The 144,179-nt window shown below is 39.0% G+C and overlaps 1 protein-coding gene across 3 annotated transcripts; it reads right to left on the bottom strand.

Annotated features, from left to right (window-relative positions):
• Window positions 1–30,842: 30,842 nt before the first annotated feature.
• Window positions 30,843–133,044, bottom strand: LOC149794184 (interferon-induced protein 44-like). 3 transcript variants are annotated; one of them, XM_089968290.1, is made up of 10 exons: window positions 132,910–133,044; window positions 86,072–86,141; window positions 78,049–78,088; window positions 77,215–77,264; window positions 76,702–76,743; window positions 76,281–76,319; window positions 75,582–75,776; window positions 47,114–47,269; window positions 38,800–38,974; window positions 30,843–36,703 (listed from the first exon to the last, which is right to left on the bottom strand). In XM_089968290.1, exons 3-10 carry the CDS (start codon window positions 78,068–78,070, stop codon window positions 36,420–36,422), a joined length of 963 nt encoding a protein of 320 aa, XP_089824416.1. In that variant the 5' UTR covers window positions 78,071–78,088; window positions 86,072–86,141; window positions 132,910–133,044; the 3' UTR covers window positions 30,843–36,419. The 3 variants fall into 3 exon arrangements, with proteins under 3 accessions (XP_089824416.1, XP_089824418.1, XP_089824417.1); XM_089968292.1 differs by lacking the exon at window positions 76,702–76,743; XM_089968291.1 differs by lacking the exon at window positions 86,072–86,141 and having other exon boundaries at window positions 132,910–132,959.
• Window positions 133,045–144,179: the final 11,135 nt, after the last annotated feature.

Raw genomic sequence — 144,179 nt, 5'->3', positions numbered from 1 at the left:
GATCAAAGTCGCGTTTATTTTTTTTATCAGATTGTTTGTATCCGATTAATGTTTTTCTTATTATATCATCATCGATGATGTTAAATTTATCAACGATTTCAGGAATTATGATTCTACGTAATTGAGATATATTTCTGACCCTCGATACCGCCAAATAAACTAAATTTGACCACTTGATGTGATCGTCTACAATCCAGACTCGTTTATCAGAAATAGTTAATCCCTGAGACGAGTGGATCGTCATAGCGTATCCCAACACCCATGGAGATTTGTCAGCGTGTATTGCATCTTCGACCACACTGATATCAACGGCGACAATATCATTTAATACGAGATTCTGTTTTTCAGTCTGTCCTGGAATATCAACATTAATATTCTGTTTTCGTGTATCTGATGGTCTATAACACAACGGTACGGGTAATTCTGAGTATTTTTCTTTATGTAGTTGAAATAACTGTTGTTGTAAAGCGTCTCTGATTATTTTTCTACTTGCTACGATCAAATCGGTGGGTCTCCATAAATTTAAAAAATCACTCATTGAGGTCTCTGAGATCACTCCACGTATTATTTCACACTGAATTTTGTTTGATTGTAATCTGATTAATTTTTTAAACTCCCTCAAATTTGCATCAAGAGCTCTATGATCATCATCTATTTCTTCGTAATAATCAACGAAATTTTTTAACCAATCAGGTGGAGATGGTCCAACAAAAGGCGGCGGTTGACCATGATCGCCACACATTATTATAGCGGTATTTTTCGTCAACAACCAATCAAGAAACATTTTTAATGTATCCAATGACACCGTACATATCTCGTCCCAAATAATTATTTTAGGTATATATTTTTCTCCCATCCGTTCAGGAGTCCATGTATCTCCGTGCCACCGAAAGAAACTATGATACGTACACGATTGTACTTGCCGCTGTTTCATCTCACGTGCAAGTCTATGTGTGGGTGTCAGCACGATTATATCTGAATTTCTAAAAACATTAATCGCTCGAGTCTTTTTGCCGCATCCACCAGGTCCATTGAGATATACTGTCTTATGTCTGGTTATTGGATCACTCAACGATGGTGCTTTCGACATTTCTGATATTTTATTACCCTTGCGATAAAAATCTCTCATTGGAACATCTGCTGATTCTGCATAATTGTGTAATAGTTCCTTTTTTATTCTCCACGAACCCCATCGTTCATCATCACTTGTAAATTTCATAAATATTTAAATATCTAAATATTTACTTGAAGTATAAAATGAGTCTGTTGCGACTCTGACTGCGGTCTCAGGAAATCTATTAATCATCGATAATAAATTTATAGAAACATAAGCCAACATGGACGATCTTAGATGAGTATACTGTGGGGAGACGTCATTTATGTAACTAACGATCGTACCCAATTTTGTTCCGTCGGATAAATAAACACTTTCTCGATTTACAAATATATTTTTCGCTGTTGTATCAGCAATTATAAAATCGTACTCGGCATCATCTAAAATTAATCGTGCGTGATGTCTTTTATAATCATATGCACCACCTTGAGTAAATTTACCTATAATTTTTCTACCGAGATCTTTTGCGGTTTTGAGTTTATTAGGAATATCATCTTCGGAAACATGAGGATATTTTTCCTTAAACTCGCTAATAACATCAGAATCTGACATGGGCAACCAAACTTTGGTCTGTGCATGATATGATATAATTGCCTCACTGACCACCAACGATGTCAGTATCATACAATCTAGCATATATCGTAATAAAACTATAGGTGCCCAACGTTTTTCACAAAAATATCTACCAAACCAAACATAACAAATCTTGTGAAGATTTTCGTTAAACTCGAATGATTCAATACAGGCGAATCCAGTCAGATCAAAATCAGGTAATGGTCCATTAATTGCCACTCGCGTCATCTCGTTTGTTGGGTGACCAAATCTTTCAAAGTACACAGAACAATCTCCGTATCCCAGAAAACTTCCCGGATAACATGCAACCATATCAACCGAAATAACATCATTGTAATTATATTTGGTATTCCATAATCCGCCATGTCCGTATTCGACGCAACTTGCGCGTACGTCCTCGAGTAAATCAAATCGTGTTGGTTTCCATGAATTTTTTTCTCTAGCGAAATGAGCCGCAACAGATGGAACGGTAAAACAATTAGTTAGTAATTTTTCAGTATTTTCCGCGTGTTTGCACTCTAAAAACTTTTCCGCGAGATTTTTCATCTCGTCATGGAGGGATTCTGTTCGATATATTTCACCGTTTGGTCTGACAAACTGATCAAATTCACCTTCCTCATTACTTTTAAATAACCATACCGATACAGGATCGTTTTTACTTATTTCTTTAATAAAATCAAACATGCCTCCGGAGTAAAATCTAACAGTTCGATCACGTGGAAATATTGTTACTGCGTTAGTCCATGCGTGCGCGTTATGATCAATAATATTTATTGGAGCTCATTTCGATTTATATTTCGATTAGTACAGAATTTCTCCCGTTATTGTCGCTACGGTTATTGGAAATTTTAATAGTTTTCCTAGTTCAGCAACATCTTTTATTGTAGCACCGGTATCCTTAACTGAATCAGCCCACGAGTTTATTTTTTCACGCCTTAAATCAGTTAATCCATTTCCACGCATCGCGTTTGTAAAGTGTTCTATTACTCGCTCGGCTACACAATTTAACCTTGAAAATTTCATCGGCGCTAGTTTACCAACATTGGGTTTTTTATTTATCTCATAGATTCCATAAATAACCGCTGTTACAGGATACGCTCGCTCATAATACGGTTTGTCAATACCCGTCAGTAGACCCGGTCTGGAATTTTTACTTAATATGACAGTTTTATTATTACCAAGGACAGGATCATATTTGTCACGGATAATCCAACTACCTGTTTCTGTTAATACAATAAATTTTACTCTGAAGAAATATTTTTGATTACCCTCGTATTCAGCGATGTAGTTAATGATAGTTGCCGCTCGCTTGTCGTTCATTGTGGCGTCCGTGACAGCTTCCTTGACTCCGTCAAGGCGTATAATCTTGAACGTTGACCATGTATGAGATGCACCATCCGTGTAAAATTCCTTCTTGGCGTCGTGAATTTTCGAGATCAGACTTTTATTTTTCGGATCAACCAAATCTCGCACTGGCAAGTCTGGAGATAATCTGTCGAGGTTGAATTTATATTTAACAGGCCTAGTTTGGGATAATCTCTCAAACTCGTTCATATAATTAAAACAAATATTTAAAATAAAAAATATTATATATAACATGTCTCAATGCAAATGGTTGATGATCGGCTCAGTAAATCGATGCAACAAATCCTGCAGAAAGGAATTTTGTTGGATGCACTCACAAAACTTACGACGAGGAAGTCTAGGACCAATACCATGTCTGCGGTGTGGTATTGGAGTGCGAGGAAAAACAGAATTATGTGGAAAGTGCGGCGGAAAACGGTTCAGGGAACTTAAAAGATATTATGACAAAAAAAATAATAACGGTGAAAACGCTATAAAATCCGTGGAGGATTATATATCAAGATTTCAGACAAACAATGATTTAAACAAATAATATTATTATAATGGAGCAAAATAAATTTGTCCCACATCCTGTCATAACAAACTATGAATCAAATATTAATGGTATCATCAGAAATTGTAGGTTGAAGAGACCAGTTGGTAATGTTACTAATGCTGGTTATCTAATGTTTACTGTTGGGAAGAAACATTATTATTGTCATCGTTTCATCTACGAATGTATCTTTGGAGTGATCAAAGATGGTCTTGTTATTGATCATGTTGACGGGGATCCTCAAAATAACTCCCTATCCAATTTACAAGCTATCACACAAAGCGAGAACTCTGCACGTGGTAATACAGGAAGATGTAAGACAATCGGAAAGAGGGCGGTAATTTCCACAAACACAGAAACTGGTGAAGAAATAATATTTCGTTCGATGCATTCAGCTGCTAAATATTTTGATATTGACTCGAGTGTGGTAAAATACGTCGCAGAAAATATAACCAGATCTACTTTCTCGAAAAAATATAAACAGAAAATCACCTTTCAGTATTGTTAACGAGATAAACTATCAAAACCATTTATTATTTGAGGGGACCCAGTACTGTCTGATCGTATACTACTGAATTTTTGATTATATAAAAGGGAGATTACTTTGTAATATATAGTTTTCTTCGTAGATTTTTGATTTTTTATGATCGTATTTAGTCAGTTTAACTAATTACGTCGTAATTAATTACTCGTAGAAGTATTATTTATGGTTTTTAAATATTTCCCATCATACAACATTACGAGAAATCATGACAATGTTATTGATCCGCAGGGAAGCTGTAATATAGGTACAGAACAGAAACCGTTGTTATGGTATAAATCGATCTGCAGGTGTGTTCATGCCGCTTAGGACCGCTGTCATTATTGATTCGCAGTCTGCTTAGGAAAAACGCTGTTTTATATTCAGAAACTGTTGTTATAAATACAGAAACTGTTGTTATAATACAGAAACCGTTATTATTCAGAAACCGCTGTTTTAGTGTAAATATTGGTTCCTTAGTTTATATATTAACTTCCGAAACATATGTTTGTAACAAGGTTCGATAGCTCAATCAGTATGGTATTGGACTGTGACGCTCGCGGTCCAGGATCGAATCCCCATGGCTGACAATTTGTCGGTGGTGCGCATAATTGCGATTTTTATAATAATGGGGGAACCGTAAAACCCCCCGCTCAGCAAAATTCAACCATCATATCGACTGGTGGTTGATACATATTTTCGTATCACCCACGGGATTGATTATTGTGGGTGGGATTTTGTTGAGCGTATATGTCCCCCCCCACTTGAACTCGCTAAAGACTCGATAGGGGTTCTGGGGATAATTTTTTTTATTTTAAAGATTTATATATTATATAATGAACCATGAAAATATCAATGATATAATTGTTGCTATTAAAAAATTGAAAAAAGATGGAATTAATATATCTGATGAACTAAATCCTGAAAAAATAGTTTCTGATTTTGAGATTTTACAAGAACGTAAAAACCAGGGAACACACACACTATCATCTGAATACAAGCTCATGAAACGGATTCAGGCGGCAATGTTTCAGTCGCTAGCTACCGTAGAAGATAATCAGGTGAAGGAGTTCGTTCCTCTCTCTGACGCCGTAGAAAGAATTAAATCGCTATTATCCCACGAGTACGAGGCAAAGAAAACGATTAGTACTCGTATAAGACAATTGAGAAAAATTATGTCAGAGAGTAACCCCGTTACTGATGAAACGATTCAAAGTAACCCCGTTACTGATGAAACGATCCAGAGTGATAATGAAAATGAAAGTTTTGGTAACTGGGGTCCCTGTCAACGCTGACCACGTGTGGGCTAGAATTAAATTTTCAGGAAAAAAAATGAAAACATATTTTTTTTGCAACGTTGATTAATTTGTATCAAACACACAATCTGATTAATTTGTACCAGTAATAAAAAAATATTTTTTTTTTTTTTAAGTTGATCGAATTTGAGTCTGATCTCTGTTACAAATGTTCTTCTAACTGTTAAGAAATCCTCGTGTATAAAAACACTCCATTACATAATAATTAAGATTTCACATACAGATTTATCACAAGTTCTTCTCCACGTATGTCAATTAAGCGATTAAGGTGGTCTGTGAGTTTAAAATTTATTCGTGTTAACATATTATTGTGACACCGTAAATACACAGGATTAGTTGGTTCTTGCACGATTAAACTTCCAGGGGGAACTTGTGGTGTAAATGTGTATAGGATGTATCCTTGTTGAGCCTGATTTGATCTTCCGAGATCTATTTGATAGCTGCCATCGATTACGTCACAAACTAGATTAACCGCGACCGTCGATGTTATATTAACGATTCCCGGAGATACGTGTCTTCCGCCGTCATGTGGATCATTATCATATCTAAGAACGGTTGGAAGTGGAATTAATTTTCTCCATGCATCGAGTATTTTAGGAAAATATTCATCAATGACATCACTGACAGATTTTTTTAGTTTGTCTACGTTATATCCTGGAAATTTAAAATTTGGTACATCGGCTTCTGTTAATTTATATCTTTCTAACCATTCATCTGCACCAAATAGTTTAAATGATTCTAAACTAAGCATCGCTTGAACTATTCGGTTATTAAAATATTCCATATCTGATATAAGCTGATTTAATATTTCCACACGCGTGATGATTTTTTCACGTGATGACGCTGATATATCAAAAATATGTTCGTTAAAATATTGATTTAGTTGATCTAGTTGTTTTTTACATTCTTGATTGATTTCCTGAAAATATCTGACAATCTCACTTCGAAAAACACCTGAAGTTCTTGTTTCCTCGGGATTATTTCTAAAAGTCCATGCCTCATCATGACTGTAAATTAAAAAACTGCTAAACATTGATTTATTTTTTATAATACGTAGTTTTTCCCGGTATGATGGATTAATTTCATGATATGATGGCCTATCCGTGACATAATCAGACTTTTTCGGTTCTGGTGATATCGGTGTTATCGGTGGTGATATTTCAGGCCAGCCTAGCACGGATCTTATCGTGGATTGATAAATATCAACGGCATAATCGGGAGAATGTATTTCAACCGTCGAGGACAGGGTCGGTTCATGAACATTAATTGATATTTTTGCTTCTTTTCCCGTTATTGATTTTATTCTACGTTGAAATTCCTCATTGATCTCTTCAATCTCGTAACTGCCAGTTGGTATTCCAACAACAACCCAGTCAGGTGTTCCATCGGGTTTGTTCTTGTTAGCAAATACAAGCGAATTATTTGCTGGTGTACCATTAAATGATTTTGATCTGATATTTGGCCAGCTGTAATATAACCGTAATTGTGCTAGTGCTATTTCTTTTACTGGAATTGCAGTGGAAAATTAACACTAAATTCAGGATTAGACGAACTTACCGAGATCATCGTTATTTTTGGCGAAGTTGTGTTGGTCACGATCTGCTGGAGTAATTCTCTCATTATTAATACTTGTATCTTTAATACCGATACCTTCGTCGTATATTTTGGTCATCATTGAAAATTCGAAATCAGATATAATTCCATCACTAAGACTCGCTGATAACAACGAGGATAATTTTGAGTATGCTACCGTCGCTGTATGTAATTTTATTTTGTAATCGGATAATTTTTCGTTCGTGCAAGTACATATTTTTTTTGCGATGATATTAAGCACACCTGCAATAGTTGTTGCTGCTGAAATACAAATAGTTACAGCTACTGGTGCCATCATTGTCACCGCTGATAATATGACACCAGTTCCAGCAACAACAGCGGATACTGAATAAACAATCACGTCAACGATAACTAATCGTCGTCGGTATTTTTTTACTTTTACTGTATATTGATCAACTTGATTTTTTAGCGCCGCCTGCCATTCACGTGCTTGATTGTACCTGTATTGTGCACCGTCCATATATATTTTTATGCAGTAACCAATTGAGGTGTTTCAGCTACAAATTCCAAACACCACCAGTAAGATGTTGCGGTTAATTTCTTATCAGCTGCTTCCAGAATAAAAATTTCTTCGGTTCCGCTATTTAATATAACAGATACAACCCCGGAAAACCTGTCGGTGGAATGACGCCATGGAAACGTTGTAAATATTTCAAATTTTGCAGCACTAAACACAGACAGCCTGTACACGCCAGTGACTGTTGCGGTATATTTGATAGTATTATTTTGCTGAGACCATGTTGCAAATCGCGATGATACCGTGCATACGATGTTTGTGATATGCCCGGGAGTTATTCCAGCTGGAATTTTAATCAGACTGGTTTTGTTGACAATCTCAGGAATTCCCGCTACGATGTTTTGCTGTGTTTGTTTGATCGTGTCTAGGTTAGTTTTGATATCAGAAAGTTTTATGTCGATGACGGGAGGAGTTCCAAAGAACTTATCCGTGGCATCATCGGTTTTTTGAAAATTTCTTCGAAGTCTTGTAAAAGCGCCCACGTGAACATCATACTAGGCCCGCAGCGTGGATAGTTTTCCATCCACGTTGTCGACGTATGTTTTTGTTGCTGCGTCTTCGTCAGATGTTGGATCTCTTAAAACTACTATTTTATTTCCGTTCATGCTGAGTTCACCCGTCATCGTGTCACCGGTATTTCTCACGCGATTAGCAACACTTTTTGCAATTTCATCTCTAATTGTTGCAAACGATATACTTGAATCTCTGATTTTGCCGCTATCAGTAAACACGGGAATATTATCCGTAACTGCACCAAGTACTCGCCGAACTATATCATTCCATTTGATATTACTCGTTTTTAGTTTACCATATCGATCTTGAAAAATAACAACCTCATCTGGGTCGACTCCAGCCAGGTTCATGATATCAGCGAGGTCATCTTTAGTCACATACTTCGACAGATCAACGTCGCCGGGTTTTTTCTTAACGCGTGAAGATCTTCTTCCGTAAATATCAACCATTATAATAAGACCTGTTGTTTAAAACGCTTTACGCGCAACGAATCGGTTACTTGTGTAATCATGCACAACTTTATGTGGTGGTTTGGATGATTTTGATATAGCGTCGAGTACATTAATTACTTCACGGCCACATATTGGCGGATCTGTCATTGTTTGTGTGGGTAGCGTTGAATACCAAACTTTGGAACCAGAGGTTCCTGCGTGAAGTGGTGCAACATACTTGATAAATTCAACGGGTGGAGCTAACCCGTACGAATCAAAATAAACGATTCCACGTGGATCAACCGCGTATGATACCCAATGAGTACCGGGTCCGGAATGTTCGTCTAGATTAATAATACCTGTTTCAAGTTTGTTTGGTTGTTTCGGTAATTGATCTCGCATAAAAACACCTCTAAAGTCTTTTATTTTTAATTTTTTAGCAGCATTAAGTAAATCAAAATTTGATGCTGGAACGTCTAACGAAGTGATCCTGGAAGCCTTAGGCCTCTCCCCCAACGAGATCCTGGCAATCTTAGGCCGCGTCCCTTTTTTTTGTATCCATTTCCAGTTGCTTTCTTTAGAGCCATTCCAGCAGCTGTTCCAACAGCACCTAACGCGGCTGCTTTTGCTACGGCTGGAGCAGCAGCAGCTATTAATGCCGGAATGGCCCTCGAGAAGTGGAAATATACCACCTATTTTAACCATGTCTTTGATGGCGCTCGGAGAGAGATGGAATTGAACTCCGGTTTTTGATTCTAGGGCCTTATTGAAATGTTTAATCTGATTATTTGTCAGCGATAATTTGTTTGGACCACCATTAATCTGATCTCGTTTTAATGATATTTTAGTTCCGCATTTGTTGGCGGTTTTTGATTGAAGCTTTTTTACCTGACCGGGAGTCAGAGTAACATTAACATGACTATACGACATTTTTATATAAATAATATTTTTCTGAATAATTAAAGATTTTCCACTGGTGCATCAACGACTCTCATTCGACCACTACCACCTTCAAGTAACATGGCTTTATCGCTAAGTACGACCGCGATTGCTCTGTAGAAGGCACAACCACCTGGCGGGTTAGTAACATGAGCTCGAAAGTGTATATCAACGACAGATTGTTTTGATAGATCAAGATGTTCTAATGAAAAATAGTAAATCGGATATAGACCTGTAAAATCTAGTTGTGATATTTGCAAACCGGTATCTATATTTTGATCACGTCCCATAAATGACATCAAACGATGATATGCACGCGCTACATGATTTTGATTAAAATTTAACAATATATCCTCAGCCGGTTCTTGATGTCCATTTATCCGCAAGGAAACTTCATTAACTCCAAGGTTATCAAATATCATATGTGAACGTTCTTGATTATTTATCCGGTCAATATCTTGCAGTGCAATAAAAATATGTCGTGGTGCAGAAACACCCTGTTGTGATGCTATATGCCATGTAAATAAACCATTAATATTGCTTTGAGCAGCATCTGTGGTTACTGTTAACCATGATAGCAATGATGTACCGCCTTGATCCATAAAAGATAGTAATTTTTGTTCTTCAGTAATAGATGGTGTCATTACTGGCATCCACAATGAGATTTTTGATATATTTACTTTACCCTCAGCAACACCAGCACCTCGCCAGATTGCATCATTATCATTAACCTTTCTTACGAGCACAATTGTGTGTTTAGCTCCAAAGATTACCTTTCTAACATTTCTGCAAAATCCAAAGATGTGAAATAATGGAATTGCACACGAAAAATTTCTATTATCTCCTGACAGCGCTGCTCGGCGTGTTGCAAATCCCAGGTTGTAAGTCACACTAACACTTTTTATAATATTAAAAGCAGCACCCGGTCTGTCTTCGTGTTCAAAATCAGCTGGTTGTGGATTAGATGCAGTATTTTGTGGTGTCTGTAACTTAATATATTGAACATGATTAGCGTTGTCAGTAATATCCTTGGCAAACATCATTGTTGGACCGGCTGATCTTGTAAAGTCGTCAGAATATCTCGCTAGACCAATTATTGTTGTAGCAACATCAACATCCTTCTGAATCGATTCAATATTTTTTCCATCAATCATGTATGTGGCGCTATCAAACAGTGCCATAATTCCGTTGTTGACAAAACCAACACGCAAATTGGCATCATATGGCGTATTAGCTACAACATTCGTTACAAGTCTACCTTCTACTTCAATAAACGCTTCAGCGGGCAAGAAATACCTACTTGTATCATAAACCTGTAATTCGATTCTCCCTCGCAGATTTGGTTGTATTGCGTCATAGGAATAAAATTGATAATCACGTAGAGATTCATACTTAAGGACAGGTGCCTCCATATCAAATGCTGGGTCTGATTCGCGCTTGAACATTTTTATTATAATTATCATTTTTCCAAATGGTGATCATCGTCGACGAAGACCGCTTCCTGCTATTAAATTTGCTGTTATATTTTTTCCGCTTCTTCAGATAATTCCGCTAGTTTTTGATTTGCAGCTTGATTTATTATTTTACTGACATCTGCAGGCATCACCTCAGTACTTGGTAATTTTACCGGTTGTTGTTTTCGTCACAATAATCATTCTAGTCTTTCTTTGATCGCCGAGAACGCCTTACCAGCAACATTGACAATTGCACCAGGAGCTTTATCACGAACAATATCAATGGCCTTCATCGATAATTGTTTTGCAACAGGTGCTACTTTTGGAGCTATCCTTGTAAATAATCCCTGAATAACATCACCAAGTCCATCTCCGTAAGTAGCTCTATAGATTGGTAATCGTGAGTTTACCGCTCTGACCTGTACAGGTTTGCGATGATTATTATGTATTATCATCTTATTTTTATTTACCATTTATCTAACAACTAGTCATCAACAAGTTCATCAATAAGTTCTCGGTAAACTCCGATATCCATGATACCACCTTGAAATAGTCGCCGACAAATATCAGCTGCTTCATTAATTATTTCTGGTGAATTATTTCCGGCACGTTTTCCTCCCATGAGAACTTCTAACCGTGACACGTCATTGATAATATTATCAGGACAAACAAAATTGTTTTCTTCCGATGTAGTCAGAAAACCACTTCCAACAGCGCTCGGAGGATCATCATCATCTCTTTCTGCCAACATCTGTTCTCTTTTTTCTGTTGTTTTCTTAAATAGTCTTAAGGGTGATCTTTTAAGTAGCTCTTCAGCCTTTTTAAGTTCCGACTTCAATATTTGCTGCGGCGAAGAAGATTGCTGTTGTTCTATTTGTTGCAGAGGTGGAGGAAGCTGATACTGGAGGAATTCTTCTTGTTCCAGTTGTTTCAGTCTCTCCATATAAAGTTTTACTTCTCTATCAAGACTTTTGAATTCTGGACCTCTAGCTTGTTTTTTGTTGTAATATATGCGATATATCCATTTAATGAAATTATCATTATCTGTTTTTTCATGAAGAGGTATTAAAATATTAGATTTATCAGATATATTATTTACTATCATCTCAGGTAATTTTTCTCTTTCAGTATTTCTAATAATATCAACAACTCCTTCGTTAAATCTTGCAATTAATTTTAAGTTTTCTCCTGCTGATTTGGATTCAGATGCAAGTTTTTTTCTCACATCGGCGACTTCAGTACGAAGTTTTCCAATACCTTCAAGTATTTCCTCACCAACAGGTGGAGGTTGAGCTGCAGCTATGTCAGTTGGAAGGTCTCGTAAAATCTTCTTTGCCTGTTTAGTTCTTCCTGCTATTTTTTCAGTCTGCGCTGCAGTTAGTTTTGATACCGGAAGAAGATCTTCTTTGATGACAGTTGTAACTTTCTCAGTAGCTGCAGTGATGGGCTTAAATAGTTTTTTAGTTTCTTCTTCATACTCAACTTGTGCTTCTTGCTGCGCTTGCAGATTTTTTCTGAATGAGTCTCTGACAGGAAGAAATTTTTTAATTGCTTCTAATCGTTCTCGAGTTATTCTTGCAGTATGAGATTCTGAATGTACCATTATTTTTTTAATATAATATATCAATCTTTTAATTAATATCAGCAGAAGAGGTGTAAATTTAATTAAAAAGATATCGTTCATATAATGAACAACTGTGCGTGGCTGCGTCAAGGAACCACTAACAAATGTAATAAAAAATGCCGTGGAGAATATTGCAAGAAACATAATTATCTTATAAAGAAAAACCTTCATGCTGGTCCACGAAGTTGTGTTGGTTGTAACAACGGCGTTAGAGGATTATATCAGATTTGCAAAAATTGCGGTGGAGATCGATACAGAAGTTTGATGATATATTATAAACACAGAAAGAACATAAATCCAAAAATAGAAAAACCACCATCAGAAATTGAATATTACTTGAAACATAGAACAAATAAAGATGAAACAAATAAAGATGAAACAGATGAAGATTCCGAAGATTCCCATGATTCAGATGAAAAGAAAAATATTCATCAAACCTAAAATTTCTTTTACAACATGGATAGCAGCAGAGAGGGGGCGTCTACAATTCTGTTTGGGACAAACAATAATCGTAGACGTGGTATTGACCTTTATGAAGGGTCACTATTTTTTTTGTGGTCCAAACACAAGGGTAACCACTTCCTTAAGTGGTCTGTTCACCCTCTCTGCTGCTAGAATAGGCGAGACGAATGAGAGTCACGTGGATTGACTAAAGTCTACAGTTATGCAGTTATCGGATTGTTGAACTAAAATGGGTATATCTAATCAGATACCGGGATAGGTCATATATCCTGGCAGTGCAGAGATTCACCTAAATTTGTGTTACGGTCTCACGGTTTGGATGGGTTAATATCTGGTATGAGAGGTGGAAATTCAGACATGGTCATCCTAAACGTTTTATCTGTATGAAAACGTGAGTTAATATAATGTACACATATTATAATATGCATGGGTTTTGTGACTGGATACAGGCTATACTACTAGTTGTTAAAACGCTACCGAATGCTATATGGATCTACTTATCACACGAAAATTGTCCTGTGATAATATCATATAGAAAAACAATAGAGGAAACTGATGCTTCGTAATTTTGAACTGTAGCTCACTGTATGTGTTAATGATACTAGTAATACAGCCTGTCTCATCTAAAGAACGCTAAGCGGTAATCAACATCAATTCATTCCTTATGTGCTATAGTAACTATTCAACAAGGTAAATATTTGTAAGGCATCACTCTCATGCTATTGAGCAAGAAGATAGGACTATATAGATGCTTGGCGTAAACTCTTTGTCCAAAGGGGCTCATGTCATATTAATATGACGTGCCTTTATTCACAAGATAGTAAAAGTGCATTGGTAGCAAATTTAAAAGTCGATATATTAACCAGCATTCTTTATATTAATCGCCGTCTGTTATTTTCTCTTGTTCGTTTCTGTAGGATGCAGGTACAGCAAAGTATTTCAAAGTTTAGATAATTAACGCGCATGAACAAAGATTGTCCTAATTAAAAGTTGATATACTGAAATATCAGTACCCGTGCAATACAGAAAATAATTAGTGCACCTCGTGTTTGTCAGTCGAAGAGAAAATTATCATTACGATCTGGTTGTATACGTAAAATCGCATCTTGCTGAGTGAATTGACTTCGTTTCGTGGAACACATTCTTCTCTAACAGTAATCACGCAACCAGTGCCTAGCTATTAACTTACTTGTTCTGCTTGTTCACGCGTAATTAAATATGATTCAAATGCAGATTAAAGGGGTTCTCCTGCATACATTTTCACAAAAAAATAACTTTGCTTTTCTTTCCTCTGTTGGATTCCAAATGTCCAAACAAAGTTTTGAAATTAAGCTCATGTTTAATCTAATACGGTTCAAAATCGCATTTAAAGACGGCCAAACTTCGACATACGTAGAAGTGTCCTTGTCTAAAAACAGAACTTGACTACGCTAATATGATCAAATCACACGACAAATCAAAATGGTAATATTCAGCGTGAGAGTGGATGTTGATACTTTCACACTAAATAATGCGATAATAACATTCTATGTACTAATGTCTCATACGTAATGAAACAGTTTTAATATATTACTGTGCTATCCGTTAAGAATACAGTATTAATATGCCGTTTGAGAGCAATTAGTTTGTTGAGTAATGAGATCGTTGAGGGGGAGGGGTCATGTCGAAGTAACACGGACTGAAAAAGTATACTTACTAATGGTAATCTCTCTCTCTCTCTCTCTCTCTCAATATAAAATAATACAAAGATTAGCCCTCTTTCTGTTTGTTTATATGGTACACAAAATATTCATCCCACTTTCACACAGTCAACCTTAACTTTAAGAAGTGATGCTTTTGAGACGTTTTATCATGAATATGTAAGACAGATGGATCCACAGACACAGATGGACAAAGTAAATACTACTACTACTACTACTAGTACTACTACTACTACTAATAATAATAATGTGAGCTCTAAGCGATCTACAATATTATATAACACATACAAAGTTTTACAACGGCAAGATTTCAAAAACAAACACCTTGAAATTACAACAAAAAACATGCTGGCAATAATTAAGTAAGTAAACATTAAGTCTACGTCTGTTATTGTAGTTTAAATATGTGCGTTTTAAGAGCACTCTTGAAAGAGATCACTGTGTCCTTGTGTCTAAGATCAATTGGCAATTTGTTCCACGCAGCTGGGCCCTGGTACGCAAAAGAACGTTGTCCGCCTGACCTCGTTTTAACAGTGGGGACAATGAGAATGACAGTGTCGGAAGAGAAGTGCAAGTTTCTAGGTGGGGTATACCAGTGGATGAGGTCAGATAGGTATATTGGACTGGAGCCAGTCAACGAAATGTAGTATAGTGAACAGATTTTGTGTTTGATTCTGGATCGAACTGGTAGCAAGTGAAGGTTACAGAGCAGGGGGTAAGTGTGCTCAGTTCTTCGTACTCTAAGGATGTTCATAGTAGCCGAGTTTTGAACCTTTTGCATTTTCTGTAGTAGATACTGAGGCGAACCAGATAGAAGTCCATTAAAATAATCCAGTCTTGGAAGTACCAAAGGAACAGACAAGTGTTGTGGTGTCATCAATCGAAAGGAAATTGCAGTGGAGCTGGTGCGTCTCAGCCCCAATTATGCAGCTATGCATGTATTCATTACAGGCTGGAGTAGTGACAGCGTACTGTCGAGAGCGACGCCTAAGTTTCGAACTGACTGTATAAATTTAACGTTGGTATTGCTGATACTTCTTGTTTGAGGTAAACGATGTGAATGAGAAAGTCTGCGTGGTGATCAAGATCGCTTCAGTTTTATCATTACTCATATGCAGCTTGTTAAATGTTATCCATGACTTTACAAAGGAAATACACCTCTCTGCGCCTTGGATGGTATCATCATCTTCAATTGGACAGCTAGAGTTGTATATTTGTGTGAAATCAGCGAACTATTGGTGAAAAACCGGATGTCAGTGTATGACACTTCAAAGCGGCTGAGTATAAAATACAGAGAACTGGGCGGAGAAAAAAAAACTGTGTAGAACACCAAGGCATAGGTCAAATGACCTGGAATTTTAACAAGACTGATATGACCATTAAGCATCCTTCACTGTCTAAGATTAAACAAAACAAAATCAGCTGGACAGAAATGCACTAAACACCGACCGTCTAAAATATGACCGCAAACATAATGGCATGCTATTATTAATAGAAAAATTTTGAACGGGTCGTAGCTCTTGACTCCTTTCCAAACATGAAGAGAATTATAAATGAGTAAACCAAATATACTTTATAAGAACCAAGTATGGTTCAATAGGCTTTCATTGAAATAACAGTAAAAGTATAGCTACATAGTAAACTGCAGGTTCAACATGGTTTAGAGATTTTCCAGGACTGTCAATATAGTTTTCAAAGGGTGGGTGGAAAATATTTTAACACCAGAACTAAATATTTCCAGCCATCAGACAGCTTTGAAAAAATATCGCTCTGATTTGTAGGAAACAATTACATCCAGTTATATTAGTTGAAAAGAATTAACTATCGAGGTAATAGAGAAAAACTATTTCTGGTTTGAAAATAAATATATATTCACCCTCCTCTCAGCCAAAATAATTAGTTTGACCCTTAGCACACAATATTTTGTTCTTGCAGACTGACAGGGGAACTGGAGGCTACATTTTCAAGAATATCTCAAATGCTTGGCAGCCCCAGTTTTCTCAGCAGACACATACCCTCTGGTTTTAACGCTTATAATTTAAATGTGACCCAATTCTGATGCATGTTAATTCCGACATGTTCATTTTATGACGCACGTTGATATGGTTAGATCATCAGTTTTAATTACCCTTGATTCGCCTCTGACTTAATATCTTACTGAGTGTGCATTGTCTATAACAACTTTACTGTAAGCAACACATTCTTAACTTCGAGTTCAGTCCTACAGATCGTACATCGAATGTATGTCAGTTTGCTGCCATTCGGATTAATTGGGGTATTTAAGTAAGAAGGATTAACCGAGTACTTACGACTGATGGAATTATAGTTTAGTTTCAGGAGCGCTGGAGCAGTTTGAGATTGGGGCGGCGACAGACAGGAGATGGGTTCGGGAGGGGATTTCCCACTCCTGTTTGGTGGTGGTGGGGGGGAGAGATGCAATTTAGAGCATTCTGAGCATATTAAAGTTAAAACTTAGTCGGTTATTTTTCTTTATTTCGTTTAATACATAAAGCCATAAAAACAATGATTTAAAACTTTAATTAAAACAATCATTTAAATTAGCAAATGAGCACTTCACTTCTGATTCAAAACTTCCCCAAAATTGCCTGGCGTGTTTCCTTAGATTTTACAAAGTCATTTGCGATAGCACGTATGCCCATGCTATCCGTAGCCTGTCGGTGAAGGCATATAGTCATTATTTGTGTTAAGGAGTACCTGAATCATGCTGGTGCGTAGATATGTTTGTATTCTTTGTAACGTGGAAAACGATCTTTCACTTCCGGATTTTTAGCTAAAACTACTAAGATCAATTTCACCACAGTCAAAACCTCTGAGAAGAGTTGGCGAGAGGCTGGTTTCATCTCTTGTATCTTTTCAACAATGTTATGCAGAGTGAATCTATTCACATCCTCAAACTTCACTTTTGAAGAGCAATTTCAGTGACTGTAGCGTGTTGCAAGGTTGATATTATCAACGTCTTCTTTGTACAGGACAACGACATAGTTCCATATCGCCAATAAACGCTGCATCTTCGGTAACAAATTTCAGAAGCATGTCTTGAAGATGCCAGTAAGACTGATACCCTGGCTGGTCAGATCTGTCTTTCACACAACTAACAGTCTTATCTATCGCCTGAAACAATTTTTCTGCCGGTACAGATCTTTCTTCGTTGTGTGGTATTCTTTAGGAGCATCTCCAAAACATTGTAGCATAATTCGGCAACGCGGCAACGTAGGCTCGTTAACGTCCTAGTTATCAAGTTTCCGGTGACAGTATCCCATAATTTATCATAAGCATTGTCGTCTCTTATGGAGTTCAATGTCCTGACGGTGAGCTGTGCGAGTCTCAAACCTTCAGATGCTGACATATCTTTGTGTTGCAGTGTTTAACATATATTGTCTGTATGACGAAGTATTTAATAACGAATGCTAACACTAAAGAGAAAGTCAAAGTTGCTCATCTGGGTTTGCACCACCGATTTTGTGGGCACGTGTCTCAGAGTCCTTTACCCTTTCATAGCAAGTTTCCCATAGAGACTGAAGCACACTGTAGTTGGCCAACACATTGCACAAGCTTTCGGACTTCTGCATCCACCGCAAAATCCCGGTGTGTTCATTTCATTTTTCATCTCTTCAAATTTAGTATCCATTCTAGGGGAGTGCTTAATTAATTTTAACATCTCATACACAGTATCTGACGAGACCCTCATTACTTTCGAACCCTTCATGGTGTCACCAACGGCAAGGTTAAGAGCATGACCGTAATAGTGGTTACTTTCAGACCTTTCCTCCTTCCTTGGTATATTTGTGGTCACTCCTTTCTTCAACCCCGACATATTGTTAGCCTCAACTTAGCAATGTCAGCTGCAGTTATTCAGTGATATGGTCATCCGCACTGGTACTGGTCAAAGTCTTGTCACCAATGGAGGGAACCATGTACAGTTCAATGAATGTTCTCTGTGCACATTTAGTTCACTGTCCACATATCTAAATACAATGACAAACTGTTCAAGATTAGACTAACATTTGGCTTTATCTACCATGATGGTCAAAAAGCGATCGTTCCTTATATTTGCGGCAACTTCACGGATAATTCCTAAAGCCATCATTTGTACAATCACATTTTACATGTCCGAAGTTGTAAACTTTTCATTTTTCTTTTCAATATTGCATCGTCAATTTCATCTTGCAATTTCACTATCTGAATGAAATACTGTCACTGACCCTGGCAATAAAAATTCAGGGCTGTGAAAAGCTGCTGCCTGTTGTTCTTTTTTCCTTCTGAGTGTGCGGATGTTAAGGTATCTCAAATGTCTTTCGTTTATTGTGGCAGCGTGAGGTGTCCCTCTACTGCTTCCGCGTGTCATTCGGAGTACTGTTTCTTGAACTTTGTGGTTGCATCTTTCCAGTTCAGAAGCCTTTTGATATGAAGCATTTATCCACCTTGGAGTCTGAAATCTTCCCTGTTGTCATTGCCGATATGCTTATGAAGCAAAATGACAGGTCTTTAGACTAAACGTATATAAACATGTCAAATTAACAACAATAAACAATAAAGACTAGACGAACATCTCGTGCATCAAATAGTATTGTTTTACTTAAGACAACGGTAATGACGACGCATGCAATCATTAGAGAGCTTGCCGGCACGGGTTCAATCCACATAATCCATCTTTTTTTCTCTAAATTGGAACATATTTTAATAGATAAAAAGTCATAGATTTTACCCGGACTAAACACATACAGTATATATGATGGATAATCAACATCAACACGTAGAATGTGTGACCGGTTTTGCTTTATTGCTTCATTAAACTAAATTCAATATCATTGTTTACGTCGTTAAATACATTCTGTTTCTAAGCGATCAATGGTATAAACATGTCATAAACAAGATGTCTTCATAGCTTAAATTTTCACCATACGTAATTGTTTTAATCTTTAAAGAATAATTGACATGAAAAAATGCAAATACAGTATGGCTAAATGACATTTTAGTAAATAGAAATACATAAAACTGGAGCTTAAAAGATACAAATATCTCTATTGATAACTTTATCAGAACTTTATGAATGAATAGAGATGAGCAGTTTTATTATTTTTATTATTTATAACGTATTTCCAATATATTATATTTTGTTATGATACTGGTAATTATTAAATATTTCATCAGAACTCGAATTATATAATGAACATTATGATCTGCATAATAGATACAATGATATAAATAAATATTCTATAAATAATTAATCATAATATATTAAAAATTTATTTCATATATTCTTCTTTTCAAATTAATTATAAACAAATATTTAACCATAATGTTATAAAAATTAATTTTAAAATGCCCCTTCATTTTTAAAGAATTAGTAAACTTATTTTTATGATATTAGTTTATAACTTTCACTATTTAAGTTATTCTATAAATTAGAATAATATAAAACTATTCTTAAATAATTGTAAAAAGGGGACGCAATTTAAAATAAAATATAATGACTGTCGTATAGAGTTTTGAAATAAAGACTTATTGAATATTCCGTATTAAGACGGTGAATCCAATAGGATTCCTTTAACAGATGTTCCGTCTGTGAATAAACTATATCGATAGGTTGAAATGAAAAATCTTGCAAAGTATGGGAACTGTCTTTAAAATGTGCTGCAACATGACATGAAAAAGGTTCATCGCTATAATTGTTTATGTCTGATTGTCACGTTATAAGTAAGGAAAAATAGCCAGATTGCAACATGTATGTGCTAGACCCTGAGGCCAATTATTCGCTTCATAAATGTTGCGAGTGTCAGCCTTGCGAACAATGAGTGTCAAAGCGATGTGTACACAGCTGGCCGGCCGGTTTATGTTACGGTAGTGTAAGCCGACATCAAAAGGACGGATGGAAAGCCAGTTGTATATAACATGGCCATAGGAACTTGTTACTGGAGCCTTATTTGGCTGCGTGCGATTCACGTGTAAGTGGCATGAATTGCCGGTGTTGGGCTCAGAGGAACATCAAGTGGGGGTCGTAAATCCACCCTTGACAGACTGCCGGAGATGGGGCAATGTCTGCTAATTTTGTAGGCCATGGGTGAATCGGCATCCACTCGGAATTGAGCAAGGCGTGGCCACCATTGAAATAGCAAGTTTAAATCTAGTGTGTTGAAACTAAACGTCAGTAGTCGCTAAACCATCTTGCAGGAATTACATAAGGAAGTTATAAGTTACTCCGAGGTCATTCGAAATTGGCGGGAAACATTGTTATTCTGGGAATTACAAAAGAGCTTCGGCAGGAAGCTTTTAGGGAACGGATGAGCTGTAGGAGACAGAGAAGGGAAATACCCTGGTACAGTTGGTCCCGAGTCTCTGGGAGACAAGAAAAGGAGAGAACGGAAGTGGAGGAAGTGGAAATGTGAAGGACGTGGTTGTTGGACTGAAGGGGTACTGGGTACCAGTCAAGAAATACTAAAGATGAGTAGAAACACAGGACAGGAAGAAAATCTATCACACTAAGTCAGATGATGAAATAGGCCGTCAGTTGGTCAAGTGAAAGACGAGTGATAGGGTTTTGAATAGTGAATTTCATTTGAGGATGGACTATATGTTATTGAATGGCATTAAATTTGTTGTTTATTTGAACTCCACCTTTTGTGTATTCAGTAATTTAACTGTCGGCCTCGCTGACTGGGGGCTTGGAGCTTTGCATCTCTATCACTACTTCAATTTCTAACAACAACGAGCCAGGGTGGGTCTTCTGTAATAATTAAAGATAATACTGGGAGCACCCCACCCCAACCTAAGGTAGTCTACGAGACCTTTACACTGATCCATGTTGGTTCATGCATTTAGATATTTCTTGACTGGCTCGTCCAATATATTGGATGCCACATTTTTTGCACGTGATCAAATAAATAACATTTGATGTTGCACAATTAGTATCACAATGCATTTTAAATTATTCTTTCGTAATATTACTACTGAAAGAAGTATTTTGATTAATGAAAGAACAGTGCGAACATCTAGGTCTATTACATTTAGCTGATGGTCCCTTTTTATACGATTTTTTTTTCTAGTTTAGAATTAATTAGGAAATCTTTAAGATTCTTAGGCCTTTCGTTAGCAAGTGTAGATTTGCTTTTGTGTAGCCAATTAATACATGCATAACATGATGATTATAAGAAACTCCAATATTTGCCTATATTAGGCAAACTTGGATCATTCTGAATAACAAAAGGAATGATATGTTCATTTCTTTTTTGTCTTTTTGCCGATTTTATATTGTAATGATTCAAGTAGTTTTGAAAGCGAAGATATTTTTAGGAAAGCACTATTAATGATGTCAATAGGGTAATTTCTATTTTAAAAATGTTGGTCTAATTATGTCAAAGATGATTTAAAAACAGTATCATCCGAAATAAATATTCTGTATTTTTTTGCTTCACTGTATGTTATCTGGTTGGTATGGCATGCATATTCACCTGCAACGCTGTTGTTAAAGTGACAATGATTTACACAGCAAAGTGTACATAAGTGAACATTTGTTTGTAGGTTGCTGCGCCGACATACATTTAGAACTTATTTTTGTCTTGCGCAAATAGCCGAGGTAGTTTAGAATGTATGCGTTAATGATTGACATTTGCTTGACTATTGTGTACAACTTATTGCACGTATGTAAAATCAATATGAACTGAGTGGGGCTAACAAGTTACTGATACCATACTTGGGTGTGCATAATTAATTAAGCTTAGATTGCTTGATGATGATCTTTGACGTGTATGATAACGGAAGTGGGAATGAATTGCGACTTGACTGGATTACACATTTTATCAAATATCTGCATTTTTGATTGTCTATCCCATTATAACCAATTATACAAAACTGGAAAATATATCGGAGGTTTCAACACTCAGCAATTAAAAGAAAGAAATCTTCTTGTCCTGAATTCCTTAAAATTCTTTTCTGACATTAAATCTTCCGTCTTTTCGAAGGACTTTTGTTTATTTAACCGCTGAATTACAATGTAAAGTAATTGACTGCCGCTAGTCGAACACACTTTTGAAGATGAAGGCATACTTATGGCGATGACAATTTATATTAAGGTTGAGTAGACATAAAACAATTTTCAAGATGGTTGTCTTTGCGGCTATATTGGACATAGGATAGGCATCATTTTTATATAAGATCAAGTACATATTGTAAGATGTATTTTGGTGGAAAGTCCTGTACATGAGGAGTTGCGACAAGATTTTCAAGATGGCCTAATGGTCATATTGGATGACTGAAAGAAAATATAGTTTTATACAGGACTTATTACACCACCGGATGAATCCGTCCATTAAGCTTCATGAATTTCTTCAAGTAGTAACAATGACCAACATCCGCTAACGCGGAGATGACGACGGACTTGCGGATAGGCCATCACATAAGCTCTTCAAGTCTTTTCTCAAATGTATAGCTACAAGCTTTATTTATACTACACAAAAACTTTATCCACCCTACATATCACTCATACCTTTTAATTTCGACAATCATTAAATAACATAACATTTTCAAGCTTTGCACATAACATTTTTCACCCAACTCATGACTTCTTGTACAAATGCATTTCCTGGGATGGTCCAGTAAATATTCCGCCCATTGCACGTTTTTCAAGCACTTATTGGGTGTTGTTTCTGCAAACGTATGACCCAAGAATGTTCCCCTGTTGACGTCTCAGGTCTCAAAACACCAACGCCACTAAAATTTGAAAGCAGCCAATTTCTCTCGAAACACCTGTCCTTATTTTTAATTTTTTTAAAAATTCACAAAAAGAAACCTAAAATATATACATACTACGACTTTCGCCAGAAATATCAGCATATCATAAAATAAACATGATTTTCAAGATGGCCATCGTGCCAGCTATATTTGACAGAACATTGGGCCCGTTTGCAATTAGTACAAACCCATTGTCAATATAATCTTTCGTTTTGGAGAAAATGTAATAACAAGTTATTTTTTTTCCAGGCGGCCATACTATCATTATTTTCATTGAGAGCAATACGGCCCATCTCATTATGACTTCAGCGATGCGCTTTCCACAAAGCAAGTCAGCAAAAGAACTGAAATTCGATTAAACAAACATTGAAGGAGTAGAGATAATTCGATTTTAATGATGGCTACCATTAGCAGCCAATGTTAGGTCAATTTTGCAGTTTCGTTCAATTCAAACCAAATATTCGAACCAAATTAGGCTCCTGGTTAATACTCTGTGTCAACATGACGAACTATTTAGGAGCAACATCAATAACAAGACATCGAAGAAGGATGCTACGGTGCCTATATTGGATATCATATTGGCGCCATATTTAATTTAGGACTAACTAGATATCATATACATATTATAGTTAAAACCCAATCTAAATATGACTTTTCACATTTTAGTAGCTAACCCAAGATTTTCAATATGGACGATGTGGCCAAAAAACTATCAAGTTCATAAGACTTTTCCATTCGGGTATGGTAGCAAAAAACATGTCATGTTAGCTCCGTGCTCACTTAAGAAGAAATATTGTTATTCCAAATGCTCTTATTTCTAAGAGGTCAAGGTCATCGTCATGTATTAAAAGCAATACACCCCAGTCTGATTTAATTTTGGAGAATTATGAACCATTCATGTCGAAGGGTTCTATATCTCTCTTGGGTGATTCGGCCAATTCCATCCCTATTAAAATTTTAAGGAACACAGGAGCTTCTCAGTCTTTTATTATCAGGTATATTGCCCTTTTTCTGAGAAGTCTTCTTCTAATGAGAGTGTTCTTATTCACGGAGTAGAGTGCGGCTTTGTTAATTTTCCTCTCCATTGTGTAACTTTGTCCTCATGCTTAGTCTCAGGACCCATGACAGTCGGAACAGTGCATGCTTTACCCGTTGAGAGCATGCATTTATTACTAGGCAACGACCTAGCTGGAGATAAGGTTGTTGTTAAACCACTTGTAGCTGAGAAGCCTTGTCTGGATCAGAAAGTCGATCCTATTGAAATAGAATTCTCTGGTTTATACCCAGCTTGTACAGTTGCTAGAGCTATGGCAAAGAAAGCTCTTGAGAATGATGTTGATCAGGAAAGTATTCCTTAAGCTGACACATATTGGTCAGGCTTTGATGAGGACACTTTCACTCCTTGTTGGATCAATCAAAAGGTATTGATCACAGTGATCCTCTTTCAGCTACTCATTCTCTTTATTCTAATCAGAGTGACAAACGACAATCACTTGCAGTCGAACAGGAAAAAGATCTTTAGATCTGTTTGTTTCAAAGTGCCATTAGTGAAACTGAAGCCACTGAAGTACATGTCTGTTATTTCACTAAACATGGGATTCTTATGAGAAAATGGAGACCTACCGAGGTACCTGCTGGTGACGAGTGGTCAGTGAACTATCAAACTGTAGTTCCAAAATCGTACAGCCAGGAAATTCTTAGTCTGGCCCATGAAACTTTTTAGGCTGGTCATTTAGGGTTTAATAAAGACTTATCACAACATCTTGTCTCACTTCTATTGGCCAAAAATTAAAAGTGATGTTTTTAAATATTGCAGATCTTGTCATACCTGTCAAATGGTAGGTAAACCCAATCAGAAGATACCTAAGGCTCATATGTAACCTATTCCTGTAGCTTTGATAAAGTGTTTTTACTCAATTTGGCATTTTCAATTCTGTCCAATCTGATCAAGGGTCAAATGTTAGGTCTGGAACTTTCCGGCCAATTTGCTTGAATTTGGCATCCAGCTATTCAAGTCAAAAGTGAAATTATAGTTTGACAGAACTACAATGAAGATAACTTTTGAGTCTGGTAATAAAGTTCTGTCTCTTTTGCTCTTTCTTCAAAATTTACTTCAATTTAGGTATTATGGTCCTTACAAGGTTAAAAAAAAATGAATGAGTTAAATTATAATAATAGTACTCCTGGGATCTAAATAAATTAAAGGAGTACCAGTATGTTGAGAGATATAGCCAGGTTAATCATGCAATTACTTTAATTGTACCCGTCCCACTCAGTGAGGATTTAATTGAAGGGATACCATCGGACTCTACTGATTTTGGAGTGACAAATCTTCGGAATTCAGAAATTATGAATACTCTGGACCGGAAACTTCCATATTTGCAACAACAAGAAAGGAATGAACTTAAACAGTTATTACCTGCTTGTGAGCACTTATTTCCAGATGTTTCTACAAGAATAAACAAAATTTTCAATGACGTTGCAATTGTAAATTCCAAACTTGTGAAACAACACCCATAAAGTATGAACCCTCTCAAACAGGAATACTTGAAGAAAGGAAATTCAGTATTTGCTGGAAAATGATTTCGTAGAGCCGAGTAAATGTGACTGGAGTTCACCATGTATACTTGTTCCGAAACCAGATAAAACTCTCCGCATGTGCACGGATTATAGAAAAATGAACAGTGTGACTAAAACAGATTCATTTCCATTACCCAGAATCGATGACTGCATTGATAAAATTGGAAATGCATAGTATGTCACCAAATTTGACCTTGTAAGAGGACTTTGGCAATTTCCACTGACGGAAAGAGCAAAGGAGATTTCGGCATTCGTGAATCCAGATGGACTTTGTCAATATAAAGTGATGCCGTTTGGAATGAAACGTTTGCCAAGTACATTGCAGCGTTTAATGAACATGATTACCTCTGGTCTAGATAATTGTTATGCTTACATCGATGATATCATCATCTACAACCATACCTGGAACGAGCATTTAGCAACAATTCGGAAATTGTTTGACAGACTCACTGATGCAAGTTTGACAATTTATCCAAAAGTGAGTTCTGCCGTGCTTGTGCAACATTTCTAGGACATATCGTGGGACATGGACAAGTTAAATCTATAGATGCTAAAGTCAAGGCTATCTCTGAATTCCCTGTGCCTGTCAGTAAAAAGCAACTGATGCGATTTTTGGTAAGGCTGGGTACTATCGGAAATTTTGTTCCAATTTTTCCATAATTGCTGAACCCCTGACAAATTATTGAGCAAAAAAAACCAAACAAGTTTTTTGGACTGAAAAATATCAGGAGGCTTTTGATAAGTTAAAGGCCATACGTAAGAGTGAACCAGTTCTTACAGCTCCAAATTTCAGTCAATCATTTAAACTGTATGTTGATGCAAATGATGTTGTGGCTGGAACAGCATTGATTCAAGAAGATAAAAATGATGTTGAACATCCAGTGTGCTATTTTTCTAAGAAATTAAATAAGCACCAAATTATTCAACAATCGAAAGGGAATGTTAGGCTTTGATATTGGAATTACAACATTTTGAAGTTTACATTAGTTCGGCTCCTTCTTCAATTATTGTGCTTAGTGATCACAACCCCCATACTTTCATCGTCAAGATGAAAAACAAAAATCAGAGATTATTAAGGTCGAGTTTCTTGTTACAGAAATATGATATTGACATTAGGCACATTAAGGTAAATAACAATTTAATAGCAGATGTACTTTCCCGTGCATAAAAAAAAATTATTCTTCATGTACACTTTGTATAATTCGTAAGGGTTCTTCTTATGTTATTTTTGTTAAACCTCATATATAATTAGTCTATGGTAAAAAGAAAGCTTTATTATATAAATCTTTTTCTTTTATGGGGAACGTGTTATGTATATGTAATTTAATTATTTGTTTGTTAGTTTTAATTTTTTAAATTCCATTACATGCTATTTTAAGGTAACTTTGTCTACTGGATTTGACATTTTTTTCAGAGATTCAGTTCAGTTCTGTTTGACCTGACCGTTATAATATAGAAACACTGTATCTAGTTGCTGATCTTGATTCAAACCCAGCAAGGGTTCTGGTAAACAACTTTGTTTTCTTTTTTTTATTATTCTTTCCCAAAGTAAGAACAATTGATTTCATTTAAAGCCATATTGGGAGTACTTGATTTTAAGCACGCAAAAGCTTCTATTTTGTTCTGGAAGGGTGACCATGTGACACACATACGGGAATCTGTTTTGCGTCTTAAATTAGTGTATAACTGTTTTCTGCATAGAATTTGGGCATTCGGGCTTCAAATCATTGACACGTAAAGATGTTTTGGTGTGACCAGTTTGAGTTGAAATTTCATTTTATGGAATACAAGTGATTCTTTTCCCTGGAAATATATACGTGCTCATACGGAATTCTTGGACAAAGACATTCATTGAAATTTATTCGGAATTCAAAACTGGATTAATTTTTTCTGTGATTCAACAAGGAACTGTTGACACAATAACACTTTGAAGTTTGCAACACACGTCATCCCCTTCTGTTTTGGGTTTTATCGGGACTTGAACTCAGACTCATTTAGGACTTTTTAATAATAGGAGTTCTATTTTTTAATTCTTGGATTGACTTTGGATTTGATTTGTAAAATCGTAAGTTCTTTTTCTCATTTTTACCTTGTTTTTCTAGGAAAATAAATTATTTGTTAAATTTTACACAGCTTGTTGTCTTCACTCTTTTCTGTTACGTTTTGAAACAGCCTAAACACGTAACAAATGCCACACGACGATTTATCTCAACATATGCAAGTTATCAAGTAGTTACATATTTTCTGTGTACGCCTAATGTATACCGTTCAAAAGTAGAATTGATTAGTTCATTAAGGGAATCAACCAATAGGGTACTGTGTATATCTTCTCTTTAAAAGCACCAGCTGTCGAGAAACATTTTATAATATGATGAGAGATGCAACTTCTGGGCGACAAACATACAAAACTAACAATTCAACCTTGGTCTCCTCTTACATTACACTTCAAATCAAACTGTTTAATGTTAGGACACAATGTAGATACAACAGACTGATAATTCATCCATTGGGAACGAGAAACTAACAAGAGGCACAAGTGACCTGAAATTGCTTATTTTGTTTACATAACTTGTCCGTTAACCATCTAACTAAGCCGGAATATATATCGTATTGTATGAACACAGCCTAGCAAAACAATCTCCCTAACTTTATATCATCTTGATTTTACCAGTTTTTATATATTCTTATAAACGATAATTATTTAAAAGATAATGGCTTAATTAATATGCAGTTTCTTTGCTCATAACTGAAATTATCCAAGATTTTGAAGACATAAGCCCATTTACCAAAGTTTCACAAAAATTGGATAAGAGCTATAGTATGTCGATCATGAGAGGTAACAATCTTAGGCAATCAAATACATGACATATCATTAATGTAGCCGTATTGTGAAGTTTGATAATAGTCAGATATAAAATATGGGTACTAGAGTTACAAGATGCTCACCCGATCAGATGCAACATCATCACATTAATACTTGTGGATAATGTTGCTATAATATTGTCCAATATATTGATGATAATAAGCCATTATCCAAATTGTAGTCAAATATAGATCAGAAATATGGGTGGTCACATGCTGAGTACATGAGATGCAAGATTATCTCATTAATGTGTGTGGCCCTCCTTTTTATCGATTCCGTCCATGGTCTTGATGATATAAGCCCATATTTCAAGTTTGATCAAAATCAGATCAGAACTGTGGCTTCCAGATGAATAACGAGCTCAGGCAATCAAATGCAGGTTAATCTAATTAGTATGCGTTGTCTCGTTCCTGATCACCATAACTTGTTCAGTGTTTCATGGCGATCTATTGAAAACTGTGAGACTATTTGTGTTCACAAGATTCTAGCATAAACTGCATCAGGTACCAAGTTAGAAATGGCAATAACTCGAACAATGTTCACAGGAACACAGTAACTTGTTTATGTGCGCACATTCAAGTATTGACCAAAATATTTACCAAGTTTATATCTGTCCGCAAAAAACTCCTGGATTATTTATAATAATGAGATTGTTTGGCAGATTATTATGCATTTTCCCTCTGTTGAAGCAGGAGTATAAAACTGGCTGCAAGACACGATCCCAAATTTTGTATACAAAACGTCAGTCACTAGAGGTACCAGACTATGGTAGAATGGGAACATGTCTAGAAATTAGCGAAGATAAAATAGAGTATATATGTGTTCGACTGGTCAGAATTAGTTGATAATGAAGTAATATTTTAGTAAAACGAATCTTTTAAAAGCTTATTCTAGTTGTAACCGAAAAAAATAGAGACGATGTTTAATTGACGGAATTTCAGTCCTCTTACGGACTTGAGTATGGAAAACTCATAGCTGTAATTAGCACCTGACTCTTTGGTATGGAATTGAAAGGACATGTTTCAAACATATAGATCCAGAAAATGCCGCTGCTGATATGGTTTTCCCTACACAAAAGCTGTCATCAAGGATATGTCTCTGCTGATAAATCACGATCATTCAGAAATTTAAAGTTACTGAATATTTTATTATTTATGATGGTGTTTACATATATTTACTATGGGAGCTTAATTAGTACCTGGAGTCGTTCATAGATTATCTCAACCTCAAGCAGCTGTACAGCGCCCCTGTATAGTCATTGTGGTATCTGTCAAAATTATTGTTGCGTTCATTGTAGCAGAAACGTCAGTTTAGATGTAGTAAATATTTCACCACTCTAGAGATGCAAGATACCAATGAATACTGGCAGACTTAATTTATCATATTTTACATACTCCACATGCGGCAAGCCAATCGATTTTCTAGTTAAAGGTTATCCAAGAATAACTTTATATTCTGTAAAATACGAATTTGGTTGCCGCATATAGATCACTTTAATTTTTAAAAGTAGCTCCAATCCGAGCACAAACTGGCGCGCGTGTGTGTGTGTCTATGTGTGTGTGTGTTTGGATTTTTAACGTATCTTTAACAATATTTCAGTCATATCGCTACGATGTCTTCAGTGTGGCAGTTTATAGTGATGTCTTGCAATGGGGTATCATGCCGCAGACATGTAGCATCATGTCCCACCCAGTCATATTATCCTGACACTAGGCCGACCTAACACTAACCTCTTAACGCTAAGCGCCTGGCGATGCAGCTGTTAGTACCATTTTATAAGTCTTTGGCATGACTCGGCCAGGGTTAGAACCCACAAACGCCCACATCCACTAGGCCATTAAATTTTGCATGTAGTTAAAAGAAGAACTAACGCTCTGGATTACAAAAGAATGTACCTATTAGATTATATGGCATGTCAGTATTAGGGAATCCAGAAAAGACACAAAGATAAAGGCAAACAAATTAAAATCCTTAAAATACAAAGTCAAAGATTTTATATCAACTGCACAATTTAAAAAAAGAATAAATTGAAGACATTTTCAGCTGAAACATTAAAACATGGTGCATCATAGGGCTAAATAGCCTCCGATATTGGCCACTTACGACAAGTACAAAGCTAGCTTCATGCCTATTCTACGGTTGATGTTTGCTATTATTAAGATAATTTCAGATATTTAAATTCCTTATTTATTTCTGTCATTTGCACAGCGATCAATTTGAACTTTCCTTAGCCCGTGTTGTCAATTTTGCATCGAATTCTTACCATTTTCATCATAGCATCTACGTAACTTAGAAATAGGAATAACATTAAAATTGTCAGCATTTAAGCATCGGCAAATAATAACAAACAAGTTTTCTGTTTTGTTAGTTTTGACATCAGGACTATTTTATTTAATAAAGAAATGTGGAATTTATTTTTATTATATAGGAAAAAGTATTTCCAAACAAGAAACCAAAAGTTAAATGCGGGTACCTTTTAAGGTTTAGCGTTTGGGCTTTTCCTCTATTTACCTTTAAACAAATGGCGAAAAAAGAAACACAAACTACTAACAATCCTAAGGATTTATACATTTGGAGGTCAATAACTTTCAACCTCTATAAAATTAGGAAAGCCTACAATCCCGTCATAATTTCATAGAGATATCATTAATAACTCTGTTGTATTTAAAGATACTTTCCTCCTCCACACACATATTTGGATTAGAGCATCATGTTTAAGAAAAAAAAAAAACAGAATCAACATCAATAATAACAGTAGTAATAGTAGAGTAATAATAATAATAATAATAATATTGTGATTTCACCTAAAGAATGAGTAAAATAGATAAAAATACGAATCATAAGGAATCAGAAACAAATGCAAGCACACTTTTAAATAGGTGCCCGATGTCACCTATTAAACATTTCTTTTCACCTCAAAAATAGAAAGAATATAATCTTTGGCTCCAGTAAAATCCGTGTTATTTATGCGTAAAATGAATTCTAAATTATTAATACTTAAATAGTACAAGTATGAATAAAATATATTTTATCGACAGAAAATGTTCTGGCGGTACATTTACTGTGCTGTTTAAAAATAATAATAATAATAATAATAGCTTAGCTGAAGCAAAGACTCAAGATTGTATTAGTTGTTAAACCGTTTTTTTTTCTTCTGGTGGCGCTACTTATCCATTGGATAGCTCCGACCTGTCAATCCACTGGGCACATTGACCAATCAAAAATAAGCATCGAATTCACTGCGTTGTTTCACATTGCTATCCACCACATTTGCTCACAAACGAAAGACCACGCTTGATTAACTTCTTATTACACTGTTGAGGAATTCGAAAGGTTACGGAGAAAAACATTGAAAATGGTTCGCTGTTGTGCATGGTGCGGTGCACATGTAACGCAGATTTTCTTTATGATGAACGGATTCAAGATGTTTTTTTTTTTATTATAAATTTCCAAAGCCAAATACCAACATGAAAAAATGTTTGCATTGGAAGTGATTAATTATTTATAATAATAATTCATACATAAATAAACAAAACTATTTTAAAATAATTATATTATATGTTGTGCTTGTAACAATGTTGAATACAATTTTAGGGGGCCCCGAGTGGCCGAGCGGTCTAAAACGCTCACCGTTCCGGATCACTTCCATCTCACCTCTGTCTGCGTGGGTTCGAGTCCAAGGCTCGGCTAGCGTGGGTACATGGGAAAGCCTGCCAGTAGCTTCTCGTGGGTCGGTGGTTCTTCCCTGGGTTTTTCAGGGTTCTTCCTTCACCAGTTATACTGGCCGCCATGTACAGCCTATCTTGTGCTGAAAAATGGCTTTAAACCCTAGAACAATAACAACAACAATAATTTTATGCTAATTGTATGCTTATATTCTTATTGCATATCATATTTAATTCATAATAAATGTATATATACATGTTGTTTATTTGTTTTCATTTTTATTAACTTAGCTTGTTTTGTTTTTAAAAACCTAACCTTGGAATATTGGAATACTGCATCGTGCCTCATCGGAGCTTACTTTGTTAAAGTTTTGACAATTGAGCATTTACGTGTAACTGGTGTCAAGGTGACCAAACATCACCCTATGCACTAAATTATGAAATAGTACTAATCCTATTCATATCCATAATTGCAAAATTGGATCTTGACATCAATTATTTAAAAAAAATTAAATATAATTATTTTGAATAAAATTTTTATTATGGAAGGTTTTATAGAAAATTACGTTATCTGTTTCAAGAGGTGAAACTGTAATACAATATTTCTTTTGTCTTTATTATGCTTTTGACTCTAAATTACAGCAAAATAAGCCATGCACTTTGTTTAAATTTTGTCATGCTGACCTCAAATATAACTGATCTCTTACATGTTTCTGATTTTCTAACATCTGCGAAATGTAATGACTTAAATTAAGTAAGATAAAACGAGTTATACTAATTGGCGAGCAAAGCTAAAAGCGGATTCAAAATATATTCCCTCTGAACGTGTTTGTAGTTGTTTATTTCGATATGCAATTATTATTTCCTTCTTGTTTAATAGATTAGGATAAATTCTGGTTCTGATATAATTTAAATTTACTGCTAATGAATATATGGCTGATGCTACTGGATCCGTCATTGTCATTTTCAAGATAGAGCAACAGTAAATAAGTGGGCGGAGCTTATCGTCGATATCGGAACTATCCATTCAAAGACAATAACTAAGATATATCCTCCTCTCACGGAGACAAAATAACAACTTATACATCTGCATAATGTTTAGACAATGTTTAAATCATTAGACTCAGTTCTTTATCTTTTTTTTTTCGTAGGTAAACCAGATAACTGGAGCTAATACGACTACACTAATAAATCTAAAATAATTTTTACTGATTTTCTCTATGGCAAAGAAAAGACCAACAACACGGATAATGTATAACAATTAGGATACAAACGTTTTTATAAAAGGTTGAACACTAAACAAAATATACAAATTACTGACATGATACTATATTGCATCAAACAGACATACATATATTTTGCTTCTTGCAGTGAAGTTAGAAGGCAGTAGTCCACTTCTTTAAAAGAAAAGAAAATAATTTAAAAAACTGTATTACAACCGATTTTCTAACTTTTCATCATTACAGTAAGCAACATCTTACAAAATCAGGAGAAACAATCGGCCACTACATTGTTGCCACATTGGAACCCAACTACAGTAGAACCAGTGTCAATAAACAACTCATTCTGTATAAATAATCATGGTCTGTCAAAACAGGCAGCCATAACTTTGTTTAGTTCAACCAAACAGTTGACTCCATGCGAAAAAGAAAGACAAAAATGAAGCATATACATATATGAAATGCTATAGATATTTAACAAAATGCTAAATGTAAAATAAAATGGAAACAAACAAAAATGTGTGAACCGGTAAGAATGTTTGGCCCATAGGCCAATGCAAATGGAAGTAAACTTAGAGAAAATATGTTTAATAAGTCAGGAGACGAATCTGAAATATAAATACTCGTCAACTAACAAAGTATAGATTGATATGGCATATATACTCCCTACGAAATGTCGAGACCACGAGAACGAGAATGCAGGCGGGAATGGAAATATAGAACAATTGTACAGGGTTCGTAATACTGAGGTGGCTGTTCTTATATGCCATATAACAAACACAAACAGGCATTACAAAACTGCATGGAACTATACTGGATGTTAATTGTTGATAGTTTACTGAAGGACGAGAGAGTTGCGGCAGATGAAAACAAAGGAAAAGCTGGTAAATATTTGTAGATGCTGAATAATGTGATGTTGCACTGATGACAATGTCCTTTTGAAAAAGTATTAGAGTGCCATCGATTATAGGTGAGAATTTGAGAATCAAAATAGTTATGATCAAGTATGGGGGAGAAGAACTCTAAGCAGGTGTTGAAAATTAACATTTGGCCCTGAGATCAAAACATGTCTTCCTTTGCACCATATAAAATGTTCACGAAATAACGTATTGTATGGAATTATTTGTTTTTATGTAAAGTAAAAAGAAAATTTTACGTATCGGGCATAATTTTTACTTTTAGTGTGTAATTTAATGCGAGCAAAGGCACAACGAAACGTTAAAATTGCATTGCATCCTCTTATCGACCAAATACGAGCCCGACACATACACTTCTAGAAACAGCAACAGTTTTACAAATTGCTTTTAGAGATGTTTGAACTTTTAGCTGAAGCTCATTGCCTGAAACTGTTTTTAGTTAAATGGGTCATGCGTGTAGTCCAAACCGGAAAATACGCTGCCAGCATAATGGAAGTAGTAAATATAGTTCGTAACTTAATTCTTAGGGTTCGAAAATATATTATTCTGCAAATGTATATCAACTTTTTGAACAAACTCGGCACACCATATAACATCTTCAAAATTTTCAACTACTAAATATGTAATTTTAATAGGTCTGATAACCAGATTAAGTGGTGTAAACGTCTGGACCAGATTAAGTGGTGTAAACTTCTGGACTGTTCATTATGCGATTGTTAGTGCCATCCTATGAACTTATAAACACGGTTAACTCCTTCGCATTTTTGAGGACTGTTGTTAAGTATTTTCTTGATTTTTTTTAATTTACTACTCAATTTCTAGGTACAAGAACTCGTACAATTGAAACTATGAATAATAACACGATTTTTTGTTCTTGATTAGGGTTCGCTTGGATTATGTTTTTATTTCGGGACCAGTCAGAATAGAACAAAATGTTTATTCAGTAATGTAGATTCCGGTCCATAAGACATAACATAGTAAAACAGTGTATATTATAAAGTGCGCCATAACAGGATAGTAAAATGTATTTGTTTAAGTGCTGATATTGATGTTTGTTAAAGCCCATCTCTCAGTTTAAAAGCAAAATAAAAATTTTTGCAACATTTTTAATAATGTTTACTTTCTGAGTGGACATTACATTTATAATTTTATCCACTGAAGGTTTGATATTATACATCTCATCGAGGTATTTCCGTCTTAAATTGGTATAGGAACTAAATATACATACAAAATTAAGCTCATCTTCCACACACTTGATATTTTCTTTAAGACATAATTTGCAAGCTCATTGATCTCTTTCAATTTTAGTTTGTCTTCCTCGTTCAATCATTAAATCATGTTTAGAATATCGAGACGATGAAAATGATTTTGTGAAAATGAATGGTAGATCTAATGTTAAACATTCAATATCAAATAACCACTTGCATTGATTATAATATTGCAACTCTCATGGCAAAAAACTGTGCTTCCATTAGTACTGGATAAAAATAATCGTTTTCACTATAAGAATAATAGATTTATGAGAATGATTATTAAAATTGTAGCAACGTTCAACTCTGTTAAACCTTACACTCTTATGTAATATTTCAGTGTATTGTTATGCAAATATCTGCAACACTCATCATGTAGATTATATATAGTAGTTAAGTTTTTGTCCTTTATTCTTTCTACGCTGTGTAATAGTCTTTTGTGACTTTGTGCCCTTGAAAAAGGAATCGGTAAATTCCTCAAGCGCTTGAGCTGTTGTCACACCTATGAGTCACTGCTGGTTTCTGCTTTGGCCAAGTGTTGACTCCGAATGTCCCTTAAACATACTCTAAGTGCTAGAAGCGTCTGGATCCTCATTTCAGAACTTGCTTCAAGTTCTCCAGTATAATTCTTGACTGGAAAAATTCTGTTCTCTTGGATCCGAAATAATCTGCTGAAAGATCTTACTTTCGTCATAACAGTATCTGAGCCATGAAGGTTGCTGACATTATTTCTGACCTGTTCATCCAGCTGGTCACATTTTGTTAAAATGGCAGCTACTGGTATTTCTTTAAAGAAAGAAACCAAAAGTACAGCAAATAGTAAAGGTTTTTTTTTTTTTTTAAAGAGAGCTGTCGAACGAACTGTAACATTTTATCAGTCGTTACTTGTTGATCACAAAGTGGGAGGTTGGGGTGGGGATGGGTCTTTTCTGGCGGCTCATTCTACTGTACTATGCTTATTTCACCAATATAAAACCATCGATATCGAATATGTTACTGTTTAAAATAAATACAATAATTGTATTTCATATGAACATATTGTTACGTCTAGGGACTTAAACTAATAACCAAGACAAGGTAAAACCCAACAAGCATTCAATGTTCCTTGAAATGTTTTTTCTTCTCCAGAATATAAAATCAAACAAAGTAAAAGAATTGAAAAAGAATGAGAAATATAGAATTCTACAACACGTACGTAAATATATAATATGACCGATAACTTAAACAAATTGTGATTACTGTCCTTGTGCTCTCTCTCTCTCTCTCTCTCTCTCTCCAATCAGTTTTCATTATTAGTCCTGTTGTCATTTTGAATATGTTCTAATACTTGTATTATATAGGGAAAGGGCTAATTTAAGATGTTAGAACTTGTCCCCAATCATATTGTATCATATTGCGGCAATAAAATATGCTTAAGCCAATTAAGTGTGTGTGTGTGTGTGTGTGTGTGTGTGTGTATTTGGCGGGGATTGGGGTAATTGTCATTTGGTTTCGGTACAATTATGCATGAAATTAGTTGCACAATAATTTCGCATGTGTTCATTGTGACAACTTCGCACGGGAGATTAATGGTTATGATCTGGACTCAACGAATTTCTCTAATCAAAACTCATTAAGATACCCCATGATGTGTTGTTCCATTGCAACACACTTTGACTCATTATCTAAGTAATACATTATGCTATACGATAATGCTATATCCGCGGAAGTGGCTCAGTAATAAGCGTGCTGGATTCGCAACCAGAAGTGTGCTCATTCTCTTTCTGCCCAGTCCGGACTGGATCAACCGATGTAGTGCGTCTTTGGGAAGGACACTTTCGTCCAATTGTCTGGTTTAGATAAAGCCTTTCATGTGTTGATGTGAAACAAAAGACCAACACAAAGTCCTTAGGCTACAGGGGAAATAAAACCTGGCACCTAAACAAGCACAACCTTAGCCAGGCAGTTTATCTGACTAATATCATCAAAAATAAAAGATGGGTCCGGTACACCATACACCCATCTAGAAATGTATTGATCTTGTGAATGGGTTGGTTAATTTAGTTAAGTTCTGCTGGATAGTGTGATCTGTATGCCCCAATATGGAATATATTATAAATGAAAGAGAAAATAATAAAATACGAGTTGTAGAAAAAAGACAATTTCCCAGAAGCATCAATATCAACAACATTGATAATAATAATAATAATAATAATAATAATAATAATAATAATATATTCAATAAGAATAACAATAAGCCAACAATAACAATAAGTTCAGCGCCTGTTGAAATAATGACGTGACTTCAGCTAGAGTTTCCACGTCAATACAATTATTTTACCATTCCTACTGACATATCAAAAGCATATTTCGAAGTGTGATTAGCATGAAATATTTTCAAACTTAAAGATGTCAAAATCACTTATGAAAGCATTAAAATATCGCCAATTAACCTTTCTCAGCAAGACGTTGTTTTATCAAAATACTTTTGCAGTTTCTGTGTTTTAGCCGACGTATAATGGGTGAACAAAACAAGTTAACGATATTGTGTTATGTTGATAACCGGACATTATGTATATATAGAGAGACAGGCAGACAGGCACAGGCAGGGAACATATTCATGCTTCGATTGAATGGTGAAAGGAGAGGAATATGTATATTATATTTTCCGTTTGATAATCAAAATAAAGAATGGCTCGATACACCTTATCCAAAATGTATAAATGTATACCAAAGTTCCTACAATGTTTAGTGGTCATAGTTTACAAAATTCGAAAGTCTGGAGCCGTTTCATTTCAGAGTTGTATTTGTTATATATACTACTGTTCATTATTATACAATTATTTATGTATACGTGTAGCATTCTCTGTTGCCTTCGCTTTATTGAAATGATTACTGCCTACCTTCGTTTATGGCGAACGCTCTCAAATCGCGTAAGCGGCCATATACGCCTTCTTGTGAACAACCTTCCTCCTGGTCGTCCGGAACATGAATAGCGTCAGCTACAAAAAGTATGTATGACACTTTATTCCTGACAGGCGACCTTTCTTCCCATTCTCTGTCCTGTCTCTGATTCATCTGAAGATAATTTAAGTTCTTTTTAATACATCACACCTCAAATTCATACATTACAGTACAATTAATAGCAGTCCAAATATTATAGTTACAGAAGTCCTATGCGTTATACTTTCTACCTAGATGATACAAGGCCATCTGATTTGATAAGTTCATCATATTGCATGACTTGACGCCATTCACCTGTAAGTGACGTCATGGTGTCAACACTGGATTGTCTCATGAAGCTGAAATGGCATTTCACCAATGAAACAAATTGTCCATTGACATTGACACTAAGACATACACCAAAACAATTGGCCACCTATGGTTCGGGGAATATATAAGTAGATTTTCTCTGGCTGGTCTGGTCGGGATATAATATTTTTCCAGCTTTCTGCTTTTCATTCCACGTTCTGCCCAGGAAATATTTTTGTTTCCTACAACCCTGTCGAACTAATTTCGATGCAGAATGAGAATTCTGGACCGCCGAACACCACTTGGTCTATCACAATTGACCTTCTCACCCCCACACCTCCTACAAATTTATATCAAAATCTAAACATTTGGTATGCTTCACTGGCTCCACAGGTCAATTTGCACAAGAACAATTTCATCTCACCACCAATGCCAAATGAGTTCTAACAGTACGGTTGTAGTGCAATTGGTGCTAGTTCAAAGAAAGGAGCGGGAGCCAGAGATCTGTTTTTTTTTTGTTTTTTTTTTTTGTTTCTTTTTCTTACTTTTTTATCGGACAGTTTAAAATGCAATGATTATGATTACAGGGCAATATTATTTTCTATACCTTTTCAATGTCATTTTCTTGCTTTGTGAACTGCGCAAATACTCCGTCTTTCTCACCTATAGCAGCGTTGACATGTATTCCTTTTCTATGTCAGGATGCTTTCCTATGACTTTGTTTTATCTAGTTTATCACGGGTTTTAATTGAGGAAGACAAAGATGATCCGAGTGGCTTAGAATCACATGGCTTATGCGCTGAAGTCAATCCCATCATAATAAGCGGTGTCTCCAGTGGCAAACATATATGCAAAACAATCTTTTGCACGGAACGTTATTGAACAATCGATCACTGCTGTCGTTTTGTGCTCATACAATTCCGTTGACATAGACTGAGTGAGTTGCCCACGTTCTGTTACGGCGACGCCCATGGAAGTTAATGAAGTAACATCCGGTGCCTGGGGTGATGTTAATGTCAATGTCGATGCTGGGGATAAAACCACTAGAATTCTGAAAAGTTTGCCTTGAATCTCAGCGATATTGACCAGGTCATTCGTTGCTACAGTTCCCCTGATATTTACGGCCGTTCAGTGCATTCCCTTCAAGACGGCACCAGTACTAACACAGGTTTGTCAGAAACATTTAGCATCTTTGGTATATTCTAGGTTGGAGAACTTAGTCAAGGAACGGAGCGATGGTCCGAATGTGCTTGCTGGACAGTTACTAAAGAAGCCCGGACCAGTCAGAATTAGTGTGTGCAAAGACTATTTATAATCTCAGATGTGATAGTGCACGCCAGCCAGCCTATTTCCTGGCCATTGTCGTTCGTGTAACGTTAGTATTGATAGATTCTGGAATATGCTTTCACAGAGTCCTTGACAATGTTGTTTTCCATATGAAACAGTATGCGACACCCACAGGAATGATTTGTAGCTGAGATTTTCTGATCGAGGTTGACATAAATTAGCGGGAAGTTGATAGATAAATGTAAGATATTGGGAGACGTGTGTTCTAACCCTTAAAATACCAGGTAATGTGAATCGAAAGCTGGAGTCAGCGCATTGTCAATGAGAGATTTGACACGATTTTGGTGCTGATAAGAGCTCAGACTTGTGGCAGAAGCACAGCGAAAACAATGACCTAGACATGATATAATGATACAGCACCTATGCGGGATAAATACCACTCAAAGGATAATCATGGGAGTCTAGCTTACAGCACAGACCATCAACGACATGTTGCACATTGTCTATATTGCACAGGGCGGTGGAGAAAATAACGGTTTTGAGTAGTTCATGATGGATAAGTCGGAATATTTGGCGCGGGCTTTCATAGAGCGTCATAACAATAACGTTCGGTATACTGTGGATATTCCTAAGCGTGCGAAGTCAAAAGAAGACAATAACAGCATGAGTAGGACTGGCATTTGACGCCTAAATCCAGTTTTTCGTTAATGATGAAGATGTGGCCATTTGCGAAGAATCTCCCATGCCTTCACCCCCAGCCCTGTTATACCAGGAGCAAACTAGATTACGTCCTATAGATAAAGAGCCCTTTGCATGTTTCCAAGTGACATGTATTATATCGTACTGGCGCTTAGGAGGGTTACAACAATATAATTGTTGTGATAGCCGACGACTAAAACTTGGAATTTAACGCAGATGTTAATGCAATAAGACTGCCAAACACAAGCATTGCCACAACGGAGGGATCGCAAAAGCACCAACTGTAACCAACGAAGAACAAAGATGTCGACTTCAACCCCCTCGTCCATACTATATATGTAGCCGTTTCAAAACGCACGTCGTCCCGTGTGCCAGAACAGTGTCAGAAAGGACAAATCGGAACCGAGCTAAAGCTTCCATCTCCGGAAATAACCAAGTCACCGATAAAATAACGTTGTTTATAGCTTATAATACATCAGACCTCTACGCCATATAAGTGCTTTAGCACACGTAACTTTTGTGCTACTCACCATTGGACTTGGGCAGTTAGGACAATGGGCCTTCACTCTTATAGTGGTCTCGCGGCTCCTACTGCTCGTTCTCCCGCTCTAGAGCAAGATGATTTTGCAGTCGTGTACTTGTCGCTGTATTGTGGTACAGAGTTGCGAAGATCAAGACAGATTGTTGCTTGTGTTTTTCTCAACAGCCGTTGTAGCTGCTTCTTGACCTTTGACTCCACCCATGATTGAAATTTGGCTTAGGAATACCTGACTCAGGTAGCCTCTATCCTCAGTTGACGTTCATCTATTAGTGTAAAGTGCGATATGTTATCTCCTTGAACGACGGTTTGTCTTCCGCTTCGGTCAGATTTGTCTCATTTAGAACGATACTGTTATAGAATAATGTAAGGTCATTTACAATTTCCTCGCGAGTCTTTTGAGGCGTAGAATTAAGACACTTGACATCTCGCACCGGGTGGCTGTCATTGTCAGTTTTACCGTGTCAATGATCGGACTATAATTTAAGTCCTGGAACGTTTCACCATAATCCGATAGAAGTTCGAAAGATAGTTAAATCCTTGAATAATAATCACATAATTCCAATGTACTGACTGTTTAAATCACTGATTTTTCACTCTGCTATATCCAACGAACATATTATTAATGAATCATAAGTTCTCTCTCAAGACCTTTACAAACACTGTGCATCATTGAAGAAGAATAAACGCAATGCGTGTCTCTTCCTTTTATAGTGTTCATTTGCGTTTTAAATAAATATATTTGGACTCATACCAATCTCGAACATCTAACTCTTTCTTATTCAAAGACTCCATCAATTACGTTTCCCGCCGAACAGACTCCTCTTTTAGCAGTGTTACCTTCTAACCAGAAAAACTCCTCAAGAAAAAAAACAACTTATGAACATATTTTATCATTATCTCTGGTCCCTATACATTTCAACACAGCGGCCAATAGTTAAAGTCCCATATACACCCCAATGTTTTTAATCTGTTTCACGTAGGATTCTAGGGGCACCGAGTGGCGAGCGGTCTAAAGCGATCATCGTTACGGATCATTTCCATCTCACCTCTAAGTGGGTTCCAGTCTCGCGTTCGGTCAATGTGGGTACAGTAAAACCTGTCTTGTGGGACCACTGCTATGAAAGACAACATGTCTTGAGAGGCCATGTCCTCTTGCACAGATTTATTAGTTATATATTGTTATGACCTGTCATGAGAGACCACCTGTCTTGAGAGACCATATTTTTGGGAAAGAAACGATGTTTTTTCAAGACATGTTATACTGTATGTGATAAAGCTTGCCAGTAGTTTCTCGTTGGTCGGTGGTTCTTTCCAGGCTTTTCCCGGGTTCTTCCTCCACCATTTATACTGGCGGTCATGTATAACCTATCTTGTGCTGAAAAATAGAGCTAAACCCTACAACTTAGGATTTCCATATACATATTCATTTGAGAGGGGGAGACTGTCTGAGAATGCATCCAGTACATCTTGATTTTCATACTGTGTTATTTACACCCATGTGAATCAACTCATTCAAATGGCTGATAGTAAACATCGTGCTGTATCTCAGGGTTCATAACACATTATCGACAACCTCTAATTAGATTTTTTGGGTTGAGTGGAACTCGGCAATACCCACTTTAATCTGTCTCCGGGCCTTGTGTTCTATTACTTATTAATGATTTGCCATGTATCACCACAACTCGTACAGATCAGATGATCGGTCCCCGTCCCCCAAATCACACTTCCAACATGACTCGATGTTGTTGCCCCATATAATCTGTGCTGCTAACGACAACATACTCATTCGCACAGTTTTTCATACATACCTCTATATATTAGCAATGTGCACTTATTTTGCCATCAAACACAGTTGCGAGTCTAAGCTCTTTCAAACAGTAACAGAAAAGAGTGAAGACAACAAGCTTTGTAAAATTTAACAAACAATTTATTTCCCCAGAATATCAAGTGCAAAATGAGGGAAAAAAGAACTTACGGTTTTGCTAATCAAATCCAAAAGTAATCGAAGAAATTTAAAAAAATGGAAGTCCTTGTAATAAAAAGTCCTGAATGAAACTGAGTTCGAATGCCGATGAAATCCAAAATGGAAGACAATGACGTCTGTTGCAACCTGCGAAGTGATGTTGTGTCAACAATTTCTTCTTGAATCACAGAAAATTTTATTCCAGTTTTGAATTCAGTATAACTTCCAATAAATGTTTTTTATCCAAGAATTTTGTAGGAGCACTTATATATTTCCAGGGAAACGAATCACTTGAAATTCAATAAAAATACAATCTCAACTCAGACTAGTCACAACATATTTTTAGAGCCCGACTGACAATCCTTTATCATAACATGAGTTATATGACTAACTACAAAGCAAAGCAGATTCCTGGATGGGTCAAGAGTTCATCTTTCCAGAAGGAATGGAAGTTGGTTACATGATAATTATCACGTCGTCCAGGTATGGCCTTGACTTAACTTAATAAATCTTACTCTGGGAAAGAATTAAAAACAATTTCTCAAACAAGTTCTTTACCAAATTTATCACTGGTTCTGAATCAAGGTCAGAAACTAGATACAGTGTTTCTGTTATTAGGTGTTTATCAATAACAGTCAGGTCAAACATAACTGAACTGAATTTCTGGACAATGAAAAAGCCAGTAAATAACGTTACATTGCAATAGTACGTAATTGAATAAAAATAAAATTTAAAACGAACAAACAATTAAATTAAATCAAATATACATAGCAACACCATTTCTGATGATATACAAACAAACACTAAGCAGTATGCCAGTTGAGACATATATTTCAACTAATGCAAACAATGGTGTTAGGACTTTCGTTCTTACTGTCTTTTACGTCTTGTATTGTTGCTAGAAACATGCTCTAATGTCTCATATGGAGCTCCCGCTGGTCAGATGGCACAGACCATTTGGTGTGGTGGGGCCCAGAACGCCCATTTTACATTGGCGGATGACTAGGTCAGATTGGATCAAGCGTAGATGTTGTAGAAAAAAACTGGACCAACAGTGCTATACCAAACAAGCTGGATCAACGTTAGACAACGTTGTGGCTAACAGTGATGGAGCAACAATGTTGACTAAACACAGCTAGGCCAACGTTAGACCTCGCTCGGTGGTCCAAAACATCTATCTGATTTTATGAACCAGTAAGCTTATGATAGTGCCTTGTAATTTGCTTAGGTATGCACAAGGTTTACCTCTACAGATAGTTTATTCAAACCCAAATACGTTCATATTATAATATAATATAATATAATATAATATAATATAATATAATATAATATAATATAATATAATATAACATACTAATGTATTATGATATACTACAAGATAGAAGCAAACTAAGTAGTTTATCAATGATGCTATTGTGCAATATCCAGCAATATTGATCGGAGTGAAGTTTGTAATATTCACCACGTCCACATAGAGTAAACTATTGCCTTTACTTCAGTATATATCAATGTCATGTTTACCCCGACCCAGAGTAGCCCCAGTTGAAACATGTATAATCAAAGTAATTCTGACAAGCCATTGTTTGATGTTAAACATTGCCGCAGGCTACCACTAATCCATTACGTAAGATTGTTGTGGTTAGAAGTGGAGAGCCGGACCTAGGAGTGCGAAGCCACCAGATAGCCAATTATCACCTAGGTGTGGAAACGTTTGTCCAAGATCAAAAGAAGTTGCCTGAAGAAGTGGGAGTGTCTTAACTTATTTTCCCTGCAGACAGACAAATTGAACTGGCCGCTAAGACGATTGGACAGGGTCACAGCTCCACCCAATCAGAATCGAGATAGGGAAGAGACCCTGATTTGGGTAGAATGAGATCTCCGCGTCTTCCGGCAAGAATTAGTTCGCTAAGAGGAATTACCCAGTGGAGGTTAGCGTAACTCCGAATAGCCATTCGTTATTGGCGGGAAAATCTTAGAACAGGAAATTCTAAGTACAAACAACTTCAAATAAGGTCAGTGAGCTATTTATTCGGTCTTTGTGGAATGAGACTGCATTTTAATTGTAGGTCGTATGTATACTTTATTATTACTAGAATCGTAGTACGAAGAATTACTTTGATTTGTTAATATGTTTGCATATTTTGAAGAAATGAGTTGATATTTGTAAAGAATTATATAGCTTGCTAGCCGTCGTAAGAGTTAATATTGTAATTCGCTATGTGGATATTTTATAGTAGACTAACACATGTGTTCATATGATTATAGATTTTGCCATTGTTGAATATCTGTAATGTACAGACATGCGTCTGATTGTTGTCAGATTGTAGTACCATGAGATTAAATATATATGTGTATATACTGATGTGACGCAATGTATTGATGTCTGTATGACAATTCGCTGATACCTTGTTATTACGCTATTGTTTACCCTGCAAGAAGTGTGTGGGAATTTCGATGTGTACGCATGCGTGACAGAAACCGTGATGGCCTTATCTGATGATTAATTGTTGATCTAGTGTGAGGTGAGATTCTATAAAGCATATGTTAAAGCCTTGTGGGTTTTCACAGGAAGCTTTGAGGGACAGACCAGTTACAGTTTGGTCCCGTAGTCTCAGACATTGAGACGGAGGAAAGGAGAAGAAAGGAGAGAAGTCAGGAGAAGTTTAAGTCTGGGAGCGAAATTGGAGGAGGAGATAGTAGACAGGGAAACGGAGTCGAAGGAGGTGTTAGAGGAACGGAAAGAAGGAAGGAATTAGCGGGAAAGAAATAGATGAGTAGATGCAAGGACAGGTGGAAAATCGAACTCACACTGTAAATCACGGGATGAATTAGGCTGTCACTTGGTCGAGGGAAAGACGAGTGATTGGAAGTTATCGTGTTTAAATTATCGAATTTATTAAATTGTTATTGATTTAATTTCATCTTCGTGTTCTTATAATTTAGCCGTCGGCATTGCTGACTGGGGGCTCAGAGCTGTAAATCTACCTCGTCACTAATTTAACTTTTTAACCTCACGAGCCAGGGTGGAACTTTCATCATAATTTAATTAAAATATATTGAAAGAACCCCACCCCAATGCGTGCAAACGTCACAATCAAAGCTAACTTCATAGATGCTACGTAAAGAGATAAGTAAAAACAGTTGTTAAATATATGTACGTTCGATTTTAATAAATAGTTTTAAGCGAACGTTTTCTTGCAAACATGTGTCTACTATTTACTTGAATGTAGCTTTTCAATCAAGTACGTTGGTCAAAATGTCTTTACTAGCTATATCTACGATGATATTGAGTTACATTTTGTTTTTCTAAATTTGGCCTAAACGCATAATATGTGAGGCTTTTAATTGCAAATTGAGGCCATACATAATTATCAAGTTTTAAAAACTTAATCAGATAAAAACCCAGTCAATTTATAAAAAGGTCAATAGATATCAATCATTAATTATGTTTATGTTAGTCTGAAGGCATACGTACCAGTTCTTTATTTTGAACTTTACCCAGAATGCAGGCTTTCAAAGCTGCTAATGAAGCACCATCCGTGCCGCTCGAAATTCCCTTGGTATCACAAAATTGTAAAGGTAATTTCTTCTGTTTGCCGTTTTCGTATGTATATGATTGAAATACCTGAAACTAAATTAAAAATATTTCACCAACATTTAAATTAGGTGCTTTTCGTGTATTTGCTACGATGTTGGATTTAAATTATATGCAGATTAGAGGTTTTAACTATGCGTGACATTAAAGAAGAATGTTTGTAATTAAACCTCTAACTGGAAAAAACAGAAATGTTCAATTATATATAACTAGTCGTCTACGAATGATGGCGTGCTAATTCAGTCCCATTTGTATGTACTTGTTTATGAGCTTAAGCGCTACCATGACAGTGGTAGCTCAAACTCTGTCCGTCCACACGACAGTGTGCTCGTAACTCCTTGGTTAAGATTCGAGCCAATCTTAGCAGCAGTGACGGTAAACAGACCATTTTTAGGAGAAGTCCATTTGTGAAAATAAACCTATGTACGAAAATGAAAATACAAACGTAATAACACTAAACCGAGACATCTAACCGGGTTAGCGCATTTTTGTTATTGACGCTTGTATGTCAATTTTCAGCTGGGAGGGTGAACATACCATTTTTATGAGAAGTCCATTTTTAAAAATAAAGCTTCCTGCGAAAATGAACAGACAAGCGTCACAGAGGCCTCTAACAGAGTTAGCGTATTTTTTAAAAACTTTTTCTCTGTTGTATCCACGTTTGCCCCCTCTGCTGCCATGTGTATAAAAAAAACACGGTCAGGTCTCCCATCCAAAAAATGTATCGAGACCTATACAATATCGCGACCGATTATCATGTGAATTTATCGTAATAAACCCATGAGGAATCGCATGCGCTTTTGAGAAGTTTATGAACTGGATCATATCCATGTCCCCTGAACACCAAGTTTTGTGGATATTTCTTAGTGTGTGTGTATCAATACCATTAAAGACATCCCGAAGATTGCAGTTATCGCTGATCACTTACGGCATTTGCGTATATCGCTGAATAACAAATATACCATTGGTGTTTTTGTGTCTGCCTCAGGAGAATATCCGAGCTGGATTTGATTGTTTGCCTAGAATCACATCATCGCATACAACAAAGTTGATAATGTTACCATCAAGATCATCTATTCATAGCGCATCGTTGATGTCGGTGATAACATTAACAATATCATTACCGTCCTCGTCCAACAACTTTGCATTTTCATTACAATCTTTAAGCACGTTGTAGCATTTCTGATAATCTACAGATATTACTACTAAATATACCTTATCCCACTTGAGCCATCTCATTACCAGGTTAAGTAACTATTGCGTCTTACCAGACCCAGATGGTCATATGATAATTGCTCTGATAGAATTTGGTAGCGTTGGATGATGCTTGACTGGCTCTTGCTTTCGTGTCGCCGAGAAATCATCGACATCCAGGTTGTATAAATATAATAAATATGTGGATTTATTTTGTGTTTGATGCAGAGCACCCGCCCTCACCATCTTATCAAAAACAACAACGACGATGAAGAAAGCGTGTGCACTCACAGGTACGTGTGTGAAATGTGGTACAAAAATATAAATTTATCTCTTGTTCAACAGACGGAGATATCGTTTTTTTTCGCTAGGAAATTTACCAGGGGCTCCATGGGCTAAAAATCCGTGCGAGACGCATTTTCCTGGAAATAATTATTGTGGTCCTGGAACCCGACTTAATATCCGACTTGACGAGAAAAATCAACAAAGACCTGGAGAGTATCCAATAAATGCGATTGATCAAGTGTGCAACGTTCATGATGTTTCGTATAAAAAATAAAGATTTACAACAACGACATATTGCAGACATGAAATTGATTCATACGTTAAATTCTGTAAAACATTAAATCTCTCAGAGAATCACTTGCTAATTTTTTGATAAGATCTGTGATGAAAGGTAAACTAGTGCTAGGGGCCGGTAATTAATTATAATACCTTCCATAGGGACTCAGTTTATTATAGCCCAAGATGATACTGGAGGAATAGAGCAGGGATTAGTACTCTTGCTGATGCAACAGATGTCGTACGTTCTGTTGCTGTAGATTAGTTAGCACAACAGACAATATGACAAATTTATCTTTCACCACCAAAAAATTCAGTATGCACATTTTGATGTCGGCATTCCCAAAGAAGTTTATGAGCAGATAGTTCGTTTTTACCACATCATACTCTTAAAACCGGTAGACGTCAATCACGCACATACAGTTACGCGTTGACTGTCGCTGACGTTGCAAGTAGATATAAAAAGCAGAACCACTATCAACAAAGGCAGTAACTAAAGTTGCATCTGGTTTTAACGAATTTATCAACGTGGCGGCCTGCGATGGCCACAGTTGCTATACGTTGATACTGGCAAAGAATTTCTTGATGCAGTTACATCATTGATGAAACAGTATGACGTCAGTTCATCGCGATCGGGCAATCTTTGAGCAATTTAATCGAACACTTGCTGAGCGATTGTTTCGATATCAATATGGGCAGGAAATATCCCTTAACAAAGTTCAGGCGGACAAGAGATCTCGTGAATGGGTGGCAAGACTACCAAGTGTGATGGCTGCGTTAAATAATGAATACTCGTGTAATTTCTATGAAACCTATCAACACAATCACCAAAAACCACATACCAGTACAACGAAATTATTCTTTCTCAAAACAACTAGAACTAGTTAATGTGACTGTCAGATATTTATATAAACCTGGTGAACTTGTAATGTGGTAAAAAAAGAGCGACTGATCCAGTCTGGAGTGTAACCACACATACAATTTCCAGCGTGGTAAGATCCACGGGTAGACCTGCAATCTACAGATTAGATTTAACTGCTCCTCAACGTCGATTTGTGCGTGAACAATTACAGGTAATTCCTGAAGATATTCAGCTACCTCCGCCTTCACTTTTGTGAAGGATTATTTGCTAGAAGGGCGCCAGCGCCTCAACGTCGTCAACATTTACATTCAAGCGTGTATGACCGAGACAACTATTACTTCTATCCACAGTAAATTGCCTTGGATTAATTTTTTCAAATACTGCCACAATATTACTGTGTTTGAGCTCTCACAGTAAATGTTTTTTTGTTTGTTCATCGTCATGATAAATTTAATATCAAGATCAAAGTCGCGCTTATTTTGTGTTTGTCAGATCGCTGTTAACCAGCTAATTTATTCCTGGCAACATCGCCGTTGATTTCCTGAAGTTGACTTTTATTCACTGCGCAGTCTATGATAACCCTGCGCAGCTGAGACATTCTTCTGACTCGAGACACTGCCAGATAAACTAAATTTGGCCATTCGATGTGATCATCAACAATCCAAATATTAGTATCAGAAATAGTTAATCCCTGCGATGAATGAATTGGTTTGCAGATCTCAAGTCCAGCGCGATTGTCTGGCGCTTAATGCTTATTCAACAGCATCAATCGGAACTAAAACGAGATAAGTATTACAAGTTTTTGTTTCTCATTAATTCTAGGAATTTCAATATCAGTAGTCTCTTTATGTGTATATGCTGGGAGATAACACAAAGGTGCATGTAGATTTGACAATTTTTCTTTATATCACAGAAATAATTGCTGTTGAAATACATCACGAACATTCTTCCTACTTGCAAGCATCAAATCATCAGTTGGTCTATACCTATTCCAAAAATCATTCATATGAGTTTCTGGAATTATTTCACGGATGTTTTCACATTGAATTTTATCTGGGTGTAGTCTGATTAACTTTTTAAAATCTATCAATGCTGAATCAACTGCTCGGTAATCATCATTTATTTTGTCATAATAATCCACGAATGTTTTCAGCCAGTTATGCGGAGATGATCCAACAAAAAGTGGTGGTTGACAATGATCGCCGGACATGATAACAGCAGTATTTCGTGTCAATAACAAACCAAGAAACATTTTTAATACCTCCACAGATACCGTGCATATTTCATCCCAAATGATGATCTTAGGAATGTATTTTTCGCCTATTCGTTCAGTATTGCACGCATCGCCTTTTCACCGAAAGAAGCTGTGATAAGTATGAGATTTAACTCCTCGCTCTTTCATTTCTCTGGCGAGTCTATGTGTGGGTATCAAAACAACCATGTCAAAATTCCGAAATAATTCAATCCTGACAAAATCACAAATCTACAAGAACGAACACAGATTCAGAAGATGCGTTAACTGGGAAAGGCCGTGAAATTGTGGTAGTTACTGTAAATGTTGTAATGCCGAGTACTGAGAACCTGTATATGCCGGTAACCTTAGCGGTATGTTTGATGCAGTTACAAAGTGGGGACCATAATGCTGATTCAGACGTTACTGCATATATCAGGATTGAAAGATCAATAATTTCTTTGATTTTTGATGTCAGAGAGCTTAATGTCAGTGACAGCTGAACCAAAAATCCATTAATGGTTCTAGTTGTGTTTCTACGAAAATTTACAAACGAGGTTACATGATTAGCATATTCAGATCTAAACGTGGTCAATCCATCAATGATTGTCATTAAAGAAGTCATCATCGGGATGTTGCTGTTGTCGACGTATTTCTTTGTTGCAGGGTCATCGTTTGATTTTGGTTCTCTAAGACCAGTAACTTTATTATTAGCCATATCGAGATCTCCAGTTATTAATCGCCAGTTTTAGCAACACATTTACCGATATCACTTTTGATAGTAACGTTGTTGTTGTCAACATACTTTTGTTGCCACATCATCGTCTGATTTTGGTTCTTTCACATTGGTGATTTTATTTCTACTTATGTTGAGATCGTCATATATAACATCTCCAATTCTTCTGATGCGTCCAGTAATCTCTTGCACGAGTGTTAGAATTGATTCCTCCGAGTTTTTAATTTTACCGTTTTTAGCAAACACCACTAAGTTATTTTCGTTCGCGCCTGGAAATGTTTGAATAATATCTGTCAACGGGATATTGCCCGTCTTTAACCTTCCTTGCTGATCGTGAAAAAACAGCAACTTCATTTTGATCCACATCTGCGAGACGCAAAAGATCAGCGAGTTCATTCTTGACCTCGTTATGGGTTGCATGTTTGGATAAGTCACCTTTGGTTTTGTCTTTAGCAGATCTTCCGTAAATATCTACAATAATAAACCAATGACCTATTTAAAAAGACCATTTGTATATTCGTGCACATAATTATGCGGCGGCAGACCACCGGAGAACATTGACCCCGTATCAAGTACAGTAATTACTTCCGGACCGCATACTGGTGGATCTATTAAAGTCTATGTTGGTAATAATGAACGCCAGATCGGCGGAGTGTTTTGCACTCTGCTACTGTATAGTAAAATTTCTGACGGCCGGGCTAGCCCGTACGAATCAAAATAAACAACTCCACGTGGATTGTAGTGTAAGCCTTAATCTAATTGCTTTGAAATATCACTTGACAGTAAAAGTAATCAGACATTCCACACTGGTCTAGAACTGATACACACCAACAGCTGATTTATGTTATACATTCACTAGGGTTTAAGTTCCATATGAAATAAACGCTCAGGGCAGACTTTACTCTCCATCCAAGCTGTATTGATGTCTTGTATTTAATAAATACTATAGAACGCCTTCTGCAGTTATTCTTCAATAACAAATAACATTACATAGTGGCAGCGGTAAAAACACAGGATTGAAATTATCAGAGTTGAAAATGGCTTCATTCAATTTACAAATCCGGACAAATTTGACTTTTCGAGACCTGAAACTTGGGAAAAGTGGTTTCAGCGCTTTGAACGCTTTCGTCAAGCGTCTGGACTTAGTGAATTCAAGTGAATACCTTGTTTTATTCCATGGGAAGTGAGGCTGGTGACATTTTCTCTTCGTTCAACCTGACAGAGGAAGATCAAAATAAGTGGAAGCCCGTGACAGATAGATTCATGCGATATTTCATTCCAAAGAGGAATGTAGTTTTTGAAAGGGCAAAATTTAATCAAAGAAAACAGGAAGAGGGAGAAACAGTTGACAGTTATGTGTTAGCAGATAATTGTAACTACATGATGAAATGATCAGAGATTGACTTGTAGTTGGACTGCGAGATTCAAAACTGTCAGAAAAATTGCAGCTAGATGCAAATCTAACTCTAGAGTCAGCCGTTAGTCAAGCTCGACAAAATGAGGCTGTGAAAAAGCAAAAAACAACGATACGAGCAAGTGGAGAACGAATGTCTGAAATAAATGCAGTAAAATCGTCCTCACTGAAATATGGGAAGCAGAAACATAAAATCCCAAATGTTCAACAAATTAATGTCAGTAGAAAAGGATGCATGAGATGTGGAAAGAACATTAATCATTCTCGAGACCAATGTCCAGCAAAAGAAGCAGAATGCCATAAGTGTAAGAAAAGAGGTCACTCTGCGAAATGCTGTCTGTCAAAGTCAACAGTTCGCACAATAGAATCTGGATTTTTAGGGACTATTAGCACAAAGAAGGGTCAGCCGTGGATAACGCGCGTGAGATTGAACAACACTTCACTTGTATTTAAGATTGATACTGGAGCTGATGTGACTGTAATTCCTGAGAGAGATTTACGAAAAATCGGAGACCAAAAGCTATCAAAGTCTGATCGAAAACTGTATGGACCTGGAAACTCTGAACTTAAAGTGCTGAGAAAATTTACATGTGGTCTGGAATCAAACAATGCATTCAGTGTACAAGACATATTTGTTGTAAAGGGACTGAATCAGGCACTCTTGGGCAGGCCCGCGATTCAGACTCTAAAGATTATTGAACAGGTAAATATATCCTCAGTAAACGCCTCACATACAAACTCACAAAATGCAAGCAAAATTCACGATAAATCCATACATTTAGATAGGGATTATCGCGAGAAATATCCAAATTTGTTTAAATGTCTAGGGAAAACAAAATGGTTCTGTAACATAACTCTGGACAAAAATGCCAAACCTTATGCCTTATCTACCCCAAGAAAGGTTCCTATCCCTTTATTAAATAAAGTTCAAGAGGAGTTGGATAGAATGGAAAAAATGGGTGTTATTTCAAAAGTAGATGAGCCCACTGAGTGGTGTGCGGCAATGGTTGTTGTTCCGAAACCAAACGGTACGGTAAGAATTTGCGTGGATCTAACAAAACTAAATGGATCGGTTAAAAGAGAAAACCACCCGTTACCATCAGTTGAAGAATCCCTTGCAAAACTAGCAGGTGCAAAGTTTTTCACCAAACTTGATGCAAACTCAGGCTTTTGGCAGATAAACTTGTCAGAAGATTCACGCCGCCTTACAACTTTCATTTCTCCTTTTGGTAGGTTTTATTTTAATCGCCTTCCATTCGGAATCAGTTTTGCGCCTGAATTTTTTCAGAAAAGGATGTCAGAAACGCTGCAGCGACTTGACGGAACACTCTTTCACATGGACGATGTTTTTTCTGGGGAGAAACGAAGAAACAGCATGACGAAAGACTAGAAATGATAATGAAATCAATTCAAAAGGCCGGCGTCATTTTGAACGCTGAAAAGTGTGAATTTTCAAGACCATCCATAAGGTTTCTTGGGCATGTTGTTGACGAAAATGGTTGCCGACCTGATCCAGAAAAAGTCAAAGCTATAACTGAAATGGAAACACCGAAATGCGTAACAGATATACGACGATTTCTCGATATGGCAAATCAGCTTGGCAAATTTAGTCCAAACTTGGCAGAAAAATCAAAACCATTACGTGAGCTTTTGAAAGGTAAAAACTTGTGGACTTGAGGTCCAGATCAAGAACAAGCTTTTCGAGATATCAAGCAAGAAATGATTTCTTCATCAACTTTAGCACAGTATGATCCAAACAGAGAAATAGTTGTATCTGCAGAAGTAGTATAGGGGGTTAGTTTAGCCTCAATGGGAATTAGCATTACAGACCCCCCCCCCCCCGGGCAAGTTTAGCCTCAATGGAAATTTAACATTAACCACCCTGGGCAAGTTTAGCCTCAATGGAAATTTAACATGGGCAAAAAACCCTGGGCAAGTTTAGCCTCAAGGGAATTTAACATTGGAAGAAAAAGATGTTTGGGCCTGTTGAGCCTCAAGGGGAAATGGAATAGGGTTGGGACCCTATTTTTTTTAAAGAAAAGAAAAAGGGTAGGCAATGGAAAGTCAGTCTCTTTTCGAGAAATAGGAGTGGCCCTGAAAAGGGCCTTTGGGTTCATGTTAATATTAGCATAGACGGCATCTGTCACATCTTCTTCTTCTTAAACTCCTTCTAACTGCAGGTCCATACACAAGTACCCTCTTGAGGCATCCTTGTCTTCCTATGTAAACTCTTCTCATCCATAGACTAGTATCTGTCCTATCGACAACAGTCCACTTGGATCGGACATACATGGGTATGCCCGTCCTGAACATCATTGTTGACACAAGGGTGGAAGATTGAACGTCGGTCCACATCTTGAGGCTCCGAGAACAGGTGAGTGATTGCGCTGAACTGCGCTTATTTATAGGGAGAGGAAGGATTGAAACGGATTGAGTTCATTGACAAATCCAAACACGCGTGACAAAATTCAGTCAGCCCGCATCCAATCCGAAGAGAGCAGTCTATATAGATTCGCTAGCGCCTGTGTGCAGTCAATCTATGCGACAGTGATTCAACATGACGGAAACTCAGAAAACGGTCCATTGGCGTGCACCAGCAGTGGAGACCGCCCAAGGGAACCCGGACTTACTTTCAGAAGAGGTACATTGGGATTTTGTGGATTTTCTTACCTCGCAAGAATTTGTTCCGGAACCTTCGTCTCAATCTTCATTACCGCAAGTGGAGAATTTTAGACAGAGACAGAAAGAAGAATTGGAGAAATTTATATAACGACAAAAGGAAGCGGAACAAGCTTTTCTCCTACAGCAACAGCAACAGCAACAAGAAGAGGTAAGAAAAAAACAACAACAAGAAGAAGTAGCAGCAAAGAAACAAGAGGGTGAAAATCAAACCGTCACGGTACTGTTGGACATTTTAGCGGAGTTAAGAAGTCTGAAACAGATGTATCAGACTTCTTTATCACGACCGAAGAGAATACGACCTTCCCGAGCTAAACACGCCAACCCTGTGACTAAGCCTACCGTACCACCCTTAGTGATTTCAACCAAATCATCATCATCAGAAGTAAGCCTCGGCCGTGGCAAAGGCTTAAGGCAGTTAAAGTTGATTGCTTAAACTCACCCCTACACCAAAAAAACCAAAGGCCCTTTTCAGGGCCACCCACGTCTCTCGAAAAGAAATACAATTTCAACTGCCAATAACTCAAAAAAAAAAAAATCAACCCATTTTACCCCTATAGTACGTGTATATGAGTGCGTGAGTGTAGCTTCTTATTTTAAAATCAAAACTCAAAGACACTTACCTTATATAATTAATGTATTCTTTTCTCAATAGTTACAATCCAATTCACAAATCACAACAGAACACTTTAGAAAGTACATTCACTTCTTCTGTTTCTTTTTTTACTCTCTCTGTTTTTTCAATTTCTTCACCGTCACAGTCTTTTTCTCCTCTTCCTCCTCACTTTCTTCCCTTCTTCTTTTCTTCTCCTGTTTCTTTTTCTTCACCTGGCTGCTTTCTTCCTCTGAAGAATCCCTCTCTTCTGAAGAATCCCTCTTTTCTTCTGACTCCTCTTGTTTCTTTTTTGGGCAATCTGGAGACCAATGTCCTTTTTCTTTACAATAATAACATGTATCTTGACTTTTGTCTTTTCTAGCCCCTGTTTTCCTTTTTTGATGGTCTGGACACTCTGAAGACCAATGCCCTTTCTTTCGACACATATAGCAAGTATCTTGACTTTTATCTTGAAAGGAAGGAGAGTAGTCCGTCGGCTGGTCTGAAGAGAATTTTCTAATGACCCCTCGCAAAGCTCTGATGAAACGTTCGATTTGGCTAGTCTCTTCCATCGTTGTGCTCGGTTAGAGAGTGAAATGAATAGTGAAAGGACAAGACACACCCTTTTATATACGCTGGTCTGCCATGACTATAAATTAGTCTATGGTGTTTAAACTTTAGTCATTTGACGTTTTGCACTCAAGATGAAACGATCCTATTCATTCGAGAAGAAAGAAGAAGAAAGTAAGAGGCAGAAACGTGATCTATCGCCTCGTACCAGGGCTGAAGTCTTGGCACAAATTCATGCCAGTGATTTTGAAGAGGACATGAGTGAACCAGAATTCGAACCCTCTAAACAAAGTTCACCACCCTTAGTCAACCCTGAAAAGTACTGTTCCATTCGAGAGACGGAAAAGCGCTCCTCTAGAAAATTTAGAACCACGGCTTACAAATACTCAGTGAAGTTTAAAGATTTCAAGGCTGAAGTACCGTTAGAGAAAGCAGAAGGGTTCATCACTGGGGTGTGGGATTCTTTGTTCACCACACTCAAGCGACAATGTCAACCCAAAGAAGACGATCGCTTGAGACTTTCCATACAATACGACGGTTTGAAATCCATTGTTTGGATCGAGTTTAGCAGACCCGCAGAACTAACTGCTTCCAAAGTCATGGACAAGATTCAACACGTGCAACAATCTAATGACCAGTTTGACATCACCGATGGAAAAGCCACACTGGACATGACCCACGTCTCTCCTCCTCAAGGGACCGGACAACGCAATAAGGTGTTACTGGTGAACGACCTTCGCAGCACCAAAAAGATTCTCGTCCAAATTAACAATTCTCAAGACCAGATGTGTTTAGCCCGAGCCATCGTGGTGGGACGATCCTATGCCAAGAAGAACGACACGATAGAATGGAAAAGAGCCTGGAAAACTATTCGACAATCGGACCGAGCCAAACAACGAAACGAAGCAGAACTCCTGTTACAACAAGCCGACTTGCCCAAAGACACACCCTGTGGCATTCCTGAGATGCAAAAATTGCAAGATGCCCTAGCTCCACGATACACCTTGAAACTGCACCCTCAAGAAGTGCGCGGACCTCTGTTGTTTCGAGGGAAAGACTTTAAGGACGGAAAATACATTCATGTCTATTATCACGATGACCATTTCGATATCATTACCAGTATCACTGCATTTCTGAGACACAGTTATTACTGTGAGAAATGTGACTGTGGCTATAACAATCGAGAGCAACACAAACATTCCGGATTGAAATGCTCAGGATGTTTGGCCTCTCCACCCTGTCTGAGCGAAGGACAAGAAAGAGTACATTGTCCTGCTTGTCTGTGTACGTTTGTCAGCCCTGCCTGTTACCAACAACATCTCAAGACGCAAGGTTCACAGCAGAAATGTGCTTGTCAACTCCTGAGATTGTGCCCTACGTGTGGACAAGGCCTACGTACCAATAATGCCAAGGCACACGTATGTTCAGGAAAAAAAAATGTCACATTTGTCATCACATCGTGGACTTGGAACACCAATGCTACGTGCAAAAATACCAACCCCTACCAGAGAAAGAGGACGGTCACAAGAAGAAAGGCAATTTCATCATTTTCGATTTCGAATGCATGCAAGAGACCGGCATTCACATTCCTAATTTCTGCGTGGATCATCGAGCGTGCGAGAAGTGCATTCAAAGACCTATTTTCAGTCATTGCCCTCACTGCAGCAAGATTCCCGGAGGGCGTGAAAAAATCTTTCGAGGACCGAACACGTTAGCCCATTATGCCCAATGGGTCTTAGACCCCATCGACAAGACGTGGAGCCAAGAGGACATCGAACTTTTACGGAGATTGTCATCGTCATGGCACAGTGATGGCTCACAATTTCTCCGGTACGATGGACAGTTTCTTTTGAGGTATTATACGGAACAAGGCATCGAACGTCCTAAAGTGACTTTGAACGGAGCCAAAATCATTTTCATCCAAGTGGGACAACTGCAGTTCAAAGATTCGATGAGCTATTTGGCCATGCCTTTGAGTCGAATGCCTAAAACGTTTGGAATGACAGAAATGGCTAAAGGTTATTTTCCTCACTTTTTCAATACGGAAGCCAATCAACACGCCGTTCTACCACATTTGCCTGAGGCTCACTATTACGACCCCGACAACATGGGTACCGAACAACGAGAAGGTTTCTACGCTTGGTACCAGGCTCACGCCTCGGACCCTTTCGACTTTCAGGAAGAAATGTTAAAGTATTGTCGTTCCGATGTGGACATTTTACGACGTTGCTGTGGAAAATTTCGAGAACTGTTCATGGAACACGGAGGGGTCGATCCTTTGAAAGAAGCTTGCACCATTGCCAAAGCGTGTTCCTTAGTGTACCGGCAACGATTCATGCCTGAAAACACCGTGGCTGTCATCAGTCCTCAAACGACCAACTATGTCAAACGTCAATACTCGGTCAAAGCCCTACGTTGGTTACATTACTTGTGCGACAAGGAAGACAAATGGATTCAGTATGCCCGCAACGGAGGAGGCGAAAAGATTATCGGAACGTATTCGGTAGATGGCTGGGACTTAGAAAACCCCAAGATCGTGTACGAGTTTAACGGTTGCTTATTTCACGGATGTCCCGTCTGTTACCCTGACCGTAGCACTAAAAATCAGTTTTTACAACGAACCATGGAAGACTTGTACCAGGCCACTTGTCAGCGACGCCTAAAGTTAGAACAGGAAGGATACCAAGTGGTGGAAATGTGGGAACACGAGTACGATCACCGTTTGAAAATCGATCCCGAATTTAAACGCCTCGTGGAAAGTTACCAGTTCATGGACCCGCTGAACCCGAGGGATAGTTTGTACGGAGGTAGAACCAATGCCACCTGTTTGCTGTACCAAGCCGACGAAGAGAAAGGAGAAGAAATCAAATACTTGGACGTGTGTTCGCTGTATCCCTACGTGTGCAAATATTGTCGCTTTCCTGTAGGGCACCCGCAATTGTTGACGGAACACATCGACCTGAAAAACATTCGACAATACGAAGGTCTGATCAAGTGCAAAGTTTTGCCTCCCACGGACTTGTACCATCCCGTGCTACCTCACCATTGCCGAGGCAAACTGATGTTTCCTTTGTGCCGTACTTGTGCCGAAACGTGCAACCAAGATCAGCCTTGTCAGCACACCCAGGAAGAACGGGCTTTGACGGGGACGGGGGTCAGCGTGGAATTGTTCAAAAGCTTTGGACATGGGATACCAACTGTTAGAAGTGTACCAAATTTGTTACTTTCCCAAGACACAACAATACCACAAAGGTGACCCCACGCAGAAAGGCATCTTCGCCGACAACGTGGATGCCATTTTGAAACTGAAGCAAGAAGCCAGCTGCTATCCTTCCTGGTGTCACACTTCCGAAGACCAAATAAAATTCAAAGAGAAATACTATGAACAAGAAGGTATTCCTTTAGACCACATCAAGAAAAACAAAGGCAGGCGATCGTTTGCCAAAGTGATGTTAAATTGCTTGTGGGGTAAAATGGTACAACGACCGTGTTTACCCAAGACGGAATATTTGACAGAACCTTCCCTCTACTTCCAGATGATTCACGACAAAACCAAATACATGAAACACGTGGACGTCGTTCGCGAGGATTTGATCTTGGTCAATTACGAAGAAGATCTGGACTTTATACAAGACGATCCTTTTGGAAATGTCATCATTGCGGCTTACGTGACAGCTCATGCTCGCTTAAATTGTACGAAGCTTTAGAACTGTTAGGGGAACGCGTCCTGTACTTTGACACGGACAGTTGCATTCACATCCATCACCCGAGTGAACAGCACCCTGACATCGAAGGAGACCGTTTAGGAGCCTGGACAGACGAGCATCCCGACGACAAGATTCTAAGTTTCGCCAGTGGTGGTCCTAAAAATTACGGTTACGAATACCGGGACAAACAAGGAGAAGTGCACACGCAGTGCAAAGTGAAAGGATTGACTCTGAATTATCGCACCAGTCGAGTGGTCAACTTTGGGGTACTGAAAGAAGCCTTGTAATCGGGAGAGGATGGAAACTTTAAAGTGACCACTCACCAACCCAACAAGATTGTACGTTTACCCACTCACCACATCGTCAGTCGACCCTTGGAAAAAGTCTATCAAATCGTGTACCAGAAGCGAGTGCGACTTCCCAATCATTTCACCTTACCGTATGGACACGTCGGTATTGGTCTGTATATAAAAAGGAACCCTAGGCAAGATCGATAGTTCATTGTGACTACCAAGACCAAGCGAACAAGATGAATACTTTCAGAGAAACACAAAACAAGTTTAGACAGGTACAATTCAAGTGTGTGGCTTCGGAAGTGGAATGCGATTGTGAGCCTTGCGATGGGTACGATGCTGTACGTTGTGACCTTAGCGATGCCGTAAAGCATCATGGGATCTTTGTTCTCACTACCCCTATCATGGAAAGTGATGTTGTGCGTGTCAAACCTGAGGGATGCGAAAGCGATGCCGCTCGTCCTCTTGGACATTTTACTGGGTTTCGTTTTAAAGGGGGATGTTCACCTTCACGTCTACCCCCCTACGGATGTCATCCAAAACTGAGCAAACTCCTGTCCATGTCACCCAACCCTCATAGAAACGAACCTGTGAAAGACGAATATTCGTTTCCTGTGCGTTTGTCGGAATACTGCGACTTTGAAAATCGTCTTCAATCGTTCAAAGGAAAATGGCCTAAGTATCTGGGAGGACCGACCCCCGAAGAATTAGCCAGAGCCGGATTGTTCTACTTGGGCGAAGGAGATAAAGTCAAGTGCTTCAGTTGCGGTGTGTCACTTCACCACTGGGAACCGCAAGATTCGGCCTACGTAGAACATGCTCGATGGTCACCGAATTGTCATTACTTACCCTTAGTGGGACCGAGACATTAAAGGAACTTACCATGTCGTTGACGAAGAAGAAACCAGTTTGGCTAGGAGTCAAATGTTGGACATCAACGAGACCAGTATTTAAACTGCATTTCAAAAACGATATTGAATCATTACCTAAAGAACTGCAAGAGAAGATTTACAAGGAAGTTTGGCAGGGACTTGCCAGAGTGAAATCTCATTGGGTGACTGTAGAACTTTTGTGCCGAGAAATTCACAAGAGGAAAGTGAAAATAGTCAACCAGTGTGTTAGATTTCTTTGGGTCAAGTGTGCATTCATCCTATTGTATTACTCTAGACCGTTTACATCAAAAGAGTTCAGTGAGATTCTTGGACGTTACCCTGAATGGCAGTGGTCAGAAATTACTCATTATGTGGATTACTTTTGCTCTAGGAGATGATTGTGAATTGTACGGACTGACCTATTCATGGATACTTTACAAGAGAACATTCGTGCTTTGCCTGTGGAGTTGAGAGAAGGCATTTACCGAGAGCTGGTCAAAATGCAAGTGAAACGTAAAGAACAATTGCATCCGTTACGTCACCAGATCTTTAACCACTGGTACCTGAATGGTATAAGAGAACTGATTCGTCAGAAATTGTTTTAGTGGTCAGACCTTGTTCAATACTTCCAGGCTCCCGATGATCCACGTGTTGATCATTTTGGTTACTTCGAGATTCACCTAGTGCAACACATTGAGGAAGACAAGGTAAAGGATTACCGACATATTTTACGTGGAATCTACTTAGCAGAAGAGGAAACATCTAAACAAACTCTGACGTTTAGGTTACAGTATGCAACATTTAGATTCCCCACTGGAGAACGAAGATGTCTGGCTAGAAAGTACGTGTATTGTTTCCGAAAAAAAGAGACTATAAAAACAGGCTGCCATGCCACGACTTATGTCGTATGTAATCCAACAGATTCCGTGGAAGGAACTCAATGACCATATTCAAACCGTGGATCATTACCATCAATTATTACAAGAACTGTATCCATTCAATTTGGGTCGACAAGTGGTGTGTGTCTTAGTGACTTGTTTTCTGGGATTTCGTTTATCAGCCGATTCCTTGTGGACTCTTTACGAACAGTATTTACCACCCCATTCAACATGAAAGTGGTGCCTTTACATGTTCACGAGAGACTCCTTTTGCTCAAAGCCTTACATTTTCATCTGGATAATTCTCGACCTCTACGGGAAAAAAAGATTCGTCAACTTTTAGCTACCCAAGACGTGTATGACGATGTGTGTGTAGTTTGTGACTTACACCCCCACTGGACAGATGTCCGTGCCTGGAAAAAATGGGATTTTGAGGCTTGGACCCAAGAAGTGGCCCAGTATGCTCGAGAGTTGTGATCCTTCCTTTCAACGTCCAAAGAAAAAAGTTACTTTTCAACCAGTGTTAGTGACGGTGCCAGAAGAACCCGTCACCCAGGACAGGACTGTCGTGGACAGGCCTGAAAGACCCTTTCGGGAGGATACTTGTGTGACCTTACCCTCCATAGAACTGGTCAGAACATTACCCAAAACATGTTGTACAGACACTTGTTTTTATTGCACGTTAATGATTTTCATGTGCCTTTTATCGTTGTACTTAAGCCTTTGGCTTTCATGTATTTTCGTCTTTCGTATTCATGTTTAAAGCATTCAATAAAAGTGTCCAGAAAAAAAGTATATAAACTCTTGTCTTGTTTGTTTTCCGGTCACAAGTGACATTCCTGACACTATGGCTACCTCTGCTGTCTCTGCTCCCTCTTCCTCTACTGTCAAAGTCATCGACGAACACTTAGATCGTGCCAGTTGCGAGGCTTTGTTTCTTCGCCATCCCTTTAAGATGCTTATTGCTGGACCTAGCGGTTCAGGCAAAACCGAATTCGTCAAACGTTTGATCGAACATAAACATCATTTGATCGATCGGCCACCTCAGCGGATCGTGTGGTGTTACAAAGAGTGGCAATCGGCGTACAGCCTCTTGCGAGAAAGTCAAGGCGATTCCATCGTGTTTGTGGAAGGCATTCCTAAAGAAGACTATGGCATCGTCTCTGACTCCCGTCTAACCCATTTGGTCATTTTCGACGACATGTTAGGAGAAGACGAAGAAGAAATTAAACTGTGGTTCACGCGCAAAGGGCATCACCGTAATGCCAGTGTCGTTTACATCACCCAAAATTTGTTTCAACAAAGTAAAGCCCATCGCACTGTCAGTCTCAATGCGCATTACGTGGTCTTGTTTAAAAGCCCTCGAGATAAATCGCAAGTGCAAGTCTTAGCCAAACAGTTAGGAACGCCTTGGCTGACTCAGGCGTACGACGATGCCACTCAAACGCCACACGCCTATTTACTCGTCGATTTGAAACCTACGACCCCCGATGATTTGCGATTTCGTACCCACTTGTTTCACCACTGGTGCCAAGACGGAGGGCCTGTCCTGTACACGTCTCCGTCCTGGACTTAATTTCACTCCACAAAAAATCTATAAAAACCTCAGACCCTTTTCGTCTGTCTCACACACATTTTGAACATGACGTCCCTTCAGTCGCATCTTCCCGTCAAATTGATTCGTGCCTTGTATGGCATCAGTCGAGAAAAAAAATCCACAAATACGAGCTCGTGTCTTAGAAGCTAGTCTCAAAGAAGTCTTACGATGGTTCACGGTGACGGCACGTCAATTACTCCAAGGAATCATTCAGATTCCTCATCAAGCCAAACGCTTTTTTGATCGAAACAAAGTCGCTTTGACCCAACTGGCCGATCCCCGCATCGACAGTCAAACCAAAAAACAAATCTTTTTGAAACATGGAGGGAGCGGTACTCTAGGAGTGGTCATCATTCGCTCTCTCTTAAGATGGGATCCTAATGCCCCCAAACTTCTCCCCAAGAAAAAAGTCAAACGAAGCTCCAAGAAGAAGAAAAAGACCAGGTCCCCAAGGAGAACTTCTCCAGTAGCGGGACCCTCCTCTTACCAGACACCACCCAGGAAAAAGAAAAGAAGCCCCCAGAAAAAGAAACAGAGAAAAAGTCCCCAGAAAAAGAAAAGCCCACAGAAGAAAACTAGTCGCAAGAGAGGCACTTCGGCCAGGACGCAACTTTACACTCGCAAACCACGACCTGCGACGGCGGTGACCGCGTCTGTGACAGCCTCACGTTCATCCACTTCTCCGTTGATGACACCAAGAACTGAAGAGTACTTGAAGACGTTGATCACACCGAGAACATCTCCGTTGATGACCCCAGAAAGAACTTCCCCAGTGGCAGGTCCCTCCAATTTAGCGGCAGTGGTCGCTGCTGACAAAGTACCTTCTCCCAATATCAAAGTCCAAGAGAGATCGGGCATGTTACAAAGTTTACTGGATTTGTCCAAGCAAGAACTGGCTCGATTTAGTCCGTTACGTACCCCTGCACGACGTGTCATGCCTGTCCTCAAACTGATACGACGTAAAGACAATCAGTGGCGACGCGTTCCAGTATAAAAAAAGGTGTGTGACCAAGTAGGGTATCAGTGTTTTGGTGCTCCTGAAGATGTCACCCTCCAGAAAACATCCCTCTTCTAAACAACCCCAAAGAAAGAAAAGGAAAGGACTGCCTCCTCGTTTAGTCAAACATGGGCACACGTTATCTGTCCTGTCCAAAGCTTCTCCACCTCTACGAAAAAAACTCATTCAATCAGCCTCCAAAGAGGTCATCGATACGGTGTGCGAATACTGTTTGAACGTCTTGAAAGGCACGATCCCTTTGTCCAAACACCAGAAACAATGCTTAGGCAAACATCGTCACGTTCTTCGCCAAATGGTTCAAAAGAAAATTCCCCTTTGTCAAAAGAAGAAGATGTTGGTCCAACGTGGAGGCATTTTACCCCTCTTGTTAGGTCCCTTACTGAAAGGAGTCTTGGGAACCATGTTGGGAGGACTGGTGGGAGCAAGATAAAAAGACCCTCGGAAGTCCCAAGATCTCAGAATCGACCCCTGACAACCCCATGGAAGGACGAAAACTAGCTTTAGTACCTTACAAACGATGGATGGAATGCCATCATTGGCAAGAACAACGCACCCCGCATTTACCTCCCAATCCCAGTTTGAGCGAGATGTCCCAGTTACAACACGAACTGCAGTTCTTGATGGATCGCCAAGATTTGTCCGAAACAGAAAAATCGCAAAAGTACGGTCAACTCTTGCAACGACTGCAACTCTTTCACCAGAAAGCTTTAGACGAAACAGCTCTACCCACTCTGAAAGATTTTAAGACCTTGATGAAAAGTCCAGCACCATCATCACTACCACCACCACCACAACCACTACTACCATCCCCAGGGGTCACCAGAGATGCTACCCCACGAAGACCTGAGGAAGAAGAGATGCGAGAAGTGTTTCAAACACCGTCAGCAGCTCCCATTTCGAGTAAGATTGCAGCATCCTTGTTGACCCCGTCCCCCACACCCCAACGAGAAGAAATGAAAGCTTGGGTTAAAAAGATGATGTCCACTCCTCCTTCGGCAGAAGTGAAAAAGAAAGAAGGGAAACCAGAAGCAAAAAAAGAAAAGAAGACCAAAGCCATTCCATTGCCACCTCCACCACCACTACCTTCGACTTCTACTCCCGTAACCCATCGGACTCGTAAATCCGTTTCTAAACCACCCTTTCGTCCCACCCAAAGTAGCATCACGGAAGAGTGGGTGACTTATTAACACACCAAAAAAGATGGAGAAGGTGTTAGCCAGCATTTACTACGATCCCTCGCTTCCTGCAGGTTACGCAGGAATTCAAAAATTGTATCGTGCTGCCAAAATGCGACTGAAAAGTCTCCTTTTACCTCAAGTGCAACGATGGTTACAAGAACGCTACCTACATTTTACACAAACCCATCCGACGCAAGTTTGCCAGAAGTCGCACCCGAGTGGAAGGCATCGATCATCAATGGCAAGCCGATTTAGCCGATGTCTCTCATTTGGCCAGCTACAATCGTGGCTACAAATATTTGTTTTGTGTCATCGACGTCTTTTCCAAATTTGCCTGGGTCGTACCCTTGACTTCCAAATCGAGCAGCAAGTTAGTGCGAGCCCTACAACGGGTGTTGAAACAAAGCGGTCGTCACCCTCTTCGATGGCAAACGGGCAAAGGCACCGAATTTCTGAACCAAGCTTTCCAAAAAGAATTAAAGAAACGTGACATTCACTTTTGTACCACCGAGAATCCCGAAACCAAAGCCAGCATCGTGGAACGTTTTCAACGCACTTTGAAAGAACGCATGTGGAAATATTTTACGCATCACCACACTCTGAAGTACATCGACATCTTACCGCACCTGGTGCAAGCGTACAACCAATCTTACCATCGAAGCATTGGACGTACCCCGCAAGAAGTGACACCCGACAACGAAGTGATGGTGTTTGAGCGCCTGTTTGGTACGTCCCCGACGAGGGCTGTCCCCAAGAAAAGTGGAGTGTTGGCCGTAGGAGATTGGGTACGCATTGGCAAAACCAAACGCACTTTCGACAAAGGTTACTTACCTAACTGGACAACCGAATTGTTTCGTGTCACTGGACGAGTGCATGGCCGTCATCCTACCGTCTATAAATTGGAAGACATGAACGGAGAAGTGCTCAAAGGAACGTTTTACTTACCCGAGTTACAACGTGTCACCAAAAAAGAAGACGACGTGTACGACATCGAAAGCATTCTCGAACGCAGAACCCGTAAAGTGGGCAAACGACGTGTCAAAGAAGTCAAAGTACGTTGGAAAGGATATCCACCCAGTTTTCATTCTTGCATCGACGCTTCGCAAGTCATCGACTATAAAAAGAAGTGACCATCATGCACTTTCACACAGACGCAGCTACGTCGACCACTCCTTCACCTAGTTCTTCTCTGCAAGATTTACAAAAACAACCTTTGTGGGTGTGGTGCAGAGAACGTGTGCCTAAAACACAAATCGTCTTTTTCTGCCAAATCTTCGTGGTGTATTGTGTCATCGGGGCAGCTATTGCCAATTTGAGTTTGCAACAAGGAGCCAAACAATTGTGGACCATTTTATTGAGCAGTTGCATCGGTTACCTGCTTCCCAATCCCTCCCTGAAATTCTCCTCGAACGGGAACCACGGGAACCTTGTGTCCAGTGCCAGTGCCAGTCACCACTCCAACAACAACCACAACCAGAACCCGATTTTGGGCGGAGACACGCCTCTGACGTCCAGTAACCCCTCGGACAGCCACAGAACTCTGGAATTATGAGTCACCAAAACCAATTTTACTTAACCTTACCCAGTGACAGTTCCATGGAGGTGTTTCCCAACAACATGTTGTGCTGTTACACGGCCAAATTACCTCAGACCATCCCATTAGATCACGAAGCCCATTGGGAAGTGTCTTTGGTGGAAATGATTCACCCTACACAAATCCAAAACATCACTGAAAAGAAAACACTTTTGAGGTCGAAATCCTGAACCAACAATTGCAAGAAACCATGAATGACATCGGGTTTTCAGGCGACGTAAAACCAGCCAACAATTCACCCTTCAATATCTACACCTTGAAAATTCCGGCAGGGTTTTATTATAGTGGCCAAGATTTGGTGGACACCATTGCTTCCAGGTTAGACTTAGCCTTTGGCAAAGCCCTGAACAAAATCAAAAAAGTGTCACCCTGGAGTACCATAAAGTAGCTCGTCGCTTACTGATGAAATTTCAGGATGCCCAAACGTTGTCCATCAGTTTTAATCGTGACTTGTTTGATATTTTAGGTGGAGACACAAAAATGGCTCCAAATTTTAAACCGAAGATCAACAGCAAGACGGAATTTTACAAGTTTTTTATATTCCCTGTAGAACTGAACCAAGGACTGAATTTGATGTTTGTGTACTCCGATGTGGTGGAGTATAACGTGGTGGGACAAACCTCCGTACCGTTACTGTGTGTCATTCCTTTCAAAGTGGATAGTACCACGACCAATGACCAGGAAGGTGGAAACACTTACCACGTCCACCGCGAATTTGTAAATCCTCACTATTTGCCCGTCAGTAAGTCGTATTTGGACACGGTCAACATTGCTATAAAAGGAGATCTGGGACAAAATATTCCATTCACCAAAGGAAAAGTCACGGTGAAACTCCATTTTCGAAAACGGTTCTCTCACGACTCGTAAGTTATGTATCCAATGTACCGAGGGTTGCACGACAGCGAGGACACGGTTTAGGAGATATGCTGAAATCGGCCTTTCGTTCGGTGGCCCCAGTCTTGAAACCGATGGTGACACGCGGATTGCACGCCTTGAAAGATGCCGTACTGACGCAAGCCAAAGAATTTCTCCAAAATGTCATCATCGACAAACAAAACCCCAAAGAAGCCTTCATGAGGGCAGGCAAAAATGTCTTGCTAAAACGGGTAAAGACCTTTTGGCCGACGAGAAACACCTATAAATGCCCTGCACACTACCGAGTCAGGCATTCCTACTTCCCTGACGCCACAGCAAGGACAAGGCAGAAAGAGACGACGAAGAAAACACCCTTTCACCAGACTTCACACGTCTAAAGCTAGAAAGACAAAGAAAAGAAGAACCGTTCGAGACTTAGACGTTTTCGATTATTGAGACACAGAAAAAAATGATGCACCGAGAGTCATGCGCCTGTTCCAAGTCGGAACTGGATCTGTTTGCCATGCCCCCTACCATGATGACGATGCAAGAATCCCAATGGGTGGAATTTCATCCCGTCTCCTCTTTGACGGATCCCGCTCCCATCGAGTTTGAAATCAAAGGACAACCCGAAGATTACATCGATCTGAATAGCAGTTACTTGTACTTGAAAGTCAAAGTTCTAGATAAGGATAATGGCGAAGTAGAAGACACTGAGAATGTAGTTCCCGTCAACAATTTCATGCATTCCTTGTTCAGCTCAGTGGACTTGTACTTGAATAACAAACTGGTTAGCAGCAGCATGGAAACTTACCCTTATCGTGCTTACCTGGAACATCTCTTAACGTACGGAATAGATGCCAAGAATACTCATCTCAATGATTGTGTGCTATGGGAACCTGACGAAGCGGGCAAGTTTGACATAATAGATAAAGACAATGACGGCTTTGAGGAAAGACGAAACAATATCAAAAAAGGACAGAGTTTAGAACTGATGGATCGTTTGCATTTGGACATGTGGTTGCAAGAGAAATATTTGATGAACGGGGTAAATGTCCGCTTGAGACTGAATCGCAGCAGTGTCGCTTTCCATTTGTTGGCTGATACTGCTGCTGGCAATCCTAAAAGCAAAATCGAGGAGGCCAAACTCTACGTACGACGCGTGGAAGTGTTACCTAAAGTGGGGAATGACATCAGTCAAACGTTGAGCAGAATGACTGCCAAGTATCCCATCCGACGCGTGGAAGTGAAAACGTTCACCATTCCCCGTAACCATGAATCCATAATCGAAGATCATCTGTTCCAAGGACAGTTACCCAAGCGTTTAATCCTTGGTATGGTCAACAATGAAGCCTTCAACGGAGACTTCGATAAAAATCCTTTCAACTTTCATCACTTCAACGTGAAGAAAATCGAAGTCAGTCGCGATGGCAAGACGTTGTGTACCCGACCTTTCGAACCTGACTTTGGTAACACAAAGATGAATTACTTGAGATCGTACTTGTCCCTGTACGAAGCCACCGGACAGTTAGGGACCAACACCAGTCACGGCATAACGTACGAAGATTACGCAGGAGGCTATGCTTTGTGGTCATTTGATTTCACTCCAGACCAAGGCAGCTACGATGGACATTTTCACCCTATAAAATCAGGCCAGATTCGTGTGGAACTTCAGTTTACAGAACCACTGAAAGAGACAGTGAACGTCATCCTGTATGCAGAATTCGATAATACCATAGAAATCAACAGTTTGAGAGAAGTCATTCTAGACTATTAGAAGCTATGGAAGACTGTTATCCCTCTTTATCTAGTGGAGAAACTTTGGACATGGAATGTGAGGAGACCGTGGAAAAAGAATCTCAAGACAAAGACGACGAAGTTATGATGAAGTCAAGATGGCCAGAACAAAAAGCCCATTTAGTCTCCTGTTTTGCCAAACACTTGGTCGAAAAAATGACGGAATTGATCAAGAAAGATTGCTATGGATGTCAAAACGATCATCCCAGTCAAATTCAACACGATAAATGCCTGATGCTGAGTCAAGAAGAAACATTGGACGAGTATCTGGACGAAGCTTGGAGTCTCATCTCGGACGAAGTCGTGTGGCATCAGTGGTATAAAGACTTGCGTGAACATTCTTGTCCACCATTAACCACTCAAGAGATCCATCGTATCGAAGCTCTCCTGAATCAGAGTGAGGAGACGAAACGAAGAAACGGTTATTTGTCAGACATTTTCAAGCAAAAAGTCAGGATCGAATTGATCACTTATTATTACCTGTGAAGAAGAAAAAAACATGGATACCTGGGAACTTTATTACCTTTTGATCCACAGTTCGTATACGGCTTCTTGGAATCCTGTCGTCTGTGCTAAAGATGAACTCATTCATCGCAAACCTCAAGTCCATCTAGCTTATGTGATCAACACGGACGACAGTCATCTCCCAGGAACCCACTGGGTAGCCGTCTACTTTCCTCAAGAAGGATGTGTGGAATATTTTGATTCGTACGGATTGCCCCCTTTGGAAGACGATATCATTGACTTTATGAGAAGAAATGCTCAGACCACCCGATTCAATAATGTGAAATTACAAGGCACAGATTCCTTGGTGTGTGGACAGTACTGTGTGTATTTTCTGCATCATCGCAGCCTGGGCTATTCCTTAGAACATTTAGTGACTCATTTTGATCCTCGTTCTTCTTCTAGAAACGATGTGAAAGTAGATCGATGGTTTTGTGACCATTATGCTTATCTTTTGTCTCAAGCTAGGAAACGTAGTGTCCATCAATGGCCTAATGACTTCCAACAGTGGAAATCACAATTTCATTCACAACGTTGTCAGCCCTGTTTAAAGTAGAGTGTGAATTGAAAAAAATGTTTGTCATTTGAAAAAAAATGTTTGATGCTATATTGTTGGATTATTGTTAAAAAAATGTTAGAGTTGTTGGTTAGTGTTAAGTGATTTTGAAAAAAAATGTGTTTTGAAAAAAAAATGCCTTTGTCTTTTGTTTGGCTATAAGAATGTTGATTCATGCTCTTTGAATTCTTACTATCCCTCTCATGACACTCATTGAACGTTGCGGCTCGAAAACCATGTGGGGATGTTTTCCTTCACGTCCGCGCTTTGACTTTAAGAACCGGGGGAGTTTCCAGTCTAACCATCCATTGTCGACTCATCCTCCTACGAAGATGTGCTCCAAACTAGCTAAGCTAAACGAAGCCTACGTGAATTTGCATAGGGTCAGACACAGTCTGATACCGAAGCCAGAAGAGATAGAGAATGTGAGAATGTTAAAAGTCACTGAAGACCTGATAGAAGAGCTCTTCAGAGAAGAGGTGAACAGGGAGAAAGAAGAATGGACAGAGAAGTACAGACTTCAGAGACAGCAGCAACAGCAACAACAACAACAACAGCAGCAGCAGCAGCAACCTGAACCTTACAGAGGCTTTGTCGATTGTCGTATCGACACCAAAGAGTTCTTCTTCTCTTTCCGAAGAAGCCGACCTATCACCAGCAAGTCTATCCTCAGAGGACATCGCATTCTTAGAAACTAAAAGATTGCCATAGCAAACAAAAATAAAACAGCCCTTTTCAGGGCTACCCAATACTCTGGAAAAGAAATAACAATCGATTTGCCAATGTGTGTAGGTAGAGTAGTGTGAATATAAACACTGACTCTTTTTTTATAGTGTGAGTGCATGTATTTGTGTATAGGATTGTGTGTTTGTAAGTGCTCACGTACGTTTGTGTGGATAGTAGATTAAGATCATGTTGGGTTTTTTTTGCTGTTTGAGGTGTGGGGAAAGTAGATTTGGGGATGGATTGGATTGCTTTGCGTATGTGAATAGTATTTTATTTGTTTAATAAAATTTTTTAGAATAGTGATGGGTAGTATAAAAAAAGTGAGTTAGTGTTTCTTTTAGGTCCGCGCGTTGTTAGGTAAGATCAATTTTGTTTTTGGGGGGATGTTTTCCTTCACGTCCGCGCTTTTAGTATAAATTGAAACTCGCTGGGCAGTCTAGCTACCCTGTTTATTCGTTGACAAGACAATGAATACCAGAATTGTGAAACTGCTAGAACTCCAGAAGCACCTGGAATATGCCAGGCGCATACTAAATGAACTGGCCGCGGAGGCCATTGTCGAAGAGGCAAGGATGAAAGAGGAGGAGGAAAGAAGAAAAAAAGAAGAGGAGGAAAAGGAGAAAGGAAATTTCAGAATCCCAGAGACAGAAAATTGGGATTCTGAAGCCACTTATCCCGCCTCTGCACTCCCAAGAAGAAAGGTAAAAGGAGACTGGGGAAGAAGATGTGTATGTGGTGCCAGGCCTGGAAGGTGCCATCATTAACCAGGTGTCACTGGAGTTCAAAAACAAACAGCCCTTTTCAGGGCTACCCAAACCTTTAGAAAAGAAATAACAATCGATTTGCCAATGTGTGTATGTAGAGTAGTGTGAATATAAACACTGACTCTTTTTTTATAGTGTTTGTGTTTGAGTTTGTAAGCGCTGATGTAGGTTGGTGTGGATAGTAAATTTGGGTTTCATTTTAATGCTTTGCGTGTGTAAATAGTAGATTAGGGGTTTGTTTATTGATGCTTCACGTATGTGGATAGTAGATCATATGAAATGAGAAAAGTAGGGGATGTTTTCCATCACGTCCGCGCGTTTTAAGTGATAATCTAGGTAATATCAATTTTGTTCTAGGGGGATGTTTTCCATCACGTCCGCGCTTTTCGTATAAGAACCCACAGTATTCGTCGTTCAAACCATTCTACAGAGAAGATGGCTTCAAACCACCTCGATAAAATGCAAACATTGCAAGACGTCCTGGACAATTTGGGCATGATGGAACAAATGCTAGTGAGGCTAAACGAAGATCACTATTCTTATAGTCCCCATCGAGTGAAGATGGAGATTAACAACTTACGAAAAGTAAAGGACATGATAAGTGATGTGATGAAAGAAATAAAGGAGGAAAAGGAGGATGAAGAGGAAAGGATAAGGATAAGAGCATGGAATGAAAAATTGAAAAAGAAGAAGAAAATGAGAAGAGGAAGAAAGAAGAGGAGGAGAAGAAGAAGAAAGAAGAGAAAAAAAGGAAGAAAAGAAAGAAAAGAAGAGAAAGAGTGTAGGACAGAAAATAAGAAGTTGGTGGAGAAATAGAAGAAATTAGAAGAAGAAGAAGAAACCCAAAGGCCCTTTTCAGTGCCACTCCTATTTCTCGAAAAGAGACTGACTTTCCATTGCCTAGCCTTTTTTTTCTTTAAAAAAATAGGGTCCCAACCCTATTCCATTTCCCCTTGAGGCTCAACGGGCCCAAACGTCTTTTTCTTCCAATGTTAAATTCCCTTGAGGGTAAACTTGCCCAGGGTTTTTTGCCCATGTTAAATTTCCATTGAGGCTAAACTTGCCCAGGGTGGTTAATGTTAAATTTCCATTGAGGCTAAACTTGCCCAGGGGGGGTCTGTAATGCTAATTCCCATTGAGGCCAAACTAACCCCCTATAATACTTGCAGATGCATCTTCATCTGGACTAGGTGCTGTGCTACGACAGAAGCACGGTAGCACTCTGAGACCGGTGGCGTTCGCATTACGAGGTATGTCAGAAACTGAGTAACGCTATGCTCAAATAGAAAAAGAGGCCCTTGCAATCACTTGGGCTTGTGAACGCTTCAGTAGCTATTTAACTGGGTCACAGTTCAAACTTAAAACTGACCATAAGCCATTAGTATTACTAATGAGTATACAATCTTGGGAGATTTACCCCCTAGAATTCAACGCATTTGAATGCGTTTGATGAGATTCAACTTTTGTATAGTTCATATTGCTGGCAAAAATCTATTAACTGCTGATGCTCTATCCAGAGCACCTTTAAGTTATCACTCTGAGAGTGACAGAGAATTTCAGGCTGAAACTAACGCCTATGCTGATTTCGTAGTTAGTAATTTGCCTGCATCAAATACTCGACTTGAATAAATAAAGTCTGAATATCGAAATGATTCGATTTGCAAACAACTTGTACAATTCTGTGAAACGGGGTGGCCAGAGAAATCCGCTATTAACGCAAAACTTAAATCGTACTGGGTAGATAGAGGTGAATTTACAATTCAAAATGGTCTTTCAGTGAAAGGTACATGCCTTGTCGTACCAGAATCACTTCAAAGAGAAATCCTAGAGAGAATTCACGATGGTCACCAAGGCATAGTTAAATGCCGAGAACGCGCCAAAATGTCAGTTTGGTGGAAAGGACTAAGTACTCAGCTAGAACACTTGGTAAAGTCTTGCCAAAATTGCATGGAAAACTCACGAGATCAAGCTGAACCAATGATACCAAATGAATTTCCAAGTCGACCTTGTTTGTATGTAGGTAGGTAGGTAGGTAGATAGGTATGTATGTATGTATGTATGAATGTATGCATGCATGCGCGTGGGTGTGTGTGTGTGTGCATGTGTGTGTGTGTGTATGTGTGTGTGTGCGTGCGTGCGTGCGTGTATGTATGTATGTATGTATTACCCATTTTGTTATATGAAAATCCCCTTCGCCTGCTTCAGCAATTTGAGCAACTTCCCCGGAGAGGGATGTCATACAGTTGTTGACGAAAGAGGATTTACCACACCCAACACATCCACAGATAAAGATATCAATATTGTTCATGGTTTCTAAATCTTTCATACATTTCATGATATCTCCTCTTATCTTTGAAACGGTCTATAAAAAAAAAAAAAACAATTGTGTGCAGATTGAAGGGATTATGGTTCGTGAAAAATATGATAGTTGAATAATTGGTACAAATGATCACACTTCTTAAGGAATTTGCTACATTGGTCCCAATACTCATCCATTCAGTGGACATGTACGGTATTTTCAGATGGATTATAGAATCCGTGGTTAAGAAAACAGTAGACAGGTTTCTTCTTTGCAAACAACTTAAAGATATAAAAGGTTTTGACCATTGCAGTAGTTCACGAAAGGGGCAACATTTCATAGCAATATGAACTACTAGACAAGATATTGTGAACTTATTATAAAAATATCACACTAAGGAAATGCGCAACATATGTATGTTATGCAAACTTGTATTACCATCAGAATTCAGTTATTCATTTCATTTTTCTAGTCATAAGTTAGCAATGGTTCTTTGTTTTAAACAACTGTTGCAAAATTATATAAACTTATTTAGTAATAGGTACATAATAATCCTCAGTAGCTTACCGCCTCATTCCATCTTCCTAATCCATCATCCCGCCATTTCTATACCAAGAAGGGAAGATTGGGTTGAAATTTCATAAAATGTGTTCACGTAAGTACATTATTAAAAGCACACACACACACACACACACACACACACACACACACATATATATATATAGTTTGGTACGGGAAAACTTAAATTATATCCAGCTGTATCCTACACCTGGGTTTATACGCTTAATTTTATACCAGATGTGTAAAAATATTGACAATCACAAGGCTAGAAAAGGTACACGCTTTCCTCGTACCTGTGGGCAAGATCTTGTCAAACATGACCCTTTCCATCACTTACTATCATCATTAACTCATGATATATGAAAAGATGAATCGCTGCTCAATCTTAATTACAGAAAATGAATGTGTTGTTTTGGTAACAACGTACCTGAAGAATATCGGATGATCTTTCGGCTTCCTCGTTCTCTCCCTGTAAATATTTTCAGGCGAGAAACTGTTAAATATTAGTTTATGAAGTCTTATGATAGTTCCAATACATTCTGCACTAATCCATAATCCCACCATTTCTGTACCATGAAGGGAAGAACGGACTGAATATTCATGAAATGTTGGGTTAGTAGAACATTAAAAGCACACACACACACACTCACACACACACACACACACACACACACTATACAATAAATTTTATATCGGATGTGTATTAGAATTGATAATGATAAGGCTGGAAAAGGTACACGCTTCCAAAATATCTCGGGCGAAGATCTTGGCAAACATGACCCTTTTCCATTACCACCGTCACTAACACATGATATACGAAAAAATATGTCTAAAAATGAAGAATCAATATACTGTAGACTATGTAATTACACCTTGCATGATGAATCGTTGCTTAATCTTAAATACAGAAAAAGAATGTGTAGCTTTGGTAATGACGTACCTGAAGAAAGTCGGCAGATCTTTCGCCTTCCTCTTTCTCTGTTCCAAATACTTTTCGGCGAGAAAGTATTAAATGTTAGTTTATGAAGTCTTGTGATGGTTCCAATATATTCTGCACTGCTTAAGTAAATTGTTTTAAAACGATTATGGAAATATTACCTATGTTGAAAACAAATGCTTGTTGCTTCTAACATTTCTAAGTATTAATTAAAAATTTTAACACTAAATCCTGTAAGCAGGCACTTTTAAACCGCACCTCTCTCTAGACCGTTTTGATGTTAGAAAGTAACGATCTCGTCAAAGATACTTGTTTAATTCAAGCTCATATGGGACTACATTCAAGTGGGTATAAAAAGGAATGGAAAAATTAAAAATAGATATTTCTGAGCTATCATTTAGACATCTCTTCCATGACTCGATAAATGCAATTTCTTTTTAGTTTATCCTGTCTCCATAATGATTAACATACACACACATATTTAAATTGTACCCACCCACGAATTACAAATATTACATTAATTATCACACAAATTAATCACACATAATCACACAAATCATACCGATTGTATTTTATCTAATGAGTGAAACTATCCATTTCACGGTCAGAATAATATAATAGATGTTACGGCATATGATGGCTGCCAAAACAAGCATGTATCTTGGGTTACTACATTTGCGTAATGAAAAATCAAACATCAAGATAACCCGGAGTATTCGACAGTAATTAGAAATCACATGCTCATAATTATCAGACGCTGACCTTCAAAATACAAATGGTCAGCAATATGTAAGGATATGAACAGCTTTTAAATCTTAAAGTGATAGATTAACCTACCCTTACTCAGGAAAGTCCCCATCCTCTCGCTTTCGTTTACCTGTAAAATAAAGTAGATTATGGAAAGTATGCTATTTATGGATGACATATTTGATTTATGACGTAAGCATATAAGTGTCAATGTTGGTCTCGACCATGTCTCGGCACAGCAATAGCTTGTATTACAAATTCAAATTAAGTCAATTGTAATGATAACTAAAACCGGCAACATTAGCAAAAACGTGGTCTGTTGCGTTGTAACATTGCATTTCTGTGCCCTTGATACAGATAAATACATATGAAGATAACTAAGAATTAAAATAATAAATATAGGAAGTTGTCTCTCCATAAAGCTGCCACTAAGACTAGGTTTTGCGCTTTTCTAGTTCTTTTGGAAACGTCTTTTACAAATGCATCGTAGGACACATTGTGTAGGAAACCATTTTGGATGTGTTTGGGAATATGGATATGCTGAATACATAATTGAGAACTTAGTATTTTGAAAGCCTGGTGGTGAGTAACTGTGAAAAGAATAAATACAGGAATGCTAAATACATAATTGAAAACTTAGTATTTTGAAAGCCTGGTGATGAGTAACTGTGAAAATAATAAATACAGGAATGTTATGTCTTATGTTTAGTGTAGTCAGCAGGTACTGAAGTTTGTGCAAGTCGTTTATGGTAAAGGGATAGACCTCATAAACATCTCTCTCATTCCCATGCATGTAACATACATTTGTCCCTTGAAGGAGAGCAATGGAGTATGTTTGCTGTAAATTTACAGTGCAGGAAACGTCCGTTTTCTTCAATTTTTCAACTTCGAGACGATTTTGAGCTAATCCGGTATTTTCATTTCATTATTCTTGAGCATAATTATTATATTTGTTCTATAATGTGGTAAGTTTGCAATAGTTTACAAACATGCATCTTTGAAGAATTAGCACACAAGTTCTACTCAGTACGTTAAAAACGTGAGACAAAATGTAATTGCTTTCTACCAATGGTTCATGACGAACATGAGTCTAAAGATCTAAGCATATCCATTGCTCTAGTTAATCAATTGTAAACTCATCATTGATATGAATACTATTATTAAAGGTAATGGATATTAGAGGCAATTCATGGATATGATAGAGTCACTTGAAGAAATGTAGAGCACGTTTTTTTTTTTTTTATAGCACTTGCATATTTCATTTTCCAAAGTTCTTACTTATTCCTGAACTTAAACATGCATGAAGAGTTTTATACTTGTATTAAGATTTCCTATTTCAACATTACGGTCAGTCATGGCAGAATAAATGAACTTTATTTTGCTGACATGAAGCAAACAACCCTAACTTATGTTACCTTCAGATGTATATAGACAATTGACTATCGTTTGAGAAAATTCTCGTGGAGCAAATGCGTAAAGTGTGTTACATATGAAGACTTGTGAATGTTGATACCGAATATATTTTGTAAAAGTGAAATTCCGGTAATTAGAAATGGGACCCAGACACCCATCCTTTTCTCTAACCCTTATAACATGTTATCCTCCTACGCGACCCACATATGTTTGATCAGTTTTACTTTTGTCCCGTTACAGGCACAAACACGCACGTGACTCGAGTGAGCTAGTCATGGGTGTAAGAGTCTTGTATGGCTCTCCGTGTACCCATAAGGTCAAGCATCCCACTTTCGTACTAATCTACTTTGCAGTGAGTGTGGGAACGAAAATCCTGAAAAGAGAGTGAGTGATGTATACTCAGACAGGCAAGTCTATGGTAGCAATGAATACATACACTGCATGAAGATTGTGTATCTACCAGCTCTGTTGTATATTAAATTTCTTCATACCGTGTTAGACAGCCTATGTAGTATTTGTACACTGAGCATTTTATGCTGGTAGAAATAGAAAATTATAGTTCAGCTGTGAATATTTATATATTGAAGATATTGTCAGTGGGTGAGTATATACAAAAGATGAGATTATTGATTCACAAAGGATAATGAAGAAAAGTATTTTACGAAGGGAGGCGTACTACTTCCGAATCGAATTTTAACTCAAATGCGTGACAGACGTATTGAGATGGTTGTATCGTTTGAATGCATCATACAGGTTGATTATAGATTGATGAGTTTGTGAATCTGGGAGTGACCTTAGAAATATAACGAAATAAATTTGTTCAGATATTTGAGACAAACAAAACTAACATGAAACTGCAAAAATATCGTGCACGAAAGAGTATATCCTCAAAAGAAACACGATAACTAGACCACTGTGCTTAAAGCGTGTAACGCTTTTGATGTGGTCGGTGACGAAGCTGTTACAGAGCAGGAAAATTAGAAAGAAACTTCAGGCCGTAAGTATAAGAATGTCATCCAAACTAAAAAATGTGGATGAAATTCACGAGGAGAGGTTCAGCACTATTAAGCACGTGCGATGGTTGCCTCGCAAATTGATGTTACTGTCGTACTCAATGATGACTCCTTTGCGCTTATCGAGGCAGACCCCTTACTGATAAATGTTTAACTCAACACCACATAATGATTTCTCTTTGTGTACTCTGAGATAGGCGTGGTGAATTATCTGCCAAGGATTTATTTACAACTTCATGTTCGCTTTGGAGATCACGAGTGGAAATGTTGCTGACAGAAAATATAGCACTGTTTTTGTCAAGTAGATAAACGTTCGCACGTATGTACATAGGAATGTACATGTCATTGGGACGCAACAAATGCAATGCAACCTGCCTTGGAAAATACAAAATCTTTGGCTGAACATGCTATTATAATTATTGTAGAACACACACACAAATATTGCGTGAAGGCTTGGAGGCACGACAGTGCCTGAAATGTGCCATCTGAGTCAAATCACGTAACCAATTTTGCCAACCTAGTGAATCTGTTACGGAGTGCTACAACTTGCACAGACAAAAATAGAACTACAAAAGCATGTCGCTGCCCAAGCACAAACACAAGCAGATACCACAAATGAAGCAATATATGAAATATTCACCAGTATTGAAGCAATATCAGTTTCTGACCCTGACAAAATACCAACAATAAACAAAAAAAAAACATTTATAGAATGTCCGAATTAGAAAATCCCTTTCCCCTCCTTTTAGTAAAACATGTCTACAGTACCCTTGCTAAGACAGCTTGAACGACAGCATGGTATCCACATAATAAGTCGTATGAGAAAAGCAAACATGCTTGAATCACTGAGACGCGTCTTTTGGCTAAATCCACATCTATCACCGCCACCCCCACACCACCTCCGAAAAGGTAAAGCATCTAAGACTATTGGCGCGGGCACAATATCTAAATACCCAGATACACAAGAAAAGCAGACATTCTTGCAATACTAGACTCGTATGAACAAAACCATCTTCATGCTGAGGATGAACAAAAAAATCGTATCACCTCTGCTATTGCTGATGAACGGCAGAGTGTGTTCTTGCAAAAAGACAACAATCATAAGTGACTGAATTCAAGTTTCAGCAATGAAGTGATGAGTTGCAAAATCACGCGGCTATTATCCCGTCCACCTACACAAAGACGGAATACGACTGCTGACATATATGATTCCAGGAAGTGTAGCGGTGTTGCAAAACTTTCATCACGCTTGAATCAATCCAGACACTGTCTTCGGTGCTCATCAGGTTATGTCGCTAAGTTGTGATAAAGATGGATTCAAAACTACTACTCCGTGGATTCACAGTGGTGCCCCTGCAATCCTGAACCGGAAAGACAGCAGCGCTATTAGCGATGAAATTGGCAGAGATTCTCAAAACGCTGAAGAAATACGCCAACTTAGGATCTGGATGGACACTTGAAAGATGTAGCTGGGTCGAGGTCCACCTGTCGCAGTATCACCCATTTCGTGGATCCAGTTACAAAGCAACACTAAACAGGGTTCAGCCAGGTTCTGTGATCAGCTTGATCAATTTTGATAATCGTTGCTCTGAATGTGCGATTTTGCCTCGAAAATACGGCAACACCTGGATAAATGCATCTTTGGTGATATCGAGGTTACAGTGCAAGTGACCAAAGCATCACAGAAGAAATCTGAAACATTTAACCCATTCATCGCTGTTAATGTGTTCGCTTATAACAAAAGGCTTTTATCCGTTAACACTCTCCCCCATAGAAAGAATGGTCGAGCCCAAATGGATTTATTGCTGATGAGTGAAATTAAATAATCAGAATCTGCACGGCACAAAGCATGGATAAATAACTTGTCTGGCTGTTTAAAGAATACAGTAAGCACGCACGTAACAAATATACGTGCAGACGTTGCATTCATGTATTAGCACTCAAGAACTGCTCACCAGTCACGAATTTAAGTGCGGAGATATCAGTGAAAAAACGTAGTGCACAATCATGCCCGAGCCTGATAAAGCAGTGTCAAATTTACAGCAGTGCAGCCAAGCATGAAAGTACCGTATGACAGCTACTCCGATTTTGAATGCCTGAATGTTGCAGTGTTGTGGTTCAAGTTGATTGTAACTAAGAACCGCCAATTAATTATTGTGCTCATAGCGCGAGTGCAATAAACCCAGTGAAGGTATTCCAAAGATTGATCAAAATCTCAGCGAAATGGATTTGACAGCAGCTCGGTTCACGAGCAGACATACTTATGACGGAGGATAACATTCGAGCATTCTCCGCAGACAGTCATTACTGGATTTGTGAGGGAGCTTTTACTTTCAGCGATACCATAGTTTATATTCACTCCCACATCACGGACGAGTACAGAGGTTTCGCACACACCCCGTACACTTGACATTTACCACACAAATAATTCATGTGGTGCTGCATAACCTGCGTGGATACTATGACCCCTTGATCATGCAAACAGTTTCAATGCTCGATCGTTGATGAATTTGGCCGCAAATACACCGAACGGACCAAACTCGTCCCGAGTATCAGAACCAAACACAACGTTGTTCGGCACGTGAGAAATCTGCAGTTGCACTTGCCACTGTGCATACGTATCATGAGAATCCACTGAGTGATCGAATTCAAGCTTGGATGCCACCGTACATTCAGACGAATGCCAACCTACGCACAAAGGCCACCAATGACTTTGAGAAGAATTTTTTTCAAAGCTCATGAACAATGCCGTGTTTGGAAAAACTATGGAAAATCTGCATAAATTTTTGCATCGATTTTTCTGTGATAGTATCGAGCAGGATAGACTTCAAAGGCTCATTGCGAACCCGGCCTTGGAGTCCATAAAAAAATCTTTGATGGTGGATTTTTTGTGACTCACAGTAAAAGATGAAAACTCTAACTGATGAAACCAATATATGTGGGATCGTCCGTGCTGGACTTGTCGAAACTGTTCATGTACGAGTTTTACTACGGCAAAAAAAAAACTACCAAAACAACATCAAACTATCAACCATCAAATTACTAAACAAAATATGGACCTTAGGAAAGCTACCTGATAAATGGAAAAAACGCAATAGTCATTCCTATAGCTAAACAAGATAAAGATCCCAATAACATCAGCTCATATAGACCCGTTTCATTAACAAACAATATATGCAAGATCATGGAAACTATCATTACCAATCGATTAAAACACCACCTAGAATATAACAATCTAATCTCCGAAAACTAATGCGGTTTTAGAAACAAAAGATCCACTACGGATCCGCTTATACGATTGGAAACTGCAATTCAATTGGCATTCAGCTCTAAACGTAAAGCAGAATGGAACCTAATTGCAGTATTTATCGATCTGGAAAAAGCATTCGACCTGGTCTGGACCAAAGTCTTATTAGCCACATTAAATCACTACGCCATCACAGGTCGAATGTACAACTTTATTGAAAACTTTCTGACAGACCGCAAAATAATAACTAGAGTTTGTGACACTTGCTCTGAGTTACACCCACTCGAATGGTACTCCACAAGGGAGTGTACTCAGTCCCTCTCTATTCAATATCATGATCAACGATCTCGATAAAAATCTGGCATCTAACCTAATTGAACTATAACAATTTGCGGACGACAGTGAACTATGGAGAGCAGGAAACCCCTCCAACCACCATATAATTACAGAAATACAACAAAGTTTAAATAATATAGGGAAATGGGCTGATAAATGGGCTTTCAAATTATCCCATAAAAATTGTTGCAGTATTATTTACCCCTAAACGTAAATTACATCAACGATACCCCAAACTAACGATACAAAACAAAGAAATTAAATTCATTAAGGTTACACTATTTCTGGGTATACATTACGATGAACATCTAAAATGGGGGCATCACATTGATGAATTAGTTACAAAGGTGTAACAAGGACCTCAGTCTACTTAGAAATCTTAAAGGAACCAACTGGGGATCCAATCAAGAAACTCTACTAGCATTATACACAGCACTAATTAGATCCAAACTAGATTACGGGTGTCAAATTTACAACTTAGCACCTAAACATCACCTAAATAAAATAGATAACATACAAAGGAAGGTCTTAATTATAAGCACTGGCGCACTACCATCAACATCGCTAGCGGAACTTCAAATACTAACTGGAGAACTGCTGCCCCATCTTAGAAGGCAAGAACTTACTCTAAGATATGCAGCCAGATTAACAACGCACCCTACTACACACCCCACACGAATAGCCATAGATAAATGTAACAAACCATTTAGCACCAAACTCAAACACACTATTCCTGCAGGAAAGTAGTACACGAACTAATGGGACAACTCCCCATTGAAAACTTCCAATTGGAAACAACCATCCATTATGACACTGAACCATGGAACAACATATGGCCTACAAGCAACACCTCCATCGCCAAATATGGAAATAAAAATGAACAAGATTACCAGCTAAACACTATTACAACAGCAAATATTAACACCATGTACCCCAATTTTGTCAAAATATATACAGATGGATCCAAAATAACTGATCCACCTAAAACAGCAGTCGCACTCGTCATTCCAGAATTAAACATCGAAATAGGACATATATTACTTGATCACTGCTCTATCTTTACGGCAGAATTCTGGGCCAGTATAGAGATCCTCCACTGGATGTAGGAAAACAACATACCCATGGCGGTGATAATAAGTGACTCGCTCAGCGTCATTTCCTTAATACTCAGCAATGACACCAATTCTAGAGAAAACTTCCATAGGTACACCAACTCAATGCTAAAAGAACTAAACAATAATAAACAACAAATAGAGTTCATGTGGATACCATCCCACATTAACATACTAGGAAATGATTTAGCAGACCTAACACCAAGCAAAAACTCAGTAAACCCAATTATGTACAACTAAATTACAGTATTAGCGAACTCTATAGCTTAACGACAGTATTAATAAATAAAAAATGGCAGGACAGCTGGAATGACAACAATTAAGAGAGAAACCTTTATAACATCATTAATGAGGTAAATAGAAGCAGGAAACCACCCATAATCAAAGGTGCAGACCAAAAAATAATTAATAGAATTTATACAGGCAAAACCAAGCTGGCCAGCAGCTTCGGAAAATACATAGGACCCTTTTCCCACAACCCTAATTGCTATTATTGTCGGGTCCCTGAAGACCAACCACACATTTTCAATGTGTGCCACAGGCTAAAGTGAGAAAGGCAACTATTCCAATTCGAACAAAATAAAATCGGATCCCCAGCCCTTACCCAGAAATCATTACGAAATCCAATCCAAACTTAAACATAACATATAAAAGCATACTATCATACTTAAAAAAACGACTTTATAATAAAATATAACTAGTTGTATAACAATCAATATTTTACCAATCAAAAGCTAGGAAATCAGGCTAATTAAATAGGCACCACCCAGATCAGGTGTCTTTGAGCGTCTAATGCGACCCGAACACTGGGCAAAACCATCTATCTGGAACAAAACTATTACCTAGCCTGAAAAACAAAACCAACATAGGCCATACAGAACTTAAAATAGAAAAATAGAAATTGATTAATTATATGTAGGGATGTAAGACTTAAAACAAATATTCTTTTTTCTCCTTTCACCATATATAAATATATAGGGAAACAGACTTACTAATTAGGGAATCCCAGATCAGGTGTCTTTGAACGTCTCTACGACCCGAAAGCTCGGCAACGACACCTATCTGAAACAAATAACACCCAGCCTGAAATAATAATAAAATGGACTCATAGCCCTAGCATGCACCCTACTACTTTCCATTCCTTTTATAACACGTCCCCCTCTACTAACCCAATGACAACACCCCTCGTAAACAACATCCTGCATCTGTACTGATGAACTAACACCTCTGAAATTCATGTACTCAGCCTAGGTGACAGCCATATAAATGCCTAGATTTGCCTACAAACCTCAAAATTAGAACGTATAAGGTGGTTTCTTTGCCTAAAAATAGTTTTAGTCGGTTATGTAGTTGTTTGTAAGTAGTCTGTTGTATGTGTTTTCTTTGTCCCTCCCAAACGTTCTAGGTTTTTTATTCCCGCTCTTTGATTCCAGTTGAGATCAGCCCCTTGCTACCTTGTACCCCATCTTCAGTCCTGTGACGTTACCTTACCTGTAATGTATTTTCCCATTGTCCCTAGACAGGCCCAAAACTTTTTGTCCCTCTATCGACCCACCCATTTTAAAATTCCTTATGTTAAATTCCCATTGTCCCTAGACTGGCCCAAAATGATAAATTTCCCATTGTCCCCAGAGTGCCGGGACCCTTTTTTAATGGTAAGTCCCATTTTCCCTAGGGTGCCCCACTATACTACTAGGGTTAATAATGCTTTTCTGTCTGATAACATTGTTGTGTTATATTTTTAAAACAATGTTATCCAACTGTCGCGCAGAAATAAATTTTTGCTGAACAATCGGTGTTAGCTTCAGTTTTTTTTAAAGCAGTATGTTAACGATGCCAAAGAAACTACTTTATTTTGACAACATGAATATGATACCTAAATCAACTGTACAATCACTTATTAAATACATATTGCTGTTTCATCATGTTTCAATCCTTTCACAAAGCGTAATTTCAAGATCTTATGAATCTACTGTTCGTTCTTCATATATTTTTGTTTTAGTTGCTCTGAACGGTTACAAAGCTGGCAACTATACGATGACCTTAAGCATTCATGAAGCTACCTTTCCATGTTTTTATTGTTTAATTTTTTATTTTATTATTTATTTTTTCCTTAGTTTTCTTCTGTTACTTTATCGTTGTTATCTTCCATCTAAGAGAGATGAAACTAAACTCTAGAGTTGAATAAAGATTAATCGCAAAATGACTTGCGATCTTGCTTACAAGTAGTGTACACCATTTTTTAACGCAATTTTGGTCAATAAAATTATGCATTTCAATTTTCAGAACTAGGGTCTACTGCTAACTTTTCCTAAAAGATGCAAGACGCAAATAAAAATGGCGAGACATGAAAACAGGCAGTACTGTTTCAGAGAAAAATTAGGAATATAAGAATGAACATAGCAAAAGCAGATAGCAAAATGAAAACAATTTATACTAATGATAGAAGCAGAATTATATTTGCAATCAGAGATTAAAGAACCGAGGAGACAACTTTGCACATGCTAGTTGTTCCGTCGATTTGCTTATATCACAGATGGCTAAACTTCACCAGAACTGACGCTGACATCATTGAATGTAATCTGTAAAACACTTCATTGCTTCTAAAACACTTTGTGACATTTCATTGTTACTGAGATAGATGCCTCAATAAATAAACGTTATCATTTGATATTATGGTTGTTGCTTTTATGTCAGATTCATGCAATATTTAAATATTTATATCATATCGTATAAAAACGCTGAATTATCAAAATAAAGCCACGTGTCATTATTTATAATGCGATAAAAAAAAATTATTTCTTTTACACGAGATTAGTATAATGTTTTATTTTTGTCTTGTTCCTTCTAACAAGAAGCGGTCCAGAAATATTATCATGTAAGGGACACGGGATTATGCACACCAATTGAATTAAGTTGTTTACGTCTGAAATATGGTCCAGACATGCTGGGTATTTCTCTTACTGATATACATACATGCATACATACATGCATACATGCATACATACATGTAATCGTATTTTGGTTTGGATAGTTCAGTGAATAACTTAGGACCGGAAAATTATAAGACTGTCAATATGTTGTCAATAAGTTGTGAATATGTTGCAATGTACCGGTACTCCCTCTGTTTATGCCTTTAGACCTCAGACTATGTGATACTATACTATAACGGTATTCATGTCAGTCATAAATGTGAACCGCGCTATCGATAATGTCGCGTTATATTTTTGTATCGTCGTTGATTTAAATCCATGTTTGGGCACACGACAGCTATTCATGCCAGCCGCTTTATAGTGGTGGGGATCGAAGATGGAAGCTACTGGCAAGAATTCTCAAATACTCGCATTGGCCGAGCCCGAGACTCGAACCCACGCCAACATATGTGAGATGGCAGCGATCGGTAAAGGCTATCTCTTTATACCACTTGGCCACCCGAAGACTCTTTAGGTATTTTAAAACATAATATGTCTTTTAAATAATGTAATCGACCCAATAACTCTATAAGCCTTATAATGGTACCGCCTTGTATTGAGGCTTCCTATGTTGAGAGACAAATATATTTTGTACATACTTGTACATAAGAAGCTTTGGTGCGTTATATGTTCCTTATTATTCAACCTCATCTCCCACCTACCTGGAGCCTCCTAAATGGAACCTTTGGACTTTAATTTCTTCGAGAAAATCCGGTACTTTTTTTCACATGAATATGGAACATTTCTAGTTGTGAATGAAAGTATTTTACAAACAAAATATGCTATTTAAACAATAATGCATATTTCTAAGCAAGGATATCTTATATTATAACCAGCTGGAACGATTCTGGAAAAGCTTCGATTACTTACTTAGATTAATAATGGGTTATTGCCTCACTTATTGGAACTAAACATTAAATTCTACATCAGTTAATTTAAGACTAAAAACTGAACTTGTGACATTTAAAAAATGATCTTTGTACTGAGATGATTTGTGTTATTTGTGTTATCCTTACAGCTGTTGAATAGTGTTCTACATAATTGATTTGAGACATTTAGTTAAATTGCTAATAATACTAATAATATGCATATGATTGTCTTGTCCTCTGCTTATAATAATATCAGTACACTGTACTTTCCATTCTGTGTTTAGTTTTGCACTATGTTGATTTTCCTAATTACAATCCTCTTTGTGAAATGGGCAATTGAGCTTATTTCTACAGCCAGATTCCCTGCTTAAATGATAATAAAGGATATGAGGCCTATCTAATTGGCGAGGAATAAGAATATATATATATATATATATATATATATATATATATATATATATATATATATATATATATATATATATATATATATATATATATATATATATATATATATATATACATATATATATATACATATATATATATATATACATATATATATATACATATATATATATATATATATATATACATATATACATATATATATATACATATATATATATACATATACATATATACATATACATATATACATATACATATATACATATACATATATACATATACATATATACATATATACATATATATATATATATATACATATATATACATATATATATATATATATATACATATATATATATATATATATATATATATATATATATATATATATATATATATATATATATATATATATATATATATATATATATATATATATATATATATATATATATATATATATATATATATATATATATATTGTGTGCGTTTGCAAAGGTCGCCCACATTGTATCATTTGTATCCTATTGTATTTAACGTGGCATGATATACATATATTTTGTTTCTATGTCCTGATTTTGACATTTTCGGGGTGTTTTGTTAACAAAGACTCACGAGACTGTAAAGGAATCTTCAGGACAATTTTCTTCTACATCGATGAATTTGATGTATATCAAAGCAAGTGCATGTATTCGTCCTCATCAATCAGGGCGTCGTTTGGCACAACCAGCAGATTAGTGTATCAATTAATGTTAATGAATATCAGACAGACAAAAGAACATATTATATATATATATATATATATATATATATATATATATATATATATATATATATTATTCCGAGATACACACTAGGGGATTGACGGATATTGACTATTATGTCTGACGTGAGAAAAGGAGTTCTGAAGCTTATAATCTAGCGTCTGAATTCAAACAGCAAATCCATTGATCTTGTGTAGATAAATAGCATTAAAAATAACGCACACAAGAATAGTGAATATGCGATGTGTATCAGAGTCACAGCAGATACAGATGGATGGAGCAAGTTTATTTGAACTTGTTTTGTGATGGTTGTCAAAGTATGACCTGATTAATAAGGAAATTACATTATGTCGATTGTTTATTTCATCCTAACATTACATGTACGGTTTGTCATTCAATTTTCAAGTACTAGAGACAGAACTTTTATCTGATCTTCTTAGTTTGAACATGCTTTGTTTGTTTCTTATTTAAAAGACATTGACACTTGAAAAACAATATAGTGCTGATTTTGTGAGATTGTGTATGTTTTTTGTGTTTGTTTTTGCGCATTACCTAGGGATCCTTATAATAATTAATACGTAAAATTTTCTATAAGATCCCTTTGTATCGTCAAAATGTCAATGCTCCATAGGACCCCAGCGTCTCATCGTAACGTTAAAGTTCCGTAAGGCCCCAGAGTGGCATCCCAATACTAAAGTTTCATAAGGATTCAGACTGTCATCCTAATGTTAAAGTTCTGAATAGCCACATAATGTCATCCTAACGTTAATCTTCCAAATAGCTTCAGAATGTCATCCTATAGTTAAAGTTCCGAAGGGCTTTGTAGTGTCATCCAAATGTTAAAACTCATTAAGGCTAAGAGTGTCATCCTAATGTAAAAGTCCCATAGGGTCTAATATTGTCATTCTAACGTTAAAGTTAAAAAGGGCTTTGTAGTGTCATCGTAATGTTAAAGTTCCATAGGGCTTAAGAGTGTGATCATAATGCTAAAGTTCCATATAGTCTAATAGTGTCATACTAATGTTAAAGGATTACTACTGCATAATATACAAAAATACAATATTCCAGAACACATTATGAAATCGTAGTCCTTATTAAAACACAATTTTCTGACCCATAAAGTACTGCAAAACATTTGGGTATACATAGATAATTGAAGTCAAACGATCAGATTTTGAAAACCGAGCGTTGTTTTTTGAGTTTATAAATAGCGCACTGGAATAAAATTGTCCATATTCGAACAATCGCGGATGTTGCCGTAGAAGGTGATGATTCCATGTAAACATTTGCGTGACGAGGAGCCAAGTCCCAGACGTGGAAATGTGTTTTGTGGATGAACCATCTTTACAGATGGGATAAATTTCATGAAGGAGACGGAGAATGATTAAACGGCTGAAAGATACCACAGATACAACTGAGCTACACGCTTCCAACCCATGGAAAATGACTTAACTACAAAATGCTAGATTAATAATGATCTCGTTGATAGCATGACTTCGAACCGATGATCGCAGTAAATTAAAATCACAGTCATAGTTTTACATAAATTATGGACTAAGGAATGGACATGCATGGATAAAGGACCTTTCAAACCAGTTTTAAAAGTTTTTAATAATAATAATAATAATAATAATAATAATAATAATAATAATAATAACAATAATAATAATAATATTATTATTATTATTATTATTATTATTAACAATAAACTGCAGCTTAACAATAAACTGCATTGTGCATAAGTTGGGCTTTTTCTTGCAGTTTTCTTTTCCCCATTCACTATTTGTGTGTACCTCACATCCATTCTTTCCACAGTAATGATAACTGAATAGAAAATGTATAGATAATAATCGATTGGAATATCATATTACTACGTCAGATGTAAAATAAAGTTTGAGCAAGAGTTTCTGTTGTTTATAGTTGTGATGAAATACAATTAGTATTGAACATCAAAATCAAAGTCTTGGCAGTTTAGTTAATATGTATAGTTAATATGTATAGTTAATGTGTATAGTTATTAGCTATGTCATTAAGTTCAGAGATATGCAAATTTGTTTTGTGTTTTGTGTGTTGACAGTTATAATGTTTAAATAAGTAAAATAAAATGACACGACTGTTATCCCCATGCAAATTTTAAAAAGGTGGGGATCAAGTTTTCATCTGTCTGTCTGTCCGTCCATTAGCAGTTCAGTTTGTTTCCTACACTATTACAGATACAAACGTGACATTTAGAATAATATAACCTTGAGATATACATACTGGTTTTAGAACTTTCATCATTTTTGAGATGGGACCAGTTTCTTGGAATAGTTATTGTCCGTTAAAATCTAAAGATTTAAAGTCTTGTAGGTAAAGATACGAAGTTGATTTGTGTCATCTTCACGGTCATACTAGATTCTTTCAAGGTATGTTTCATTAACCCCAATAAAATTAACTTCATTCTTGAGAAGTAGCCAAGTGTTGCGACCTGTTCAAAATATTTCCTTTTATATTTTCAAGTCAGTCAGATGGTGGTATATTGGGTTTCCTTTGTCCTTCTATGTACGTGTGTTAATCTGTCTTCAATGTCCATGCTGAAAATCTTATACAGTTCACTTATTAATATTAAACTTTCACTAAAATCCTTTTATTTTATTTTATTTTACGAGAGAGAGACAGACAGAGACAGAGAGACAGAGAGACTGAGAGAGGGGTGGGGGTGTGATAACTCAAACTTTCAATCAGTAACACTTTGAAATTACCCCCAGTATCCAATTACCGAAGAAATGTATTGGCTTATCCACTGCTCTAAACTGCGTAGAAAAAGAATCCTAGTTTCAGGGGAATACATTACAAAGTATTTAAACTCTTTCATCCTATGGGAGAAATCAATATATACACTTCTGGTATCACATGAATTAATATGAAAGCATAAACATCCACTCTTGCTGTTTGCGCCTTAGATTACCAGTTTGATTAGTCACGTGATCATATTACGTGTCGACGGGCTCTATTTTTAGATGAAGAAAGCCCTATGTACGTGTTTAAATGCAATTTTCAACCCTTTTAGGTCGATATTCAACACTTTTCAACATTTTGGATTTACAAGGAAAACGAAATTTGCGTAAACAATTTGAAAATTAATGCGGTAGTGCTCCTTTAAATTCCAAACGACTTCAGAGCGGGGGCCCCGAGTGGCCGAGTGGTCTAAAGCGCTCTTCGTTACGGATCACTGCCATCTCACCTCTGTCTGCGGCGGTTCGAGTCTAAGATTCAGCCAATGTGGGCATGTGAGAAAGCTTGCCAGTAGCTTCTCGTGGGTCGGTGGTTCTTTCCGGGGTTTTCCGGGTTCTTCCTCCACCATTAATACTGGCCGCCATGTATAGCCTACCGTGTGCTGAAAAATGGCGTTAAACCCCACAACAACAACAACTTCAGAGCGCTATCTTGATCTTAAAGTTCCATATGGCCCAAGAGTGTCGCCTAATCAAAAAGTTCCAAAGGGCCCCAGAGTAAGTCTTAAATTTCTGTGGTCCTCATACCAGCCTGATTTTAAATTCCCATTGTACCCTGAGTGAACCATAATTACTAATTTCCATTGTCCTCATAGTGGCCCAACTCCATGCTAAATAAATTGCCATTCCTGATATAAAGTATCAACTCTCAGTTTTATTTTCAATGTTTCCATATCCTCCACAATTATTACGTTAGTTTTGTTTCGAATTGGTTTGAAAGGTTATAAAATTACTAAAATTTAATTTTATCTGTAGAATCTGTAATTTTGATGCGGTTGTAACCGTCACACGTTTAGTCTCTTACAGCGAGCATCAGTGGACACTGTGACAGACAAACCATTCTTAATCTCCTCAGATTCTAAACTGCAATACAGTTATCCCCATTCTAGTACGATTCATAAAATCTAAAGCAAAATTAAATGAATATACCAAGCAATTTAAATGGACGACTTTTGAATTGTCGACAGTAATCTATAAGACAAACTAGCAGAACTCTTGAAACCATCATGATGATGTCAGAAGACTCTGTTGCTCAGTGCAACAAAGTCATAAAATGAACATGGCATAGAATGTGAAAACGTTTTGAGTTATTATTGCGATCACAGTCTCGGTGTCTCGGAGTAGTAATCGTTGTTGTTCTGATCTTGAGCTTCAGATCGACATCTGAACAGAGTTTCATGACCCTGAAGTCCAGTTGTAACTGTACCTTGTGATATGATTGTGATGGTTGATGAGAAAGTGCTTTATCAATTTCTATTGTTCAGTATCTCACTTTGAATTCCAAAACAATAGTAAATGTGCACTTTTATTTTAATATTCGCTTGGTTACTTAATTCTGGTTCGTTAAGCTTCCGTTGGTCTAAGGCTACCAGCGCCGTTCGCTTGTGCGCGGCATCGACTCAAATCCACTTCTGTCACATTCTTTGTGCATAGGAAAGCGAATTTGTTGCTTGTAGAAATTCCGTGTCGTTGCCCCGTACTATAGGTGTAATAGGTGTAACGAGGTGAGTTGATATTTTATAGCGCCACGAACACATAATTACTAGCCAATACTAAATGAAAAATGATATAAAAAGAAGAAAATGAACAGCCAAACATATCATAAACATATAATAAATGACATATAAAACAATAATATTACAATATCTGTAAATAAAAGGAAAATCTGAAACAAGATCAATATTCTATGGGGAGTAAATCTGTAGTGTGAAGAGGATCAAGTATTATTATTAGTCAGTGAGAAAGGGTTCACTTTTCTACGCAGAAATCAGACGCCTTTGTCGTAGAAAACTTACCCCCGGTCATTATTATCCGTAGAAACATTAACCCCGGTCATTATTCTCCGTTTACAAAAGATAAGGGGTCATTTTCCTACAGGGGTCATTTTACCACATTACACCGGCATCCGAAGGTCAGCAGTATATATTGACATCAAGCTGGTTACTTATTCCTTATTCCCTATTGAATAAGGATTAAGTAACCAGTATTCCCGATTCAGTTATTTCTACCCACATTTGGTTACTTATTCCTTCTTAAAATCCATGTGGCTATTCATTTTTTTATCCACAGTTCAATAAGTAATTGATTAGGGCTTACTTATTGAAGATTAAAAGCCCTTCATGGCATGCATTGGTGTTGTTCTAACCCAGTTAGAGAAATAAGAGTGTTCTTTGGTGCCAGCTATATAAAGCTGACTAAAGACAAATAACGGACTATATGTTGGAAGGGGTTAGGATACTGGTGGGTATACATAATTAGTACTTTGAGACACGATTAATTAGTTGTGTTAGGTGTTTGGGTCGTGTCCTGCTGTGCATGGCTCGAACTATTAGCATTGGGATTCGAAAAGCTTACGAATGACTCAAGTAAACGTGAAACCACAAAAAATCATACAAGTGTGAAATTGGAGATTTCTCTTTTGTGGTCATAATGTGCTTAGAGAAGAATTATTTCAAGTATCTACGGGTTTAGGAAGCCTTCAGTTGACATGAACTGTTGTCTTGAAGTCCTTGGAACTGGGAACTGGGAACACGAGTACGATCACCGTTTGAAAACCGATCCCGAGTTTAAACGCCTCGTGGAAAGTTACCAGTTCATGGACCCCCTGAACCCGAGGGATAGTTTGTACGGAGGAAGAACTAATGCCACCTGTTTGCTGTACCAAGCCGACGAAGAGAAAGGAGAAGAAATCAAATACTTGGACGTGTGTTCGCTGTATCCCTACGTGTGCAAATATTATCGCTTTCCTACAGGGCACCCACAATTCTTCACAGAACACATCGACCTGGAAAACATTCGACAATACGAAGGCTTGATCAAGTGTAAAGTTTTGCCTCCCACGGACTTGTACCATCCCGTCTTACCTCACCATTGCCAAGGCAAACTGATGTTTCCTTTGTGCCGTACTTGTGCCGACACGTGCAACCAAGACCAGCCTTGTCAGCACACCCAGGAAGAACGGGCTTTGACGGGAACCTGGGTCAGTGTAGAATTGTTCAAAGCTCTGGACATGGGATACCAAATGTTAGAAGTGTACGAAATTTGTCACTTTCCCAAGACACAACAATACCACAAGGGTGACCCCAGTCAGAAAGGCATTTTCGCAGACTACGTGTATGCCTTTTTGAAACTGAAGCAAGAAGCCAGCGGCTATCCTTCCTGGTGTCACACTCCCGATGACCAAATAAAATTCAAAGAGAAATACTATAAACAAGAAGGCATCACTTTAGATCACATCGAGAAAAACGAAGGCAGGCGATCGTTTGCCAAAGTGATGTTAAATTGCTTGTGGGGAAAAATGGCACAACGCCCGTGTTTACCCAAGACGGAATATTTGACCGAACCTTCCCGCTACTTTCAGATGATTCACGACAAAACGAAATTCATGAAACACGTGGACGTCGTTCGCGAGGATTTGATCTTGGTCAATTACGAAGAAGATCTGGACTTTGTACAAGACGACCCCTTTGGAAATGTCATCATTGCGGCTTACGTGACAGCCCATGCTCGCTTAAAATTGTACGAAGCTTTAGAACTGTTAGGGGAACGCGTCCTGTACTTTGACACGGACAGTTGCATTTACATCCATCACCCGAGTCAACAGCACCCTGACATCGAAGGAGACCGTATAGGAGCCTGGACAGACGAGCATCCCGACGACAAGATTCTAAGTTTCGTCAGTGGCGGTCCTAAAAATTACGGCTATGAATACCGGGACCCACAAGGAGAAGTGCACACGACGTGCAAAGTGAAAGGATTGACTCTGAATTATCGTACCAGTCGTGTGGTCAACTTTGGGGTATTGAAAGAAGCCTTGCAATCCGGAGAGGATGAACACTTTAAAGTGACCACCTATCAACCGAACAAGATTGTACGTTTACCCACTCACCACATCGTCAGTCGACCCTTGGAAAAAGTCTATCAAATCGTGTACCAGAAGCGAGTGCGACTTCCCAATCATTTCACTTTACCGTATGGACACGTCGGTATTGGTCTGTATATAAAAAGGAACTCTAGGCAAGATCGATAGTTCATTGTGACTACCAAGACCAAGCGAATAAGATGAATACTTTGAAAGAGACATCGTTCCAGTTTGGGGATTGTAAAAAAGTTGTATCTTCCTCTAGTGTGACTAATATTGGATGGATAAGACCCAGGCATTGCGACGGAAAATGTCCGAAAGGAAACTGCGATTGTCCATGTGGTTACCATTGTAATTGCGTAACGGAGTTTGCAGACGAGTGCGATTGTGATCCTTGCGATGGGTACGATGCTGTACGTTGTCACCTTAGCGATGCCGTAAAGCATCATGGGAACTTTGTTCTCACTACCCCTATCATGGAAAGTGATGCTGTGCGTGTCAAACCTGAGGGATGCGAAAGCGATGCCGCTCGTCCTCTTGGACATTTTACTGGGTTTCGTTTTAAAGGGGATGTTCACCTTCACGTCTACCCCCCTACGGATGTCATCCAGCCCTGAGCAAACTCCTGTCCATGTCACCCAACCCTCATCGAAACGAACCTGTGAAAGACGAATATTCGTTTCCTGTGCGTTTGTCGGAATACTGCTACTTTGAAAATCGTCTTCAATCGTTCAAAGGAAAATGGCCTAAGTATCTGGGAGGACCGACCCCCGAAGAATTAGCCAGAGCCGGATTGTTCTACTTGGGCGAAGGAGATAAAGTCAAGTGCTTCAGTTGCGGTGTGTCACTTCATTACTGGGAACCACAAGATTCGGCCTACGTAGAACATGCTCGATGGTCACCGAATTGTCATTACTTACCCTTAGTGGGACCGAGACATTGAAGTAACTTACCATAATCTGTTTATGGATACTTTACAAGAGAACATTCGCACTTTGCCTGTGGAGTTGAGAGAAAGGATTTACCGAGAGCTGGTCAAAATACAAGTCAAACGTAAAGAACGATTGCATCCGTTACGTCACCGGTGTTTGAACCACTGGTACCTGAATGCTATACAAGGACTGATTCAGTTGAAAGTGTTCTATTGGACAGACATTGATAAACGATCCCCTAGTTTTAAAAAGGATTGGTTTGCTATTGATGATTCTATCTACTACATTGTAAACTAACTACATCGAATTCCAGAGGAAGAGTTAACGAATTACCAACATCTTGTACACAATGTCAACTTAGTGAAAGAGGAAATTTCTGAACGAATTGTAATGTGTAAATTAGTAACTAAACGATTTAAATTCGACACTGAAGTAAAACCATGTCTGTGCAAACGGTACATTTCTTGTGTCAGACAAAAGAGGATTTAGTATGACCTATTCATGGATACTTTGCTAGAGAACATTCGTGCTTTGCCTGTGGAGTTGAGAGAACGCATTTACCGAGAACTGATCAAAATACAAGTGAAACGCAAACGCAAAGTTATTCATCCGTTTTTAAATTATGCTCTGTTCCAAAGTATAAGAAGACTGATTATGAGTGGATATTAAATCAGCCACAAAGGTAAACGAGGCTATTGGCCACCACCCAAGGATTCCAAAAACAGTGTATATACTTATGGATACTTTACAAGAGAACATTTTGGGCTTGCCTCTGGAGTTGAGAGAACGCATTTACCGAGAGCTGGTCAAAATACAAGTCAAACGTAAAGAACAGTTGCATCCGTTACGTCACCAGATCTTTAACCACTGGTATCTGAATGGTATAAAACAACTGATTCGTCAGAAATTGTTTCAGTGGTCAGAGATTGTTCAAAATTTTGAGGTCGCCAATGATCGACATGTTCATAATTTTGGTTACTTCGAGATTCACCTAGTGCAACGCATTGAGGAAGACAAGTTAAAGGATTCAAACATATTTTACGTGGAATCTACTTAGCGGAAGAGGAAACTCCTAAACGAACTCTGACGTTTCGGTTACAGTATGCAAGATTTAGATTCCATACTGGAGAACGAATATGTCTGGCTAGAAAGTACGTGTATTGCATCCAAAAAAAGAGAATATAAAAACAGGCTGCCATGCCACGACTTATGTTACATGTAATTGAACAGATTCCGTGGAAGGAAACTCAATGACCATATTCAAACCGTGGATCATTACCATCGATTATTACAAGAACTATATCCATTCAATTTGGGTCGACAAGTGGTGTGTGTCTTAGTGACTTGTTTTCTGGGATTTCGTTTACCAGCCGATTCCTTGTGGACTCTTTACGATCAGTACTTACCACCTCAATGGCCTTAAATGGTCACGAAAGACTCCTTTTGCTCAAAGCTTTGCGTTTTCATCTGGATACTTCTCGACCTCTACAGGAAAAAAGATTTGTCAACTTTTAGCTACCGAAGACGTGTATGACGATGTGTGTGTAGCTTGTGACTTACATCCCCATTGGACAGATGTCCGTGACTGGAAAAAAGGGGGTTTTGAGGCTTGGACCCAACTTTTCAACCTGTGTTAGTGACGGTGCCAGAAGAACCCGTCACCCAGGACAGGACTGTTATGGACAGGCCTGAAAGACCCTTTCGGGAGGACACTTGTGTGACCTTACCCCCTATAGGACTGGTCAGAACATTACCCAAAACATGTTGTACAGACACTTGTGTTTATTCCACGTTGATGGTTATCATGTGCCTTTTATCGTTGTACTTAAGCCTTTGGCTTTTATGTATTTTTGTCTTTCGTGTTCATGTTTAAAACATTCAATAAACGTGTCCTGAAAAAAGTATATAAACTCTCGTCTTGTTTGTTTTCGTGTCACAAGTGACATTCCTGACACTATGGCTACCTCTGCTGTCTCTGCTCCCTCTTCCTCTACTGTCAAAGTCATCGACGAACACTTAGATCGTGCCAGTTGGGAGTCTTTGTATCTTCGCCATCCCTTTAACATGCTCATTGCTGGACCTAGCGGTTCAGGCAAAACCGAATTCGTCAAACGTTTGATCGAACATAAACATCATTTGATCGATCGACCACCTCAACGCATCGTATGGTGTTACAAAGAGTGGCAATCGGCGTACAGCCTCTTGCGAGAAAGTCAAGGCGATTCCATCGTGTTTGTGGAAGGCATTCCTAAAGAAGACGACGGCATCGTCTCTGACTCCCGTCAAACCCATTTGGTCATTTTCGACGACAAGTTAGGAGAAGACGAAGAAGAAATTAAACTGTGGTTCACGCGCAAAGGGCATCATCGTAATGCCAGTGTCGTTTACATCACTCAAAATTTGTTTCAACAAAGTAAAGCCCATCGCACCATCAGTCTCAATGCGCATTACGTGGTCTTGTTTAAAAGCCCTCGAGATAAATCGCCAAGTGCAAGTCTTAGCCAAACAGTTAGGAACGCCTTGGCTGCCTCAGGCGTACGACGATGCCACCCAAACACCACACGCCTATTTACTCGTCGATTTGAAACCTATGACCCCGATGATTTGCGATTTCGTACCCACTTGTTTCACCACTGGTGCCAAGACGGAGGGCCTGTCCTGTACACGTCTCCGTCCTCTACTTAATTACATTCCACAAAAAAAAATCTATTATATCCTCAGACACTTTTCGTCTGTCTCACACAGTTTGAACATGACGTCCCTTCAGTCGCATCTTCCCGTCAAATTGATTCGTGCCTTGTATGGCATCAGTCGAGAAAAAAATCCACAAATACGAGCTCGTGTCTTAGAAGCTAGTCTCAAAGAAGTCTTACGATGGTTCACGGTGACAGCACGTCAATTGCTCCAAGGGATCATTCAGATTCCTCATCAAACCAAACGCTTTTTTGATCGAAACAAAGTCGCTTTGACCCAACTGGCCGATCCCCGCATCGACACTCAAACCAAAAAACAAATCATTTTGAAACCTGGAGGGAGCGGTACCCTAGGAGGGGTCATCATTCGCTCTCTCTTAAGATGGGATCCTAATGCTCCCAGAGTGCTCCCCAAGAAAAAAAGTCAAACGAAGTTCCAAGAAGAAGAAAAAGACCAGGTACCCAAGGAGAACTTCTCCAGTGGCGGGACCCTCCTCTTACCAGACACCACCCAGGAAAAAGAAAAGAAGCCCCCAGAAAAAGAAACAGAGAAAAAGTCCCCAGAAAAAGAAAAGTCCACAGAAGAAAACTAGTCGCAAGAGAGGCACTTCAGCCAGTACGCAACCTTACACTCGCAAACCACGACCTGCCACGGCGGTGACCGCGTCTCCGGTAGCCTCAGGTTCATCCACTTCTCCGTTGATGACACCAAGAACTGAAGAGTACTTGGAGACGTTGATCACACCAAGAACGTCTCCGTTGATGACCCCAAGAACTTCCCCAGTGGCAGGACCCTCCAATTTAGTGGCAGTGGCTGCTGCTCACAAAGTACCTTCTCCCAAAATCAAAGTCCAAGAGAGATCGGGCATGTTACAAAGTTTACTGGATTTGTCCAAGCAAGAACTGGCTCGATTTAGTCCGTTGCGTACCCCTGCACGACGTGTCATGCCTGTCCTGAAGTTGATACGACGTAAAGACAATCAGTGGCGACGCGTTCCAGTATAAAAAAGGTCTGTGACCAAGTCGGGGTATCAGTGTTTTTGGTGCTCCTGAAGACTCATAGATGTCACCCTCCAGAAAACATCCCTCTTCTAAACAGCCCCAAGGAAAGAAAAGAAAAGGACTCCCTCCTTGTTTAGTCAAACATGGGGACATGTTATCTGTCCTGTCCAAAGCTTATCCACCCCTACGAAAAAAACTCATTCAATCAGCCTCCAAAGAGGTCATCGATACTGTGTGCGAATGCTGTTTGAACGTCTTGAAAGGCACGATCCCTTTGTCCAAACACCAGAAACAATGCTTAGGCAAACATCGTCACGTTCTTTGCCAAATGGTTCAAAAGAAAATTCCCATTCGTCAAAAGAAGAAGATGTTGGTCCATCGTGGAGGTATTTTACCCCTCTTGTTAGGCCCCTTACTGAAAGGAGTCTTGGGAACCATGTTGGGAGGACTGGTGGGACCAAGATAAAAGGCCCTCTGAAGTCCCAAGATCTCAGAATCGTCCATTGACAACCCAATGGAAGGACAAAAACTAGCTTTAGTGCCTTACAAACGATGGATGGAATGCCATCGGTAGCAAGAACAACGCACCCCGCATTTACCCCCCAATCCCAATTTGAGCGAGATGTCCCAGTTACAACACGAATTGCAGTCCTTGATGGATCGCCAAGATTTGTCCGAAACAGAAAAATCGCAAAAGTACGGTCAACTCTTGCAACGACTGCAACTCTTTCACCAGAAAGCTTTAGACGAAACAGCTCTACCCACTCTGAAAGATTTTAAGACCGTGATGAAAAGTCCAGCACCATCATCACTACCACCACCACCACTACTACCTACTACCATCCCCAGGGGTCACCAGAGATGCTACCCCACGAAGACCTGATGAAGAAGAGATGCGAGAAGTGTTTCAAACACCGTCAGCAGCTCCCATTTCAAGTATGATTGCAGCATCCTTGTTGACCCCGTCCCCCACACCCCAACGAGAAGAAATGAAAGCTTAGGTTAAAAAGATGATGTCCACTCCTCCTTCGACAGAAGTGAAAAAGAAAGAAGGGAAACCAGAAGTGAAAAAAGAAAAGAAGACCAAAGCCATTCCATTGCCACCTCCACCACCACTACCTTTGACTTCTACTCCCGTAGCCCATCGGACATGTAAATCCGTTTCTAAACCACCCTTTCGACCCACCCAAAGTAGCATCACCGAAGAGTGGGTGACTTATTAACACACAAACAAACACAAAAAATGGAAAAAGTTTTAGCCAGCATTTACTACGATCCCTCCCATCCTGCAGGTTACGCAGGAGTTCAAAAATTGTATCGTGCTGCCAAAACTGAAAAGTCTCCGTTTACCTCAAGTGCAACGATGGTTACAAGAACAAGCTACCTACACTTTACACAAAACCATTCGACGCAAGTTTTCCAGAAGTCTCACCCGAGTGGAAGGCATCAATCATCAATGGCAAGCCGATTTAGCCGATGTCTCTCATTTGGCCAGCTACAATCGTGGCTACAAATATTTGTTTTGTGTCATCGACGTCTTTTCCAAATTTGCCTGGGTCGTGCCCTTGACTTCCAAACCCAGCAACGAGTTAGTGCGAGCCCTGCTACGAGTGTTGAAACACAAAGCGGTCGTCACCCTCTCCGATGGCAAACGGACAAAGGTACCGAATTTCTGAACCAAGCTTTCCAAAAAGAATTAAAGAAACGTGACATTCATTTTCTTACCACCGAGAATCCCGAAACCAAAGCCAGCATCGTGGAACGTTTTCAACGCACTTTGAAAGAACGCTTGTGGAAATATTTTACGCATCACCACACTCTGAAGTACATCGACATCTTACCGCACCTGGTGCAAGCGTACAACCGATCTTACCATCGAAGCATTGGACGTGCCCCGCAAGAAGTGACTCCCGACAACGAAGTGCTGGTGTGTGAGCGCCTGTTTGGTACGTCCCCGACGAGGGCTGTCCCCAAGAAAAGTGGAGAGTTGACCGTAGGAGATTGGGTGCTCATTGGCAAAACCAAACGCACTTTCGACAAAGGTTACTTACCTAACTGGACGACCGAATTGTTTCGTGTCACTGGACGAGTGCATGGCCGTCATCCTACCGTCTATAAATTGGAAGACATGAACGGAGAAGTGCTCAAAGGAACGTTTTATTTGCCCGAGTTACAACGTGTCACCAAAAAAGAAGACGACGTGTACGACATCGAAAGCATTCTCGAACGCAGAACCCGTAAAGTGGGCAAATGACGTGTCAAAGAAGTCAAAGTACGTTGGAAAGGATATCCACAGAGTTTTGATTCTTGGATCGACGCTTCGCAAGTCATCGACTATAAAAAGAAGTGACCATCATGCCCTTTCACACAGACGCAGCTACGTCGACCACTCCTTCACCCAGTTCTTCTCTGCAAGATTTACAAAAACAACCTTTGTGGGTGTGGTGCGGAGAACGTGTGCCTAAAACGTAAATCGTCTTTTTCTGCCAAATCTTCGTGGTGTATTGTGTCATCGGGGCATTCATCGCCAATTTGAGTTTGCAACAAGGAGACAAACAACTGTGGACCATTTTATCGAGCAGTTGCATCGGTTACCTGCTTCCCAATCCCTCCCTGAAATTCTCCTCGAACGGGAACCACGGAAACCTTGTGTCCGAGTGCCAGTGCTAGTCACCACTCCAACAACAACCACAACCAGAACCCCATTTTGGGCGGAGACACGCCTCTGACGTTCAGTAACCTCTCAGACAGCCACAGAACTCTGGAATTATGAGTCACCAAAACCAATTTTACTTACCCTTACCAAGAGACAGTTCCATGGAGGTGTTTCCCAACAACACGTTGTGCTGTTACAAGGCCAAATTACCTCAGGCCATCCCATTAGATCACGAAGCCCATTGGGAAGTGGCTTTGGTAGAAATGATTCACCCTACACAAATCCAAAACATCACTGAAAAGCAAAACACTTTTGAGGTCGAAATCCTAAACCAACAATTGCAAGAAACCATGAATGAAATCGGGTTTTTAGGTGACGTAAAACCAGCCAACAATCCACTCTTCAGTATCTATATCTTGAAAATTCCGTCAGGGTTTTATTTTAGTGGCCAACATTTGGTGGATACCATTGCTTCCAGGTTCGAATTAGCCTTTGGCAAAGCCCTGAACAGAATCAAAGAAAGTGTCACCCTGGAGTACCATAAAGTGGCTCGTCGCTTACTGATGAAATTTCAGGATACCCAAACGTTGTCCATCAGTTTTAATCGTGACTTGTTTGATATTTTAGGTGGAGACACAAAAATGGCTCCAAATTTTAAACCGAAGATCAACAGCAATATGGAATTTTACAAGTTTTTTCGATTCCCTGTAGAACTGAACCAAGGACTGAATTTGATGTTTGTGTATTCCGATGTGGTGTAGTATAACGTGGTGGGACACACCTCCGTGCCGTTACTGCGTGTCATTCCTTTCAAAGTGGATGGTGCCACAACCAATGACCAGGAAGGTGGAAACACCTATCACGTCCACCGCGAATTTGTACATCCTCACTATTTGCCCGTCAGTAAGTCGTATTTGGACACGGTCAACATTGCTATAAAAGGAGATCTGGGACAAAATATTTCATTCACCAAAGGAAAAGTCACGGTGAAACTCCATTTTAGAAAACGGTTCTCTCACGATTCGTAAGTCATGTATCCAGTGTACCGAGGGGTTGCTCGACAGCGAGGACACGGTTTAGGGGATATGCTGAAATTGGCCTTTCGTTCGGTGGCCCCAGTCTTGAAACCGATGGTGACACGAGGATTGCACGCCTTGAAAGATGCCGCACTGACGCAAGGCAAAGAATTTCTCCAAAATGTCATCATTGACAAACAAAACCCTAAAGAAGCCTTCATGAGGGCAGGCAAAAATGTCTTGGTGCAAGCACCTATAAATGCCCTGCACGCTACCAAGTCAGGCATTCAGCAAGGACAAGGCAGAAAGAGACGACGAAGAAAACACCCTTTCAACAGACTTGACACGTCTAAAGCTAGAAAGACTAAGAAAAGAAGAACCGTTCGAGACTTAGACGTTTTCGATTATTGAGAAAGAGAAAAAAATGATGCACCGAGAGTCTTGCTCCTATTCCAAGTCGGAACTGGATCTGTTTGCCATGCCACCCACCATGATGACCATGCAAGAATCCCAATGGGTGGAATTTCATCCCGTCTCCTCATTGACCGATTCCGCTCCCATCGAGTTTGAAATCAAAGGACAACCCGAAGATTACATCGATCTGAATAGCAGTTACTTGTACCTGAAAGTCAAAGTTCTAGATAAGACAGGAGGTGATATAGACACTGAAGCAGTAGCTCCCGTCAACAATTTCATGCATTCCTTGTTTAGTGGAGTGGACTTGTACTTGAATATCAAACTAGTCTGTAGGAGCATGGATACTTACCCTTATCGTGCCTACCTGGAAAATCTGTTGACGTACGGAATAGACGCCAAGAACACTCATATCAATGCCTGTGTGGTATGGGAAGCTGACGATGCAGACCAGTTTGAAATATTGGAAACTGATGAAAAGAAAGACAACAATGAGGTATTTGTTGAACGAAGAAACAAAATCAAGGATGGAAAGACTTTAGAACTGATGGATCGTTTGCATTTGGACATGTGGTTGTAAGAAAAGTATTTGCTGAACGGGGTGGATGTCCGCCTGAGACTGAATCGTAGCAGTAGCACTTTCCATTTAATGGCTGATAGTGACGGTTACAAAACCAAAATCCAAGAAGCCAGACGCTACGCACGCCGTGTGGAAGTGTTACCTAAAGTGGGAAACGACATCAGTCAGACGTTGAGCAGAACGACCGCCAAGTATCCCATACGACGCGTGGAAGTGAAAACCTTCACCATTCCCAAGGGACAGCGATCCATGATCGAAGATCATCTGTTCCAAGGACAGTTACCCAAACGTTTGATCGTTGGTATCGTCGAGAATACAGCCTTCAACGGAGCTGCCGATAAAAATCCTTTCTACTTTCAACACTTTGGCGTGTCCAAGATCGAAGTCAGTCGCGATGGCAAAACCTTGTGTACCCGACCTTTCGAACCTGACTTTACCAAGAAGAATTACTTGAGGTCGTACCTGTCCTTGTACGAAGCCACCGGTCAGTTAGGAACCAACACCAGTCACGGCATTACGTACGAGGATTATGCAGGAGGCTATGCTTTGTGAGCTTTTGATTTCACTCCAGACCAAGGCAGCGACGAGGAACATTTCCACCCTATAAAATCCGGTCAGATTCGTGTGGAAATTCAGTTTGCAAACCGAGTCCCTGATGAAACGGTGAACGTCATCCTGTATGCAGAATTCGATAATACGATAGAAATCAACAGTTTGAGAGAAGTCATTCTAGATTACTAGAAACCATGGAAGACTGTTATCCCTCTTTACCTAGTGGAGAAACTTTAGACAAGGAATGTGATTAGACTGTGAAAGAAGAAGTTATCATGATGAAATCAAGATGGCCAGAACAAGAAGCCCGTTTAGTCTCCTGTTTTGCCAAACATTTGGTCGAAAAAATGACGGAATTGATCAAGAAAAATTGCTATGGATGTCAAAACGATCATCCCAGTCAAATTCAACACGATAAATGCCTGATGTTGAGTCAAGAAGAAAAATTGGACGAGTATCTGGACGAAGCTTGGAGTCTCATCTCGGACGAAGACGTGTTACATCAGTGGTATAAAGACTTGCGTGAACATTCTTGTCCACCATTAACCACTCAAGAGATCCATTGTATCGAAGCTCTCCTGAATCAAAGTGAGGAGACAAAGCGAAGAAACGATTATTTGTCAGATATTTTTAAGCAAAAAGTCAGGATCGAATTGATCACTTATTATTACCTGTGAAGAAGAAAACACACAAATCAATGGATAGCTGGGAACTTTATTATCTTATGAACCACAGTTCGCATACGGCTTCTTGGAATCCTGTCGTCTGTGCTAAAGATGAACTCATTCATCGCAAACCTCAAGACCATCTAGCTTATGTGATCAACACAGACGACAGTCATCTCCCAGGAACCCACTGGGTAGCCGTCTACTTTCCTCAAGAAGGATGTGTGGAATATTTCGATTCGTACGGATTGCCTCCTTTGGAAGACAGTATCATTGACTTTATGAGAAGAAATGCTCAGACCACCCTATTCAATAATGTGAAATTACAAGGCATAGATTCCTTGGTGTGTGGACAGTACTGTGTGTATTTTCTGCATCATCGCAGCCTGGGCTATTCCTTAGAACATTTAGTGACTCATTTTGATCCTCGTTCTTCTTCAAGAAACGATGTGAAAGTAGATCAATGGTTTTGTGACCATTATGCTTATCTTTTGTCTCAAGCTAGGAAACGTAGTGTCCATCAATGGCCTAATGACTTCCAACAGTGGAAATCACAATTTCATTCACAACGTTGTCCACCCTGTTTAAAGTAGAGTGTTAATTGAAAAAATGTTTGTGATTTGAAAAAATTGTTTGAGATTTGAAAAAATTGTTTGATGTTATATTGTTGGATTATTGTTAAAAAATGTTAGAGTTGTTGGTTAGTGTTAAGTGATTTTTGAATAAAAAATGTTGTGTTTTGAAAAAAATGCCTTAGTCTTTTGTTTGGCTATAAGAATGTTTATTCATGCTCTTTGACTTCTTACTATCCCTCTCATGGCACTCATTTAACGTTGCGGCTCGAAAACCGTAGAGGGATGTTTTCCTTCACGTCCGCGCTTTGACTTTAAGAACCGGGGAAGTTTCCAGTCTAACCATCCATTGTCGACTCATCCTCCTACGAATATGTGCTCCAAACTAGCTAAGCTAAACGAAGCCTACGTGAATTTGCATAGGGTCAGACACAGTCTGATACCGAAGCCAGAAGAGACAGAGAATGTGAGAATGTTAAAAGTCACTGAAGACCTGATAGAAGAGCTCTTCAGAGAAGAAGTGAACAGGGAGAAAGAAGAATGGACAGAGAAGTACAGACTTCAGAGACAGCAGCAACAGCAACAGCAGCAACAGCAGCAACAACAACAGCAGCAGCAACCTGAACCTGACAGAGGCTTTGTCGATTGTCGTATCGACATCAAAGAGTTCTTCTTCTCTTTCCGAAGAAGCAGACCTATCGTCAGAAAGTCTATCCTCAGAGGACGTCGCATTCTTAGAAACAAAAACATTGCCATAGCAAACAAAAAAAAAAAACAGCCCTTTTCAGGGCTACCCAATACTCTGGAAAAGAAATAACAATCCATTTGCCAATGTGTGTATGTAGAGTAGTGTGAATATAAACACTAACTCTTTTTAATAGTGTGAGGGTATGTGTTTGTGTATATGATTGTGCGTTTGTAAGTGCTCACGTACGTTTGTGTGGATAGTAGATTAAGATCATGTTTTTTTTGGTGTTTGAGGTGTGGGGAGAGTAGATTTGGGGTTTGATTGCTTTGCGTATGTGGATAGTATATTGAAGTGATTAATGAAAATTTTTAAATTAGTAATGGGTAGTATAAAAAAGTGAATTTAGATAAATTGAAAAGATTGTAATTATTGAACCCCTAACTTGAAGATATCTTGTTAGAGATCTCTTCCAACTGTAGGAAAAGTTTAAAGAAATTCGTAGACCCTAGTTCTTGGAACCCAGAGATTAATATATGATAGTTGTACAAAAGTCCATTAGCAGATTACCGCTTCAGTCCATATCTGGTTCCTCAATGTTCGCCGCTATAATGATTTTGACATTTATTATTGTACGATATGTTGTACACAGACATATTTGACTCCCAACGGCATTTCTGACCGTGTTTGTCCAATGCAAGCGGAAAACAGATTGCAGCCAAACTTTACGATGCTTGAACCCTAACTTAGATAATTTTTATTTCAACCCCTGTTTGAAAGTCCGTAAAAAGTGAACGATCCCAACAGCAGGAAACCTTAGAAGAAAATTCGTCGAGACCATTTCGACGAATTCGAGGTTAGATGACAGAGGCCGGGTACAACACATGCGATCAGAAGATTATGCCTTACGTATACATATGGGCCTCTATGTTTCCTCTTTAAAGATTTCTGACAATGGACCTTCTCTGATATTTTATCTCTGTGCGATAGAGCTCACCCACGAAGAATGTCTTAACGAATATCGTCGATAAGAAACAACGATGGGTACCGGGTATGCAAAACACTAAAATGTTGATAGATCTTATCGCAATTTGCACTAATTGAACCTCTACTAAGAGGATTTTGTTTTCAATGCCTCTTGGATATTATCTAAATAACAGTAAAAACATGTGGAAGAAAACACGTCGAGCCAATTTCGAGAATTCTCGGCTAGATAAAGTTAGTATAGTACAACACATGACGTAAGACTTTATATTACGTTTACATTTAGGCTAACAAGTTCCCTCTTAATACAGGTTTTACATAGACCCATCTTTGATATTGTAATAAATTTTGGAGTATCCGCCATTTGCATATAGCTCTCCATTTGAAGGATTTCATAAATTTTAGTTATCACTTGTTTGATTTTGGGAAGTCGGTGTCCTCAACCCGACTAATTAGGCAATTGCTGGGGGCAAACATCACATATGGCAGTTTTGTTGAGTTTCCAGGATGGCATGGTTTAATTTTATAGTGAGTTCAGGTCAGAGTCTAATTCGTGTCCCTGGAGCTGAGTAGTCCCTATTAAAAACTAACTGTGTGAAAGATTATGAGTCCATGTGCAGTATTCCTGATGGGTGAATGGTATATTGTACAATAGAGGAATTGAGAAAGAACAGTTCCGTTGTCTGGAGACGGCTTGTGTTGCTCCTATGATGGTAGTTATGTTGCAAGGTTAGAGGCGAAATGAGGCTTAAAAACATTAACTGACTGGTCTGAGGTAGCGCAGGTAAAATAGTTCTCTGTATTTGATGTTTGAGTTGTATATTTTCCGTTACGGTAATAAGGAGAAGCCATGTAGTTATGAAGTTTTGGGGTAAACAGCGAAATTAGGGGCGCGTTAGGGGATACCGGCTATGAAAAACAAGCAAATGTTAATAAACTGATTCAATAGTTTTACTCATGGAACCCTTACTTAGAGGACTGTGATTTCAACGCCTCTTATACAGTATCTAAATAGGGCCCCTTTCTAACAGCAGAAAATTTTTAAAGAAAATTCGTCAAGCCGATTTTGAGAAATTTGCTACCTAGTAGAGGATGTCAAGCAGAAAATATGCCGTAAGATTATATCGTACGTTTATATTTGGGCCATTACGTCCACTCTTTATACATGAACCTTTCATTGATATCTTATCTCTAGGAGATAGAGTCCACCTACGAAGGAAGCCCTGACGAATTTGGTTGAGACGAAACAGCGAAATGTGGATCGAATTGATTAATAACTTGAACTAATTGGACACGGACTTAGGGGATTTTGATTTCATCGCCTCTTGGAAGCTATATAGTTTGGGATCAGTTCCAACAGCAGGAAAAGTCTGATGAAAATTAGTCCCCTAGAGAAAGGGGTTTGAGTACAACAAATGGCGTTCGAAGGTTATATCTTGTTTATACAGTTGGGACATTAGTCCCCTCTTTACAGAGTTTTGACACGGATCCTTAATTTATACTTACCGCTAAGGGATGGAGTCGACCTACGAAGGAAGTCATAATGACTTTTGTGAAGAGGAATCAGCGAAACAAGGGTCACCCTGCGGGTACAGGTATGACAAACACGCATAATGTGTGTCAATGTTATCAACATATGTTTACTAAATGAACTCCGATTTACAGACTTTTTATTACAGCGCCTCTTCGGGAATGTCTAGCAAGGTGTGTGTTCCAACTATAGGAGAAAAGTCTGAAGATTATTTGTTGAGCCGATTTCACGAAATTGTCGAATAGATAAAGGGGTTGGATACAACACATTCCTTAAGAAGATTAGTATAGATTTTGTACATGGACCCTTCTTTGATATTTTATATCTAGGGGTCAGCGTCGACCCACGACGAATTCCTTCGAGTGGAATCAGCAAATAATTAAGGGGCAACCTAAGAGTACATGGTTTGAAAAACACGCTCAATATACATCTAATATATCAATAATTTGCAGTAATTTGACCACTACGTAGAGGATTTAAATTTCTACGCCTCTTGGACAGTATCTAGCTCGGGATCCGTTTCAACAGTAGGAAAACAAAAGAGAAAATAATTCGTAGAGTTGCTTTCGAGAAATTAACGGCTAGATACATGTGGCCGGGTACAGCACATTCCGTGAGGATATTATATTTTACGTCCCGATGAAATGCCAGCAAAAAATAGGTACCATAGGGCCCTTACGTCGAAGGATGTCCTAACGAATTTCTTCGAGAGGAATCAGCGAAATAAGTGGCTCTTTTTTGGTACCAGATATGAAAAACACACCTTGAGCATTGATTATCTCAATACTTTGTACTAATTGAACCCCTACTCAGGGGATTTTGATTTCGGCGTCTCTTGGACACCATTTAGTTAGGGACCCGTTTTAACAGTATAAAACTTTTAAGGAGAATTTTCGAGCCGATTTCGATAAATCCGGAGCTCAATACACGGTCGTTATAACGATGACCACAAGGAGATTCCCTCTTCTGTCTTTATCTGGATCCTACGGTTCTCGCCTAAATGACCCCATGATCGATATTTCTTTTGAAAGATTGTACATACGGATATGTTTGACTCCTACAAGATGTATTGACAGCATTAATTGAGAACAATTGGTTAAAGAGGAAGGTCAGTAGTGAATGGGGTCACTTTAGCGACAATGGGAATTAGCATTACAGCCCCCCCCCCCCGTCACTTTAGCGACAAGGGAAATTTAACATGGAGAAAAATCGTGGGTCACTTTAGCGACAAGGGGAATTGAACATGGAAATAAATCGTGGGTCACTCTAGCGACAAGGGGAATTTAACATGGAACTATAGTGTGGGTCTGTCTAGCGACAAAGGAAATTAACATGAGAAATAGAGTTTGGGCTTGTCTAGGGACAAGGCGAATTGAACATGGGATTTTTTTTTTTTTAAATTTATAAAAAGGGGTAGGCAATTGAAAAGTCACTCTCTTTTCGACAAATATGGGTGGCCCCGAAAAGGGCCTTTGGTTTTTTTCTTCTTCTGCTTCTAGTTTCTTCTTTTTCTCCACCAACTTCTTATTTTCTCTCCTACACTCTTTTTCTTCTTTTTTTTCTCCTCCTCTTCTTTCTTCTTCTCTTCCTCCTCTTCTTTCTTCCTCTTCTCATTTTCTTCTTCTTTTTCAATTTTTTCATTCCATTTTCGTATTCTTATCCTTTCCTCTTCATCGTCCTTTTCCTCCTTTATTTCTTTCATCACACCACTTATCATGTCCTTTACCTTTCTTAAGTTGTTAATCTCCATTTTTACTCTATGCGGACTATAAGAATAGCGGTCTTCATTGAGTCTCACTAGCATTTGTTCCATCATGCCCAAATTGTCAAGGACGTCTTGCAATGTTTGCAATTTATCGAGGTGGTTTGAAGCCATCTTCTCTGTAGAATGGTTTGAACGACGAATACTGTGAGTTCTTATACGAAAAGCGCGGACGTGATGGAAAACATCCCCCTAAGACATAAAAAATGATCTTACCTAGATCATGACCAAACAACGCGCGGACGTGAAGGAAAACATCCCCTACTTTTTCATTTCATATAATAAAACCCAAACTATACTCTCCACCTACGCTAAGAAATAATAAAGAAACCCATTATCTACTATTCACACAAACTTACGTGAGCAGTTACAAACACAAACACACAAACACATACACTCGCACTATGAAAAAAGAGTTAGTGTTTATATTCACACTACTCTACCTACACACACACACACACACACACACACACACACATTGGCAAATTGATGGTTATTTCTTTTCTTGAGTATTGGGTAGCCCTGAAAAAGGCTGTTTTTTTTTTTGAACTTCATGGACACCTGGTTAATGGTGGCACCTTCCAGGCCTGGCGCCACATACACATCTTGTTCCCCAGTTACTTTTTACTTTTTTGGGGGAGAGAGCAGAGGCAGGATATGTGGCTTCAGAATCCCAATTTTCGGTTTCTGGGATTCTGAATTTTCTTCTTCTTCTTCTCTCCTTTTCCTCCTCTTCTTCTTTGTTTCTTCTCTCCTCCTCCTCTTCTTTGTATCTTCTCTCCTCCTCTTCTTTGTTTCTTCTTTCCTCCTCCTCTCTCATCCTTCCCTCTTCCACAATGGCTTCCGCGGCCAGTTCATTTAGTATGCGCCTGGCATATTCCAGATGCACATGAAGTTGCAACAGTTTCGCCAGTCTCGTGTTCATTTTTGGTGTTGATCAATCAACAAGGGTAGCTGGACTGCCGCACGAGTTTCAATTTATAGTAAAAGCGCGGACGTGAAGGAAAACATCCCCCTAAAAACATAAAATTGATCTTACCTAGATCATGACCAAACAACGCGCGGACCTAAAAGAAACACTCACTCACTTTTTTATGCTACCCATTCCATTTCTAAAATTTTTTTTCATTAATCACTTCAATAGACTATCCACATACGCAAAGCATTCCAATCAAACCCCCAAATCTACTCTCCCCACACCTCAAACACCAAAAAAAACAAACAAACATCATCTTAATCTACTATCCACACCAACGTACGTGAGCACTTACAAACATACAATCCTATACACAAACACATACACTCGCACTATTTAAAAAAAGAGTTAGTGTTTATATTCACACTACTCTAACTACACACATTGGCAAATTGATGGTTATTTCTTTTCTAGAGTATTGGGTAGCCCTGAAAAGGGCTGTTTTTTTGTTTGCTATGGCAATCTTTTTTAGTTTCTAAGAATGCGATGTCCTCTGAGGATAGACTTTTTGGCAATAGGTCTGCTTCTTCGGAAAGAGAAGAAGAACTCTTTGGTGTCGATACGACAATCGACAAAGCCTCTGTCAGCTTCAGGTTGCTGCTGCTGCTGCTGTTGTTGTTGTTGTTGCTGTTGCTGTTGCTGCTGTCTCTGAACTCTGTACTTCTCTGTCCATTCTTCTTTCTCCCTGTTCACTTCTTCTCTGAAGAGCTCTTCTATCAGGTCTTCAGTGACTTTTAACATTCTCACATTCTCTATCTCTTCTGGCTTCGGTATCAGACTGTGTCTGACCCTATGCAAATTCACGTAGGCTTCGTTTAGCTTAGCTAGTTTGGAGCACATCTTCGTAGGAGGATGAGTCGACAATGGATGTTTAGACTGGAAACAACCCCGGTTCTTAAAGTCAAAGCGCGGACGTGAAGGAAAACATCCCCCACACGGTTTTCGAGTCGCAACGTTCAATGAGTGTCATGAGAGGGATAGTAAGAAATCAAAGAGCATCAATCAAACATTCTTATAGCCAAACAAAAGACAAAGGCATTTTTTTTCAAAACACAACATTTTTATTCAAAAATCACTTAACACTAACCAATAACTCTAACATATTTTAAACAATAATCCAACATTATAACATCAAACATTTTTTTTCAAATGGCAAACATTTTTTTCTCAATTTACACTCTACTTTAAACAGGGCTGACAACGTTGTGAATGAAATTGTGATTTCCACTGTTGGAAGTCATTAGGCCATTGATGGACACTACGTTTCCTAGCTTGAGACAAAAGATAAGCATAATGGTCACAAAACTATCGATCTACTTTCACATCATTTCTAGAAGAAGAACGAGGATCAAAATGAGTCACTAAATGTTCTAAGGAATAGCCCAGGCTGCGATGATGCAGAAAATACACACAATATTGTCCACACACCAAGGAATCTGTGCCTTGTAATTTCACATTATTGAATAGGGTGGTCGGAGCATTTCTTCTGGTAAAGTCGATGATATCGTCTTCCAATGGGGGCAATCCGTACGAATCGAAATATTCCACACATCCTTCTTGAGGAAAGTAGACGGCTACCCAGTGGGTTCCTGGGAGATGACTGTCGTCCGTGTTGATCACGTAAGCTAGATGGTCTTGAGGTTTGCGATGAGGGAGTTCATCTTTAGCACAGACGACAGGATTCCAAGAAGCCGTATACGAACTGTGGTTCAAAAGGTAATAAAGTTCCCAGGTATCCATGTTTTTTTCTTCTTCACAGGTAATAATAAGTGATCAATTCGATCCTGACTTTTTGCTTAAAAATGTCTGACAAATAACCGTTTCTTCGTTTCGTCTCCTCACTTTGATTCAGGAGAGCTTCGATACGATGGATCTCTTGAGTGGTTAATGGTGGACAAGAATGTTCACGCAAGTCTTTATACCACTGATGTAACACGTCTTCGTCCGAGATGAGACTCCAAGCTTCGTCCAGATACTCGTCCAATTTTTCTTCTTGACTCAACATCAGGCATTTATCGTGTTGAATTTGACTGGGATGATCGTTTTGACATCCATAGCAATTTTTCTTGATCAATTCCGTCAGTTTTTCAGCCAAGTGTTTGGCAAAACAGGAGACTAAACGGGCTTCTTGTTCTGGCCATCTCGACTTCATCATGATCACTTCTTCTTTTTCCACGGTCTCCTCACATTCCATGTCTAAAGTTTCTCCACTAGGTAAAGACGGATAACAGTTTTCCATGACTTCTAGTAATCTAGAATGACTTCTCTCAAACTGTTGATTTCTATCGTATTATCAAATTCTGCATACAGGATGACGTTCACTGTGTTCCCTGCATCCAGTGGACTCGCAAACTGAATTTCCACACGAATTTGGCCGGATTTTATAGGGTGGAAATATCCCTCGTCGCTGCCTTGGTCTGGAGTGAAATCGAAAGCCCACAAAGCGTAGCCTCCTGCATAATCGTCGTACGTAATGCCGTGACTGGTGTTGGTTCCTAACTGTCCGGTAGCTTCGTACAGGGACAAGTACGATCTCAAATAATTCTTCGCGGCACCAAAGTTAGGCTCAAAGGGTCGGGTACACAAGGTGTTGCCATCGCGACTGACTTCAATCTTGGACACATTGTGATGATTCAAGTAGAAAGGATTTTCGTTGTAGACTCCAGTGAAAGCTGAATTCTTGACGACACCAACAATCAAACGTTTGGGTAACTGTCCTTGGAACAGATGATCTTCGATCATGGATCGCTGTCCAGCAGGAATGGTGAAGGTTTTCACTTCCACGCGACGTATGGGATACTTGGCGGTCGTTCTGCTCAACGTCTGACTGATGTCGTTTCCCAGTTTAGGCAACACTTCCACACGTCGCACGTATAGTCTGGCTTCTTCGATTTTGGTTTTGTAAGTGTCATCAGCAGCAGCCATCAAATGGAAAGCAGCACTACTGCGATTCAGTCTCAGGCGGATATCCACCCCGTTCAGCAAATACTTTTCTTGTAACCACATGTCCAAATGCAAGCGATCCATCAGTTCTAAACTACGACTTTCAGCAATTTTATTTTGTCGTTCTACAAATCCCGATAAATTTTGAGCATCCCCAGCAAGTGTAATGCTGTTGAACCTATTCACTTGGTCAGGTTTCCATACCACGCAAGCATCCAGATGAGTGTTCTTGGCTTCTTTTCCGTACGTCAAGAGGTTTTCCAGGTAGGCTCGATAAGGGTAAGTATCCATGCTGCTGCTGACCAGTTTGTTATTCAAGTACAAGTCCACTTCGCTGAATCAGGAATGCATGACATTATTGACGGGAGCTACTGCTTCATCACCGTCTATGTTAGCGTTGGTTGCTTCGATCACTTTCACTTTCAAGTATAGGTAACTGCTATTCAGATCGACGTAATCTTCGGGCTGTCCTTTGATTTCAAACTCGATGGGAGCGGAATCGGTCAATGAGGAGACCGGGTGAAATTCCACCCACTGGGATTCTTGCATCGTCATCATGGTGGGGGGCATGGCAAACAGATCCAGTTCCGACTTGGAACAAGCGCAAGACTCTCGGTGCATCATTTTTTCTGTGTTTCAATAATCGAAAACGTCTAAGTCTCGAACGGTTTTTCTTTTCTTGGCCTTTCTAGCTTGAAGTCTGGTGAAAGGGTGTTTTCTTCGTCGTCTCTTTCTGCCTTGTCCTTGCTGAATGCCTGACTCGGTAGCGTGCAGGGCATTTATAGGTGTGTCTCGTCGGCCTAAAATGTCTTTGCCCGTTTGCAGCAAGACATTTTTACCTGCCCTCATGAAGGCTTCTTTAGGGTTTTGTTTGTTGATGATGACATTTTGGAGAAATTCTTTGCCTTGCGTCAGTGCGGCATCTTTCAAGGCGTGCAATCCGCGTGTCACCATCGGTTTCAACACCGGGGCCACCGAACGAAAGGCCAATTTTAACATATCTCCTAAACCGTGTCCTCGCTGTCGAGCAACCCCTCGGTACACTGGATACATGACTTACGAGTCGTGAGAAAACCGTTTTCGAAAATGGAGTTTCACCGTGACTTTTCCTTTGGTGAATGGAATATTTTGTCCCAAATCTCCTTTTATAGTAATGTTGACCGTGTCCAAATACGACTTGCTGACCGGCAAATAGTGAGGATGGACAAATTCGCGGTGGACGTGGTAAGTGTTTCCACCTTCCTCGTCAGCCTTCGTGGCAGAATCCACTTTGAAAGGAATGACACGCAGTAACGGTACGGAGGTGTGTCCCACCACGTTGTATTCCACCACATCGGAATACACGAACATCAAATTCAGTCCTTGATTCAGTTCTACTGGGGTACGACAGAACTTGCTAAAAGACTCGTTGTCGTAAATGATTGCTAGCTCACCTTTTTGCTCAAATTTCGTTCTCATCTCCATGTCTCCGCCCAACATGTCAAACAATTCAGGACAAAATAAGAAAGACATGATTTTACGCCCCTCAGGAAATTTCATCAGGAAGCGACGAGCTGTTTTGTGGTACTCCAGGGTGATGACATTTTTATTGACAGTTTCCAAAGCTCTCAGAAACACGCCATTAAACCTGGTGGCTATGGTGCTGACCAAATGTTGACCACTAAAATAATAGCCTGGGGGAATGAACAAGTGATAGGTGGTGTACTTTTGATTTTTTGTGGCAGGGGTTTTCTTGTCACTTGCACTTGCTCGTCATGAACTTCCACATCAAATTTATTTTGATTTGGAAGGACATTGAGGACTTGGGTCGGGTGAATCATTTCTACTAAAGCCACTTCCCAATGGGCTTCGTGATGTAAGGGGATGGATTGAGGCAATTTGGCCGTGTAACAGCACAACGTGTTGTTGGGGAACACCTCCATGGAACTGTCACTGGGTAAGGTTAAGTAAAATTGGTTTTGGTGACTCATAATTCCAGAGTTCTGTGGCTGTCCGAGGGGTTACTGGACGTCAGAGGCGTGTCTCCGCCCAAAATGGGGTTCTGGTTGTGGTTGTTATTGGAGTGGTGACTGACACTGGCACTGGACACAAGGTTCCCGTTCGAGGAGAATTTCAGGGAGGGATTGGGAAGCAGGTAACCGATGCAACTGCTCAATAAAATGGTCCACAATTGTTTGTCTCCTTGTTGCAAACTCAAATTGGCGATGGCTGCCCCGATGACACAATACACCACGAAGATTTGGCAGAAAAAGACGATTTGCGTTTTAGGCACACGTTCTCCACACCACACCCACAAGGGTTGTTTTTGTAAATCTTGCACAGAAGAACTAGGTGAAGGAGGAGTGGTCGACGTAGCTGCGTCTGTGTGAAAGGGCATGATGGTCACTTCTTTTTATAGTCGATGACTTGCGAAGCGTCGATCCAAGAATCAAAACTGGGTGGATATCCTTTCCAACGTACTTTGACTTCTTTGACACGTCATTTGCCCACTTTACGGGTTCTGCGTTCGAGAATGCTTTTGATGTCGTACACGTCGTCTTCTTTTTTGGTGACACGTTGTAACTCGGGCAAATAAAACGTTCCTTTGAGCACTTCTCCGTTCATGTCTTCCAATTTATAGACGGTAGGATGACGGCCATGCACTCGTCCAGTGACACGAAACAATTCGGTCGTCCAGTTAGGTAAGTAACCTTTTGGTTTTGCCAATGCGTACCCAATCTCCTACGGTCAACTCTCCACTTTTCTTGGGGACAGCTCTCGTCGGGGACGTGCCAAACAGACGCTCAAACACCAACACTTCGTTGTCGGGAGTCACTTCTTGGGGGGCACGTCCGATGCTTCGATGGTAAGATCGGTTGTACGCTTGCACCAGGTGCGGTAAGATGTCGATGTACTTCAGAGTGTAGTGATGCATAAAATATTTCCACATGCGTTCTTTCAAAGTGCGTTGAAAACGTTCCACGATGCTGGCTTTGGTTTCGGGATTCTCGGTGGTAAAAAAATGAATGTCACATTCCTTTAATTCCTTTTGGAAAGCTTGGTTCAGAAATTCGGTGCCTTTGTCCGTTTGCCATCGAAGAGGGTGACGACAGCTTTGTTTCAACACCCGTTGCAGAGCTCGCACTAACTCGCTGCTCGATTTGGAAGTCAAGGGCACGACCCAGGCAAATTTGGAAAAGACGTCGATGACACAAAACAAATGTTTGTAGCCACGATTGTAGCTGGCCAAATGAGAGACATCGGCTAAATCGGCTTGCCATTGATGATCGATGCCTTCCACTCGGGTGCGACTTCTGGAAAACTTGCGTATAATGGGTTTGTGTAAAGTGTAGGTAGCTTGTTCTTGTAACCATCGTTGCACTTGAGGTAAACGGAGACTTTTCAGTCGAGTTTTGGCAGCACGATACAATTTTTGAACTCCTGCGTAACCTACAGGATGGGAGGGATCGTAGTAAATGCTGGCTAAGACTTTTTCCATTTTTTGTGTTTGTTTGTGTGTTAATAAGTCACCCACTCTTCGGTGATGCTACTTTGGGTGGGTCGAAAGGGTGGTTTGGAAACGGATTTACGTGTCCGATGGGGTACGGGAGTAGAAGTCGAAGGTGGTGGTGGAGGTGGCAATGGAATGGCTTTGGTCTTCTTTTGTTTTTTCACTTCTGGTTTCCCTTCTTTCTTTTTCACTTCTGTCGAAAGAGGAGTGGACATCATCTTTTTAACCCAAGCTTTCATTTCTTCTCGTTGGGGTGTGGGGGACGGGGTCAACAAGGATGCTGCAATCTTACTCGAAATGGGAGCTGCTGACGGTGTTTGAAACACTTCTCGCATCTCTTCTTCCTCAGGTCTTCGTGGGGTAGCATCTCTGGTGACCCCTGGGGATGGTAGTGGTGGTGGTGGTGGCGGTAGTGATGATGGTGCTGGACTTTTCATCAAGGTCTTAAAATCTTTCAAAGTGGGTAGAGCTGTTTCGTCTAAAGCTTTCTGGTGAAAGAGTTGCAGTCGTTGCAAGAGTTGACCGTACTTTTGCGATTTTTCTGTTTCGGACAAATCTTGGCGATCCATCAAGGACTGCAATTCGTGTTGTAACTGGGACATCTCGCTCAAATTGGGATTGGGAGCTAAATGCGGGGTGCGTTGTTCTTGCCACCGATGGTATTCCATCCATCGTTTGTAGTGCACTAAAGCTAGTTTTCGTCCTTCCATGGGGTTGACAGCGGTCGATTCTGAGATCTTGGGACTTCCGAGGGCCTTTTTATCTTGCTCCCACCAGTCCTCCCAACATGGTTCCCAATACTCCTTTCAGTATGGGACCTAACAAGAGGGGTAAAATGCCTCCACGTTGGACCAACATGTTCTTCTTTTGACGAAGGGGAATTTTCTTTTGAACCATTTGGCGAAGAACGTGACGATGCTTGCTTAAGCATTGTTTCTGGTGTTTGGACAAAGGGATCGTGCCTTTCAAAACGTTCAAACAACATTCGCACACGGTATCGATGACCTCTTTGGAGGCCAATTGAATGAGTTTTTTTCGTATCTCCTTCGCCCAAGTAGAAAAATCCGGCTCTGGCTAATTCTTCGGGGGTCGGTCCTCCCAGATACTTAGGCCATTTTCCTTTGAACGATTGAAGACGATTTTCAAAGTCGCAGTATTCCGACAAACGCACAGGAAACGAATATTCGTCTTTCACAGGTTCGTTTCGATGAGGGTTGGGTGACATGGACAGGAGTTTGCTCAGGGCTGGATGACATCCGTAGGGGGGTAGACGTGAAGGTGAACATTCCCCTTTAAAACGAAACCCAGTAAAATGTCCAAGAGGACGAGCGGCATCAATTTCGCATCCCTCACGTTTGACACGCACAGCATCCCTTTCCATGATAGGGGTAGTGACACTAAAGTTCCCATGATGCTTTACGGCATCGCTAAGGTCACAACGTACAGCATCGTACCCATCGCAAGGCTCACAATCGCATTCCACTTCCGAAGCCTCACACTTGAATTGTGCCTTTCTAAACAACTTGTTTTGTGTTTCTCTGAAAGTATTCATCTTGTTCGCTCGGTCTTGGTAGTCACAATGAACTATCGATCTTGACCATAGCCCCTTTTTATACTAGTCGCAATGCAGTCTCCACCTTGTACATCTTTCCTTTTTTATGTCTTGTTCTGGAAGGTACTGTCTCTAAGGTACCGTCAACATTGTACTGTAGTGTGATGGGTGGAAAGGCCATAGAAAGGTAAGGGCAGTGCGGAGACCATCGAGTATGTTCCAGAATAGCTGAATCTTTATAGATACATAGATCCATTCGTAACTTCAGTCCGCAAGCGAAACACTGTACCTCGTATCCCAATCCTGACTCAGGTCCCAAGTAGACAAATCCTGTTCTAGCTAAAACATGCGAAGAAGGTAATCCTTCCCTATCCGTAGGCCATTTCTGAAACGTGTCCAATCGACGGGCACAATCACAATAGTCAGGTAAGAAGACTGGAAAATGGTAGGGTTTGAACTTGGAGTTCTCATCGGGTTTCTCACTCGATTCTTGCTGTGGCGAAGTCATCCTTCTAGCGGGTGACTATCCTCTTACAACCAATGTTTTCTACCAACGTGTCCATACGGTAAGGTGAAATGATTGGGAAGTCGAACTCGATTCTGGTACACGATTTGATAGACTTTTTCCAAGGGCCGACTGACGATGTGATGAGTGGGTAAACGTACAATCTTGTTCGGTTGGTGAGTGGTCACTTTAAAGTTTTCATCCTCTCCCGATTGCAAGGCTTCTTTCAATACCCCAAAGTTGACCACTCGACTGGTACGATAATTCAGAGTCAATCCTTTCACTTTGCACGTCGTGTGCACTTCTCCTTGTTTGTCCCGGTATTCGTAGCCGTAATTTTTGGGACCGCCACTGACGAAACTTAGAATCTTGTCGTCGGGATGCTCGTCTGTCCAGGCTCCTAAACGGTCTCCTTCGATGTTAGGGTGCTGTTGACTCAGGTGATGGATGTAAATGCAACTGTCCGTGTCAAAGTACAGGACGCGTTCTCCTAACAGTTCTAAAGCTTCGTACAATTTTAAGCGAGCATGAGCTGTCACGTAATCCGCAATGATGACATTTCCAAAAGGGTCGTCTTGTACAAAGTCCAGATCTTCTTCGTAATTGACCAAGATCAAATCCTCTCGAACGACGTCCACGTGTTTCATGTATTTGGTTTTGTCGTGAATCATCTGGAAGTAGCGGGAAGGTTCTGTCAAATATTCCGTCTTGGGTAAACACGGTCGTTGTGCCATTTTACCCCACAAGCAATTTAACATCACTTTGGCAAACGATCGCCTGCCTTCGTTTTTCTCGATGTGGTCTAAAGAGATGCCTTCTTGTTCATAGTATTTCTCTTTGAATTGTATTTGGTCTTCGGGAGTGTGACACCAGGACGGATAGCCGCTGGCTTCTTGTTTCAGTTTCAAAAAGGCATACACGTAGTCGGCGAAAATGCCTTTCTGACTAGGATCACCCTTGTGGTATTGTTGTGTCTTGGGAAAGTGGCAAATTTCGTACACTTCTAACAGTTGGTATCCCATGTCCAGAGCTTTGAACAATTCTACGCTGGCCCAGGTTCCCGTCAAGGCCCGTTCTTCCTGGGTGTGATGGCAAGGCTGGTCTTGGTTGCACGTTTCGGCACAAGTACGGCACAATGGAAACATCAGTTTGCCTTGACAATGGTGAGGTAAGACGGGATGGTATAGGTTCGTGGGAGGCAAAACTTTACACTTGATCAAGCCTTCGTATTGTCGAATGTTTTTCAGGTCGATGTGTTCCGTCAGCAATTGTGGGTGCCCTACAGGAAAGCGACAATATTTGCACACGTAGGGATACAGCGAACACACGTCCAAGTATTTGATTTCTTCTCCTTTCTCTTCGTCGGCTTGGTACAGCAAACAGGTGGCATTGGTCCTTCCTCCGTACAAACTATCCCTCGGGTTCAGCGGGTCCATGAATTGGTAACTTTCCACGAGGCGTTTAAACTCGGGATCGGTTTTCATACGGTGATCGTACTCGTGTTCCCACATTTCCACCACTTGGTATCCTTCCTGTTCCAACTTTAGGCGTCGCTGACAAGTGTCCTGGTACAAGTCTTCCATGGTTCGTTGTAAAAACTGATTTTTAGTGCTACGGTCAGGGTAACAGACGGGACATCCGTGAAATAAGCAACCGTTAAACTCGTACACGATCTTGGGGTTTTCTAAGTCCCAGCCATCGACCGAATACGTTCCGATGGTCTTTTCACCCCCTCCGTTGCGGGCATGCTGAATCCATTTGTCTTCCTTGTCGCACAAGTAATGTAACCAACGTAGGGCTTTGACCGAGTATTGACGTTTGACAACGTGGGTCGTTTGAGGACTGATGACAGCCACGGTGTTTTCAGGCATGAATCGTTGTCGATACACTAAGGAACACGCTTTGGCAATGGTGCAAGCTTCTTTCAAAGGATCGACCCCTCCGTGTTCCATGAACAGTTCTCGAAATTTTCCACAGCAACGCCGTAAAATGTCCACGTCGGAACGACAATACTTTAGCATTTCTTCCTGAAAGTCGAAAGGGTCCGAGGCGTGAGCCTGGTACCAAGCGTAGAAAGCTTCTCGTTGTTCGGTACGCGTGTTGTCGGGGTCGTAATAGTGAGCCTCAGGTAAATGGGGTAGAACGGCGTGTTGATTGGCTTCCGTATTGAAAAAGTGTGGAAAGTACCCTTTAGCCATTTCTGTCATTCCAAACGTTTTAGGCATTCGGCTCAAAGGCATGGCCAAATAGCTCATCGAATCTTTAAACTGTACTTGTCCCACTTGCATGAAAATGATTTTGGCTCCGTTCAAAGTCACTTTAGGACGCTCGGTGCCTTGTTCCGTATAGTATCTCAAAAGAAACTGTCCATCGTATCCGGAGAAATTGTGAGCCATCACTGTGGCATGACGATGACAATCTCCGTAACGTTCGATGTCCTCTTGGCTCCACGTCTTGTCGATGGGGTCTAAGACCCATTGGGCAAAATCGGCTAACGTGTTCGGTCCCCGAAAGATTTTTTCACGCCCTCCAGGAATCTTGCTGCAGAGAGCGCAATGACTGAAGATAGGTTCTTGAATGCACTTCTCGCACGCTCGATGAGCCACGCAGAAATTAGGAATGTGAATGCCGGTCTCTTGCATGCATTCGAAATCGAAAAAGATGAAATTGCCTTTCTTCTTGTGACCGTCCTCTTTCTCTGGTAGGGGTTGGTATTTTTGCACGTAGCATTGGTGTTCCAAGTCCACGATGTGGTGACAAATGTGACATTTTTTCTTGCCTCGACATACGTGTGCCTTGGTACTATTGGTACGTAGGCCTTGTCCACACGTAGGGCACAATCTCAGGAGTTGACAAGCACATTTCTGCTGTGAACCTTGCGTCTTCAAATGTTGTTGTTAACAGGTAGGGCTGACAAACGTGCGCAGACAAGTTGAACAAGGCACTGGTCCTTCGCTCAAACAGGGTGGAGAGGCCAAACATCCTGGGCATTTCATTCCACAATGCTTGTGTTGCTCTCGATTGTTATAACCATAATCACATTTCTCACAATAATAAACATATCCCAAGAATCCGGTGATAGTGGTAATGGTATCGAAATGGTCATCGTGATAATAAACATGAATGTATTTTCCGTCCTTAAAATCTTGGCCTCGAAACAACAGAGGCCCGCGCATTTCTTGAGGGTGCACTTTCAAGGTGTATCGTGGAGCTAGGGCATCTTGCAATTTTTGCATCTCAGGAATGCCACAGGGTGTGTCTTTGGACAGTCCGGCTTGTTGTAACAGGAGTTCTGCTTCGTTTCGTTGTTTGGCTCGATCGGATCGTTGAATAGTTTTCCAGGTTCTTTTCCATTCTACCGTGTCGTTCTTGTTGGCATAGGTTCGTCCCACCATGATGGCACGGGCTAAACACATCTGGTCATGAGTGTTGTTAATTCGGACGAGACTCTTTTTGGTGTTGCGAAGGTCGTCCACCAATAACATCTTTTTGCGTCCAGTCCCTTGAGGAGGAGAGACGTGGGTCATGTCCAGTGTGGCTTTACCATCGGTGATGTCAAACTGATCATTAGATTGTTGTACGTGTTGAATCTTGTCCATGACTTTGGAAGCGGTCAATTCTGCTAGGGTGCTAAACTCGATCCAAACAAGGGATTTCAAACCGTCGTGTTGTATGGAAAGTCTCAAGCGATCGTCTTCTTTGGGTTGACATTGTCGCTTGAGTGAGGTGAGCAAAGAATCCCACACCCCGGTGATAAACACTTCTGCTTTCTCTAACGGTACTTCAGCCTTGAAATCTTTAAACTTCACTGTGTATTTGTAAGCCGTGGTTCTAAATTTTCTAAAGGAGCGCTTTTCCGTCTCTCGATTGGAATAGTATTTTTCAGGGTTGACTAAGGGTGGTGAACTTGGTTTAGAGGGTTCGGATTCTGGTTCACTCATGTCCTCTTCAAAATCACTGGCATGAATTTGTGCCAAGATTTCAGCCCTGGCACGAGGCGATAAATCACGTTTCTGCCTCTTACTTTCTTCTTCTTTCTTCTCAAATGAATAGGATCGTTTCATCTTGAGTGCAAAACGTCAAATGACTCAAGTTTAAACACCATAGACTAATTTATAGTCATGGCAGACCAGCGTATATAAAAGGGTGTGTGTCTTGTCCTTTCACTATTCATTTCACTCTCAAGCTGAGCACAACGATGGAAGAGACTAGCCAAATCGAACGTTTCATCAGAGCTTTGCGAGGGGTCATTAGAAAATTCTCTTCAGACCAGCCGACGGACTACTCTCCTTCCTTTCGAGATAAAAGTCAAGATACTTGCTATATCTGTCAGAAGAAAGGACATTGGTCTTCAGAGTGTCCAGACCGTCAAAAAAGAACAAAAACAGGGACTAAAAAAGACAAAAGTCAAGATACCTGTTATTATTGTAAAGAAAAAGGACATTGGTCTCCAGATTGCCCAAAAAAGAAACAACAGGAGTCAGAAGAAAAGAGGAATTCTTCAGAAGAAGAGAGGGATTCTTCGGAAGAAGAGAGGGATTTTTCAGAGGAAGAAAGCAGACAGGTGAAGAAAAAGAAACAGGAGAAGAAAAGAAGAAGGGAAGAAAGTGAGGAGGAAGAAGAGGAAAAGAGTGTGACGGTGAAGAAATTCAAAAAACAGAGAGACTAAACAAGGAGAAAGAAGAAGTCAATGAACTTTTTATTAAAGTGTTGTGTTGTGAATTGTGAATTGGATTGTAACAATGGATAAAAGAATAAATTAATGATATAAGGTAAGTGTCTTTGAGTTTTGATTTTAAATTAAGAAGCTACACTCACGCACTCATACAAAGAAAGGTACTATAAGGGGTAAAATGGGTTGTTTTTGTTGATTTTTGAGTTATTGGCAAATTGAAATTGTATTTCTTTTCGAGAAATGTGGGTGGCCCTGAAATGGGCCTTTTTTGGTGTAGGGGTGAGTTAAGCAATCAACTTTAACTGCCTTAAGCCTTTGCCACGGCCAAGGCCTACTTCTGGACTGCGTAATGTTGATGATGATTGGGTTGAAATCACTAAGGGTGGTACGGTAGGCTTAGTCACAGGGTTAACGTGTTTAGCTCGGGAAGGTCGAATTCTCTTCGGTCGTAATAAAGAAGTCTGATACATTTGTTTCAGACTTCTTAACTCCGCTAAAATGTCCAACAGTACCGTGACCGTTTGATTTTCACCCTCTTGTTTCTTTGCTGCTACTTCTTCTTGCTGTTGTTGCTGTTGTTTTTTTCTTACCTCTTCTTCTTGCTGCTGCTGTAGGAGAAAAGCTTGTTCCGCTTCCTTTTGTCTTTGTATAAATTTCTCCAATTCTTCTTTCTGTCTCTGTCTAAAATTCTCCACTTGCGGTAATGAAGAAGGTAACAAAGGTTCCGGAACAAATTCTTGCGAGGTAAGAAAATCCACAAAATCCCAATTTACCTCTTCTGAAAGTAAGTCCGGGTTCCCTTGGGCAGTCTCCCCTGCTGGTGCACCCCAATGGATCGTTTTCTGAGTTTCCGTCATGTTGAATCACTGTCGCATAGATTGACTGTACACAAGCGCTAGCGAATCTATATAGACCACGTGACGTCACAGACTGATCTCTTCGGATTGGATGCGGGCTGACTGAATTTTGTAACGCGTGTTCGGATTGGTCAACAAACTCAATCCGTTTCAATCCTTCCTCTACCTATAAATAAGCCCAGTTCACTGCATTGATTCACCTGTTCTCGTCGCTTCAAGATGTGGACCACAGTCGAATCATCCACCCTTGTGTCTTCCATGATGTTTAGGACGGACATGCTCATGTATGTCCGGTCCAAGTGGACCGTTGTCGACAAGTCAGACACCAGTCTGTGGATACGAATAGTATACGTAGAAAGACAAGGTTGCCTCAAGAGGACACTGATTTATGGCCCTCGAGTAAGACGCAGCTTGAGGACAAGAAGATGCCGCAGATGCCCTTTATGTTAATGGATACATTAACATAAACCCAAAGGCCCTTTTCAGGGCCACCCATATTTCTCGAAAAGAGAATGACTTTTCAATTGCCTACCCCTTTTTTTAAATTTAAAAAAAAAAATCCCATGTTCAATTCCCCTTGTCCCTAGACAAGCCCAAACTCTATTTCTCATGTTAATTTCCTTTGTCGCTAGACAGACCCACACTATAGTTCCATGTTAAATTCCCCTTGTCGCTAGAGTGACCCACGATTTATTCCCATGTTCAATTCCCCTTGTCCCTAGACAAGCCCAAACTCTATTTCTCATGTTAATTTCCCTTGTCGCTAGACAGACCCACACTATAGTTCCATGTTAAATTCCCCTTGTCGCTAGAGTGACCCACGATTTATTCCCATGTTCAATTCCCCTTGTCGCCAAAGTGACCCACGATTTTTCTCCATGTTAAATTTCCCTTGTCGCTAAAGTGACTCGGGGGGGGGGGGGAGTCTGTAATGATAATTCCCATTGTCGCTAAAGTGACCCCATTCACTACTAAGGTCGTTATGGATACCCGCAATATTGAAGCGTTACAACCCTTTAGCAGATTTTAATAAACCTTTGCGAAGCAGGTGTCGAAAAATTTGGGTGTAAATATATGATGGGGGAATACATGCAGTAAACGGATTAAATCGTATATATAAACATGGACCATTGAATAATCCTATAATGTGGTATACATTGGCCCTTCTTGATTTTGTATGTCTGGGATTATCTTGACGAAGTGATAGGAATCAGTGGAATGGGGGGGGGGGTCAATTGCTGGGTATCGGATACAAATAACACGTTCAATGGCTATCGATTGTATCAATATTTTGTACCTATAGATACTGTACTTACAGAGGTCTGATTTCAGCGCCTATTGGAGAATTTCTGTCTATGGATCCGTTCCATCAATGGATTGATTTATTGAAAATTTGTAGAGCCGATTTCTAGAGATATAGAGCTCAATATATGCTATGTATAACAAAGAACATAAGCAGATCAAATCTTCAGTCCTTCTCTTGTGGTGGAGAACTAATGACTGTTTTCCATGCTCCCGTCTCAAAAAATAGTTGATGTCCATCCTATCACATACATGCATGTGGTGCCCTACAAAAAGACATTTTGAGGTCCTCACCCTTTAACAATTGAAGAAACTCGCAGCCTGGAAGATTGGCCGGGGTGACAAGCTGCAGTCCAGCTCTGGCGTCCAATAATGCTGAGGGTCACCCTGGACATGCGCATATCGGTGGCCTGCAAAGCAATTTTCCGTGCCTTCTTCGATCGCAAAGAAGTCTGTATCTTTTTCGATTCCCCTATTTGCTCGTCTCACGTCCTTGGCTATTGATGCCAGGGCGGCGGTGACCGAGGAGCATTTAGCTACCTTCAATGCTGCCACAAGGCGCTTTAGCTGGGCTGGCCCTGAAGTCCATCAGCCGCAGCGTTCGAGGCAAGGGCCTGGGGCGACGGGGAGCACCATCTCCAACTTTAACCAGCTCCGGCTCGCCCAGCGCAAAAACATATTTCCGGCGTCTGCATGCGGGACGAGCTGACGCGTCTGTCATGGCGAGGTGTACAAAGGTCGGCATTGTCAATCTCGGCAGCTCGCAAAACTACGTGACTCATTGGATGGTTTTGGCTGGTGGCGATTGTCGCGTGCCTCCTTTTTGTCCGCGACGTCGGCTATTACTCTCTGTTCAGAAAATGTCTAACTTACCCATTGTGATGTTAACTGTGCTTGACAACGACCCGATGCCTGGTGTTCTGATGTAGATGGCGTTGTTTCTACGCAGCTGTTAATTGAAACAGGTCGTATCACGGAATGTAGGCTATGCCGGTGGACGACTTCTCTCTCTCTCTCTCTCTCTTTGTGACTATAAGACGCTTTGGATATGTAGACATTAGGTTGCGAGTTAGATGCTCATAATCTGATCAGCCAGAGTGGTATTCTCTTCGGCATTGTTCTTTACTTGCCTTGTAATGATCTTGCTGTGTATGCGCAGCTGCCCTTTAGGGCATTTATATTGTTTATTAGGTCTTGGTGTTCTAAATCAAGGATCAGTTAACGTTAAGTCATTTGTAGTGCCATATAGAGCATTGTCTTTTTCCTAGGCGAACTCCTTAGACACCTTTGCTTGCTTCTCCGTTGATCGTTTGACCTCCACACTTATCTAGAAACATCCGACCAGAGGAATATAGAAGAGAATTGTATCTTTCATTGCACGATCTTTAGCGAACTTAAAAACTCATAAACTGAGTTCTGTTTTATGGTGAACACATAATTGCCTATACCAATGAACATTTCACGATTTCATTTTTATCGAGGAATACGGATCTTATTTATCAGTTTGATATCTTTTCTTTGACAGTTGTTTGCGACAAGTATAACTCAGAAAGGCATTTGATAGATTACTATTTAATTTGGAATGAACACTATCTCTTAGTCATGAATGTGCCTCTTAAGTGTTTGGTTTCTTCTATTTCATTTATACCGAGTTCATATGCATTTAGATAGATGCCAATTTGCTCATGAAAGTTTGCATCAGCAAACACAATTCACGAAAATGAACCATTTATAGTACAGCCTGTATAACAAGAAATGAGATCTGAAGCCATATTGATACTCTTCACTCTTCATTTTTGCATTGGCAATGTTCCCACCTTGGAAAAAGTCTTACTTGTTTGTCAAACTGGGATTAGAGTATAACGTACCACAGACACCACATTTTCAGGAGAAAAAAAAAACGTTTGGATTCTGCTTAATGATATCAAGATTTGACATACCGAGAGTCATGAAAAGGAATTAAAAATTATACGAAGGTATCATATACTTTACGGCTTAATAAACAGCTGTACAACACTATGACATTTGTTTGAGATTTATCTTGACATGCTATCAACATGAACGTACAGAAAAGAACATGTCTAAGAACGAATCATTTTATTTGATTCATTGTGATAGAAATGTTCGACCGGGTAATATTCCTAACAACATATAAGTTTGATAAGTCTTTTCCTTAACTTCATCAATGTGTCAAACTATCAACTTCCATAAAATATGTATCTCTTTTTAACCCATTTATAACAGGTATACACCACTGCGTATCATGGGCTTTCATATATATTTGTCTCCAACCAATGTATAACAAATATATATGACCGTATTTCCATCAATCAACCGTATAACAAGTCTACATCACTGCATATCACAGGCTTTTGATTCACGTTTTTCAAGTTCTCAGCTAGAAATATATCAAACGACGTATTTGGGAGAAGAAGGTAGACTTTTCTACAGGTAACACAGTAAAAAATAAATCTCTAGCTTTATGCATTCAACAAAATATGTGTCTATGGAATCAATAAAAAAGTTTTGCATACATTGTTTTTATTACTAAAACTATAAAAACAATATTAACCACTAGCTTACTTTTTGTAACCACGAGAACATTTCAATACCCTGTATTCTAATATATCTACGTTAACACATATGTTCAACAAAAGAACTAAAGTTTGCAGTACTTGACTGGCATGTTCATATAAAATCCCAACATGCAATATACGCACCAATTAGATCGACTAACCAGTGTACTTCTAAATGCAACCTATACCACTTACAAAAGTGACAAGCTGAAGGCATATTCTCACATACCCACGTTTGCAGAGCCCGAGACTCGAACCCACGCAGACAGAGGTGAGATGACTCTGATCCGGAACAGTGATCGCTTTAAACCACTCAGCCACTCGGGGCCCCCTTCTTATCAGGTGACAGATTGAAGCTATAAATGTACTTACGTATATTTATATTGACAATCTTCACAAAACAAGCTTACAGACTCGCAATCACCTTGTGTGTATGTCGTGACTCTTATAAACAAAACACCGCAAATATACTGATAGTGTGTCAGCCATTTATAAATACTACATACTTATATTAGGGCAATAGATTTGCTATGGCTTGAACTTGAATTCAGACCCAAGATTATAAGCTTTTCGATTTTATCTTAATTTGACGTGTCCCACACTACTTATCAAAACGTCCCTATGATGTTGCTTATTTACATAATACGAAATTGCTTTGTCCTGCTGTATGCCCGATACTTAAGAGCATCTTATGATATATAAACCCGTCGTCGTGTGAACCGGCTTTTATTGTTGGGGACACATTGCGGGAAAATATACATCAAAGTGGAACAAACTGATGGCTATTTGTTTTCAAAATAGAAACTGTGAATGTTGTTATGATAAGTTTCGCAAAGACTTTTAAAATACATCCACTCTTCTCAAACTAAGAAGGAACAATCTATCTATTGCAGAGGACTTTAGATCTTGCTACACGCAAGTAAATCATAAAGGTGACTCGATTTATGTAAATAAAAACAAGGCGATATATCTCTTTTCTGTTAATGAAGAAATTTTACATCAACTTGGCGATTTCAAGAAGATAAGAATCACATACCTTTACCACGAATTATCTGCACTTGATATACAGTCAAATCAGATGGACCAAACTAAAATTCTACTCGAGTTGGATTTCCACTGACAAGCTTCGTTACCGGTTTAAAAATGGCTGTCCAACACGATAGAAGTAAACAGGGAAGTGTTTTACACGCAATGTAATTCGATTGCCTAAGAATGTGTGGTAAATAAAACTGGTTTGCGTGTATATATTACTTTTACAGGCACATAGTAATTGAGTCTTTTTAGCATGCTAGAATAAGGGTGTTGATCGTTTATCCGTGTTAGAATTTATGAAACTAAGTAGACTATAGGTTGTAAGGCATTACATAAACTCAAATTAGGTACAACAGTGTGCACATTAACGTTCATGTAAGTATAGCAAGAATATGGTCAAGATTGCTACTTATTAAAAAATTAAATGCTACCAGTACGTAGGTTGAGTCGATAATATTTGTTTACTCTCTTTGGTATAAAAAGATCATTACTTTATGGAATATATATATATATATATATATATATATATATATATATATATATATATATATATATATATATATATATATATATATATATAAAGAGAAACATTTTTAAACAAACCTTACATTATTGTGCACTAAATCTCAAATAGTCCTAAACGTTCTATCTCAAGTCCAAATGTGTGAGATTCCAACTGAATTAAGGTGGTGTTTCAAATAAACTCCAATAATGAATGTGTCAAAGTGCGTGCAGTCTCGAACGTGCTGGTTGACAATAACATGGATTGTGATTATGTGCTAACAGCGTTTTGACAGGATTCACTATTATTCAAAATTAATGATTTTCTTCCAGCACATTATCGAGCACTTTGTATTTCCAGAGAAAAATAATTTTGAAGAAATAAATCCACCCAAATTAAAAGCTCGACACAACAATTAGACTGATTCTGGTTCAGATGTTAAGTCAAGTCTGAATAATTTTTAGGTGAAGATGGTTATATATCCCTTTATTTGAGGTCGCAATTACCATTTGCTGGGAATACTCTGACAATACATGGGAAATTTCCACTCTGGAATTTTTTAGGTCAGAATCAAGACTATATCTGTGTTCAAATTGAAGTAAAGATGTTTTCAGTTAATATAGATCACACTCATTGCCCCAGTAGTGAGCAATTCAATGTTTAGAGTGCAATACTTTCTTCATTTAAACCAACTTTCGGGTTTGAAACCTAATTGTCCCTTTAATTTATGTAATCAAAATGAATGAAAAAAGATTTTAACAAGAACCAAATTTACAATTTCTGATAGGACTGTGAATAGCTTCAATAGCTGCAGTACAACATTGTCTAGACAATGCGCTGTGATGTGAAAGGGATACACTCACATCAACATATTTCCTGTAGTCAATCTTACCTCCGTTTTAAATTTAAAAGTGTATTTGTGTATGGTATTTATAACATATATATAATATGTACTCTGTTTCCTTTTAAAGCGGTTCTACTGCATACATTGTCAAAAACAAAATAATTTTTCTTTCAGTTTTCTTTGTTTGATGTGAAGTGTCAACACATTTTGAAATTAAGCTTATATTCAATTATAAAAAGGTAAAAAACACGTATAAAGAAGGGCAGAATGAGACTTGTGTAGGCGTTTCCTGGTATACAATTAGAGCTATAGTAATCCCTCTCTCTCTCTCTCTCTTAGAATAAAATAGTGAAAGGATTAGCCCACTATTTGTTTATTTACATGGTACACAAATATATTAATTCCAAATTTAAATACAGTGCAAGTTTAATGCTTTAGAGTTTTATCTTGAATAGGTGAGACAAATAGTTCCACAGACATAGATGGACAAAGTAAATACTACATACCTCCGACACAATGACATGATAATAAAAATGGAAATATATTTGAACAGGTCGTCATTCTTCACTCCGTTCAAAAAATAAAGAGAACTATCATGAGGTAAACGAAATATACTTTATAAGAACAACTATGGCTGACCTTGATATCTATATATATTACTTCTTATAAACCCAAATTCACTCGTTTGAAGAAAACAAATGTCACTAAATAGTGTAGCCCTTATCTCCCTACCGTGTGTATCTCAAAAATGTCTAAGTGAAAATGTTTTTTCCCGTTTAAAGATGCGAACCAGTAATGCGGCAGTTCAGAATTCAGGGTGGCAAGAAAAAAATGGTAAAGTACACAACACAGGATTGAAAATTCACGCTCTAGTCCGTCTACCCTGCAGTGTTAAAACGCTTGAGCATATGCATTATTTTGCCACAATGCCTTGAAATAAAACAATGCGTCACTCATTGTAAGTCATTTCATTGGCTAATAAATATGATCTACCTCCATACCTTCGAAATGGCTACGGTGGCTATTCACACATTGACAAGACCAGACAAAAGGCGCTTTACAAAAAAAAACAAAAAAAAAAAAAAAAAAACGCACGAACAGTCGAGCAATCTGTGACCAAAGAAAATTGTGTCAGTCTTACTGCAAAATACTATACGGAATGTTCGGATGTAATATTTTGTGCGAACTTTACATCAACGTTTTGTAAGGCAGGAATTTAAACGACTATGACTTTCGTGCACTCGTTTGAAATTTTGCCGAAAAAGGGAGTTTTTGTTCATATCTTTGTGATTTTTTCATAACATGGAATGTGTATTAGAAATTTCTGAGGGAAATAATACCATACAAATATGTGTATTGATTGTTTTAAAGGTTGGGACATATTTTTCTCTCTCTCCGTCGTAACGTCCATTCTCTCAGTTGCACACACACACACACACACACACACACACACACACATTTTAGTATCTTATTACATGATTTAGATTGAAATCATAATGGCATCTGTTCCGATTTAAGATAACTCAAAAAATGTGTCAGTAGTCACAAGAAATATTGCTGGCTTAAAAATATCTACAACCTTCATCATGAAATAATAATAATAATAATAATAATATGAAGACAAAGCATAATGTCTGTATGGCCTGTAGCCACCATGTAGACACTCATGAAAAGGATTGTTCTCTGTTTGAACCAATCTCTTCATTGTGGAAACAAAATGGTACACTTGATAATATTTTATTGTGTCCACCGTGAATATGCTGGTGTTAGCAGCAATTTTTGCGAAAAAGATTCCGCTAAATCCCAATTAAAATCATCTTCTGCTGGAAGCATGACCGTGGTTTTAATAACCACAGCAGGCACAACCCACTACATCGTCTACCTAGTTTCAGTCATACTCAAAAAACTAAGTCGCAGCGATTCACTACGCAACAACGCTGGCGCACTTATATACTGCATGTGACGTCACGCAATGTTCTCTTCTGACTGGAAGAGAGGCTCTGCACTAGGCCTAAATTTTGTAACGCAACTTTGGATTGGTGAAACATTTCAATCCGTTTTCTTGCTACCGTAGGCTATAAACACAATTGTCTTATCCCATGGTTTCACCGGTTCTTACAAGATGTGGATAAACATTGAAGCCTCTAAGATTGTTTCTGGGATGTTGTTCAATCCTGTCTACCTCATGTAAGTGAAATCACCATGGTCAGTCATCAGGATGACCGCTTCGGTGGCCAGGTGGTTAGAGCGTCCGCCTCGGATGCGGGAGGTTGTGGGTTCTATCACCGACCGAGTCATACCAAAGACTTACAAAAATGGTACTAACAGCTGCCTCGCATGGCGCTCAGCATTAAAACGTGAGTGTTATGACTGGTCGGCCTGGTGTCAGAATAATTTTACTTGATTGGACATCATGCTACATGTCAGCGGCATGATGCCCCAGTGCTAGACATCACTATAAACTGCCACACTGCAGACATCGTAGCGATATGACTGAACAATTGTTAAAGCTACGTTACAAATCCGAGTCACACACACACACACACACACACACAAATCAGGATCACGTACGCAGCTATGTGGAAGAGAAGGATGTGGAAAGACAGAGGTGTCTCAATCTCAAGAGAGTTTTACCGTACTTTCCCGCTGTGAGACGACCTTTGATGAGAAGAGTATCATTGAGATGCGGCGTATCTTAACTCTATTTGGTTTGCAAACGCCAACGGCCCTTCTCAAGGCCATTTCGATCTCTAGAAAAGATACTAATCGTTTGTGAAAACTTATTTCTGTGTGTTTTTGTGCGTGTATGTGTGTGTGTGTTTGGTAGAGAGAGAGAGAGAGAGAGGGAGGGAGGGGGAGAGAGAGACGGATAGTAATTTTGTTTTATTTCATCCACTTTTCTTAAACTCCAAGCTTACTGAAGAAGTTCTGGATAAATTATATATGGGGTGTTGTATCGTATAGATGCTGTGGTGGATATAATTTTGTTGGATTTCATCCCTTTCTCTTAACACTAAACTAACACAAAACGTTTTGGATGGTATAGATAGTGTGATGGATAGTACATTTATTGGATGTCATCTTCTCTTAACTTGTAAGCTAACACAAAACGTTTTAGACAGTATATTGTGGTGTATTGGATGGTATGGGTGTCATGTGAGAGTATTGTTAGATCTTATCTCCTTGTCTTAAACTCTAAGCTAACACAAGACGTTTTAGATAGTGTGCATGGATTGTTACGTGTTTAGGCTCTTACAAAACGTAACAAGAAAAATGTGAAAGCAACAAGCTTTGTAAAATTTAACAAATAATTTATTTGACTAGAAAAACAAGGTAAAAATGACTAAAAGAACTTACGGTTGCACGAATCAAATCCAAAAGCGTAATCCACCAATTAAAAAATAGACGTCCTAGTAATAAAAAGTATTAATAAAACTGAGTTCGAATCCCGATGAAATTGTAAATGTAAGGTGATGACGTATGCTGTGGTCAGCGTCGTACTGATGTGTCAACAGTTCTTTGTTGAATCACAGAAAATAATATTCCAGTGTTTCAATTCTGTGTAAATTTCGATAACTACAAAAGATTAAACTCTTACTGGTTCTGTATCAAGGTCTGGAACTAGGTCAGCATTAGATACAATGTCTCTATAAAGTTGTTTATGTCAAAATACAAAATAATCAGCCAGAACTGAAGTCTTTTCCAGTCAATAAAGTTACATTACAATAGCAAATAATGGAATATTGAAAAAAAATTAAACTAACAACCAAACAATTAATTAAAGCAAATATAAATTAAATCAAGTATACATAAAAGAATTGTTGGATAATATGTTTGTGAGATTTCATTTCCTTCTCGTAGACTCTAAGTTAACACAAGACGCTTTGGATGGTGTGTGGGTTGGGTGGTGGATTGTATAGATGGTGGTGTGATGTATATTACTCTTTTGTTAGAGTTCATCCGCTTCTCTTAAACTATAAGATCAAAATGTTGTGACTTTGAACACCATTAAACATGTATGTAAATATACAGTATCTTGTGTGTTCGATGTAAGTATAAAGGCAGAGCAGATGTGCTGTAAAGTTTACTGGATTTTTCCAAACAACTACTTGTATATTTATATTTGTGACAATGATTTACTTTAATTCACATCTTCCAAAGTCGAAATGTCTACGAGACAATAGAAAGCTATGCGACTTTAGTTTTAAAACTTGCACACAAAATCCACGAACCTATGTCACGAGAAAAATCTTTATCCGCTCTTATAATTTTCTATTGCACGAGCAGCAAGGAGGGTGAACAGACCATGTTTAGAACGGTCCATTTGCGAAAAAAGCTTCCAACGAAAAACGAAAATACAAGGTCAATTACGTCAAACCGAAGCCTCTAACCGACCGATATTTTCTTTAATTGGGTTAGCTCAATTTGCCACTTTATCTTTGTCGCTCGTGTTTTCAAATTTATATGTGTGTTTGTTTACCCATCGGACACTCACTGTGCTCTCGCCCTCCCTGCTGATGTAGTGTGTGCGTAATTAAATTACTAATAATATAAAACAATAAAGTGTAGTTGTACGCCAACTATGGAATCTTACAAAGCTAGAGTAGCTCGAGAGCGAATAGAGGCAATTAATAAATATCTCCCCGTCCGTGACTCTGTCAAACAAACATTACTAGCATCAGGAGTCTCAGGTGTAATTTACAGAGGGTATAGAACAGTCATTTTAACCAATTGTCGAACCAACCAAGAAAATTGTTACAGCAATTGAGGCGGTTCAAAAAGCTCTTGAGACGTTACCTGTTGATATTGTTGGCCGTCTTCAGGTAGTTCAATCTCCACCACAGCAACCTCCTCAACCACAACCTTAAGTTCAACCACAACCTCTGCCAAAAGTCGAAATCAACATCATAGATAAATTCACGCCCGAAGGTATTACCGCTATCAAAGATCCAGATCAAATAATTAATATTTCCGCGTATGTATATCGTGATAGAAATATGTTCATGAAACCCGAATATGTTAATACTCTAAAAGCTGCTGATTGGGTTAGGGATATATATCCCATCGCTACTGTTACACCGCAGATCAGATCTAAGGAAGATTTGAATAGTTTTGACCTCTTTAACAATACAGTATATGGGTATATTGAACAAGTAAAGCAAAACATGATATAAAACTAAGAAAAAAATGAAGAAACAACTTAAAGAAACTAAACAAAAACGGATATTATGCTTAACAACACGTAAGAAAAAACATACAAAACAACAGGTATAAATACTAGCCCCAGCGCCACTAGAGTGGTTTAGCTACTCGAGGAAATTGTCTTATTAATCCATGTCCCAGCAACGTCCTTGCCGGTGTTGAATGATTATAAATTCTGATTGGCGGAAAACTAACCTTTAATAATTCCCCAGAAATCATTAATGAAGCAGCTGCTATTTGTTAGAGATTATTTACAGGCAGTATCATGGACATTAATGTGTCTCATTGATGAAATCGTTGATGATTGCCACAATGATTGAGGCTATGTAATTAGATATAATGACTAAAATAAGATGATCATACATAATGCTCAACGTGGACCGATCATGGTTATGGTGATAAATTCACAATTACCTACGTATAAAGTTGCCTACGGTGATGGACTCGGTGATGTTGTTCATGGTCTATTTAGAAGAATAGCCCCAAAACCAAAACCGATTGCAAAACAATTATCAATGAAAGCTATTGACGTTGTTTGTGATAAAGATATTGGTGCTGTTGGTGATGTTCCTAGAAAAGCATTCTCAGCAATCAAGGAGAGAGTAGCACGATTATTACGAGGAAAACTGCAGCCAGTACAATTACCCAGCACCGAAGTTATGCCTTCAAATGTTAGTAAAATAATAAATCAATCTGCAAATCAGAACTAGCAGAGTTGGCTGGTGTATCTCTATCAGAAAAAGAAAAACATATAACTGCTAGTCTGATAGCAGGAAGTAGTCTTCGTGTTAGTTGATAATTAATATAAAAATGTTCAAACGAGTATCTGATCCAGCATTGTATATGGACGCACCAATTCTCAAAGATGAGTCTGTGCGTGATTATCAGTATTATTCTTATGACGCACGAGAGCCAAATCAGCGTGGGCGAACTGAGCTGCAATTTCAGGATACAAGCAGATATTTCTTGCCGCTGAAGCATTTACTGAAGTAGAAAGTGAAATTTTAAAAACAGATAATACTAAATATGGAGCTGATGCTAGTGTTAGTTTTCTTAATAATGATATTATGGCTTTGTTCGACAGTGCCACGTATATTATCGACGGACGAAATATTGAATCATGCCTGGAAAACGTCGACGTTGCCACGACGACATTAGGTCTGGCTAGATATTCTGATGAGTACTCACGATCAGCTGGTTCATCAATGACTTTTATTAAAGACACTTCTAACAATCCTGAAAATAATCAATATGAAATAGGACGACCACGAAACCATGCCAGAAACGCTGACGTTGATGTAGAAAACTTGATTATTAACGTTGATCCAAATTTCAATTTAGGATTTGCAGCACGTCGATCAATCCTAAAAGGTAATCGCAGAGTGTTTAAATGTGCAATTTCATTGATACATATCTTTGGATTTTGTAGAAGTGTCAGAAAAGATTTTTTCAAAGCCAAGCATACAGTTCTACTTGTAAGAAAAGCTACTGATGATGGTGCAATATGGCACCCTGTTGGTGATGTTGGTAAAATAATACTAACAAAACTTTCATTGTGGATGCCAGTACTAACTCCATCAATCACTGAAGAAAGTAAATTATTATCCTTTATGGAGCAAGGCGGTAAATCAACATTATCATGGTTAAAGATGACCACATATAGTGTTCAAAGTAACATTAATGGTTTACTTATATGGCAGATAGCATCACAGCAGGGTATTTCTGCACCAAGACATATATTTATTGCTTTTCAAGATGCCGAACGAGTATACTAACAGAATCATAGCGCAGTGATATTTGACAAACTGTGTTTCTAAAGTTTCACTGAGAATAAATGGATCAGGAACCATCCGAAGATACATTATTAAATTTTGATAATAATCATGTAGCACGTGCATATCATCGTCTAATGACATTCATGGGACGTTGTTGTTGTTGTGGGGTTTAACGCCATTTTTCAGCAAACGATAGGCTAGGCATGGCGGCCAGTATTAACTGGAGGAAGAACCCGGGAAAAGCCCGGGAAGAACCATCGACCCACGAGAAGCTACTGGCAAGCTTTCTCACGTACCCACATTGGCCGAATCCTAGACTCGAACCCACGCAGACAGAGGTGAGATGGCAGTGATCCGTAACGGAGAGCACTTTAGACCACTCGGCCACTCGGGATCCCTTCATGGAACGTGATCAACATGTTGATTCCGGTCTACAAATATCACAACTAGATTTTATAAGATTATATCCGATATATCCGATATATTATTATTCACTTGAACATTTAGATTTATTTAGATAATCAGTCGTTGATATATATTTCAGAGCTCGTGTGACAATAGGAGCTATTGCTAATTATAGAGCAATCGCTGTTATACTGTCAGATAAAACAATGCTACTTGAAGGTGTTGATGGACGAATGAGAGTCATTGATGCCCCAGTATAAAATATGTAATGTTTTCCAAACATATAATTAAATCGCTCATGATATTATAACGTCATATCATCTCATTAGTGTCAGTCTTACTCCTTGTTAGATTAAAAAGCTTCAATCGAAATCAGCAAGTAAATGCGGAATAAAAATATCACTAAAAACAAATTGAAGGTGGTCTGAATAAACTAACACTGACTGATCGTCAAGTCAGGAACTTCATGGACTCCAAATAATCAAAGACAGGTGTACGAATTAATCTTTCTGCGAGTGCCATTAAAGACGCAGTCAAGACGGGTAGTATATTCACACTTCTTGCAGATATTTCAGCGTTAATAGCCATCGCAATCTCAGCTGTTGCAACGGCTGATTGGATTGCACTAAAGAAAGCAACTGGTCACGGAATAAAAACTTCCAAAACAAGGAAAATGGTCTAAGACTACCAGGAACTTCCCACTCATGGTACGGTCAAGGTCTGAGACTTCCTGGAACACTTCGTTAAACGCAAAGCATTTCCTTCCTATGTACAATTTTGATTTAATTCATGCTGCTAAGCGATTAAATATCAAAAACTTCCGAGGTGATTTTATGCGTGGCCAATTACCATAACAACCAAACCGTGTTGTAACCGGTATCATTAATCTCGAGGGAAGTTCTAGAAAAGGTCCTCACTGGGTTGCATATGCGATTGATCCACGTGGAATTGTTTTTTTCGATTGTTATGGACTGGCACCACCAAAAGAAATTTTCAAATATGTCAGCAGAGTGCAAAGCACTCCGCTGATTTGGTATTCAACACTAATAACACATACAATAACTAATCTGCCAATATGTGGCCGTGGTAAATGATGTACTCGACGCTGTCAAAACCTTCCGATGCACATCATAAGGTTTTGGATACGTACTCAAGTTCTATTTTAGATAATTACTAATCATATAATGGTTGATATTCATGGAAGATCTTCTATCAAAGACAAGAAAAAAAGATGACATTGATGTGTTAAATTACGCTATCAGAGATGATCTTCCTGATCTGATGAACCTCTCTGGAGTTGATCGAGATGAATTTGTTATTTTTCCAGATAAATACGGTGTTTACAAGACGAGTAATATTAAGTGGGTCGACATAGTTCGTAGAGTTCTTGGTGCTACATCGGATAATATTCCGGTATCTACTGACGGCTGTAGAATCGGAGACTCAATTGTGTCAATCGCAACTATAAGAAATGAAATTATGTAAACAGTGTTGCTAATCGTTTACGTTCCACCGGTGATACAGTGACAGGTGAACTCAACACGTGTAATAATTCCACTACCGCTTTAAGAGAACCAACAACCAAAGAAGATGCCATAACCAAAAAATACGTAGACAATAACTATGCTACAGTACATACCAAATTAACCACGCTGCGATCTGAGTATAACGTTCACGCAAATATGTTTTCAAATCTTCGTATAAATTTTCAAACACTCACCAAAATCGAAGATGATTTCTTTGGAAATCCGTTGTTTGCTGATGTAAAACTCTCTGAAATTAACACAAATTGGGCGATATTAAAACGGCTATCTCAGACATTGAAATGATTAATCAACGATTAGGTGTTATCAGAGATCCTAAATCGAGTAACATCGATGATATTAGAAAAAAACAAGTTTTCGGTGGAATTCCTAATATTGCTAAAGAATGATCTAATTAAGATTCCTCATAAGCAGATCATTTATGTGGTATATACAGTATCATCACAATCATCAACATGGTCACAGCAAAATAATATTAGCAAATATACCGCGGACGTCACTGGTGTGTATAGGCAGTTCGTGTTCAGCGGTGCAAAAATTATTATATTTATCACGTTATCCTTGGCGTCATTCAACCGATAATTTTTCTGGAAGCGTTCTATTGTGTTAATAAAGCGGACGAAGAAACGTTTATGCTGGAACCATCTGATAAAAAATTAATCGCAGCGTCTTACTGGTGGTGTCTGGAATTTTTCGCTGAAACACCTCAATTGATTACTTAGTAATTAAAATAAAATGAGCCCCCCAATCAACGATGCAGCGCAACATTACAGATACAATGAAGTATGTGAGTGGCAAACCAAACTGAAAAATATCGTTGACGAGTATACAGTAAAAGTAAAACAAATATCGCAGACGTGTAGTTGTCGTTGACATAACTGTGTATTCTGCTTCCGCTGTTATCACTGGAACCGGCGTTTTGCTATCAACAATAACAATCACATCACAAGCAATTATAACAATTTGTGTTTCAGCTGCAACATCAATTGCTGTTATTCTTAA

Source organism: Sinohyriopsis cumingii, chromosome 8 (genome assembly GCF_028554795.1).
Source record: "Sinohyriopsis cumingii isolate HCF-2022 chromosome 8, ASM2855479v2, whole genome shotgun sequence".
NCBI lineage: Eukaryota > Metazoa > Mollusca > Bivalvia > Unionida > Unionidae > Sinohyriopsis > Sinohyriopsis cumingii.
The sequence above is the reverse complement of the archived record's forward strand: the minus strand, read 5'-3'. Positions and strand labels throughout refer to the sequence as shown.

Coding starts and splice junctions, on each gene's coding strand:
- LOC149794184 (XM_089968290.1), bottom strand. CDS start 78,070: ATGGGGACTTTCCTGAGTAAGG. Junction 77,265..78,048: donor GGGGACTTTCCTGAGTAAGG/GTAGGTTAATCT, acceptor CTCGCCGAAAAG/TATTTGGAACAGAGAAAGAG. Junction 75,777..76,280: donor TAGGAAGATGGAATGAGGCG/GTAAGCTACTGA, acceptor TTTTTTTTATAG/ACCGTTTCAAAGATAAGAGG.